The sequence below is a fragment of the Sciurus vulgaris genome (assembly GCF_902686455.1).
Source record: "Sciurus vulgaris genome assembly, chromosome: 1".
NCBI lineage: Eukaryota > Metazoa > Chordata > Mammalia > Rodentia > Sciuridae > Sciurus > Sciurus vulgaris.
The window spans coordinates 20,539,401-20,653,667 of record NC_136461.1 but is presented as its reverse complement, the minus strand read 5'-3'; the positions used below and the strand labels follow the sequence as shown (position 1 = coordinate 20,653,667).

The following is a 114,267-nucleotide window of genomic DNA, read 5'->3' as shown; positions in this document are numbered from 1 at the left end:
CCATTTCCACAGCTTTCCCTCCCAGTTGTGTCCCAGGCCTGATTTCTAGAGAAGGAAGTCCTCCTCTCTCTGCAGTCCCCAGCACCCTCCTGAAGTTCCCCAGCTTCGCTGCCTGTGGGCCCTGAGATCAGAGAGAACTGAAGGGCTCAGGAGAAAGCCCGGCCTCCCTCCTGGTACCCCAGCCTGCCCTTACCCAGGTTCCCTGAAGCTCCTCCTCTGGGTAAAATCTGGTTACAAAGGGCATTTCAAGAGGGTTCACAAGGGAAGGAAGGTAAGAAAAACCTGACAAGTTAACTGAAAGTCTACATCCCAAGTGACAGAAATGATTATCAAGAGGATAACAATTGATGATAACAACGTGAGTGTCTCCTGCTTTGTATTCTTTTTGGCTTCCCCTTCCCTTCAATATCTGAACCAAAGAGTTCAATCTCCCATCATTGGAGTGAATTCAATTCTATGTGACAGACACTATACACTAATACACTCATAATATCTCATTTAACACTCATAGCAGCATTATGAGATATTGTTAGGCTCATTTAATAGTGAATCAACACTAAGAAGTCCATTAACTTGCCCAATATCACACAGTTTCTAAGGGAGACCCAGGGATCAAAACAAAACTGTCTGAGCCAGGCCTGGTGGCACACGCCTGTAATCCCAGCCACTTGGGAAGCTGAGGCAGAGGAGGATCACAAGTTTAAGGCCAGCCTCAGCAACTTAGTGAGGCCCTAAAGACTTAGCAAGACCCTATCTCAAAATAAAACATAAAAACGAAGCTGGGGAGTGTCTAGGGATGTGGCTCCATGGTTAAGCACCCCTGGGTTAACCCCTCGGTACCAAAACAAAAACAAAATGTCTGACTCCAAAACTCACACGTCAGGGCCAGGGTGTAGCTCAGTGGTAGAGCACTTGCCCAGCATGTGCAAGGCCCTGGGTTCACTCCCCAGCATCAACAGAGAAAAGTAAGAAGAAAAACCTCACAGCTTAACCAATAAAGCACAGCCAAACATCTGGTCTCCCTGCACCCTGGACAGCTGCTCTGCTTTCTCCCCCACCATCCATTTTTCAGGGCACCATGAGGTTCCACATCACCTTTGTTTAGACACAGTCCCTCTGTTCTTCCCTTCACTCCCCAATTCGCGCTAACCATGGCCAGGTAGGCCAGCTAACCAGTCTTGCTGGGGTGATGGAGGAGTGCAGTAAGGGCCTCAGAGTCAAGACCCCAGACTCCGGGAGTTGGGTAGAAGCAGGCTTGTGGTGAGCAGCCTGCAAACTCATTTATTCCAGGGATAGCCATACATTTTATAGACCTTTTGCCCAATCACAATGTGCCACAGGAGATCAGACCACCAGGCCCCTATACAGGTTCCCTTGGTAACACTAGGTCAATTTGGGGGCAGTTGTTTACTTTCCTAGGGGGAAAGAGCCGAGTGCTCCTCTCCGCAGGTTTTCCTGACAGGTGTGAATGTGCGAAGGCTTGCCTTTATGCACTTGAGACTTCACTGCTGCTAGCCAAGACCTAGGATTTCTCCCAACAGGGTGAGTCACAAGGACACTGCCGCTCAGTAAAGGAAAGTGACATCCTACAGGAAAACTCAAATGTAGACATCCAGGACCCTCAACCTCCCACGCTGCTCAGACAACCTCTCCTGTCCCTGCCCACCTTTCCTGTGAACAAACTGCCCCACACCCATTTCCTGGGCCTTCCAGAGAAAGAAAACAAGAACAACATCTACAACCAAATGCCAACAAAAGCCATTAACCTCACAATTTCTTTACCCAGGAAGTCCCTAGTTGCCTCTGTGCCAAGTAGTTCAGTCTTTGACTCCCTCTCGCCCACCACATCCACTCTGGGCTTGCTTTGCATAAGCAGAAGGCCACACAGGTATGTGGTCCAAAAGAGATCATCTCCCCACCACGAGTCAGCTTAGCAAGGAAAATGCTGCTGATATTTAATATTTAAAATTAAATATACATAACATACAAGTTTACCATTTCAGAAGGAATATTTGTTGTTGTTTTGGTTTGGCTTTTGGTATTGGGGATTGAACCCAGGAGCACTTAACCACTGAGCCATATCCTCAGCCCTTTTTTATATTTTATTCTGAGACAGGGTCCCACTATGTTGCTGAGGCTGACCTCAAACTTGTGATCCTCCTTCCTCAGCCTCCTGAGTAAGTGGGATTAAAAGCATAGAGATTATAAGCATAGAGGGTTTGCCTAGCATGTGTGTGAAGCCCTAGATTTAATCCCCAGAACAGCAAAAATTAAGCAAATAAATAGAACCAGGCATTGAATATGCAATACAATTAATTATGTACACAACACAAGGCTGTGAAACAACCCCATGAAAGGGCTCAGTCAGGGACAGTTTTTCAGGAGAGATCTGTCTACCCCAGGATTGGACAGAAGAGCCCTGGACAGGACAGAGGAGATGGAGTTTTGTGATCAGTACTGTCTCCTCCTGACTGTGTGACCTTGGCAAGTCCCTTCCCTGCCCCAAGTCTCCCCTTTCACATCGAAGGTCTCTCTAGGTAAGGTTCTTTCTCAGGCTGGAGAAGTTTCCAGAGGCAAAGCTCAGTTGTGAGGAGGGGGCTGTGACTGGGACTGGGAAGCCCAGAAAGAGCTGAGGGCAGTACAGGCAGGAACTGTGACTGAGAGCTGGTTCTGGTCATCCCCATCTCCCCTGCCTGGTCCACTCCTCATTGCCCACTCAGTCCCTAGCACTTTGCAAACTGGCCTCAATCCCAGAGCACCCCAAAACTGCTCCCTCCCCGGCCTCCAAGGACCCAGGCACTAGAGCCCTTTCTTGGTTCTCCTCTTTCGGGAGCCGCTAACACTACTGCTCCCTTTGTCAGCTGACCCAGCTCCAAATTCCTGTTGCTTCACACACACCTCTCAGGGGTACCAGATTATTCTTCTAAAAGTGCAAAGAGAAAACCTCCTTCCCTTGCTCAGAAGCCTCCAGAGGGTCCTTGCTGCCCACAGGCTTGAAGGCAAAGCTGTCACAGAGGCAGAGAGAGCTGCACAATGGAGCCACCCCCCCACTCACGCTGTCCACTGCTCTCTTGCACAGTTGGCATATGCCCCACCGCCTCACCTCCCTTGCTACTCTCCTGCCTTTACTCATGCAGCAGTTGCCTCTTGAAACCTCTTTCCTCTGCTGGTCAATCTACTTCCCGTCACCCAGGTCCACGCTCACTCTCCCTTTAATAATTGGTCCTAAGATAGGCTCAGTGTCACACACCTACAATTCCAGTGGCTCAGGAGACTGAGGCAGGAGGATCTTGTATAGAATAAGCCCAGCCTCAGCAACTTAGCAAGGCCCTAAGCAACTCAGCAAGACCCTGTCTCAAAATAAAATATAGAAAGGGCTGGGGATATGACTCAGTGGTTAATTGCTCTTGGGTTCAATCCCTGGTAACAAAAACAAAAAGCAAACAAACAAACAAATAGGTCTTGATCATTCCAAAACTGTAAAATAGTTATGTTACAGAAACAAAGACCCAATTGGGCAGGGTGGTGCACACCTGTAATCTCAGTGGCCCAGGAGGCTGAGGCAGGAGGATCTTGAGTTCAAAACCAGCCTCAGCAACTTAGCAAGGCCCTAAGCAGCTCAATGAAACCCTGTCTCTAAATAAAATATAAAAAAGGGTTGGAGATGTGGCTCAGTGGTTAAGTACCCCAGGGTTCAAACCCTGGTACAAAAACAAAAAACAAAAACAAAAAAGAAACAAAAACCCTACAATTTAGGGCTTTAAATAAACCTTCCTTAATTCCTGCCCTTTTTCTGGACCTCCAGTTTTCCTTCTGATTCTTGGAGCTCTTTGACAACCTCTTGGCACATTTCTTCTCTGCTTAAGTTTCCGAGAATCGGTTTCTATTGCTTACAATCAACTCCATATCTCATACCCTGCCTCCCTCCCAGAGGTGCACAGACGTCTTGTGAACAGGAAAGACCAGCAGAAATGTGATTTATCATTCCCCACCACATCCCCCTCACCCATCGCCTCCCATCATCCAGATGCCTCCAACAGAAGAGAGCTAGCAAAACAACTCCCAATCACATTAGCCAAAGGGAATGAAGGGCCAGAAGAGCTAGCAATAAGGCCCAAAATAGAACACTCATGTTACACTTGATAATTACCTCCCTGACCATGACTTTTGCAATTATATAATCCCAAACATTTTTATCTTTTTTGCATTGTAAACAGCAAATAATCTCTAAAACCACTTACTAATGATTCCTGACTCCATTAAGGGAACTTTAAACGCTTTGTTGAGCTCCTCCATCACTAAGCCACCAAGTGAGAGACCATTTCCCCCCTGCAGTTCCTTCTCCCACCACGAGGCCTGCTCTGTTCTCTGAAGAGAGAAATGCTCCCTTCTGGAAACTTCTCTGACATTTGTTTTTTCCTGACACGATTTACACAGAGTAAAGTACATAAAGTTTAAGTATATTGTTAGATGAATATTTGAGTGGGGGGCATCTGGGAATTGAGCCCAAGGGTGCTGAGCCACATCCCCAGACCCCTTTTTTTAAAAGGACTTTTCTTTTCTAGAACTTTATTTTATTTATTTATTTATTATGTGGTGCTGAGGATCAGACCCAGGGCCTCACACATGCTAGGCTAGTCCCCTACAACTGAACCACAACCCCAGTCCCCCAGCCCTTTTTATTTGTTTATTTTGAAACATGATCTCATTAAGTGGCTTAGGGCCTTGCTATATTGCTGAGGTGGGCCTTGAACTTGTGATCCTCCTGCCTCAGCCTCCTGAATTGCTGGGATTGCACGTGTGCATCACCATGTACCACCAAGCCCAGTGAGTCGGATGAATTTTGAAATATTTTGCATGTACCCAGGTGTCCACTATCAGATCAAGACAGAGAAGGTTTCCAACAACCCAGAAAGGTCCCTCACTTCCTCCTACTCAATACCCCAGCAGGAAGCATTCTTCTGACCTCTATCACCATAGATTGTTTTACCAGTTCTAGAACTTGATAAAAAGAATCAAGCAGTCTTTACTCCTTTTTTTGCTTTGGGCTTCTTTAATTCAACAAGTTTTTGAGTCCCCTGACTTTTTTTTTTTTAAAGGAAATTTTTCTTAGGCCCTTTATCACTTTGCACATGAAATCTTCCTTACTTGTGTACAAGTCTTCTCTACTGGACTTGGCAACTGAGTCCATGTTGGACCCTCCACAAATTAGAAGCTCAATAAATAGTTCCATAAAAATGTACTCATCAATTAGGGTTCAAACTGCTGATTCAACTTTTCTATCTCCCTTGCCATCCCTGTCACATGCTGACCGCATCTATTGACCACTCACGAAAAATGTGCCAGGCTCAGGGATGGGCCTAAATTTCACATAGTACTTACAACAGTCCTGTGATGCCATCGTAGGACTTTTCCCCTACCCTTTCATCACCCATCAATTGCAGGATAATCCAGTCATCCTTGGCAATTCACTTTATTCCTCCAATTTCCCATGAGTCTGTTCTCTCTACCTTAAACCAAATAAATGCTCCTCACTTTTTAGGTTCAGTTCAAATGTCATCTCTTCTGTGAACCTTCCCTAAATGCCTCAAACTTAATCCTCCTTTCCCAGGTTCCTAAGGGAACAATTAAAACCTGTCTTCCTCTATAGCTTTTAATTCTGTGTGGGGATGTGGCCTTCCTGGCGCAGCTGTGTCTCTTCTGAAAATTCCTTAATACGTTTGTTTAAAATCACTTCAACTCTATCCTGTCTGTTCACCAGTCAAAATAGGGTTCTACACTTCAGACTCAAAGGATCAGGCTAAAATACTCTCAGAAATGCTCTAGTGCCACCTTCTGGCCAGATGGTGTATGACACCTCTTGGTTCTGGCGTTTTTCTAAAATGCGTTCATTCCTTCATTCATTCATCTCTCCATCCATTCTTTTGTTCATTCCATGCCATGCTCTGAATATACTAGTTCCTATACACAAACCCAGTTCCTGACCTCAGGGAGTTGAGACTCTGGCACAGTCTTGGAATCTCACTGTTGTGATCCTGAAAGTCTTGAAGCCACAGGAAAGAGGGCTTCTTTGCCTGTTTCTGAAGCCGTCTTACCCAAAAGCCCTAATAGGTATTGTGTGGTCTAAGCACACTACTGTCCTCTTTTGGCCACATATGCTCTCACTTGGTTTGCACATCTGTGATCAAGCCTGTCCTTTACAGCTACTCATCAGGATCTCACTGTTACCCTGGCTTGCCTTGAACTCCTGACTCAAGTGATAGTCCATCCTCAGCCTCCCAACTAGCTGGGATTACAGACATATGCCACCATGCCTAGCTTTCTTCCTTCCTTTTTTTCTTTTTCTTTTTGACACTGGGGATTGAACCCAGGGATGCTTTATAACTGAGCTACATCCCCAGTTCTTTTTATTTTTTGAGACAGAGTCTCACTAATTGCTGAGACTGGCCTCAAATTTGCAATCCTTCTGTCTCAGCCTCCCAAGTCCCTGGGATTACAGGCATGCTTCCACTGTGCCCAGCTCTTTCTTTCTTATATTCTGGAAACTCTGAAGTTGGAACCACAAGCTGGAAGAGACCTTCATTCATTCTTTAAATACTTATTGAACACTAGTTAGGTGCCAGGTATTGTGTTAAATGCTATGGAGCAATAGTGAGCCAGAAAGAACGAGGTGTGTGTTCTTATGAACTTATCATTGTCTTTAAGGAGATAGGAAACAAAGCAAGTATGCAACTTTTAAATATTTATTTTTAATAGGTGATACATTATGATTCAAAACGCAAAAGGATGTACATTGAAAAGCTTCTCACTCCTGCCCCTAGCCACCTACTCCCCCCTACAGAGGCAAACAATGTTACCAGTTTTCTCTGTACCCATCCAGAGATAACATTAATATACAAGCAAATATATCCCCCATTATACAAATGGTGGTGTTCTATACACTCTGTATTGTACCTTGGGTTTATTTCACAACATACTGTAGAAATTGTTCTTATCAGTACATAGATTCCTATCTTTTACAGATGTAGAGTATTCCATTACATGAGTATTGCACAGTATAAAATAATGTTACATTGCTGAGCAAGGTGGTGCATGCCTATAAACTTAGCAACTCAGGAAGCCGAAGAAAGAGGATCTCAAGTTTGAGGCTAGCCTTAGCAATTTGGTGAAACCCTATCTCAAAATTAATTTAAGAAAAAAAATGACTTGGAATGTAGCTCAGTGGTAGAGTGCTCCTGGGTTCAATCCCCAGTAACCATCCCCCCAAAAAAGTTACATTGTGACAAATGTTACAATGCAAACAGAAAATAAGAAGCTGATTTTTATTTATTAAAATGTATTATTTTTTGTGGTGCTAGGATCAAACCCAGGGCCCCACACATACTATGCAAGTGCTCTACAAATGAGCTACATTCCCAGAAGGGGAGCTGAATTTTAAAATAACAAGTGGACATTTTTTTTTTCTTTTAAGACTCAGTTTTAGGTAAGGTGGTCAGGAAAAGAGGTTCAATTAAGAAATAAAGATTGAAACTGAGTCCTAAGAGGAAACTGAGGATGGTCAAAGCAAGAATGAGCATCCTGGAGGGGCTGAGGAGCCCCAGAACCAGGTGGCAAGGGTTGTCCTGGATCAGGTTAAGCAACACAGCGGGTATTCTAAGGAAAATAGGAAACCCCCGAAGGATTTAAGAGGGAAAGGGATAGGCACTTTTTTATATTGTTAAAAAAAAAAAAAAAAAAAAAAAATTCAGGTGGTTATATGGAAGGTAGATGAAAGGAGAGAGATCAATAAAGAAGCTAATGCAGTCCCCTAGGCAGGAGATGACAACAGCATGGGGAGGGTGGTGGCCGAAGGGATGGAGAAATATTGAGTGTTGGGATTTATCCTGGAAGTGGAGCTGACAGGACATGCTGATGAACTGGAGGCAGGTTCAGCTGATTATTTTGTCCAGGCCTCTCACTTCCCAAGCAGACTAAACTCAGCGACTTGCTTGTCACGGGTCACAGAGCTCCACAGTGGTGGATCCAGGCCTAGAGGCCAAGGTTCCTGACTCCCACGTTAGTGTTCTTTCATCCTAGTAAAGTAGGAATTGAGATTTGAAAATAGAAACTATTTCTGAAATTCTGTGAACTAATAATTACTGATATATTCAATTTTTTAACAATTGACAGCTGTTGACTTTTTTGAAACCAGATCTCAGAGTAAGACACAGACCTGGCTGGAGTGAACAGATGAGCCCAAGTCCATCTCTACCTACTGTCAGACTGCAGCAAGGGGGACAGGCAGTGTGGGAGTTGGGGGTGGAGAATACAGATAGGCTAATAAGGGGAGACCTCCCTGACAAAGTGACAACCTCTGCTGAAAAACCTGAAGGAGGGGAAGGAATGAGTGGGCACTGCAGATCTATGAAAAGAGCATTCCAGGGAGAAGATACAGCTGGGGAGACAGATCCTCCAGGTGAGCCTGGTGTGTCTGAAGAGTAGCAGAGAGAACATGGTGAGCAGAGAAGGAACAGTGGGAATCGTGACAAGAGCAGGAATGGGGGCCAGATGGCTTATAGTCTGTGGCCATTAAAGGCTTTGGCCTCTGTTCTGAGTGAGATATGAGCCAGGAGGTGTGAGCAGAGAAGTGCATGATCTGACGTTCATCTGCACAGGTTCACTCTGCTGCCGTGTGGAGGAAAAAGACTTCAGGAGGCAAATGTGGAAGTAGAGACCAGCCAAGGGGCTACTGCAATCATCTAGGTGAGTGTGACTCGGCCAGAGTGGATATGGTGATACATGGCCAACCAAAAAGATGATCTTAGAAAATGGGCAAGCTTACTACTGATGAGAACACACAGGGAAGGGTTTTGAGTTTGGACGTTTTGGACTGGACGTCTTCGTGAGACATCCAGTGGAAGGCTGAGCTGACAGTCAAACACGTAAGTCCAGGAGCCAGCTCTGGCCTGTCTACAAGTGAACTGTTGGTACATGGATGGTGTTTATAAAGTCCCAGAACTGGATGAAATCTATGTAGATGGAGCATCAAGGACTGAACCCTGGGTCACTGATTCCAATAGGGCAAAGAGCAGAAGAACCACCAATCAAGGAGACTGAGTAGGAATGATCAGTGAAATAAGAAAATCAAAAGGTATGCAGTGCTAGACTCCAAGTGAAGGAGAGAAGTATCAACAATGTTATATGTTGTTTATAGGTCAAACAAGATTGAGGATCGAGAATTAGCAATGTGGAGTCACTAGAGACCTTGGCAAGTGACCCCACTGAAAGGAGAGAAATGGAATCAATGAATAACACCTTCTCTTTGGGATTTTGTTGCAAAGAGGAGGAGTAAAGCTATGGGTAAGCTGGGTATGTGGAATGGCATCAACTGAATGCAGGGATGGGAGGAGGTATTGGGAGATTTGAGGAAAGGGAGAGGGTATGAAAAGCTTTTCTTGACATTAGCAGATTGACAGGAGAAATGACTTTCCTCCTAAGGTTGAGTGAGTTTACAACGAGACACTGGAGGCTAAGTGTGTAGCTGAGTCTATGTTAAGCATGCTCAAGGCCCTGGATTCAATCCCTAGCACCACCCAAAAATAATTTAAGACACTGGTTAAATGGCTTTCTTGAGCCACTCTGAACTGCATATGTGCAGGTGGGTGGAGTTAAATGTAATTAGGATCATGGCTCAGTAGCAGAGTGCTTACCTAATATGTGCAAGGTCCTGGGTTCAATCTTCAGCAGTGGGGAGGGGGAAGCAAGATAAAAGGGTTGAGGAGTTGAGGGTAAAGTGGGATTATGATGGAACATGGAACTTCAGCTAGGTTAAGAATAGAGATACCAGGCATAGCGAGGGAAAATAAAAATATGCTTTTTCCAAAAATGGGTGATTTCTTCTCAAGACCTTACCCAACTTGTCTTCACCTCTCTGGGCTTCTGATAGCATGGCTTTCCCTTCCAGCCTCATACGTTGTGTTACTTTTCAATATAGTATTCATTGCCAACTAACAAACATTTTATCTATTCACCAAAATTGAAGTTCCACTGAAGGCAAGTCCTGTTGCCGTAGGCTGTGCCTAGAACTGGGCCTATCCAATCCTGGTCAGCTTATTCTTCAACCACACACCCCCAACATGTCCGATACTTCAGGATCAAAACGTCTCCATCTGAAATAACATTCCTCTAAAACCTAAGTGCCTAACTCTTTAGACTGAGAAGCTTCAGGGAAGCAAAAATCTTGAAGTTTGGCTTCCAATGCTCGAGAGCAAAGTTGGAAGGAATATTAAAAGGACATACTTCTGCCAAGTTGCTTCTGATGACTGAGGGAGCCCCAGGCTCTTGGGGCTCCATTTACCCCAGGCTCCCAAAAGACTATCTATATTATGTTGTCATGGAAGCTCTAGGTCTTTCTTTAGTGGGCCAGAATAGAAAACTCGGAATCATAACTGAAGAGGGTTGCAGGGAATGAGGGTTGTCCTGCAGACAATTTGGCATTATTCCATTTTTGTAAAATAAAATTGTGTATGTATAAATTACAAACACATACACATGCTACGCACACTGATCTTATGTGCCATAAAGCAGTTTTTTTAACATTTAAAAGGATAAGGAAACATAGCAAAGTATGTACTTTTTACAGTTGTCTGAATTTCGATTTAAAAGGCATTGCTAGTTAACTTAAATCGCTGTAAAAATCACACAATCAAGTGATTTCAGAGGTCATTTCCTTTTTCCAATGAGGATATGTATGCAGAGATTTGTACAGCACCATACACAGCTCCTTAAGGATGAAACAGAGTGCCTATGAGGAGAAACTGAACCTGGGAAGGAGGATGAAGAGGTTTAAAAAAAACATGCCACTAAGGACAATCTGGGTACCCCCCTCTTTTGTTCTTATAGTACTCCGCATAACTACCACAACTGTTAGTGTTCTTTAAACTGGACTCTGCAAAAATCAAGAATCTTTTTTTCTTTCCCCAATGCCCATCAACAGCACCCTACGGGGAGCTTACAAACTATAGACTGAATGACCAAACAATGGAAAGACACGCTAAACTGAACAATACGGTATTTTGCGAGCTTCCTCAGGGTGCTGCCCCTTAAAGAGCAACACAACTTTTTCTTTGTGACGTACATGAACAGCCTCTATGGCCAGCAGGTGGGGCTAACAGCTTTCCAACCTTTAGCCAGTCTTCGTGCGAGCATTATTGAAGGGGCTGAAGCAAGCAATAAGTGGTGCAAAATCCCAACACTCAGTTTCTTGCCCAACCCAGCTCTCCTGGGAAGGTGAGGGGTTTGGGTGGGGGAGGCTTTCGCGCAGGCGCAAAAGCAATGGCAGACACTATCTTGGGTCCAGCAGTGCCCACGGCAAAAGAGCCTGTCAGTCAGAGGGAAAGCAGACAAGAGCGAGGATATAGCGCGGTTGGGGATATAAGGAACGAACCAGGATAAAGTAGGCAGAGGTTTGTCCTCCTCCAGCAACTGGGCATCGCGCACACACGTTCCAGCCGCCTAGCCAGGTCACCGGTGGAGCTCCAGAGCGGATCCCCGACACCGGAAACCACTGACCTCAAGAGTGCATGGGACGTCTCCCAATTCCCTTAGCCTCTGAAGATGCTTCATCCTGCAGCCATAGGCTTCCCACTTGCAAACCCAGCAGTTGTAATGTAGATTAGTTTCAAATAAAGGGATAATTTCACCAGCTGCTCAGAAACCACTAGTGACAAGTGACAACGCAGAAAAAAAATTGAAAATGGGCAACTTTAATACATGAAAAAAACCCAGAACCCCTAAAATAGTTTGGGAGGACTTCCATCATTTGGAAGGAAAAGGTGGAAGTTAGAGCAGGATGCCAAACGAACCCATGCGCACTGAGCCCTGTTGTATTAGGGTAAGTAAAAGACCACTCTACAACTCCAGATCCACTCATATATAGTGCTATTTAAGAGAAGAAATGAAGTGGTCGAGTATTTTGATTAGGTTAATTTTCCATTTACACATTAAAAAAACTTGCAGGGCACAGTGGCACAAGCCTATAATCCCTCCTACTGGGGAAAATGAGGCAAAAGGATCACAAAATTTTAAGGCGGCCTGGGGGTACTTGGTCACAGGTTGTCTCAAAAGAAAACAGGGTTGAGGATGATATTCAGTTAAAGAGTAGTTGCCTAACGTGCATGGGGCCCCAGGTTCAGTTCCCAGCACTGCAAACAACCAAAAAAAAAAAAAAAAAAAAAAAAAAAGCCATCTTAACAGTACATTGCAATTTGAAGAATTACTACCAAAAAAAAAAAAAAAAAAAAAAAGGCAATGGGAGCAAGGGCCATGGGGCTCACCTATAATTCCAGTGGCTCAAGAGGCTGAGGCAGGAGAATTACAAGTTCAAAACTAGCCTCAGCAAAAGTAAGGCACTGAGCAACTCAGTTAGACCCTGTCTGTAAATTAATACAAAGTACAGCTGGGGATGTTGCTCAGTGGCCAAGTGCCCCTGAGTTCAAGACCAGTAATTGCTGCCCCCACTCCAAATGGATGGTTTTAAATTATTCCCCAATAAAAGGAACCAGAGTTGCTTGGGAAAATGGGGTTGGGGAAGATGCAAGACTAGCCTGAAACATCCTGAACTACAAAGAGTTCTAAAACTGTCATGCCCAAAGCCCTGGGTTTGGATCCCCAGCAAGGAAGAAAAGACGACATGAGTCAACTTGAAAATGCTCTGATGGTTAAAACTGGGATAATTTGAGCAACAAACGATAGCACTGACATAAATCCATACTGATATAATTGAAAAAATTGAGAAGTGACATCCTCCTTACAGAATTCTAATTGGTAAATGCAAAAGGAATAGAACTAGCGTATTAACATTTGGCAAACACTACAATATTTGTTGCAGGCAGTAGCAATCCATAGATGTTAAAATTAGTTGGTCAAAGAATCAAGAGTTTCAAAGTATATCCCAAGTTACTTATTAATTACAAAGGGAAAATTAATAACTTTACAGCAGAGAAATCTGGCAGGCATCACTTTAACCAAGTGATTGAAGTTATCAGTAATAGTTCACATCAACATGTAATCTGATATAATGCACTGAAAAGGGCACAGTACTTTCATAAAACAAATATCAACCTCAATCTAGTAACAAGAAATTATAAACACAGTTTGAAGGGCATTCTATAAGGTAACTAACTGGCTGGTATTCTCCAAGTATCTAGTCATGAAAGATGAAGACTGAGGAATTATCATAGGCTAGAGGAGACTGAAGACAACCAAATGCAATGTGGGATCCTGGACTGGACTGAATGCCAAACCAGGACCAGGGGTAAAATCATTAGTGTGACAACTGGAACAAATCAAGTAAGATCTGTAGATTACCTAGTAGTACTGGTTTTGATTTTACTATGGTTATAAAGATATTAACACTTGGCAGAGGCTGAGTGAAGAACTTCCCTTATTTTTCCCATATGAGAACTTCTTTTTTCCCCAAAATATCTAATTATTCCAAAGTGTTTTTTTTTTTTAAATGGAACATATTGGAAGACAGCCAAATACAGCTAAAATTCAGCGCCTTTAAGATTTACCTATTTTGTTCATATTACAAGTCTTAAAATCTTTGAATTTATGACACTGATGGTATGATTGTTTCCCCTCAACTTTAACAAAGGGGAAAAAGTAAACAGCTATCTTCAAAGTTATAAAATTCACCAACATTATATTCTGAATTAAGCCTTGAGAACAGTCAAAAGTTAAGCGCACACCTGTAATCCCACCAGCTCAGGAGGCTGAGGCAGGAGGATCTGGAGTTCAAAGCCAGCCTCAGCAAGTGAGGCGCTAAGCAACTCAGTGAGACCCTGTCTCTAAATAAACACAAAATAGGGCTGGAGACGTGGCTCAGTGGTTGAGTGCCCCTGAGTTCAATCCCCAGTACCTCGCCCAAAAAAAAAAAGAAAAAGAAAAAAAAGATTAAAAACTCCCAGTGGCAAGATTATCTTCAGTAAAGAAGAGAACTAGTTTAGCTGCATTTTGGAGCCTTCACTAAACCAACTTTGGTATCAACCTCTTAAGAGCCAACAGTCTAATCCTTCGGTTCATAAGTGTGATGATTGGGTGTTCACATTATTGTGTGAGATGTGCCTCCCTCTAAACCTTGTTAAGACTGTGGCACATTACCCGTCTGACATGAGGGGAAAAAGAAAAGAAAAAGAGTCAACAGTCTAATTTTATTCTACTACAAAAAAAAAGTCAATGTGCCTTTTGAGTATTCTTTTTAATACAGAAGTCCAAGATCCTGAAACCCTCAACACTCAGTAGGGTGAAATGAGTGATCTTATTAAAAGGTACAGTTTTAGTTTACTCCCAAAGTCTTAAGAGTATCTCCTATACATGATATGAAAAGAAAGACTGGGAAGCAACTACTGAGCTTTGAACCTTTCAAATTACAAAAAAAAAAAAAAAAAAAAAAAAAAACCATCTTGAATAATCATGTCCAACTTGAATTCAACACAAGAAAATCTAGGTAAAATAGCTTTTAAATTTGCTTTTCTCTCTCTTTTTTTTTTTTTTTTTTCTTCCTGTTTGAAAGCAAAATACTAAACAAGCTCAAGGGAACCCTGTACAATTTTCAGAAGTTAGGGATACAAGTGGAAACACTGAGTGCTGCTCCCCACCCCACCCCGGGGATCAAATGCAGCCAGAGGCACTTTGCGACTGAAACACCCCCCAAACCTTTATTTCAAACACAGTGCCTTGCCGAGTTGCTGAGGCTGACCTCAAACCTATGATCCTCCTGCCTCAGTCTCCCAAGTCACTGGGATTAAGAGGCATGCACTACCACACCCAGCTTCAGGGCTCCATTTCTTACTGGAAATCTGGCCAAATTCAAACTAGAGAAAAACACGAGCAATTTCCTAATTTTGGGGCGGAGGGGAATGTTATTTCAAAAAGCTTGACAGGAATATCCAGAATATTGTACTGTGCCCCTGATATAAAAACCTAAGTGTTAACTATAATGTTAAATAAATATCGGCACTGACTTATTTCATTGGCACCCTTGACTTACCAGTCTGGGCTATACAGAAAAGGATGAGTAAGTCACTTCAGGGCAAAAGTGTCCAACAGTATTAAAACCCATTTTCAGAATTCTCTTAGTATAGATATTTTTCAAACCTTAAACTAACTCTCCAAAATTGAAGCTTTTTTTTGTTTTTTGGTGTTGGGGACCAAACCCGGGGCTCTGGCATGCCAGGCAAGTGCTCTTCTACTGAGCCACATCCCCAGCCCCCAAATTGGGACATATTTAGAGCCAAAAAAAACTTTAAGGCACAGAAGCCCTTCAAATCTAGGCAAAAAAACAAGAATGAATTAAATGTCATGTGGTTATAAGGTACACCAAGACTCAGGTACACTCGAATTTCTTGTTTTTAGGACACGAATCCATGTGGAACACTTGTCTAAATAAACCATACTTTGGTTTTGTTTTGCCCCCATCTTTTTTTTTTTTTTTTTTTTTGGGGGGGGGGGGGTTAAAAGTCCTGGAGATAGAACCCATAGTTCTACCACTGAGTTATATCCCCAGTCCTATTTATTCATTTATTTAGGTACTGGGGATTGAACGGGGGGGGGGGGGGGGGGGTGTGCCACTTTACCACTAAGCTACATCCTTAAGCCCTTTTTTTTGAGAAAGTGTCTCCATAAGTCACCAAGACTGACTCAAACTTGAAGTTGTGACCCACCTGTCAGACTCCCAAGTCACTAGGATTATAGGCATGAACCACCATGCAATAAACCATATTTTAGATTATACACTTATATCCTTGGTGGTTGATACCACCTCCTCCAGCATCACTGGCCAGAGTTTTATGCAGTTAGTAGTGCCTGGCACCTAATAAACACAAGTTATCTGTTGAATGAATGATTTACCAGTGGCTCTATATTCTCTGGAAAGTATCCAGAAATGAAGTATTATGAATATTGACCCACCTTGCATTGCAGGGGTCATGGTTAATACAGCCCTAGGTACAAAGCAAATCTGAACTATTTCCTTTCAACACAAACTTTCTAAAATTAGTTTCTATACTGCCTCTCAGAAATCCTTATACTCTAAATCTTTCACAACATATAGCAGATTCAAATAATACTAAATGGTACTAAAAGTGATGCTCAACAGGATCTCACGTTTATTGAGAAGTGATTAATGGTAAAAAGAAAGGCAATGCCCTTTCCTCATTGGCTGAACAAGAAACTGAAGAAACATTCACTACACGTTTTACAATATTTTTCTCTTCCAAAATGCATTTCTGAAAACGAGTTTTTATCACTGTTCTTAGCTTTGAAATCAAATTAATCCTGACTTAATCAGTATAATGTACAAGAACAGAACATTTCTTAGGACTCCTAGTACTTTACTTTGAGTAACAAAGGGTCAGAGAAAATGAACCACCCTTAAAGACACAACCTTGGGTAACACTGTTAAATTCTCCTAGACAAAAATTCTTCATAAAAAATGTTCTTCCAGTTCGGAAGGGAAAAATCAAATTCCCACTTTCTGGGGTGGACACCCAACCTTTGCAACTCAAGTGTTCTCCAAGTGCAAATGTCAAAATGGGAGGAGGAAAGGGTTTAAAAATTAGAGAAAACTGTATGCACTTACGGACTTAAAAATCCGAAAAACATAGTAAAAGACAAAAAACCAAAGCATTATGCTCTGAAAATCACAACCGAAGCCAAAATAAAAGGGACATTTTTCACCTAAACTACCTAGAGGAATTTTTTGTTTACTTTTTTCTTTTTCCTATTTTTTCTTTTTTTTCTTTTTTTTTTTTTTTATTTTCCAGTTAAGTCCTATGTCTTTTGTGAAATTCCAATACTTAAACTGCAAGTCTGCAATCGTCTCTGTAAGTCAATGAAATTAAGAAAAAAGTCCTAATTCTCTTGAAGGTCAATTTTCCGCTTAGGATATGCAGATGCAACCGTTGCTGCAGTCTATGCAGAACTGCTTTTTATTTTCCACGACCTTGACGTTCCTATGAAGATAAGAAAAAAAAGAAATGATTAGTTAAAACTTATCTGAACATACCTAAAAATTTTAGTTATTTATGCTAAACAGAATTATTTCCACAAATAAACTGGCTTTTATTTCTTTGTTTTTTGTAGCAGGGATTGAACCCAGGGGCGGGCGCTTAAACCACTGAGACACATCCCCAGTCCTTTTGATTTTGAGACAGGGTCTCCCTAAATTGTGTAGGCTGTCCTTGAACTTGTAACCCTCCTGCCTCAGTCTCCTGAGATGCTGGGATTACAGGCATGCACCACCACATCCATAAAACTTTTATTACTTAGATTTTAAACCAGGGTAGCAACACTCAAGCATCCCAATTAATAAAAAATTAACTTCTCTTTGACTTTAAAATCCATTTTAGCCAGCAGAGGTTACACACGCCTATCATCCCAGCAGCTCTGGAGGCTGAGGCAGGAGAATCTCCAAGTTTAAAGCCAACCTCAGCAACAGCGAGGCGCAAACTCAGAGCCCCTGTCTCTAAGTAAAATACAAAACTAAGGCTGGAGATGTGGCTCAGTGGTTGAGTACCCTGAGTTCAATTCTTAGTTACCCCAACCCTTCCCCCAACTCCCCAAAAAAATCCTATGAGTACTAGAGTCAGATCACTGTACATTCAAATCCTATACTAATCCCAGGGCCCTAGACATATTCATGGACTACTAATTCCTTTTCTATAATGTAAAGGTAAATACCTCACAGGGTTGTGGAGCATTAAACTGACTACAGAAAGCTCTCACTGCACGGTAGGCCAAGAAAACCACCCTCATTCCCCAGGGAGAACTTAAGTTGACTTAGGGATGGATTTTTAAAAACTGACAATTATATTTGACTTTTCTCTAAAAAACAAAACAAAACAAACAAACAAAAAAACCTAAATACTTATTTTCTTAGTAAGAATCAGTCTTTGAGTCCTTCACAATTTTGATCTAAAAAGCCATCTATTTCACACATTACCTCACAATATACAACTTTTTAAAAAATTAATGGAAAAATAAGGCTCAATCCACAAGCAGGAGTTCAAAGGCCTAAATTTATATAGTTGTTCCCATTTACCCTTTGCTAACTATGGTTTGACTGAATGTTTTCTACCAAAAAGAACAGCATCTATTACAAGTTTCCAAGTTTCAAGCACTGTATATAACAATCTTCATATAATCACCCTATTTGAACTGTTATTTTCCCTAGTTTTTTTTTTTTTTTTTTTTTTTTTGTCTTTTTTGGGGAATAGGGGGGGCAATACTAGGGGTGGGAATAAACCCAGGAGTGCTGAGCTATATCCCTTCCCAGTCCTTTCCCTTTTCGTTGCTGCTGTTGTTGTGGTCGTTACAAGGGATTTTAACCCAGGGGTACTCAATCACTCAACCACACTCCAGCCATTTTTTATGTCTTATTCTGAGATAGGGTCTAAGTTGCTTAGGGCCTTGCTAAAATCGCTGGGCCTGGTCTTGAACTTGTGATCCTCCTGCCTCAGCCTCAAGTTGCTGGGTGCTGTGTATGCCACCACACCTAGCACTTTTTTCTTTTCAGTTACAGGTGAACACAATACCTTCATTTTATTTATTTATTTTTATGTGATGCTGAGGACTGAACCCAGTGCCTCACAAATGCTAGGCAAGTGCTCCACTGAGCCACATGTACAGCCCACTTTTCATTTTTTGAGACAGTCTTGCTAAATTTGCCCAGGCTGACTTAACTCTTGTGATCCTCCTGCCTCAGTCTTCCAAACATTGAGGATTATAGGCATTTGCCACCACACCCTGCTTATTTTTCTTATTTCAGAGATAAGAAAATCTAAAACTCAAAGAAATTACTTCCCAAGGACAAAAAGGAACCAAAATTCATACCTAGAACTAGTGGCTGCCAAATCCATGCCCTTTCTACATTGTTATCATAAATATTTACATAAAAGTCAATAAAAAAAGACTGTAAATGAACTGACTACACTACCACTCTTATTCTATGAATGTTAAAAAAAAAAAAAAAGTAAATTACTTTTTCAGAAAAAGAAGTTAAGGGGCTGGGGAGATAGCTCAGTCGGTAGAGTGCTTGCCTTGTAAGCACAAGGCCCTGGGTTCGATCCCCAGCACCCCCCCCCCAAAAAAAAAAAAAAAAAAATTTGTTTAATGTTTGTTTTTGTGATGTCCTACTTCATATATCCAGATTTCAGAGACACCCACCAACATACCAAAATCAGGGATTTATTTTTAATAAATTTTGAAATTTTTAATAATTCACTCACATACTCCAATCTCTGGGAATCAATTATTAGTCAAATAAGAAAATTAATTCAGTCCAACCTAAGAGGACTGTTCCTGGGCAGCAGTATTTTTCCCCCTCCTTTTCATAGAATCCTCCAAGTTTCAACAAAGGATGTATTATACAGGAAAATCAATTACAAAACAATCTTTGGAGCTGGTCAAACTTTCAACTCCTTACTTAAAACAATCTTAAATTCATCTACCTAGTTTTATCTTTCATAAACTACACAGATACCACTTATCTAGCCTCTTTTCTATTACTGTTAATATCTATCCACCTTAGGCTTCCAGGGGTTGGGGATATAGCTCAGTTGGTAGAGTGCTTGCCTCACAAGCACAAGGCCCTGGGTTCAAATCCCCAGCATGGCAAAAAAAAAAAAAAAAAAAAGGAAAAAAAAAATCTATCCACCTTAGGCTCCTGGAAATATGAACTCAGGTATGTTTCTTCATTAAGTCATATTCCTATTGTTGCTCCTGCTGATTACATTTTATTTTATTCTTGGTACCAGGAATTGAACCCAGGGCACTTAACCACTGAGCCACATCCCCAGTCCTTTTCTTTTTTGAGACAGGATCTCGCTAAGTTGCTTAGGGCCTTGCTAAATTGCCGAGGTTGATTCTGAACTTGTAATCCTCCTGCCTCAGTCTCCGGAGTCCCCTGGATTACTGGCATGCACTACCACACCCAGCTCATTCCTATTGCTTTTTAAAAATCTGGGGCTGGGGAGATAGCTCAGCTGGTAGAGTGCTTGCCTTGCAAGCACAAGGCCCTGAGTTTGATCCCCAGTACCGCAAAAAAAAAAAAAAAAAAAAAAAAAAAAAAAAAATCTGGTGATACTGGGGATTGAACCAAGGCCTTGAACATGTGCTCTAACCACTAAATAAGCTACATCCCTGGTCTTTATTTATTTTTTTTAAAGTTGAGATAGGATCTCCCTAAATTTCCCATATACCTTGAATTTGTGATTCTCCTGCCTTAGCCTCCAGAATAGCTTGGATTGCAGGTGTGGAACACCTATCTGACAGTTCCTCAATTCCTACCGCTTTTATCATTCTTTAATTGAGGACTGTCTGCCACCTCTCCTTATGTTCTTCAAGGTAAAGTTTCAATCTTTTTTTCCCATCATTGAGACTATTTTAATCATTTCTTTCAACATCCTTCTAAATCTGCACTCCCAACTGAAACTGAAATTACATTGCCACGTTTCATGGTAAGTAGCCACAACAACATCAAAAGCTCCCAGGAAGGGGCTGAGGGTTTATTTCAGTGGTACCATTTGCCTACCATGTACAAGTCATAAACTGAATCCCTGGCACCACAAAAACAAAACACCTCCTAGAAAGCAAAAAACTTGTCTACAGAAACCTCACGAACTACTTTTAGGTTTAGCAGAGGAAAACAGTTACTAAGATTTAACTTTTGGGCTGGGGATATAGCTCAGTTAGAGCACAAGGCCCTGGGTTCAATCCCCAGCACCTTGCAAACTAGATTTAACTTTTAAATTAAATTGTGCCTTGTACTGGGGTTGTGACTCAGTGGTAAAACATTTGCCTGGCATGCATAAGGCCCCGGGTTTGATTCCCCAGATAGCAATTAAAAACGAAACAAGGTGCTGGAGTTGTGGCTCAGTTGTAGAGGGCTTGCCCACCATGCATGAGGGCCTGGGTTCGAGCCTCAGCATCACATAAAAATAAAATTATTGTGTCCACCTTTAATTTAAAAAAAAAAAAAAAAAAAAAAAGCTGAGGATGTAACTCAGTGGCAGAGAGCTTGCCCAGCATGTGAGGCCCTGGGTTCAATTCCCAGTACTGACACACACACACACACACACACACACACACACACACACACACAAAATCACACCTGAAAACAGTGCCTTCCTAATGTAATTCAGCCCCAAATTTTAATGCTAAATTAGAAAACCTAAACTTTATATTACTGCCCTACCAAGTCCTAAGAAAATACATTAAGATCATCAGCATGCTTTTGATAACAGCATTTAAAATATTTAGTCAAGTCAGGCTTATTGGTAGAAGTCTATAATCCCAGCTACTCTGGAGGCTGAGGAAAGAGGACTGCAAATTTGAGATCAATCTAGGCAACTTAGCATTACCATCTTAAAATTTTTAAAAAAGGGGGTTGGGAATGTAGCTCAGTGACAGAGTCCCCTGGGTTCAAACCTCAGTACTGCAAATATATGAAAAGAAAAATAAACACATTTATAAGTAATAATGGTAACATTCATCTTCTTGAAGAGTATAAGGATACTTAAGTATTCAAATCAAATCTTGAAAAGTAAATGAATCTGGAATCAGTAAAATAATTAAACTTTTCACAAGATTTTACTTACAAAATCAAATTTTAAGTATTGTTTTTATTTTTTAAAAAGCAGGGCTGGTAATGTGGCTCAGTGGTAGAGCACTTGACTAGCATGTGTAAGGCATTGAATTCGATCCTTAGCACCACAGAAAAATAAGGTATTGTGCCATCTACATCTATAAAAAAAGCAAACTGAAAAGAGAATCAGTAAGATCCTGTTTGAATCTATAAGTAAACACCTATCACAGTACTATCTGAATTAGTCAAGAATTATCAATAAATGCTAAAACCTAAGGGTGAAACTTTGAGGAGAAACAAATATTTATATAGTCTTTTATTTTCCCCATCTATTAAAAGGAAAAATTAGTAATCTTTATTACAGTGGAGAGTCTTGTGGATGATACAAAAGTGATCAAAGTTAACATTACCAGTAAGGGCAAAACAGACATCTTGTAACTCTTAACTGATCTAATAAGCAGGACTGTGTGAATTGAAGTCATTGAAGAGTAAAAGACTTAAGAGGCATGAAATAAAATGATTCTAAACTAGAATGTGGATCACAAAAAGACTGCTTACCGAAGACTCTTAATAAACTGGAAGCTATATGTCATAGTGAGTGCCAGTAGTTCCAGTTACTCAGGAAGCAGAGGCAGGAGGATTGCTCCAGACCATGAGTTCCAAGCAAAACCAGTTCAAAAGAACAACACATGCACAAACAAAACACCACACTGGAAATATCTGAATAATATCTGTAGATTGGGTAACAATATTATGTTAAATTTCCAGACTTTGGTAATTGTAATATGGTTATGTAAGTGCATGATATCTGATCAGGACCTTAGCTCAAGTGGCTAAGAAGCTAGGCATGGGTGTGCACGCCTGTAATCCCAGCAACTAGGGAGGTTGAGAGGAGGATCACCAGTTCAAAGCCAGCCCCTGCAACTTCCAGAGGCCCTAAGCAATCTCATATGGTTGCCCTTTTTATGGTGAGAACATTCCTTACACAAAAGAAAAAAATACCATGTATCATCATTATACCCACCATGCAGTACAAGAACTCTCTTTAAACTTATTCCTCCTGTCTGTAATTATGTATCCTTCTAAAGATCTCTCCCCAATTTTCTAGGGGGTAACTGGGGATTGAATTCAGGGTGTTTTACCACTGAGCTACATCCCTATCCAGTTTTGTTTTTTGCTTTTTAATTTTTTTGGGGGGGAGGCGGGGGGAGACAGGGTCTCCCTAATTCTCAGAAGCTTCAAACTTGCAATTCTCCTGCCTCAGCTTCCTGAATTGCTAGGATTACAGGTATATGCCACCATGCCCAGCCCCAATCTTTAAATAAAAATAAATTTAAAGAAATTTTAATTTTTTTTTTTGTTGTTGTTAATAGGGGGACACAATACCTTTATTTTTATTTTTATGTGGTGCTGAGAATCGAACCCAGGGTCTCAACACTTGCTAGGCAAGTGCTCTACCACTAAACTATACCCTCAGCCTTCCTTCCACTTTTAAGTGGACCATAAAACAACTGAGGCATATTTATTTACTGCATTTTCTTTTTGGGAGTACTGGGGATTTAACCCAGGATTTCCCACATGTGAGGTAGGCAAGCACTCTACCAATGAACTACATCCCTAGCCCTATCTACCTATTTATCTACTGGCCCTGGAAATTGAACCCCGAGGCACTTAACCACTGAGGCACATCCCAATCCTTTTTATTTTGAGACAGTATCTAAGTTGTTTAGGCCTCACTACATTGCTGAGGCTGGCTTTGAACTTTCAATCCTTCTGCCTCAGCCTCCCAAGTCACTGGGATTATCGGTGTATGCCACTGCACCCAGCTCTTAGCCATTTTTAAAAATTATTTTTTAGTTTAAAAAATATGTATACATATATATGTATATATATAAGTTGTAGGTGGACACAATACCTTTATTTTATTTTTATATGGTGCTGAGGATTTAACCCAGGGCCTCACGAGTGCTAGGTAAGTGCTCTACCACTGAGCTACAACCCAGCCCCTTAAAAATTATTTTGGAGACAGGGTTTATCTTCCCATTCCCTCTCCAGTTTTTCAGGTGCAGAACAGACATTCAATGGGACACAAGTTCTTGAAACTGAAGCAGAAACACCAGGAGGAAGTGTAAGCATTAATTAATAATCTTCCACACCATCTAATCCTTTTCCAAGATTGTTCATTAGCAGTTTAACTCCAATATACATTTCACTGAAAGGGAAATAAAGCCTGAAAATATTCAGTGCCTGAATAAATCTGGCAAGTAATTTCTCAAATGAAAATAAAAGACAGATAAATTAGTATTGGTTTTTTGTTTTGGTATAACCAAAAAGTAAGATTTGAAAACACTTATTTCCAAACCAAATAAAACTATTTGCTAGGCTCTCCAGTAAGAGCTGCAGTCGAACTGAAACTAATTTCACAACAATTTATCAAAAAAGGTTGGAAATACAGACTTTGGCTTGTATTATAAATGTATTAGACAATTGTTTTTAATAGTGTGTCAAACCCCCAACCCACCACCAGCCCTAGAATACTCTATAGTTAACAGGTAAATTTAGAAAGAATGAAGCAATCATTAGAATACACTTTCCATATACCTGAAAAATGTTTTCTACTTCAACTCCACTTTTGAATTGTTTCAATCTAACCATCCGCAGTAATTTCATTAATTACTTCTCAGCTGGACCCCCTGAACTTTGCCACATACTTTCTCTCTGCACTCTTCAGTCCTAATATTCCCAGTAGCACTCTTAATATCAAGTAAAAGTTATTAAAGAAGCTGATGATTGATCCAAACAAAGGTGTAGAGGGGCATGTGTATGCCCAAATCATTCATAAAAAGATATGTGCAAATACATCTACATTTAACCCTCCTAACAATCCAATGAGGTATCCTCCCCACCCCCTTATTTTTTTAAAGTACTGGGGCACTTTATCACTGAGATACATTCCAAGTGCCCCTCCTGCTTTTGAGAGGGGGTTTAAGCTGCCAAGGCTGGCCTTGAACTTTGCAATCCTCCTGTCTCAATCCTCCAAATCACTGGTACTACATACATGTTACCACCACACCCAGTCTAAAATCTTCTTTTAAAGGACCCACACTCCAAAACTGACCACCTTTAACCCCCGCCCCTTTTTAAGTACTGGGGACTAAACCCAGAGGGCTTTACCACTGAGCTACATCCCCAGTCCCCCACCCACCCACCCGCATTTTTGACAGTCTCACTAAGTTGCTTCAGGTCTCACTAAATTGCTGAAGCTTGCCTTGAATTTGGGATTCTTCTTGCCTCAGCCTCCTGAGTTCCTGAGATTACAGAGTGCACCACCACGCCCAGTTTAAAAATCAGCTTTTAACATCACATTTTGAGCAATTTTAGAATGGTGAGTGACTGCTAAATCTTCTAGTTTAAAATTATGTGAAAACTCTAAAAAATTAACACATCTAGCACATACCTGTAATCCCAACTACTCAGGAGACTGGGGCAGGAAGACTGAAAGTTCTAAATCAGCCTGAGTAATATAGTGAGACACTGTCTCAAAATAATAAAAAGGGCCAGGGATATAACTCTGTGGTAGAGTACCACTGAATTCAATTCCCAATACTACAAAAATAAATAAATAGCCTCCTTCTGAGGAGCAGGGCTATAGGTGCAGCTTTAATAATAACTGCTAATCCTACAAGAAATATTTAAGATGCTTATTAGATAAAATACTTAATTTATTAACTCTGAAGGTTTCTTCCATGTCAGGAAAGGAATCAAGGCCTGGTATCAATATATTTCTTCAAACTTTCCAGATGGCTCAAAAGGTTGTCTTAAATCACTAATATTTTTTTAAATTAGTACTCCAAAGCTCTCCTCCAGGTCTACCCTGCTCCCTTCCTCAACCTTTTCTGGGGCCCACTGACCCCAAGTTAACTTTTTGCCATAAGTAACTTTGAATTACCCAAGAACTTGTCTGGGCTCTAATGCTAGCTGTCATTACAGGGAGATAACCCTGCAGTTTGTGTATAAAATTAGAGTAAACCTTGCCCATTTGATTTTATAGTCTCTCAAAGTAGATTATGCACAACCATTTGAATTCTTCTTTTCCTTATTCTTGCTGCCCGTAATTAACCACAACCATTACAACTTTCAGCAAATGGTCATGGAGATTATAAACAGTAGATTCAATGTGCTCCATTTTGATTATTGTGATGGGAGACTAAAGTGCTTAAATAAAGGTTCAAGTTTCAATTAATCATTTCTCATATGACCACAAATAGCAGACTGGCTTCAGGTACCAGCAGATAAAAATCATTGTTTTTTTCTTTTTTAACTTTTTTTTACCCTTTCCTTTGTGGTACTGGGGACTAAACCCAGAGATACTATCACCAATCTTTTATTATTTATTTAGAATTTTTTTTTTTTTTTTTTGGTGGTGCTGGGGATCGAACCCAGGGCCTTGTGGCGAGACAGAATCTTGCTGAATTGCCCAGGCGGGTCTTGAACTTTGCCATCCTCCAGCCTCAGCCTTCCAAGCAGCTGGGATTACAGGAGTATATGGTCACCATATTTTAAGTGATAAGTGTAAAGTAGCACGGCAAAAGAACAGAGCTTTAGAGCAAAAATTCCCAATCCTACTTAAGAATCATGAGAAAATTATTGAGAAAGTTATTATTTTTCTGAATCTGTTTCCTATGATATAGATCAATCTTTTTCTTCTTTTCTTTTTCTTTTTTTCTGGTGGTACCGGGATTGAACCCATACATAGCCCGTAGCCTACAGCATGATGTTAGGCAAACATTCTAATACTGAACTACAATTTGACCCATTTACAGGATCATTACAAGAAAATGAAGATAAATGAAAAGGGCCTTTACACTGATGTCCAACAAATATCTAAATACGGGCAAATAAGTATATAAAGGGGTAAAAGGCAAGACAAGTACTATATAAAAAACTATAGTAAATAACTAGGTAAAGATTAAAAATATCAAAAGAATGAGAGGTTTATCAGAAGGGTTGTGACTTTTCTTTTTTACTTTTAATAAAGTCATACTTTCCAATGACATGCAAAAAGTACAATTATAGAATCTTTACTTAATGAAAGTTCTAAGGGGCTGAATGCAGTGGTGTACATTTGTAATCTCAGCTACTCAGGAGGCTGACAGGATTACAAATTTGAGGTCTGCCTCAATAATTTAGTGAAAATCTATCTCAAAATTAAAAATAAAAAGGGGGGCTGGGTATATAGCTCAGTTGGTAGAGTGCGTGCCTCGCATGCACATGGCCCTGGGTTCAATCCCCAGCACCGCAAAAAAAAAAAAAAAGAATAAAAAGGGCATGGATGTAGCTCAGAGATAGGGCATCCCCAACACCCCAAAATAAATGTTCTATGTGCTATCCATATCTTCCCCAAAACAAAAATTCACATAAAAGGTCAAAAGGTTACTTTAGCATATTTTTCCTGAATGACAGGGTCAAAATTTGCATTTGCAGAAGGCCCTCTACTACCTCAAGAACCACCAGAAATTGTATCTGGCCCCTATTCAGTACAGAGATTTCCCTTACCCATCCCCAGTACTGTGGACTGAACATAGGGGTGCTTTACCATTGAACTCCATTCCTAGTTTTTTTGTTTGTTTGTTTAATATAGGGCCTTGCTAAGTTGCCAAAGCTATCCTCGAACTTGTGGTCCTCCTGCTTCAGCCGCCCAAGCAGCTGGAACTGCAGGTGTGCACTGGTGTGCCCAGTTCCCAACTCTCATATATTTCTGATCCACAGCTGGTTAAAACCACTGATGCAGAATCCTTGGATACAGCAGGCCTGTTAAATTGGAAAGAGCAACTGCCTGGTTTTTCCTTCATCTTTCCACTCTTTCCCTACCCATCCTTCCAGACCCAAATCAATTAAGGCTTCCACAAAAATTTCCGATGACTCTAGTCCTAACTGGTCTTGCTATTCTCTTCTGCACTTGGTCTCATACTGCAAAATTAGCACTTTAATACACACAGTCCTACACAGTTTCATCTGGTATGTCATAATTCCTTGCTATCTTCCCCATATGACTAAATGGAATTAAATCAGTTCAACTAGGAACTGTTTATTCAACAGGAATGAAAAACATTAGGGAGCTATTTTAGCTAGTTTTTTTAGCACTGGAATTTTGTCCAGAAGGTGGCAGCGGTATGCAAATTTAAACTACCTGCTTCAAAGAAAGTCAGAAGGGATTATCTGAGCTGACACACTCAGGCTTTCTCCCTGCTCATTTGCAGACTTACAGAGTTCAATGGCAAAATGTAGAAGAGCAGAAAAGAGATCACCTTTGTTTGCCCTAATACAGGAAAAGAACTTTTTCTTCTCTATATGAAATTCCTCAAGAGCTACAGGAAAGTAATTTATCACACTGTCCCTTAAACTAGAGCATTCAAAATGCTGCAATCTTTCCCATTTTCCCCTCTGGACAGTAAACCTTCATCCCTACACATCCCTGCCCCAACTAAACATCACAAGGCACCTAAGGGATGCTGAACCTACAGAATCCTCAACTTCAAAACAACCCCCCCACCACCTCAGATCCACTTTCAAGCACCATTCCTCCCACCACAACCTTCATGTCATCTGGAGTTTTATGAACTATGCTTCATGGAGGATATGCTTCAAGGATCAAGCCGTGCATGTAAAATTAGTCATAATAAGTTTGGTTGTAGTGGGGGAAATCCACTACTAATCCACTGTTAAAAAGTTTTAAAACTGTTACAGAAGTAGGCCAGGCATGGTGAACAACACTTGTAATACAGTGTAATACCAACCGGGGAGGATGAAGCAGAAGGATCAAGTTCCAGCAACTTAATGAGACCCTGACTCAAAATTTTAAAACTGGCTGGGATGTAGCTCGGTGATTTCAAAACCCAGTATAAAAAACAAAAACAAGCAAAACAAAAACTGTTATAGGAATAATGTTTACTTTTGACAAAAGCAGAATGTCTCATATCTAAGTGGTTCTCAGTTTAAATAAAGTATTCTGAGTACAGGTTAAATTATTCTAGCATTGCCAATTAGCCCTTGCCATACAAATGTTAAGTTTAGAAAAATGGCAGTCCTTTCTGGATCAATCATCAGCCTTTTCAAGGATATAGTTCAGTGGTAGAACACTTGCCTAGGATCCTAGAGGGCCTGGGTTTGATCCCCAGCATGAAAAACAAAACAAAGGAATACATGTCAGTTGTACTTGAGACATTCATTGTCATATAGACTAAATTACCCAAATGGTCCATAGGAGTGAAACAAAAGGTAGTCTTACTTCTCTATCTCTTTAAGGCTTAGAACAGATAGGTTGAAAGATTGTGAGACTCAGTTTGTAGGAGGAGTTAGATATACAAATAACAATCTTATCTTTGGTATCTGTTACCTCTGTGCAGTCTTTTGAAAAAGCTGACTATACCTCCATGTTCTTTCTGAAATTCAGACTACTCCCTCTCATTTCTTTCACTTATTTCCTTTTTGTTAATTTTTTTTTTTATTGTAAACAAATGGAATACATGTTGTTTACTTATTTCCTCCTTTAACCTATCCTTTGAACTTTATTTCTGGGGATTCTCTTTTCTCACTTCTCACTTCATGGTGACTCTGGAACCATTCTACAGATTTAAAATACCACCTCTGCTTTCTTTCTTCTTTTTACCGTTTTTTCCCTCTAGGCTCTGGAGTTCAAACCCAGAGCCTCCAAATTGCCAGGCAAGCATTCTACCACTGAGTCACATTCCAGCCCTAACAGCTCTACTTTCTGAACTCGTGTGATTTTATAAAATTATTCACTCTTTTTTGTGTTTTAGTGTCTTCATCTAAAAATTGAGAAAGTTATACCTATTTCACAATACAAGAATGAAAACTTACATAAAATATATAGTATTCCAGCTAGTATGATACATAAACCATTCAGTATTGTTATCCATGATTTTCATTATCAATATTCTTGGAATAATCATGAAATAAAATCTTCTGGGCTGGGGAGATAGCTCAGCTGGTAGAGTGCTTGCCTTGCAAGCACTAAGGCTCTGAGTTCTATCCCCAGTACCACAAAAAAAAAAAAAAAAATCTTCTATGTCTTTTCCTCTAAGATGACTGGAAATTCCCCCATTTCTACGAACAGATCTCTCTTCCAAGCTCCAGATCCCCATTCTTAATGTATCATTATTGTTCCTGTTCTACAGGCACCCAAATGCTTTTTCAAGAAGCCAATACAAAGGCTGGGCATGGTGGGACAGCTGTAATCCCAGCAACAGGTGGCTGAGAAAAGAATCCCTAAGTTTGAGGCCAGCCTCAGCAACTTACCAAAGCCCTAAGCAACTGAGTGAGACAGTCTAAAAAATAAAAAAGACTGGGGATGTTGGTCAGTGGTTCAATCTCAGGCACCAGAAATAAACAATAGGTAAATAAAAAACCAAACAAGGCTGAAATGTAGCTCAGTGGTAAAGTGCTTGCTTAGCATGTGCAAGGCCCTACTACTGGGGGGTGGGGGTGGGAGTCAATATCCTAACCCTGAACTGCTGCTCCTCTCCTCATATTCTCTTAAAAAAAAAAAAAAAAATTAGTTAGGAAATATATCTAATCACGTTCTTCAAATTTAATTTCTCATTCCCATCATCTTGGCTCAGGTCCTTGTCTTTTTTCTCCCAGAACATTATTAATGTGTCTTAGTTACTCTAAACCACCTATTTACCTTACCTCTCTTCATTTAATATATTTAATGTAAGTTTTGACAAGCTGCTAACTTGAATTTCCACTTTCTTAACTATAAATGATACTGCCTCCAAGAGGTGAAGGATTAAAGAAAGACTATGAAAATGCCTAGCACGACACCAAAGTCAGTGTTCAAGAAGTATTTTAATCTTCCCAGCCTCCAAACTGTCACTTCCTAATTAACTCCTTTACAATCCAATTAAAACAAAAGCGTATGATAAAAATCCAAACCCTTCATACACTGGGCCTAAGCAACCTCTCCTATTTTAACACTTACCATTCTATATATTAAACTTACCATTCCAAACATATCACAAGCATTTAAGACTATCTTGTATTATTTTTTTCTTTTTATGGGTACTGATGATTGAACCCTGGGGGCACTACCACTAAGCAACATTCCAAACCAATTTTCTTTTTTAATTTCAGTTGAAGTCTAAGTTGCTAAGGTTGGCCTCAAACTTGCCATCCCCCTACCTCAACCTCCTGAATTGCTGGGATTACAGATTTACATCACCGTGCCTGGCCTCATTTTTCTGAAAAAGTCTAACTATGTTTGTTGCTCAGGCTGGTCGAGAATTTGTGGGTTCAACTGAACTCCACAGTAGCTAGGAAAAAGTGTGCCCAGCTCAAATACCATTTTGAAACAGCTCAAATACCATTTTGAAACATGCTGTCTCCTTTCCAGAATGCCCTCTAGAGGGCTGGATTGTGGCTCAGTAGTAAAGCACTTGCCTAGCACACGTAAGGCACTAGGTTTGATCCCCAGCACGTTAAAAACAAAACAAAAGGAAGGACTGAGGATGAGGTTAAGTGGTTAAGTGCCCCTGGTTCAATCCCCAGTACCAAAAAAAAAAGCCCTCTTCTCCCTACTTTTCTATCTGGTGAACTCCTTATGTCACAGGGTGGCCCAGCCTGGGCTTTGGGGTTAGACTCGGAGGCTCTCAAGGTGTAGTTTCAACATGTTTTCATTAATCACTTATTAAGACAAAAGTGAAATGAGGACATGCCTGAACCTCTGTAGTTCATCAATCTTTTTTTTTTTTGGGGGGGGGGGGGGGGTGCTGGGGATTGAACCCAGGCCCTTGTGCATGAGGCAAGCACTCTACCAACTGAGCTATATCCCCAGCCCTAGTTCAAACTTTTCAGTAAATCCTATTAAAGTTGAAAATGATTTTCCCCAATATTGAAAAAATGGTTCCTAGAATTCTATTTTTTGGTTAACAGGGATGGAATCCAGGGGCACTTAACCAATGAGTCACATCCCCAGTCCCTTTTTATACATTATTTAAAGACAGGGTCTAAATTGCTTAGTGCCTTGATAATTTGCTAAAGCTGGCTTTGAACTCGAGATCCTCCTGCCTCAGTCTCCAAAGCCACTGCAATTACACCTGGCCAATTACTGCTTTTTTACAGAGATGGGGCCAAAAAAAAAAAAGGCCTTCTCAGATGTGGTGGCACACACCTACAATCCCAGTTACTCAGAAGACTGAAGCAGGAAGATCACAAATTCAAGGCCAGCCTCAGCCATTTAGCAAGATTTAGCAAGATTCTCAGAATTTAGCGGGTGGGGGGAAGACTGTGGATATAGCTCTAGCTCAGTGGTAAAGCACTTGCCTAGCAAATTTTTGTTCAGAAAAATGTAATAACTACAGACACTGCACACTTAAACAATCTGTATTAATAACTTCTCCATCCCTGACCCCAGTCTTTTTTTTTTTTTTTTTTTTTTTTGGGGGGGGGGGGACAGTACTGGGGGATTGAGCTCAGGGCCTCACACATGCTAGGTAAGTACTTTACAACTGAGCTACATCCCCAGATCCTTTAATTTTATCTGAGACTGGGTCTCACTAAGCCGCCCTAGCTGGTCTCCAACTTGCCATATCATTCTGTCTCAGCTTCCCAAACAGCTGGGATTACAGGTGCCCAACCATGCCCAGCTTCTCCATCACTTTAAGTCTATACAATCAACAAAAACTATGCTCTGGGTTGGGGTTGTAGCTCAGTGGTAGCTGGGTTGAATTCTAAGCACCATTTTTTTTTTTTTTTTTTCTTTTTAATTTAAAAAAGGATATTGTGTCCAGGGGCTGGGGTTGTGGTTCACTGGTAGAGCACTTGCCTAGCATGTGTGAGGCACTGGGATTGATTCTCAGTACCACATATAAATAAATGAATAAAGTAAACGTCCATTAACATCTAAAAAATTTTTTTAAATTTTTTAAATATTATGTGCCCAACTACAGCTAAAAATATTTGGAAAAAAAAAAAAGAAAAACTAAGCTCTGATTTATATACAGCATTTCCCAATTTCCATGGCATAAATAACTTGATTTCAAATTTCCAAAGTGATAATATTGAATGTCAGGCTGAGAAGTGCAGTAGCACAATATTCTCTGTGGATACACAGATGTAAATAACTTCAAAAGTAATAAATCTGAATATATCTTTTTTCTTTTTCTTTTACTAGGGACTGAAGCCAGGGGCACTCTACCACTGAGATATATTTCCAGTTCTTCATATATATATATATATATATATATATATATATATATATATATATTTTTTTTTTTTTTTTTTTTTTTTTTTTTTAATTTTGAGACAGAATCTGGCTAAGTTGCTGAAACTAGCCAGGATCTTGCAATCCTCCTGACTCAGCCTGCCCTTGCTGGGATTACAGGGCCCCCAGCTTGGTGAATATTTCTTCCTTTCTAATGCAATGATAAATATTTAAGTTATGTAATTTATCTGTAACTTGAATATTACCAACTAGTTTATAATGTAACATACACAGAAATGTATTTAAACTCCTTTCAATATAATGTATTTAATTATAAGTTTACTTATATTAATGAACCAGCTCCTAAGATTCTTGAAAACTAAACAGCTTGCAAAAATTCAGTTCTAGAACATCAATGAAGACTTATGTTGAAATATCAACTCCACCATCAATTAGCTATAAGACACTGAATAAATAATTTCTGCGTCTCCATCAGAAATCAGAGAATGATAGTATTAGATAAGTAACCTGAACTTTTGGATTTGGTTTATTTAGTGGCAGAAATTAAACCCAGGGCCTTGTGCCATGTACTCTACCAGAACTACACTCCTATCCCCAAGATAACTTTTTGTATGCACAATGTGCCCAGCACTGTGCTACCACCTGAGGGCTTATTACTATTATTACTTATTCTGCATGACCTCCTCCATAAAGTCCTTAATTTCCCAAATTTATCACTCTTCTCCACAAAGTCAAAAAATTTCTTCATTCCCCTTTTACAGCTCTTATGCCATTTTATCCATTTTTCTTTTTTTGTCTTATCATTTGTCTGCTCCTAAGAGAAAGATGACGACTTATCCCAGCAATTAACACAAACATTTATGGAAAGATGAATACAAAAGGCATGATTCTATGGGATTCAAATTCAATGTCATCTAATCTCTTCTACTCCTCCTTTAAGGAGGCTGCAGAAAAGACCATTTTATCCACAAAACAAGGAAGGTGATGAGTAATTCAAATAGAATTTCCTCAACCTTTTTGTCAGGGTGACAAATTTATCGGTAAACCAGCAGCAGTCTCGGAATTTTACAAAAAATGCTGTTTGCCATCCTGATTAAAACAGAAGCCCCCATAAATATACACAATTGCTACATGTCAATTAAAAACAAAAATACAGAGCTGAGATGTGGCTCAGCTGTAGGACTCATACTCATGAAATCCTGTGATCCCTAGAGGTGTAAAAAACAAAAACACCAAATGAACAAACTATATACAACATAAAAGAACAGGAAGCCTATTCACAAGTTCTGAAGAGGCAATTTAAGAGTGCTGGGACACAGCTCAGCAAGCATTCCTGGGTTCAATCCCCAAGTACAAAAATAATAAAACAGTGGCAGTGCCAGTAGTGGTGGCACACATCTGCAATCCCAGCATAGATGGGAGGCTGAGAAGTTCAAGGTCAATCTAACTAAGCAACTTAGGTCGTGCCTCAAAAAATAAATAAAAAAGGACTATCGTTGTAGCTTAGTGGAAAAGTGTTGCCACTGGGTTCATTCCCCAGTATTTGGAGAGAGAAAGAAAAAAGTTTCTAATGAAGACTAAAAAATGTTTTTAAGTAGTTACACTATAGAGAGGATTCACAAGAGGTAGTCCAGATCAGAAACCAAGAATAAGCAAGGCTTAGCTGACTCAAGATAACAGAAGATTCATGAAGAGGAACTGACAGTACTAAACAGGTCTTTTTATTTATTTTTTTGTTGTTGTTCCAGGGTCTGAAACCCGGGGATACTAATTCACTGAACCATGTCCCCAGGCCTTTTTGGGACAGTGTCTAAGTTCCTTATGACCTTGCTCATGGTGGCCTCGAACTTGCAATCCTCCTGCCTCAGACTCCCAGGTCTCTGGGATTACAGGCATGCACCACAACGCCAAGCTAAACAGGTCTTTCAAAAAGTTATTGCTTCCTTTCTATAATTTCTGACCTAAGTATATATTAGATGTATTAAAGAAATAAGGGCCTGGAGGTTTAGTTCAGAGGTAGAGATGTGAGGCCCAGGGTTCAATCTCTAGCAGGACATGACAGAAAAGACTGATTCCCAGTGAATTGAGATACAGATCTGGCATGTGGGTTTTTTTAATGTACTTACTAAATAATTACTAATGAAAAAAATTGTTACATAAATTGCACTAAAGACTTGCTTATTAGACAAATTTAAAAAGTAGAGTGCAGTGGCCCACACCTGGGGAGTTTGAGGTCCATATCCAGTGCTAGGGTGTAGCTCAGCGGTAAAAGAGTACATGCCTAGTATACAGAAGGCTCTGGGTTCAATCCCCAGTACTGCAAATAAAAATAGCTATCATATTCCCATCCTAAGTCATCTTTTCTAACCAAAAACCTTGCACTTCTTAAGGCATATTATATTTGTAAGTGTGCTGTGTATTCACAAAAGTTTGGTTTTTTTTAAGTATTTTTAGTCATACATGCACGATATCTATTTTTTTATGTGGTACTGAGAACTGAACCCAGTGCCTCACACGAGCTAAGCAAGTACTCTACCACTAAGCCACAATCCTAGCCCAGAAGTTATTATTATATATTTGTATACTCATATGTTGGTTCACCTCTACTTTGACAAGCTTTCCTTGCCTTCCTGTAAAGGTTACATCTAGCAGCCCCTCCATCCTGACTCAAATTATACTTTACTCTTGTCCTTTCACGCTCTAGTTTTTTCATTTTTTAAAAGCAATTTTGTACCTATCAACAGATTTCTGTATCAAACTACCTGCATGACTATTTCATTCGCCATCTCCTTTTCCTAATCTGACCTCCAAACTTTCCTTTGGTATACCAATTCCACAAACACAGTTAAAGTTGTTCTTGAATAAGCTATTTCTGTTCCAAGTATTACACTGTTCAGATTTGGGTTGTTCTGCACCCATGTTCACTCTACAAAACACCTCTAGCTATGGATAGTCTGCACATTCTGAGACCAGTTCTAAGATTGTTCTATGACTAATCCACTTATACCCCCATTCTGGGTTAGGCAACCTCCTTCAAGCTTCCACACTGGCACTCCAAACAGAACATTAAAAGATCAACTTTCTATTTTGTAGTGTTATCCACCACTAATAACATACTATAAGGTTCCCTGACAAAACACTGTTCCTTTCTCTGCAGTGTCTAGGACCCAGCAAAGATGTTCAAAGAGAAGCTTCATCTTAAATTTTATTGAACTGTTTAAGAATTAAATATATTCAAAATCACTCCCAAATCACCATTTTTAGGTCGTGAAAATACAAGTATTTCCAGGTCTTTAGGAAATTCTGCTTTTCCACTTAACAAAACATGACATTTTAAATACTATAAACCTCAAGCTGTTGCTGTCATAACCACATTTTTTTCTCTCCATTTGTTTTTCAGTCATTCAGAAAATAATTTACTTACATGCCTGAGTCTAACATTATGCTAGGAGGTTTTAATAGAATTACAGTCCCTACTTCCCTCTACTAGAAGAGTACTTCCCTTATTCTTACCTGTAGAGGGCTAGAAATACAAAACATAAATTAAATCAACTATCTTATGATGTTTCTAAAAAGCCATCTAATGGATGGAACAACTCTCTCTTGGTGGCAGACTATTCCAAAGTCAGTCAAAAGAAAAAGGTTTGTTTGTTTCTGTACCAGGGATTTAAGCCAGGGGTGCCTAACCACTAGCGACATCATCAGTCCTTTTGATTTTTTTTTTTTTAACTTTACAGTTTTGATTCATTGTACCCAAATGGGGTACAACTTTTAATTTCTCTGGTTGTACAGGAAATAGAACCACCCTGTTGTGTAATCATACATGTACACAGGGTAATGATGTTTGTTTCATTCCATTATTTTTCCTCCCCCACCCCACCCCTTCCCCAAGAAGGCCTTCTTATTTTGAAACGGTATTGCTAAGTTGCTTAGGGGCTCTTTAAATTGCCGAGGCTGGTCTGGAAACTGCAATCCTGTCTCAAGCCTCCCGAATCACTGGGATTACAGGTCAGCTAACAGAAACATTCTTAACTTACTGTTGTCTTCTGGACAACAGCTTCCCACCAATTCCCACAACCACAACAACAACAACAAAAATTTTCTTAGGAAGAACAAAAAGGCCCACATATCAATAAATACACAGCCAAGACCTCCAAAGAGCATATATACCCTTGGACCCAGCTAAATATTTACATGGAAATATTTACATGGAAAGATATTCACTGTATTATTTTAATCGGAAAAGGTTATTCAAAAAAAGCTGGGCACAGTGTATGCCTGTAATCCCAGCAATTTGGGAGATTGAGGCTGGAGGATCTCAAGTTGAAAGCCAGCCTCAGCAATTCAGTCAGGCTCTGAGCAACTTAGCAAGACCATGTATCAAAACAAAAAATAAAGAGCTGGTAATGTGGCTAAGTGTGCCAAGGTCAACCCGTGGTACCCTCCCCAAAAAAAAAGTTTATAAAAAGTATAAAATATGAATTACTGACATTCAACTATAGGAACTGGTAAATTATAGCAAATCTATGAGAGAACACTATGAAGTATCAAAGTGATATCACAAAATTATATTCAACAATTAGGAAAATGTTCTAAAGAAACGCAGACAGGGGCTGGGGAGATAGCTCAGTTGGTAAAGTGCTTGCCTTACAAGCACAGGGCCCTGGGTTCGATCCCCAGCACTGCCAAAAAAAAAAAAAAAAATGCAGACAGCAGGTTACAAAACAGTTTCTATAGTATGCAATACTAAATAACTATCAAAGATGTCACTAAAAATCTCTGGAAATACAAAGCCAGTTAGATTCAATGCTCAAAGATTCTATAACACTGAATTAGGTCCTGTAACAAAATAAGTCAGTAATAATAATAGATTAAAATGGCTGTGGTTTTCACTGCTTCAGTGCGTTCTGGCAAAACACACTGGCTGGGGTTGTGGCTCAGTGGTAGAGCACTTGCCTAGCATGTGTGAGGCACTGGGTTCAATTCTCAGCACCGCATATGAATAAAGGAATAAAGGACACGGACACACACACACACACACACACACACACACGTCCAATCATGGAATTTTAGAACAGCTGTGACATCATCAGGATCAAGTTCAAGTTCTTCTCTATGGTTGAGCCACCACTCCTATTTGCCATGAAGTTTTTTTTTTGCATACTTGTAAATAATACAGAGGCACACAAACACTCCACCTAAGAATCTAATGCCTCAATGAGCTAAGTTCAAGTCTCATGAAAGTTGTTCTTAGAAGCCTAATAAAGAATCTAAGAACAGTTTACAGTCAGTTATGTAATGTTAAGGATAATAGTAACCAATAAGAGGAGAAAGGCAGTAACCAATAAGAGCAGTAAGGTAATACTGACTGAAATAGTAACTGGGGTTAGAAGTAATCATAGGGACCTTCCTGAAAACCCAGCAGCTCTTCTTACAGAAAGTAAACTAAAAAATAATCTGAGAGGAGTATAAAAGCTTTTATCTTTTAATTTTTATTTGGTGTCTTGTTTATCAGTCTAAGAGCAATTGAGATACTCATTTATCAATAGTCTTATGAAATGTTTCTGAAAAAGAACTATCAATAACAGACCAATGAAAGAACCCCCCTGCAACCCTAAAAAAAAGTTATTTCCACCCACACCCCCAACCCAGGCAGGGCACATGCTAGGCAAACACTACCACTGAACTGCATTCCCAGATCTAACCATTAGTTATCTTAATAATAAAGATCTTAAACTTTTATTATTACGCTCCTAGGAAAACACAAAAGGGTTGGTCAATTCCAAAATATATATCTTACACCTACTTTTTAGGGGTAGTGGGGAGATAAATGGAGACTGAACCCAGGGGCACTCTACTACTAAGCTACATTCCTAGCACTTATTTTTCTAGACAGGGTCTCACTAAGTTGCCTAGGCTGGCTTCAAACAGGATCTTCCTGCTTCGGCCTCCCAAATAGCTGGGATAAAGGCATGTGCCACTGGCACTTGGCCTTATGTCTATTTACAATGTTCAATTTTCATTCACTGAACCACTCCTAGTGAATTTAATCCAAATGCATCCTTAAATCAACTAAGTAGCAGGATCCAGCTACTCAGAAGGTGGAGGCAGGATAACAACAAGATTGAGGCCAGCCTGGACAACACTGACCAATTCAAAATAAAAAAAGGGCTGGGGATGCAACTCAGTGTAAAGTACCCCTGAGTTCAATCTCCAGTATCACAAAAAAATAAAAAAAATAAAAAGCCAATATATGGGTTGGGGTTATAGTTCAGTGGTAGAGTACTTGCAGTCCTTAAATTCAATTCCTAGCACTGCAAAATTCTTAAAATAAATAAAAAAGTCAACATTAATCAACAGTACCCAAGTTTGCTTTTGGTTCCTTCCCCCCCCCCTTACTTCATTTTTAAACCCAGGTTTCCCCTTTGGGTCTTAACACACAGAAGTCATCTTTAACATCTGTACCATGCACTCCATAAAAAAAACAAAAACAAAATAAAACACACTTTCCTCTTTGCCTTTCTGCTTTTAATAAGAGGTACGACAAGTCAAGCACAGTGGCATACTCCTGTAATCATAATGACCTGGGAGTTTGAGGCCAGCCTTAGCGACTCAGGGAGACCCTGTCTCAAAATAGAAAATAAAGAGAGCTGGGGATGTAGTTCAGTGGTAAAGTACCCCTGGGTTCAATCCCAAGAAGAAAAAAAAAAAAGTAAGACAAAACTCTGCCAACAAGAAGGAAAGATTCATAATATAAAACAGTTCCGCACATGTTCATAATCTGCTATGCCACCACATACCTAAAAAATTCATGATACCCTTAAAAAAATCTTGTAGAAACAGGAGCCTGAAAAGATATCTTTAAAACCCTTCAGATATCTACAAAAAGAATCAGTAAACTATCATTTTCTACAAGACTAACATTTTTTATGAACTTTATAGTTATACACAGTAGTTGGGTTCATTCCAACAAACTCATACATGCATAGAATTTATTTTCAGTTCATGATTCCCACCCTAACATTGACTTCTAAACTCTTAAAACTTTGGGGTAAGTAAAAGGCACAACACTGCACACCTGTGATGCCAGCAATTTAGGAGGCTAAGGCAGGATCTCCAAGTTCAAGGGCAGCCTCAGCAAGACCCTGTCTCAAAAAACTATTTTGGGGTAATAGGGGACTTTAAAGGAATATCACACAATGCTTTTTCCTGTCAGTCAACTTGGCACTCTATTCCCAATCCTTTTAGAGTCAGTGACAAGTTTATCTCCATTTCTTACTCATCTATTTACACTAGAATGCAGGATGGTGAACTATCCTTTAGTTGAAAATTGTGCACCTCCAAATAAGATCTACCAAAGAGCCCTTCACTCACTGCTCAAGGGAATTATTAATAATCATCTGAGGTCTCAGATCACAGACCTTATATAAGATCCCTATGAATTCATGACAAATTTAAGGAAACTACTTTTACATGAGCTTAGATTTTTCATATTTGAAGTTAACCAACTCAGGACTCTCTATCAATATATAGATCTTCAAAGAAACTGTTCTCTTTTGTTCATAATCTTTTCATCTATTTTCTTCCTACATTTAAGAAATCTTATTTAAGACATCTATGTCTGGCATGGTGGCACACACTTGTAATCCCAGGGACTAGGGAGGCTGAGGCAGGAGGATCACAAGTTTAAGGATAGCCTCAGCAACTTAGGGATACCCTGTCTCAAAATAAAAAAAAAAGAAGAAACGGTGGGGATATGGCTCAGTGGTTAAGTGTCCCTGGGTTCATTCCCTGATTACCCCTCGGACCCCCGAAAAAGGTTAAGCAATAAATAATCTGATCTGCCCAATCAGTATTTTTTTTTTTTTTTAAAGCATGGTCCCAAAAGTTTACATTCACTCAGTAATACCCATAAAACAAGCATTACCAACTCTTTCAAATAAACTCTTCAGTTTGGATTCATTCTCTGTTACTCTGCCCAAGATTCCCACTTATTACAGAGGAATTAGGAAAAAGTGACTCTCTTAGAATACAACAAAACATCAGAACCAGAAGATGAGCTTTTTCTGAATATCTTTTTTCCAAGTTTTATATAACAAAAAGTAACTTCTATGCCTAGAAATGTAGCTCAGTAGTAGGGGACTTGCCTCTGCACACAAGGCCCTGGGTTTGATGCACAGAACCTTGGGGAGCAGGGAGATTACACTGACCACAACAAAAAACCAAACAAGAAAGTTCTTTAAAAAAAAAAAAAAAACACTGCCAACTGTCACAGGAAAGACAGAAGATTTCAGGGGTTGGTAATACACCAACTCTTAAAAATAACCACAAAAATTAATTCCAATGGAGAACTTTCACATTATTCTCTCCCATATTACAGCCTCAATGTTTTTCTACTTTAATTTCCATCATTCTATCACATCAATTATTCCCTTTGCATTTCACTTTTCTGCATCAGATAACAATTTCTCTGCAGAGTAAGCTCATATTTGGCCTCCATGAATGTTCTCACATTCCTCCACACTATTCAAATATTAAGATCAATTATACTTCCATAAAGCCTTGAACTGTTAAGTGATATGTTATTTATAGAGCTTTTATTAGTCATTCACTATACTACCTCTCTGTTCTCTCTAATCCCTCCTTCCTTAAAAGTCTTAAGAATGGTAAGCTGGTTACCTTTTTAACACTTTCCTCTTCCTCTTGGCGTTTCTCATAGTGTGAGAAGTCATCAAAAATGGAAGTGGTGTGCTTGTAGCTGGCTATGATTTTCAACACCTGCTTAGCCTTTTCCAGAGGCACTTCCTGAGTGTCCCTAGAGTTGGTCACTGGTTTATTCTCGTTGTTCTCTAGACGAATGTGTCGCAGTTGACTATTGGGAACGTCCTTCACAAAAATCCATCTGACATCAAAACGACCCTTCCATTTGTCCTGGGACCACACGCCTGCACATGTGTTGTAGTCCACAGCAGATTTCATTTCTGCAACGCCACAGAAGTGTCCACTGCCGTTGACACTGAAAAGTAAGTAAACGGGGCCTTTCCCGTTCATGGAACGATAAGCAGCATCCAGTCTCTTGTTACCATGCTCTGTGCTGCACCAGATATTATACTTAATGGAACGGTGGATATCGTCCTCAGAGTAGCTCTTAATGATGAAAACCCGGCCATGTTTCAGATTCCAGTCAAAATCCTTAGGGTTATAATTATTAATGGACCGCAGCTTCTCCAACACTGGGTGAGGTTCTGATGGAGTAGATCCTGAGCCAGCCTGAGACTGTCCTACTCCATTACCATCCACCCCGTTATGACCAAACCCTGTGCCACGGTTCCGAGGTGCTACCCAGCGGGTTGGCTGAGCTGCCTGTTGCTGGACTGAGATTTGGGCAGGCTGTGGTGGAGGTGGAGGCAATGGTTGTGTCTGTTGCCCTACTGATGCCTGCGCCACTGGTGGGCTATTGTTAGCCTGTTGACCTACAGGTTGGGGAGACCCCTGGGTTGGCTGACCTATATTCTGAACCAAAGCCTGTGAGGGGGCTTTTGCCACAGGACCCTTGTTATCCCAAGTTCCAATATCCATGTTATGCTTTATTGGGGGTGGTGGAAGACTTGACCCTGCAATGCCATTCTTGGTCTTCAGCTTGGGTTGTTGTTTTGCAGGCTTGCTAGCAATATCAGCCCAAGATGCTGGTTTTGGAGGAGCAATGGTAGCTGGAGGCAAACTATTGGAAGCCACGATGTTACTAGTAATGGACCCACTACCAACAGCAGAACCTACAACTTTTGGAACACTGCTTGCAACTTCTGTACTACCCAGCTTCAGAGCTGCCATCCCTTGGTCTATAGTATTCATGCCAGGAGCCTTATTGAGGGTCTCATTGGCAAAAGCTGACTGTCCATCAATCATGGCTCCACCTAAGGAGCTAGGTGCATAAGCATAATTGCTACTATATCCAGAGCTCTGAGTGGACTGTCCCTGAGAACTGTTATTTCCCCATGCTGAGAAGTCGATCCCACTAGGAAAGAAATTAAAACCATGCTGACCAAGAAATGGAGTGCTACCTAGGGCTCCTGGCTGCCCAAACATTGCATCTGGTAGGAAGTGGGGCTCTCCGTTGCTCAGCTGTCCATAAGAAGTTAGATAGGGCATGGCTGTGTCACCCCCAGTAGACCAAGCAGCTTCACCCAAAGAATAGGAGAAGCCAATGGAGGGGCTGTAGTAACTGGGTAAGTAGGAGTCTGACATAGCAGTATATGCATTATTCTGTGGAAGAAAGAAAGAGGCAAATCAATCAAAAACAACACAAAAATAACAGCATTTTCCTCCCCATCAATCAAGTATTTCAGCCATTATTACCATTAAAAAAAGAACACATTTAATCTCTTTCTATAAATTCACTGGTGTGCGTATATTCTAAGAAATTCTGATAAGTGAAATGTTTAAGCATTACAATTAAACTGATATAATAAATATGAACCTTAACTTTAGTATTACGATTCAGAAAAAAAAAAAAATGCACCATCTCATCAAGTGTGTCTTGCTCTATATAAGTGTTGGGTTGATACTTTTACTAAAATCAATTACTGATTTAGAAAGAAAAAAAACTATCAGAAGGGGAGAAGAGGAACTACTGGGGAATAAAATGGAACAATTTATATTCCATGCATATGATTATGTCAAAATGAACCGCACTAGTATGTATAACTATAACGTATTAATAAAACATTTTTAAAAATAATTATTACTTTGGATTTAAGGAGTGGGACTTTTGAAAGAGAAGGAGTATTTAAGAGTTCACTACCAAAACCAGATGATTATAGGTCCAATTGGGAAAAAAACAAAAAGAACTGGGAATTTTAAGATCTAGCCCAAGCATCAATCATAAACAACAACAAAAAAAACTTAGTGTTTTCCTCTTCGCAAACCATTAAGGAATGTCAATAGATGCCACTATTTAACTATAACCTGGAAAGGAAATGTTCAGGGGCTTCTGGAGACTTAAAATGAGGGGGAAAAAATTGCTTTACTTCACCTATAAAATTAAAGGTAAGTTGAAATGCACACAGTTTTCCATTAGAAACAGGAAAAGTATAACGACAATGTACATTCCATACCCCTTAAAGAAAATCCTAAGAAATCAAAAATATGAATTTAAGTACAACTATTCTCTTCATATTAGGATATAGATTTTTATTAAGAAAACCTGAATCACTCTTGATCTTACTTTAGTTAGTGCCTAATTTTTTAATAAATCTTAGCGCTTACAGAATAACTCCTTAAGTGAAAAGTCAGAGGTGTATAACTATATTCCTCTGGACACAGATACAGATCAACTCAATATTATTATTATTTTTTTCAATATTATCAGTTTAGGGGCTGGGATTGTGGCTCCGTGGTAGAATGCTTGCCTAGCACGTGTGAGGCACTGGGTTCAATCCTCAGCATCACATAAAATGAATAAAATAAAGGTATCGTGTCCACTACAACTAAAAAAAAAAATTTTTTTTTAAATATTAGTTTACCCTAACTCCAATAATTCTGATAATGCAAGGATTCATTAACTTGTCAATGAAATCTGAAAGAGTCTAAGATAAATGTTACTACCTAAGCTTATATTACCAAGGTCAATAATACTCTTTAGCCATAAAAAACACTTCTCTTCTATATTAAAAATTTTCAAATAGGATATGATAAAATGGCTATGCTTTCCTTTGCCAATTCAAATTTGTCTTTAAAGACAAAGATAAAACTTTCCATACATATCCTCTCAAATTTAAAAGTTCTCAAAGATAGTGTTAAAATTTTAACACAGACCCAAATCCATTATGTATAAGAAACTCGGCTACTCAGGAGGCTGAGGCAAGAGGATTCCAAGTTCGAGGCCCACCTGGGCAATTTAGCAAGACCCTGTCTCAAAATAAAAAATAAAAGGAGTGGGATGTAGCTCAGTGGTACAGCACTCCTGGGTTCAATCCCCAGTACTACCAAAATAAAAAGAGAAACTCAGTCTATAATCAACAGATTTAAGTTTCAAGTATTATTTCAACATAGGGCAATAAAAAGTTGTTTTAAGGACTGGTAGGGATATAGCTCAGTGGCAGAGCACATGACTAGGAGATGCCTAACCTTGGGTTCAATCCTCAGTACTGCAAAAACAAAATGAAGTTGTACATGAATTAGTATGTGGGAAGCCCTCATTTTCAGCCCCATGCCAAAAAAAGTACATGAATTACTCTTGATAAACTGCAAAAAAAAAAAAAAAAAAAAAAAAAACTTCTTCATCTACTCCTCCAATATTTCTATTTCTTTCCCATTTTTTTTAAGCAGAATTTTAAGCTCTGACTTAAGAAAATTCAAACGCACTTAATATCACAGATTATGCCAAACTATAACTGAATGCCTACACCTGAACTGGCAAGTTCCCACATGCTCCTGAGCTCAAAAAATCTGAATTACACAATGTTTTACAAGAATTACCTCAAATTATGTTTCTAAACGCTCCCACTTTCCCTGTTACAATGATTACATAAGTAAACTACTTCAATAACAGGAACCTATTAATAGTTCATTCCTCTACTTCCTTCCCTTTTTTCCTGATTAACTGGATGCCTTTTCTGAAAACTTTTCCAATCACTTAGGTGGTATTTTTTTTGTTTTTTGTTTTTACAATACTAGGGATTGAACCCAAGGTCTCATGCATGCCAGCCACTGAACCAGATCCCTAGTCCTATTTAGATGGTTTTTATACTTTCAATACAGAAAATCTTACATAGGAAATTTAAAAGCTTTATGTAAGTATCAGATCCAAATATGACTATACACCAACATGTCAAATCATTCAACACTACCAAATGTATTTCATATAGCATATGTTCACAATTTATACAAATGATCCAGGAACTTCTTGATTTTTTGCAATATCTTAGAAGAGATCTTGACTTTTCTCCTTTTCATCTATTAATGTGAAGTTGTATTAGCTAAATTTTTGTTGAGTCCCTTTGGGACCTGAGATAGTAATATAAAAGTACTGAATCAAACAAGTTCCTACACGCAGAGGTCATATTTAACAGTATTTGAATCAACATGTAACTAACCTTCACATTATAAGACATCATATTGTAAATTTTTTTTTTTTTTTTTTGGTGGTGCTGGGGATTATACAGGCAGAACTCTTACACAAGTCCTCTAAAACTGAGCTACACCCCTAAGCCCTTAACTCAATCATTCTTCGTCTGATTTTAGCTTATGCTAAACAGCATTTTAACTCTATTTTATAAATCCTACAGCTCCCTTCAGTGAAAAATGAAAAGTACACAAAGTTAATCTCTACAGATGTTACGTACATTTCAAAATATTAAGTACCTGTGGATGCAGCTCAGTGGTAGAACACTTGCCTAGCATGTGCAAGGCTGAGTTCCCCAAGATCCCCCACTCCCCCAAAATAAGTATTCAAATCCGAAATAGTTCTGATAAACTAAGCCCATTAACAGGTGACCAGAGGGAAGGAAAGTAGCCAGCTCTGAATGAAGTTGAGGTGATTTTTGTTACAATTTTTCCCATGAGTAGGGGAAGCAAGATCCCAAGTCCAATGCCAGCCTCAGCAGTGGTGAGACTGTCTCAAAATTTAAAAGGCCAGCGAGTGTACCTCAGTAGGAAAGTGCCCGTGGGTTCAATTCCCAGTATTTAAAAAAAAAAAGTATTTTTCCAACATCATTAATCTAATTTTAAATTTTCCCAAAAAAGAGCTTTCTGGAATTTTTTCAGAATATTTAACACTGACAAGTAGTCTCAAGCTTTCCTCTGGAAGAACAACTACTCTAACAGGTATTACAGTTAGTACACAGTAAAATGTTATCAAAATACTGCAGTCTCGGTACACTGCTGACAATACACAGCTAGGAATCTTAACAGACTATAACATTTGTAACAACTGTTTCATAGCACACTAATAAGTATTAAGAAAGTGACTCTCCCCTCAAAATGATTGATAGGACAGAGAAATACCAACATTATACTACACCCTTTGATCAAACATGGAAATGGTCAACTACTCACGGGCCTTGCCTGTGGACTCAAGTAAGGTTCAAAATCATCATCATTTAATCCATCCTTTTGATGTACAGATCCATTTTGTACTAAAGGAAAAAAAAAAAAAAACTGCAAATTAAAAAGTGTACCAATTCTACAATCTCCCTCCCAAGTCCGTCAAATATATCCCCAGCCAGAGAAAAACAGGACTAGGTCAGACAGCAAGTAAGTTCGAACTTCTAAAGGATAAAGATGAGAGGGCCGAAGCAAGCTTGATTCCCGAGTGAAAACGCCTCCCTCCACCCGGCCCAAGTTGGTCTTAAAAGGTCATTTTATTGGCGCTTCTAGATTACAATTCCTTCCCGCTTCCCCTCCCCCATCACGTGTGAGTTACTTCCAGAAAGTGATCCACGAGGATGAAAAACAAAGGCCTCCTAAGACCTACAGGAAACTAAGGACCTGGGGCGTTTCAAAACCAAATCCACCCCCACCCTGAATGAATTACTCCTTGTTAGCGAAAAAGCTGTCCGCCAGCTGCAGGAGCCCTCGGAAGGGGTCAAGCGCTTCGGCGGGAGGCACCTGTGAACTCCGCGGCTTCCGAGAGGCCCCCTCCCCGGGCGCTGCCCAGACCCCGCCCCCGCCGCGGCGCTCCGCTCCCGGCCCGGGCCACCGGCCGAGCCCGGCTTACCTTTGTTTCCTTGACCTTTGGGTCTCTGCGGACGAAGGGGACGTCGCCGAGCAGCAAGTCGTCCGGGAAGAGAACGGAAAGGGAAAGACAAATGAAAGCAGGCCCGAGAAGGGAATAAAGAAGCAGGCCTGAGGGGAGGCGTCAGGAATGGTGGTGAGGGGGAGGCTGGAAGCGGGAGGCGGGGAAAAGCGCTAGGCCGGCGCGGCCGCGGGAGAAAACGCGGGGGACGCGCCAGCTGCGACGCGAGGGAGCCAGGGCGTCAAGGAAGGGGAAGGAAACGAGGAAGGAAAACCAGGCCCGCTGAGAGGAGGGAGCGCGGCGCGGCCGGTGGGCTCCGAGGCCCGGGGAGAAGCGGGAAGAGCGGGCCGGGCGCGAGGCGCTGGGCGCGGCCGGCCTGAGAGGCCCGAAACCCGGCCCGCGAGAGGCGCCGGCGCGGCTCGGCCAGACCGGGGGCGGCGGGCCCGGGCCTAGTCGGGCTCCGTCTCGCCTCACACAATGGCCGAGGCATGCGGGCTGGGCCTGTACCTGCTCCAAGAGGCTGCTGGCCGACATGGCTCTCGGATCCTCACGGGTGGCGACGGCAGCGGACTCTCCTCAGGGCGGCGGCAGCGGATGAGCCCCGGCGGCGGGAGCAGGCGGCGCGGCGGCGGCTTTTGTCCCTGACACTCGGGAGCCTCGGCGGACGCAGCGGAGACACAGCGCGCGGCTCGGGCTCCGGCTCCGACTTGGCGACGCTCTAGCCCGAGAACTCAACGCCCGTCTCTATGCTTTTACGCGCGCGCCCGCCCCTCACAGCCGGAATAAGGGCGCCGAGCGGAGGAGGCGGGCGGCGCGCGCGGCGCGAGCGCTGACTCTCACATTCACTCACCCACGCGGAAGGGCCCGGCGCGAAGCACCCCGGGAAGGAAGAGGCGGGGCCGCGGCGCCCTCTGGTGGACTGGAGGAGCGGAAGCGGTGTGCGCGGCCTCCCCGCCCCCACCGCCTGGAGACTGGGCCTTGGAGGATGCGGGCGGCCTGGGTCGGGCCACGAGGTTTTGACTTAACACCTGAAGAGAGGACCTTTGACTGGAGGAAACCCACAATCGCCGGTTTCTCAGTAAAGGAGCGGCCTTTGCAGCCCGCCAGACCTTAAATAAACCCGATTCCCAGCTACAAGTGAAACCCCACCCCCATTTTGGAGGGAACCCCGAGAGGGATCACAGGGCCGGCCGTCCAGGGAAACTTCCTGGAGCCGGGCTCGGAGAGCATGGAGAGACCGCGCACAGCTCCCCCGGGAGTGTGTCATCCGGTAGACTGCAAAAAGTACCAAGAGGCAAATCAGCCACACACACACAAAACCTTGCTCCCTCCCTCCCGCCTTGACATTGGGGAAGAGAGAGATCTACCGCCCCTGCCCCCCAAGTCTGTTAAACTGTAGGCTTTATTTCCAGGAAAAACACACCTCACACATCACATTTTACAAGTACTTCGAAGAAGTCCAGAGAACCTATAAATGTTCGGACCTTGAGAGGGAACATTCAAAGCGGGGCGTGGTGGCGCACGCCCGTAATCCCAACCGCTCAGCCGCTCGGGAGGCTGAGGCAGGAGGATTGCGAGTTCAAAGCCAGCCAGCCTCAGCAATTTAGCGAGGCCCTGAGCAACTCAGCGAAACCTTGCCTCTAAATGAAATATTAAAACGGGTTGGGGATGTGGCTCAGTGGTTAAGCACCCCTGGGTTCAATTCGCAGTTTCCCAGTACAAAAAAGGAACCTTTGACCGGCGCGGTAGCACACAGCCTGTGGATCCAGCGACTAAATTGGCTGAATCAGGAGGATCCCAAGTTCGAGGTCAATTTCAGCACTTCAGCAAGCCCCTGCCTCAAGAAAATGTATTGAAGGGCTGGGAGTGTAGCTCGGTGGTAGAGCGCCCCTGGGTTCAATCCTCAGCAAACCTACCCCGCCCCCCAAAAAAGAACGTCCTTGACCCGGGGAAGGAAGAAAATTAACACCATTCGAACCCTGCTGTGGACCAGACTTTGTCACTAAGGCTCTCAAACACATTAAAGGCTTTCTCGACAACTTGAAAATAGCTCTCAGTCTCTCCATTTATAACTGGGAAAAGAGTAATCTGCCCAAGGTTACAAAGCTATTAAATAGTGCATTTGATACTAAGAGGGACATAATGCTATACGTTCACCCCCAGCAGAGAAATCGTGTATTCAAGACTCAAAATCCAGAGGAGATGCGTAGAGTGGGCAGAAGCATTTTTAGTCAGAGGAAACCCCACCTCATGCAGAGATAGTTGATACTAGGAAGGCCCATCTCCTGCTTTTGTTACTGCACATAGTAGTAAACATGTTAAGTAATGCACTATTGTCAACCTAACATAATTCACTCACTGAATACAAGAGACTCTGGTGGACTAAGGAGTAAAATAAATGACATCTTGGATTTTACATCATTATTTTGCTCTAAGTACTCAAAGCATTTTTTTTTTTCCTTCCCATAATCACATTTATGGTTGGAATGAATAAGGTCAAGCACCAAAGGTGGAAGACTTAGTGGAGATGGTAAAATGTCAAGTCTGAGTCGAGATCCCACCAAGGGAATAAAATGAACCTACTAATACTTTTTATTAAAGATAATCAGCCAGTTAACCCCATAGCCCAGATTTATATGTGAACTGTGTGAGCAGTTGCCGACCCTTACCCTTGGAAGCAGCATGATGTTGTAAAAAGAGGATTAGACTGGAGTCATATCCTGAGCCTAAACACTGACTTCCCCACCAGATGTTCAACATTAAGAAAATTACTAAACCTTTCTCAGACTCCCACAATTTAAAAAAGGAGTTAATAATACTTAACAGGTCTGTTGCAAAGATACAGTTAAAAAAAAAAAAAAAGACAACCATTCCTATCTTTCCTATGATCTCATTAAAAGATAGAAGTAAAAACTCCTTACTTCCAATAATATCTTCATGATACAAGAAACTTTGATTAGTTCCTTAGGGATTACCGTCTTTTCTCCAGGAGGCCTCAGTTAAAATGTAAATATCCTTGGGGGAAAAGCAATCTCTAAACCTGAATTAGTTTACCAGATTGGCTTTAACAGGCTGCAGTAGAAACAGAACACACAAGACTGATATATTTAATGACTGGGAAGAAGGAAGGGAAGTCTGGAATGTGTGATATCATCTTATGGCTAGGAAATATAATACTGTGTACTGGAAATGGGTTGGGTTTATGTTCTAGTTTTGGCTCTGCTAGCGGGTGGATGAAGCACTCCATACCCCACCCACCTTGGTACTGGGGATTAAACCAGTATGCAAACACAGAGCATACTGCAAACATTGCTAGGCAAGCACTGAGCCCCAGTGACTCTGGAGGCTGAGGCAGGATGGTCAGAAGTTCAAAACCAGCCTCGGCAATTTAACGAGGCCCTAAGCAACTTAGTAAGACCTTGTCTCAAAATAAAAAATAAAAAGAACTGGGGGGCGTGAGGTGGTAGCTCAGTGGGATAGTGCTTGCCTAACGTGTGAGGCACTGGGTTGGATTCTCAGCACTGAATATCAATAAATAAAATAGAGGTCCATTGACAACTAAAAAAATAAATATAAATAAATAAAAGGGGTTGGGGATGTGGCTCAGTGGTTAAGTGCCCCTGGGTTCAATCCCTGGAACCAAAAATAGAAAAAGAAAAAAATGTTCTGTAGATTGTTATAGGGTTTAGAATTTAGAGAGAAAAGCAGCTGTAATCATCGAGTTAAATCTTGGAGTCTTAAGCATTAGATGTTTGTGAAAAGCAAACGAGTCCATAAAATTTGCTCAGAAGAGAGGGACAGCACAAAAAGCCCAACCTCAAACCAGAGAGAGATGAGGGAAAGGAAGAGAGTTAATCATTTCCTCATTCTATTTCCCCAAACTGTAAAATAACATTACCCTCTGAGGTCCCTTCTAGTTAGAGCATTTCAGACCCTCGTGGAAACCAGAGGTCCTTCTAGATATAAAGAGCAGGGATGGGGGAAGAGCTTAAGAGAGAAAAGAAATAGGAAGGGGGAAGGGCAAATTTCAAATATTTTTCAGGATTTTGTCATGGGCTGGAATCTGTCCTAGAGCTCACATTTTCAAAACTTTTCATACTTTCAAGGACTTTATCAAGAATAATAGATCTTATTTCCCAAGCAACTTAGTGACACCCTGTCTCAAAATAAAAAGTAAAAAGGACTGGGGGTATAGCTCAGAGGTTAAGCACCCATGGGTTCAACCCTGGTACCAAAAATACATATAAATAAAATAATAAATAAAGATTTCTGCTGGTTCTCTGTATTCCACATGGTGTACAAACCAAGCTACCCTCCAGCCTTGTGTATTTCTCAATTTCAACTGCCACATCTCCCCGGACACTCCATGTCCCACTGAAGTTGTTGCCAAATATGGTTTTTTTCCAGAGCCCATGAGTTTGCACATGCAGTTCTCTTTTTTATTTATGCATTAATTTACTTATTTTAGTGCTAGAGATGTAGCCCAGAGTCCCACATGTAGTAGGCCAGGCTCTACCACTGAGACACACCCCTGTATGCCCTCAGTCCCTTCATATGCAGTTCTTTCTGCCTGGAGTGACCTTGCCATCTTCCTTACCCAAGTGCTACCTGTCCTTCAATATCCTGATGGGTGAAGCCCATTTCTTCCCCCAGGCAGAAAAAGGTGTTCTATTCTGTGTATGTGGTACTAGGGACTGAACCCGAGAGTGCTCTACCACTGAGCTACATCCCCAGACCTTTTTGTTTTGAGAAAGGGTCTCCCTAAGTTGCCCAGGCTAACCTCAAACTTGTGATCTTCCTACCTTTGCCTCCCAAGTTGCTGGAATTACAGGTGTGCCTCATCACACCCAGCAGAATCTGCTTAATTCTTTGTTCACCCTTAATATTGGTCGTATTTCCTAATAGGAACTTATTTTAGTATATTTGAACTGTTCTTATCAACATTTCTTTTTTGATTGAAAGACTTTTGGGTGATAGCTACAGAAAGCTTAAACTTGAACAAGGTGAGAATAGAGGGGCAGTGTCCAGTTTACTCAGGAAGGCTAACCAGAATGTGTCAGTCAATAGAAGCGTTAGTTTAGCATCTCTGAAGCATACTAGTTAGATTAGATTCCTGGAGCAGGATAATATTTGCTTTTTGCTCAGTTGAAAAAAGCTTTATTATACTATCAATGTTCCAGGGAGTAGGTTCTATGTGTAACAACTGGCACATCAGGTTAGACTCTGTGCATGGTAGGAGGTTGGCAAAGAAATGAAGACATTCTAACCAGGACACTGGCATCACTATCATCTCAGAGGGCCATTGGGAAGTAATAAATCAGTATTTTCTGGGTTCTAAAATCCTTCATCAGATATGTGAACTTTCCTTCTCTCCAGAATTCCCTCTCTAGTTCTTGAGAAAGGGTAGGTGGGACTTACTGCTTATTATATATGACAAAATATGATTAGTGGGCTGGAGATGTAAATCAGTTAGCTCAGTTGGTAGAGTGCTTGCCTTGCATGCACAAAGCCTTGGGTTCAATCCCCAGTACCACACTCACACACACAACACACACACAAATATAAATAAATAAATAAATATATTTATTTATTTATAGCTACCTCTGCCCTAAATCCCTAAATCTCTGGAATCTCAACTAAATTGAGTCCTAATCCAGATACATCCCCACAACTGAAAATTATGACTATGCAGGTAGACTCTATCTTAATATACAGAAAATGCAAATGTAAATAAAACAGCTTAAGGAGTGACTAAATTCATTCTCAAATAAAATACCATTATTAGAAAATGATCATGGAGCTGGAGGTGTAGATTGGCATATGCAAGGAGGCCCTGGGTTCAATCTTCAGCATCATCAAGAGGTGAAAACAAAGCATCTATTGTTCAGAGTGAATATGTTAGTTTCTTCATTATAACATGGAGTCAATAATACTATCTACCACATAATATTGCTGTGAGGATCAAACAAATGTTAAGATAAAAAATTTGAAAAACAATAGCAAACGAATGTTGGAGCTGGGCGTGTAGACCAGGGGCAGAACATTTATTTGCCTAGCATGTGTGAAGTACTGGGTTCCATCCCTAGCAGAGCAGACACATACAAAAAAGGAATGTTATAGTTTAAATATGAGGTGTCCCCCAAAAACTCAAGTGTAAGACAATGCAAAAAACGTTTAGAGGTGAAATGATTGGGTTATGAGAGCCTTAACATAACCAGTGCGTTAATCCACTTGAATGAATTAACAGGTGGTAACTGTAGGAGGTAGGGCATGGCTGGAAAAGGTAGGTCACTGGGGGCATGACTTGGGATTTATATTTTGTCCCTGGTAAGGAAGAATTGTTTCTCTGCTTCCTGATTGTCATGTTCTGAGCTGCTTTCCACAGTGTTCTACCTTGCTCAGAGCCAGGGCAATGGCATTGGACATCTATGGTCTGGTACCTCTGAAAACATGAACCCCAAATAAACTTTTCTCCTCTACATTGTTCTTATCAGGTCTTTTGGTCACAGCGGAGAAAAACCTAAAACGACGTGTGTAAAGTGCTTAAAACAATTCTTAGTACATAGTTACCTTTAATGAATATTGGCTATAATTATTATTTACTTTTGGCAGTGCTGGGGATCAAAACCCAGGCCTCATGTATCCCAGATAATCATTCTACCACTGAAACCCATCTCTAGCCTTTAATATAATTATTCGTGCATCAAATATTTATCAGGCTTCTACTACATGTCTGGCACTGTTCCAATTGTAGAAACTACATAATTAGACAAGAAAGGTTCTTGCTCCTGGAACTTCTGTTCTAGAGGGGAGAAAACAAATGTGTCAGGTAAGTAAAACAAAGAAAAAGAAAGGAGAGTAGAAGAAAATAGGAAGCAGGCTGGGGATATAGCTCAGTTGGTAGAGTGCTTGCCTCGCAAACACAAGACCCTGAGTTCACATCCCCAGCACCACAAAAAAAAAAAAAAAAAAAAAAAAAAATAGGAAGCATAGTGCAGGGAGAAGATGTCATTTTTTATAGGGTGGGTAGTTAGGAAAGTACTCCCTGATAAGGTAGCCTGTGAACAAAGGCTTGAAGGAAGGGAGGAAATAAGTTGTGTAGTTATCTAGGGGAAGAATATCCTAAGCCACCGGGCATAGTGGCACATGCCAATAATTCCAGCACCTCAGGAGGCTGAGGCAGAAGGATTGCAAGTTCAAAGCCAGCTTTAGCAATTTAGGGCCTCAGCAACTTAGTGAGACCCTGTCTCAAAATAAAATCACAAAAAGGCTGGGTACAGTGGCACATACCTGTAATCCAAGAGGCTTGGGAGGCTGAGGCAGGAGGATCTCAAGTTCAAAGCCAGCCTCACCAATTTAGGGAGGCCCTAAGCAATTCAGTGAGACTCTGTCTCTAGTTGAAATACAAAAGAGGGCTGGGGTGTGGTTCACTGGGTAAGTGTCCCTGGGTTAAATCTCTGGTATGAAGAAAAAAAAAAAAGAAAGAAAGAAAGAAACATTAAAGTCAGTCAGTCTGGGCTTCTCATAGGAGTTTGTGGGGTCAATGAAGCCATATCCCATCTAAGACATGCCTCAGTTCCAGTCAGGAGTTGCTATAAGGAAATGTGAATGGTTGTAAGAAAACAACTGTTGTTGGGTTTGGTTTGGTTTAAGAAAAACTATCTTGGGGCTGCAGTTATAGCTCAGTGGTAGAGCACTTGCCTAGCATGTGTGAGGCACTGGGTTTGATCCTCAGCACCACATAAAAATAAATAAATATAAAGGTATAAAAATAACATTTAAAAAAAACTGTATCTTGAGGTTTTCATGTATGTGAAGTACTAGGGAATGAACCCAGGGGTATTCTACCACCACTGAGCTATATTCCCAAACCTTTTTATTTTTATTAAGACAGAGTCTCCCTAAATTGACCAGGATGGTCTTGAACTTGCAATTCTCCTGCTTCAACCTGCTAAGTTTGCTGGGATCATAGGCATATGCCACCATGACCTACTGCCTATTTATGTTTTTCAAAAGACATGTATAAAAATGTTAGGTTTGGGGGTATTGTCAGTAGTAGTGCATTTGCCCAGCATGCAGGAGGCTTGGGTTCCATTCCCAGCACTGAAAAAAGTTCAGAGGCGTGATTTGTAATCACTCCAAGCTGGAAGCTACCCAAATGCCCATTATTGGTAGAATGCTTCGGTTCCAGCATAGCTTAGTTTCTACAGAGCAATGAGAAGAAACCAATAACTTCACATAATATTATGGATGAATGTCATAAACATAATGTTGGGTGAAAAATCCACTCAAAAGAGTTCAAAAGGAGGCAAAAGTTAACTGTGTTAGAGAGCTAGAGCATGATTACCCTTGCACTGTGAGGTGTTGGTAGTGTTTGTTTTCTTCGATCTGCATGCTGGTTTCATGGGCATGTTCAGCTTGTCAAATTTATCAAGTTATACATCGATAGTTTGTGGATATTACCATATACAAATTCAACAAAAATAAAATAAGACAAAAATGTTAATTGAAATAAGTCTGCAGGCTGAAACGTTGCTGTGGGCCTCCAGTTTGTTCTACAGTTTATAGACTTGGTTAGAGAAAACAGGAAAGTTACAGGAAAAAAAAAAAGTAAAAATATCTACATTTTGAAATGCAAGTAACCCTTCTAGAGAGCCCCCTGGGGAGCTTGTCTTTCTCTGTGAGTCCTCACCAAGTCTCATGTTTTCTTTTTTTCTCTTCTTTCTTCTTTCCTGTGGTGCTGGGGATGGAACCCAGGGCTTAAGGTATAGTAGGCAATCATCTCTACCATGGGGCTATATCCCCACTCCCCACACATTTTATTTATTTATTTATTTATTTATTTATTTATTTATTTTTAGTTCTGAGGATTGAAGCTTTACCACTGAGCTACATCTCCAGCCCTTTTTATTTTGAGACAGAATCTCACTAAGTTGCTCAGGCTGGCCTTGAACTTGCAATCCTCTTGCCTCATCCTCAGGAGTGGCTGGGATTACAGGCATGTGCCAACATGACCAGTCCCACATTTACTCTATTGTAATCCAAACCTACTTTTTAAAAAAATATTTTTAGTTGTAAATAAACAGAGTACCTTTATTTTCTTGCCTTTTTTTTTTTTTTTTTTTTGGTGCTGGGGATTAGAACCCAGGGCCTGTGCATGCAAGGCAAGCACTTTATCAACTGAGTTATATCTCCAGCCCCCTTTATTTTCTTTTTAAATTACTTTTATGAAGTGCTAAGGATCAAACCCAGTGCCACACACATGCTAGGCAAGCGCTTTACCAGAGCCACAACTCCAGCCCCAAACCTACTTTTATTCCTGTTCTCAAAACTACAAAGATAGATCCACATAGACCATATTCCAAGGCATGACTCTCAGTAGTGGTACAGAACTGGAAACCAGAGATAACAAGAGGAGAGCCCAGAGGCAATTTCACAATGCAGAATGCAGGGTGTGGGCTGTTATGTTGAAAGGCTCAGAAGACATAATACAAATTTCAGATAGTAGCCAGGCAGGGTGGTGCGGGCCTGTAATCCCACCAACCGGGGAGCCTGATGCAGAAGGATAAGTTAGAGGGCAGCCTCAGCAACTTAATGAAACCCTGTCTCAAAGTAAAAAATAAAAGGATTGGTAATTTGGCTCAGTGAAGAGTGCCCCTGGATTCAATTCCTAATACCCTACCCCTGACACCCCCAAAAAAGTTGAAAATTGCAGGGTGAAGTGGTGCACACCTGTAATCTCAGCAACAACTCAGGAGGCTGAGGCAGGATTGCAATTTCAAGCAACTTAAGGAGATCCTGTCAAAAATAAAAGTGGCTGAGTATGTCACTCAGTAATAAAGCACCCCTGGTTCAATACCCAGTATTGGGAGAAAAAAAAAAAAAAAAAAAGTAACTGTACTGACCTGGCAGAAAGGTGGAATTACTAATGAAACAGAACAAGAGAAGGATGAAAGAGTGTGTGTAGGGGGGGGTTAAAAGTAGAGTAAGTCAAATTGCATAACTAAGGGCAAAAAAGGTGTTCCAGTCTTGGGAAGGAAACCTGGAAAGGACTCAAATGGAACTAATACAATTCAAGGGAAGAGTCTAAGTCTGACAGAACTGATTCCTTGTGGTCCCTGACAACCATGGATCGAATGAAAGCACATTACAGACTACTCTAGAATTTCCCAGGGATTGGGGATGTAGCTCAAAGTTGGAGGACTTGCCTAGCATGTGCAAATCCTTGGGTTTAATCCCCAGCACTACAAAATAATAATAATAATAATAATAATTGTTATCATTATTTCCCAGGGAGGGATCATCCTAGGTGAAAGGGATCTGCCCTATCCCCAGGGAAGTGATCAACTGTATTAGGAAAGTTGTCTGAAATGCAGGAGCTAGGCTGGTGTCCCTTTCTTGTCTGAGAGAACTATTTCCTCAGTAGTATTGTCCAAGGTGAATCATAACCTCAAGCTTATTTTCAATATTCAACCTTTTTTTGTCCTTCCTAACTGTAAAGAGTTTTAAGACCTAGATCATTTATAACTCAGTGGACTAGTAATTCCATATTTCATGCTTGAATCTTGCTATGGTTATAACTCTGTACTCCCCACCATATACTCACCTCCAGTGCCTTTTGTGACATAGGGTAAATGGCTACCACTAAAGGATATCAGAGCCACCTTAATTATTAATTTGCAACACAGCTGGATTTATACTGACCCTCCTTTCCTAATGTGAACATAGTATGGAAAACATGCACTCTGAAATGGCTTTGAATCTTGGATATTCATGTCTAAGGTTCATTTTGTACTTCAGAATCAGTGCTTGGGATGTGGGGGTGTGGAAATTGACAAGGGGAAGGGAATAAGGCAGGGACCAAACAGGGACATAGCCAAGACAAGACAGCTGTACAGTTAACTCAGGCCTTTGGGGAAACCACATGGCAGGGTTTGGGGCATTTCCCCTTTACCAGCTAGACTCCAGTGCTGCACTGGATTCAGCCCTGGGTCCCCTTTGATGGAAACATGGAGAAGCCCATGTACCAATGTTTTCTCCAGCGGGGCACTCTCAGGAGACTACCTGTACACTGACTCTGCCTGCCTGTAGGCAGAAGCAGGAAAAGATCAAAGATTTTTTTCTCTTGTATGAAGCCTGCCCTGAGTTAGGTGTTTGACCCTTTGCTCTCCTATCTCCAGGCCAATAGCCCTGTAGCTGCACTCACCCCCATGTTTCAGTATCTCACAAGAGATGGCTTCTCACCTTTTTGTGTCATTGGCAGAATCCTGAAATCTATGGACCAATTCTCAGAATAATGCTTTTCAATGCATAAAATAAGATACATAGTATTACAAAAGAAACCAAATATATTGGAAGATTATTCTTAAGCCCAGAGAAGGTCTGGAGCAGGAATTCCTTGAGTGTAGGCACTGTTTTCATCTCTGCACTTCTGGTGCCTAGCACAAACCCTGGCACATAAGTGGTACTTATAAATGTTTATTTAATGAATGAATAGAAAGATAGATGCTCCTGTCAAGTCAGCCTGAGGAGAGAGTCATTGCAACTGCTTATGCACGTAACAGTGGCTTGCTGATGTCTCACCCCAGCTGAAATCACCGAGACCAGGGCATGAAGGAACTCACACACAGCAATGGCTACCATAGCAGCTAGTAACTACAGGCCACTGGAAGACCAGGAAAACAGTAAAGCTCATGTATTTCATCAGCTGGAATATTCAAAGTGAAAGTCAACAGGCTGTGTCTTCAGGAGATCTCTTGACTTTGAAAGCATGACGTCATGCTACCTTATACACTACCAACAACTCTGATGGGGGAAAGAAAGGAACCTGAGTGAGCTCACCAGAATTCTTTAGGGTTCCTTTGCTATTCTGAATTGGTCCTTTCATCTCTGGGAAAGAGAAAAGTGTCCCTAAAGACCACAATAGGGATGAGATATGCCCTTCTAGATTCAAGTAGTAGTTTCAGTCTTCAGACAGAATTTTTTTGTTTATGTACCAGGAGAAAAACTAAAGAAGCAGGAAACAGAAGCCACTTCCCTCACTAAGGATATATAAAGGGTCAAAGGTTTTTTTCTAAACTGACCTAAGTCTATTAAATATTTTGAAAAGAAAAATAAAACCCCAATTTTAAAGCTGAAACCCACTACTTGCACTCTTAAGTTTTTAAAATTGACCCTCCCCAATTACAGGGCTTCTCTGGCTACATACAGCCATCTGAGGGATGGCAGAACACAATTTTCATTTGCTTGATACAGTTTCCAACATCTGTTGGGAAAAACACAGCTTCAGAGAGGAGCCTTCTTAAAAAAAAAAAAAAAAAAAAAAAAAAGAAAAGAAAGAACGAAAGAAACTACAGGTCAAAGATTTGCTTTTAATTAAAAAAAAAAAAATCCTCCCACTCCTAAGGTGTGTGCTTTCTTTTTTGACCTATTTTTTCCTTTAAGTTGCCTGCTATTTCCCTATATTTTCCTGGTGCAGTAAACAATGCAATCAAAGAAAAAAAAAAAAAAAAAAAAAAAAACCAGGTCCTCTCTTGTCCCAATCACTGAAGAGGGTCAAAGAGAAGGAATCACAGCACAAAAAATGGCCCAGCTCTAAATATACAAACAACATTTAGGAAAAAAAAATAACCCCCCAAGACATTATTATTGACATTCCTGGTACATTTCCTATAATATAATGTAACAAACAATGTATCTTTCCCAGGGAGTCCAGCTCACTCAAAAGGAGACATCTAGTTGGTACCTCAGGAAAGGCTGGGGGTGTTACCAGTTTTCCCTGCCAAGCCTAAGGCTTTTTTATGAGCTCAATATCTCACAGAAACATCTGTGGTACAAATGAATCTAAAAGGAGATGAACGCAGGCAGGCACCTGTCACTGTTCTCCAAATCAGCCAAAGAGCTGAAGAGCGTGGGATCCAGGAGACAGATGCCATTAAGAATTGAGGGGTAAAAGGGAGAACAAGAGGAAGCACCAAATGAGTGGCTGCTTTTGGTTCCAAAGCCAAGATGTGGGGGGAAGGCCCCACCCAAAATGGCAGCTGGTATGAATGAGGAACTCCCCCTGTTCCTGGAGTCATGCAATAAAAATGATGACCTTGGAGCCCCACCCACAGACTGCCACAGTCTAAGGACCAGAGCAATTGACACCACATCACACATTTTGCAAAAGAAAGAATTGATCCTAAGTTAGAAGGGTAAGTGCTTCTACAAAGTTGGGAGCAAGGAAGCTATCACCTTGAACCTTAAAGCACAGCTGATGCAGCATCCCTTGATTTTCTATTTCTGCAAAGCCACAGGCCACTGTTAGCATTTACTCTGTAGAGATGTATGTTTCCACTTATTGCTGGCCTCTTCTCAAAGTGGCACCCCTAGTCCCAACTCTTAGAGATCTCAAAGGACATCAGTTGTAGGTCAAATAATTCCCTTGCCCCATCCTTGTCAAAGCATTTCCCTTTTTAAGCTGTGGCTGGCATGCTACCTTCCCCTCCAAGCAGAGTTCAACTTCTTTTTGTTTCAGAGTGTTGCACTGCCCTCTGAAAATCCTTTCCAGGATACAAAACAAAGTATACTTCTGCATCCACATGTGAATGGGTTGCCTTCCCGTGTCAGATCTGTGTTCCAGAGTTTGTTCAAACATCTTTACAAGAATAAAACAACATGCGTACACAGAAAGACTAGTCTGGAAAGGGTTTCTGGTTATTTTGATGCCTCCCCTAAAAAAATAACTTTCACGGGGTAAGATGATTAAGACATTGAATGACCTACTCTCAACTTGTGGAAGGGCAGTTTGTTTTGTCCATTTTTCAATGAGGGAGTGGGAGGAACCCAACATTTTCAGTTACAACAATGAAATTTTGTTCTTTAAAAAAAAAAAAAAAAAGGATCCTATGTGGAAATGAGTGGGACAATGATAAAAATAAACAAATAATTAAAATTCCAAACCAAAACATATCTCCTGGCCCCAAGATCCCCAGTCAATCCTCTAAAACCACAATCTCCACATTGTGGACTTGGTGCTGGTGTTCTTCCATCTCAGCCACCACTTTCTCCTCAGTCCTCAACTCTGTCTCCAAGATGACTGCTTTGCCCTCAGTGTCTTCAGCCTCAGGGTCTGGGGCTGGGTCAATTTCAATGATGGTCTGCCCATCCTCTGCGGTGCTTTCAACAGCCTGGAGTGCCGAGGTCAGGCCAGACTCCATGGCCACCAGCTCCACAGGGCTCACCATGGTGGTCATGTTGCCCAGGGTACTCCCATCCTGCATGGTGGTAGAGCTTAGCAGCGCCAAGCTAGATGAAGGGTGGATGGTCACTGTTTCTGGTGAGCTGCTCTTCGCAGAGGAGACCACTGTGGCATATCGGAAGAGTTGAGGGCCAGAAGGCAGTGTGTGGACAGTCACAGGACTAGAGCCCTGGCTGAGAGTGGCCACTGGAATATTACCCATGGAAAAGGACTGACCCACTGGGGTGATGGTGATGGGTGAGATGACTGTGAATTGAGGCTGCTGGACAGGAGGAGAAGGGCTCAGGACGGTGGTGGAGGCTGGCCGCTGGAGCCGGGGCCTTTTTGGAGGCTTTGGAGTGCTCACAGGCATCAGTACCACATTTTGAACGGTCTGGGATTTCAGCCTATGATCCTGGGCTTGCTTCTTTTGCTCTTCCAACTGGCGTTCCAAGTCTATGGGGTTAAAGCAAACAAACAAACAAAACTGTGCGGTGGGAAGTATAATCTTGGGAATATTAAACTGAGAATCAGGAGACAGGATCCTGTCCTGGTTTATCCACGGTGTAGCCTCAGACAAGTGACTCCACTGTTTTCAAAATGACTAGACTGGATGATTTTTAAAATCCCTCCAGTAATTACATTTCATTGTGTAATTATAGACAAGGTAACAGTTCAGAATCTTTTCAAGCTGTGATCCTACTTGCAATTCTAAAAGCTCCTCTAGCATTTTGTCACCTATCACCAAAATGCAAACCAAAGAAGCCTCCAGCTAGTCTTTTTTTTCTCTTCTTTGCAGAAGAATAAGTTTTAAACCCAAGGCTTCAGCTGAGCATGGTGATACATACCTGTGATTCCAGCAACTTGGAAGGCTAAGACAGGAAGATTGCAAGTTTGAGGCCAGCCTGGGCAATTTAGTAAGACCCTATCTCAAAAGTAAAAAATAAAAAGGACTGGGCCGAGCTCAAGGGTAAAGCACCCCTGGGTTCAATGCCCAGTGCCTATAATGTAAACCCAAGGCCTCAAGCATGCTAAGCACATGCTTTAACACTGACCTCTATCTCTAGTCTCTATCTATATTTTTGATATATAGTAACTGTACATATTTATGGGGTCCTGTTGGTATTTCAGTACATGTATACAATGTGAAATGATCAGATTCATAACTACCACCTTAGAGAGATATCATTTCTTTATGTTGGAAATATTCAAAATCCTTTCTTCAGTTGGGCATGGTGGTACATGCCTATAATCCCAGCAGCTCAGAAGGCTGAGGCAGGAGGATTATAAGTTCAAAGCCAGTCTCAGCAACTTAGTGAGGTCCTAAGCAACTTAGTGAGGTCCTAAGCATCTTAGTGAGACCCTGTCTCTAAATAAAAATTAAAAAGGCTGGGAATATATAGCTCAGTGGTTTCCCCTGTATTCAATTTCCAGTACCAAAAAACAAAAAAACAAAAAAAAAAAAGAAAAGAAAAATCCTCTCTTCACTATTTTGAAATTTCAATTAATGAATTTCAACCATAGTATCCTACCATGCCACAGAACATTGTAAGTTATTTTTCCTATCCTAGTGCACTCCAGCACCCACTAACCATCCCTTCTCCTTCCCTCATGCCCTTCCCAGACTCTGGCAACCACTATTTTAATTCTCTACTTCTCTGAGATCATCCAGTTGGTCTTCTGGTTTAAATGTTCCTGCCTGGGTCTATAGAAGAAATAAGGAGTATCTGTACAGTACCTTTGGAATTGCCATGCATCTATAAAGGAGCTACAATGGCTATTCTGAAAACACAATGGTTCTCAAACTGTCCTTCAAGTCAAAATTACCTTGATGGAAAACTTCTTTGATTAGAAAACTCCTTTGCTGGTGACCCAAACTGACAGTCTACTATGAACCCAGAGACATCTCAAGTGAGTTACAAGGAACTCCCTAATTACAGAACTGAAAGAAATCTTAACAGTTTTATCATTCTGCCTCAGCATCCCAAGTTGCTGGGATTACAGGTGTGCACTACCATGTCCAGCAAAAGCTCACATTTCTAACAAAAACCATTCTGCTGATAGTTTAAACTAACAAGGTGAGAGGAAGTACCAGGCTAAATCCCAAAGAACCAAAGGCCAAATGTTTTCTCTGATATGGGGATGCTAATTCATAATGGGGGAGCGGAATGGAGGTATTCTGGACTAGACAGAGGGGAGTGAATGGAGGGGAGAGGGCATAGGGGTAGAAGGAATTGGACATGATTACCCTATGTGCAGATATGATTACATGACCTGTGTAACTCTACATCATGTACAACCAGACAAATGAGAAAGCATACTCCATTTATGTATGATGTGTCAAAATGCATCCTACTGTCATGTATAACTAATTAGGACAAATAAAAAAAATAAAAAAATAAAGTACCAGGCTAGTAGTAAAATGACAGAGTTCTACTCCAGGCTTTTCTGTCAGATCATTTATCCTCTCAATTATCTATCCAGAGTCAAGAGGGAGAATGATCATCCTAGCATCCTCAGGCGACCAAAACCCAGTGAACTGAGGTTAAAGTAAAAACTAGATCTGGGTTTGGTGGCACACACTTGTAATCCCAGCAACTCTGGAGGCTGAGGCAGGAAAACTACAAGTTCAAGAATAGCCTGGGCCACTTAGTGAGGCCTAAGCAACTTAGTGAGACCTTGTCTCAAAATAAAAAACAGAAAAGACTATTAAAATATTTTGAGCCCCAGTACCACAAAAGAAAAAAAAAAAAAAATCTAATTTAGAGATGGTCACAAAGTACTTGATTGTAAAAAGAGTTAAATTATTTAGGTGTTTATAATTTTTGACTATCATAAATAATGGAGATGGTGCAAAATTTATATCTACCAAAAGAAGCAGTATCAATAATGTCACGTCAGCAGCACATATACTAAAACTGGACTGATTCAAAGATTAGCATGGCCCCTGTACAAGGATCACATGTAACTTTGTGAGGCATCCCATATTTTACATGGAATTTTATTTTTATAAATACAGTTTGTTTAAAAAAAATAATAATGTAAAAATGACAAAGATTCATTTGTGTCTTCTGTCATCAACATTATTTGATTAATGAAGCGATCTAGCAGACATCTTACTCCTCCAAAAAATAAAAAGGGATCATGATGTTGGCTTCTTTCGTTTTTCCTGCGAGCTTTTTTTGTTTCCCACCAATCCACCTTACCTGAGGCAGATATTTTTGGTTTATTTTTCTTTTTTTTTTTTTTTTTTTTTTTTTTGCGGTGCTGGGGATTGAACTCGGGGCCTTGTGCTTGCGAGGCAAGCACTCTACCGACTGAGCTATCTCCCCAGCCCTATTTTTCAAAAAGCAAAATCTGATACTATATAAACATTTTTTTTCTTAAAAAGTCAGTCTCAACAAACATTAACAAGGAAATAGCAAGACTCAAGGACATTAGTATATGTCCTAAGGAGAGAAATAAGTTATACACACCTGTCAGAGTATAGAGAAACTGCTCTTCCCCTTGCTCTACTTGGTTCCTTCTGTTGTCCAAAACCTTCTTGACTGTGTCCATTAGGCCAAAGGTATGTGCCACATTATTGAGAACAGCAGCATCTATTCAAAACAAAATACATGCCTGTAGAGTAAAAAATAAATGTTCTGCCAGCTACCTGTTGTGCTATTTATAAATATGAAACAATTCAGAAATTATGGAATTTTCCTCACTGCATTTTAATCATTTTTAATACAAAGATTTATCATGTGTATAGCCATGTTTTACTTAATTGTTACAATTATGTCTTTCCATATAAATAAATAAATAAATAAATTGGAAAAAAATATCCTCCTTCTGGTTATACGTTTTGACCTTCGGTATAGAAAACATGGTGGCTTGCTGGGCATGGTGGCGCATGCCCGTAATTCCAGCGGCGTGTGGGGCTGAGGCAGGAGAACTGCAAATTCAAACTCAGCCACAGCAACTTAGAGAGTCCTGTTTCAAAATAAAATATAAGAGCTGGGGAGATAGCTCAATCGATAGAGTGCTTGCCTTGCAAGCACAAGGCCCTGGGTTCGATCCCCAGCACCACAAAAAAAAAAAAAAAAAAAAAAAAAAATATATATATATATATATATATATATATATATATATGGAGTCACATCCCCAGACCTTTTATCCTTTTATATATATATCCTTTTATATATATATCCTTTTATATATATAAAAGGATAAAAGGTCTGGTTAAGTGCCCCTGGATTCAATCCCTGGTACCAAAAAAAAAGAAAGAAAGAAAACATTGTGACTGGACTAGATAAGACCTCAGTTTAAAAACTAGTTTTGCTAGTTTTATGGTTGCTCTTTTGGTACTGGGACTTCACCCATGCTGAACACCGGTTCTGGTTTTGCTATTATTGGTGTGACCTAACGTACGCCATTTCACCCTCTCAGATTTCCCATTTGAAACAAATAGAACTGATAATACTTATTCTGTAAAATAGATATGAGAATTAGAAATATATTTTAAGTGTCACATATGAGGCTGGTATGCCTGGGATTAGTTATGTACCACTGTACCTGGCAGGTATGCAATGTTATTAATAGTATTACCTCTGGGGCTAGGGATATGGTTCTGTGATGGAGTGCTTGCTTGGAATGCTTTGGCATGCTTGAGGCCTTGGGTTCATTCCCCAGCACCACACACACACACACACACACACACACACACACACACACACACACACACAAAGTATTATCTCTGTTCCCCTTAACAAAACTTTTTTTTAGAACTGGGAATTGAACCCACAGATATTTTACCACTGAGATACATCCCCAGTCCTTTTTATTTTGAGATAGGATCTCCCTAAGATGCTGAGGCTGGCATCAAACTTGCAATCCCCCTGCCTCAACCTTCTGAGTCACTGCGCCCACGTGGTTTACCAAAGTTCTTCAAAATTTTGTCAGTAGCTGGGTGTCGTAATATATGCCTGCAATCCCAGCTAGGAGGGATTGAAGGAGGTTGAGGTAGGAGTATCACAAGTCCAAGGCCAGCCCAGGCAACTTAGTGAGACTCTGACTCAAAACAAAAAAATAAAATGGGCTGGAAACAGCTCATATGTGTGGCCCTGTGTTAAAAAGTTGATAGGTTGGGCATGCTGGTGCATACCTGTAATCCCAGTGGCTCAGAAAGCTAAGGCAGAAAGATCACAAGTTCAAAGTCAGCCTCAGCAATTTAGCAAGGTACTTAAGCAACTCAGCAAGACCCTGTCTCTAAATAAAATATAAAAAAGGTCTGGGATTATGGCTCAGTGATTAAGCACCACTGGGTTCAATCCCTGGTACCAAAATTGCCGGGGTCCAGCCCTAGCAGGGGTTGGAGATCCTCAGTGGAAAGAGATGGAGGAAAATACTTTTAATTCACGTGATTTAAAAAGGTTCAATTTAAATTAAGTAAACTAATAAAAGTAAAATGTTTTTAAAAATAACTCAAATCTCTAGGTGGTCAACATAAAAAAATGTTGATGTTTATAAATGTCTAATATCAATTGTTTATAAGACTTTTCTTCAACAAGAAAGAGACGGCAAATACTGTTAGTGCACTTGTCTGATATCTTTTTTTTTTTTTACAATAAGATGAGTGAATTAGATTTTACATGTGTGGGATTACTCAAATGTGGTTGTTAGAGACATCTGATTAATTTACAAAGTTAAAATGCTAACTCCTTAAAAAATTGCTTTGTGTCATCACTAATAACAAGGTAACTAAGAAGTAAGGTCCAGCAGGTACAATTCTATACAATGTGATCATTACATATTAACTAATTGTATTAATTCCTCATTTCCAAAAAACTATACTGTTCTTTTGATAGTACATCAGCCATCATTTGTAATGTTACCTGTGGTGTTAAAAAAAGATTAACTTTAGCAATTTAGGAAAAGATAGACAAAAAATTAGAAACACACATCAATGCCTTAGAGGAAGCTATTCTTTATAATGGCAATCAAGTTCAAAATATAAAAACTCAAATGACTACTAGATGTCATGCTAATTATAAGTGGATATGTCTTACTCCTTTAAAACATGATGAGAAAGAAACCTCATGGCAGCAAATAAAAACGCATTTAAAGGGAGTTTGGAATAATTCCAATATAGCCCCACATTGGGCGCCAATCTGCCGACTCCTACTAGGGCTGGACCCCGGCACAAAATTAAAAAATTAATGAATTAATTAAAATAAATAAATGTTTGTTTGCAGAGTTGGGGATGAACCTTGGGCCTTGCACATGCCAGCCAAGTGCTCTACTACTGAGCCATAGCCCCAGCCCCAAAATTTTAAAATTTTGAGGGTGTCTCCCTAAATTGCCAAGGCTGGCCTAGAACTTGGGATCCTCCTGCCTCAGCCTCCTGAGTAGCCAGGATTACAGATGTGTGCCACCATGCCTGGTTTTATTTATTTTTTTTAATTCCACTGGAATTTTATTGAGATTGCATTGAATCCACAGAATTACTTTAGTCATCTTTCTTTTCTTTTTATTTTCTGGTGCTGGGGATTGAACCCAGGGCCTTGTGCATGCTAGGCAAACACTCTACCACTGAGGTATAGCCCCAGTCCTCAGCTTTGTTTTTCGCTTGGACTAATCTTTTGAAATCTCCCAATTCATCTTCTTATTTCTATTTACGACCCATAAGTTCTCCACAGAGCAAGCAGACTGATCTTTTAAAAATATAAATCTGGGGCTAGGGAGATAGCTCAGCTGGTAGAATGCTTGCCTCGCAAGCACAAGGCCCTGAGTTCAATGCCCGGTACCACAAAAAAAAAAAAAAAAAATATATATATATATACACACACACACACACACACACACACACACATATATATACATATATACACACATATATATAAATCTGACGATTTGTACTGACTACTTCTAAGGCTAAAGGATCACAACTTCCAGGGCAAACAGGAACTTAGTGAGACCTAATCTCAAAATAAAAAAATAGTGGGGCGTGGTGGCACGTGGCTATAATGCCAGCTGCTCCAGAGACTGAGGCAGGAAGATCACAGGTTCAAAGCCAGCCTGCACGACTAAGTGAGGCCCTAAGCAACTTTGTGAGATCCTGTCTCAAAATAAAAAATAAAAAGGATTGGGGATGTAGCTCAGTGGTAAAGCGCCTCTTGTTCAATACCGAGCACCAACAGTAATATAATACTAATAATTAATAATAATCTAAAACCATATGAATTTCTCTAATTTTCACACACACACACACACATTCATATATATATGTGTTTATGTATATTATAATTTTAATTTTTTGTCCTTTTTTTAAAAATATTTTTTAGTTGTCAATGAACTTTATCTTATTTATTTATATGCGGTGCTGAGAATCAAACCCAGTGCCTCACACATGCTAGGCAAATGCTCTACCACTGAGCCACGACTCCAGACCCCACACAATCATATATACTAGAGAAAGAGTGAACATGGGGTAGGGGGAGGGATAAAGTACTTCTTTTTAGCACTATTTATAGAGGAAAAACTACATGTGGAAAAAACATAGCCAGACCTGAGTTTAACACCCAATTATGAAGTTTAAACAAGTGACTTAACTTTTATGAGCGTTAGTGTCCTTATCTATAAAGTAGAGATAGATAATGATATTTGTACCTCAGAGTTGCTGTGAAGCTAACAGGATCTGCCTCCAGTTGTGAGTATTTGATAAATGACCACTGTTGTTAGGATCAGTGCACTTACCTGTGACCTGGAAGGGAGCCTGGATGAGCCGCTGCTGAACTCCCCTGAGTAGCTCCTCTATTTCCTTCTGTATGTTGCAGACCACCTCTTCCATCAGGCCCACATCAGCTATTCCTTTCCAGAACATCAATGTGTCCTCTGGCATAAGAGGATAAGATAGAGGGTAAACAAAGAATGCCACCTAGGCATGCAGGCACATCTCCACAATGTTTAATTCAAAATTATTTCAATTCAAAAGGATTTCTTATTGGGCCATTACTAGAAAAAGGGAAAGAACTTTGGGAACACTAGCTGCCTTCTTGAGTTGTTACTTAATTATTTGGCACTTAATTATTTGGCCCCTTCAGTCACTTAGGAGTTTGCCTCAATTTGTCATATCCTCGTTTTGCTTTGGCTATCTATAAAAACAGATATTTAGGGGCTGGGGAGATAGCTCAGTTGGTAGAGTGCCTGCCTCATAAGCACAAGGCCCTGGGTTCAATATCCCCAGCACCGCAAAAAAAAAAAAAAAAAAAAAAGATATTTAAATAAATTAATTAAAAAATTAAAAACAAGAGGTTAGGGATACAGCTCAGTTGGTACAGTGCTTGCCTCCCATGTACAAGGCCCTGGGTTGGATTCCCAGCACCACCAAAAATAAATAAATAAATAAATAAATAAATAAATAAATAAATAAATAAAAAGAAAAAATTAATAAATATTTTCTTCAATAAAGGTATTAAGCTAAATATTAAACATTAAATAGTTAATATTAGATATTATGTTACATTTGAATGTAATTTTGTTAGGTAATATTTAATATTATAAAAGTTAAGATAATAAAGATATTAAACTAAATATTAATTAAAAGATACACTCTCCCTAATCTTTAATACTTAAGAAAACAAAACAGTTGGATAGGTAGCACGATAAGCTCCCTGAGGGAGGTTGCTATGTCTTTTTATTTCTGCACCTAGCATGTTGCAACAGTACCAACTAAAAATAGGCAATAATAAATATTTATTAGATGAATTAATAAATGAAGAATGATATTAAGCCTTTCTGATCCCCTCTAAGTAAATCATTAATCCCCATCCTCTGTACCACCTGCTACCTATATTATCCTTTGGACATTTTTTTTTTTTTTGATACTGAGGCTTGAACCCAGGGGTGCTTAACCATTGAGCAACATCCCTAGCCCACGGCCTTTTTTTTTTTTTTTTTTTTGGAGAGAGCTTCTCATTGAGTTTCTTAGGGCCTCACTAAGTTGTTAAGGCTGGCTTTGAACTCTCGATCCTCCTGCCTCAGTCTCCCGAGCTGCTGGGATTACAGGCATGTACCACCACACCCAGCTTCCTTTGGACATCTTGAAGCTTGGTTTATCTAAAAACTGTGCCAAAGTTTCGGCAATCTGATAGGAGGGAAAGCATAGACTATAGATTCAAACCTCTGAATTCAGCTTTGACACCTATTGGTTTTGTGGGTGGTCTTAGGCAAGCTGCTGAACCTTTTCAAATCTTCATGTGTGCAGGGCAACTGCATGGATTAAAATACGATGTTTCACTATGGTTAGCAGTCATATTAAGAAGCCTTCTTTGTCCTAATCATAGTGATGGTAAGGGTCATAAAAACCTATAGGATGCAAGGCGCAATTTGGCACACGCCTCTGATCCCAGCAACTTGGGAGGCTGAGGTAGGAGGATCGCAAGTTCAAAGCCAATCTCAGTAACTTAGTGAAGCCCTAAGCAACTGAGCGACCCAGTCTCAAAATAAAAAATAAAAGGGGCTGGAGTGTAGCTCAGTGGTTAAGTTCCCCTGGGTTCAATTCCCAGTAGCAAACAAACAAACAAACAAACAAACAAAAACCCCTACAAAAACCCCTACAAGATCATTTAGTTGCACAGAAAAGTACCTGAAATTTCCTCAGAGTCTTTTTTCACACCCTCCTCTGTGGCCATGGTGACAGCAGCAGTGAGAGCCGAGTTCCATTCCAGTCCTGCCTCTTCCATGCTCTCTTCAGAGATGGCAATCTGTGTGATGCTACCTAAAAGGAGTCCATTAGATGTGAGGCCAGTCAATTTTATGCAAAAGTTATAGCTACCTTCTATCTTACACAGACTCACAGCCCTTGTTATTTTAATATGCTTGCCTTGCCAGGTGCATACACCTATAATAGCAAGTTCAAAGCCAGCCTCAGCAACTTAGCAAGGCCCTCAGTGACTAAGTGAGACCCTGTCTCAAAATAAATAAAAAGGGCTGGGGAGGTGGGTTAGTGGTTAAACGCCCCAGGGTTCAATGCCTGGTACCAAAAAATAAAAAAATAACATGCTCACTTCCTGCCTGTAGGTCCATGCTTTAAGAACCAGACTCCTAGGCAAGCTAGGATGAGTACTGGCTTTTCTAAAGAAAACCTGCCTTGCAAAAGAAATGCTTTCTTACTCTGAAACAAAGGGAAAGATTGCTAGGAATGTAGCTCAATGGCACAGTGCTTGCCTAGCTTGTGTGAAGCTCTAGATCTACTCCCCAGCACAGAAAAAAGATAAAACAAAGATCGGAGGTGGGGGGGGGGGGGGGAGAAACAGATAACTTATAAAATCACAAAAGGAAAAACCAGGTACAGTTGTGTACACCTCCCAGTGGCTGAGGAGGCTGAGGTAGGAGGACCAAAAGTTCAAAGCCAGCCTCACCAACTTAGCAAGATTCTAAGTCACTTAATGAGACTTTGTCTTTAAATAAAATATAAAAAAGGGCTGGGGATGTGACTCAGTACTTAAGCGCTCCTGAGTTCAATCCTTGGTATAATAATAATAATAATAATAATAATAAATAAAATAAAAAATCATAAAAAGGCAATCTGCTTTTTAAAGAGAATGAATGTAAGCATGATTGCCAGGCTGCCTACTTGAGACTTACTTGGGTGAGAAGAACTTTAAATTATGTAAAAGTAAGGAGCTTTGCCTACAAAGACATTGGATACTAAGCATCTAGAATATCTGAAGTTATTATTGCTTATCTATCAGTCCATGAAAGGCAAGAGAAATGGAGACCCAAGAAATCAGATAAGAGACCAATTGGGTGTAGTGGTGCATGCCTGTACTCCCAGTGATTTGAAAAGTTGAGGCAAGACTGCCAAATCTGAGGCCAGCCTTAGCAATTAAGTGAGGCCCTAAGCAACTTAAGGGAGACGCTGTCTCAAAAAATAGAAAGGACTGGGGATGTAGCTCAGTGGTAAAGCACCCTGGGTTCAATCTCCAGTACCAAAAAAAAAAAAAAAGAGAGAGAGAGAGAGAGAGAGAGAGAGAGAGAGAGAGAGAGAGAGAGAGAGAGAGAGAGAGAGAAAGATCCATAAACATTCACAGGAAAAAAAAAAAAAACAAAAAAAAAACCTTGCTATAAATTGTGTGTGAATCTTTAAAACAAAGAGAATGGAGAAAAACCAAACTGATCTAGCCAGCAATATAGCCAAATGTGGACTATATACATTGAAGGATATCAATAATTAAACAAAAGAATAATGTTAATATGGATAAAGAAGTGAAGGAGTTTGACCAAATAAAAAAGTAATCATTTCAAAGCATTTTTTACTTTTCAAGCAAAAGAGATGTGTGCAAAAATTCAAACTGCTAGGTATTTTATATTTTTCTGAAGGGGATTTAGGTTCCAAGAGATTTGGCTTCTACTTTCCCAGTAGTTACTCATAGAATATTAGGGCTGGCCAAAAATAAAAGTTAAAGGTCATTTTTCAAAAACAGTACTTCTATAACCTTTTATATCCTTGAGCATTCTTATGGTTATTGTCAGGCATATTTATAAGTTTATGACAGTAGTTGAGACAGATTTTATTCATCTGTGGTTAAGTCTCCAGTTGGGCTGATTGAATCCTTTTGAATAATCTTTCTCACATAGTTATATCTTTCCTGGATAGTAAGGAGGAGCCCAAGACCCAAGTTCAAAAAGTGCCCATCCTGTTCATCTGTGAGGAAGCCTCCATTGGGTAATCTGGAGCCCACCCAGGCAGAGCTTTCTGAGACTTATGGCAGGCTCTTCACAGTCCAGCCCAGGCAATGACACACTCATATATCTCAGTTCAACAGCTGAAAACTAATCATCATGCTAATCTACCCTGCTGTCTTGCAGAGAATTTTCAGAACAGTCTAATTTCAACATTGATATGCCAAGCAGCACCAACATGAGACCACTGGAAAGTTTTATAACTACTGAACCATCTTTCTAATGCTTACCATGCATTCTAAGAAGAAACAAGGAAGAAGATCTGGCCAATAAGAATTATTTAGAGGAAAAAAAGAGATCTGTTTCCAAGGCATAGAATCCCACCCAAGATTACCATACCTTACCACAAAGCACATCAATGATCTCAAGAACTGAAATTAAGAAACACAAAGGAGAAATGGGGGGAAAAGTGCTGCTGAAAAATACAGCGGGTTTTCAGGTGGTTTCCTACCCCCTACCATCGGCCGAAGTGGGTGTCTGCACCACACTTGTCTGCTGTCCTGGCACTGGGGCTCTTGCACTGCTGATCAGAAGATCAAATTTGGTGCTTCTGCAGGTATTGGAGCAAACTTTATCATGCTGGTAAAAATCAATCTGTCCGGAGTCCATCATTTTCCTGTGGAAAGAGATATAAGTACCAGTTCAGCCTGAACTTCATTAAAAAACAACTGGGCCTCAGGGACAAACAGGGACACACTGCTGAGTCTACTATATAATTAATGAAACCTAATAGTATTAGAAATCATTAAGTCACAAAAATTCTAATTGGGACTACAAATTTTTCACTGCTCCAGCACATATTTGCAGGTACTTTTCTTCTTAGTTTATTCATTTTGAATACTCTCTTCTACTTGTTATCACTAAGCTCAGGTATATACTAAGAATGTCACAGAATGTCATTGAAACCAAACCTGAAAAGGGAAAATACTAGTTCATATCCCAGCGCAACTGAGAAATGCCTCAGGGATATCAGAATTTTGTGATAAGATTCTGATGTATTAGTATTCCTAGATCAGAAAGATCTGTTACTACTTTTAGAGACATAAAAAATTTCAGTAGTGTTCGTTCATTTAAAAAAGGAAAAGGGTAAAACAGAATGGGTATGCAGCTCAGTGGTAGAATGTGTGAAGCCCTGGGTTTGATCCCCAGCACCATGAAAAGAAAAAAAAAAAAAAAAAAATCAAATAAAAAAATATTATAACAATTCTCCTAGAAATACAGAGCAAAGTTGATTATACTAAACACCCTCTGGAAAATGTCCTTACAATTGGATCCACAGACATTGTTATTATAGTCCATGAGCAAAACCACAAGGTATTTTAATTGTAGTAAATTCTATGGTATAATGTCACTTGGCTTTCTCTTCTTTTTTTTTTTTTTTTTTGGTGGAGGGTTTGGTGGGAGGTAATGGGGATTGAACCTAGGGGGCATTTACCACTGAGCTACATCCCCAGACCTTTTTAAAAAAAAAACTTAAATTCTTCTTTTTCTTTTTTTTTTTTTTTTTTTTTACCAGGATTGAACTCAGGGACACTTAACCACTGATCCACATCGCCAGCCTTTTTTTTTTTTAAATATTTTTAGTTATAGATGGACACAATACCTTTGTTTTATTATTTATTTTTAGGTGGTGCTGAGAATTGAACCCAGTGCCTCACACATGCTAGGCAAGTGCCCTACCACTGAGCCACAACCCCAGGTCCCTACCGCCATTTTTATTTATTTTTTTATTTTTGAGACAGGGTCTCACTAAGTTGCTTAGGGCCTCACTAAGCTGCTGAGGCTGGCTTTGAACTTGCTATCTTCTTGTCTCCGCTTCCTTAGCTGCTAGGATCACAGGCATGTGCCACCATGCCTGGCACTTTTTTTTTTTTTTTCTTTTTTTTTTTTTTTTGAGACAGGGTCTTTGGAAGTTGCTTAGGGGCTCACTAAATTGCTAAGGCTGGCCTTGAACTTGCAATCCTCTTGCCTCAGCCTTCTGAGTCACTAGGGCTATAGGCATAAACACACACCTGGCCTCACTTGGCTTTCACTAATGATTTTTTTTCCCTTTTGTGGTGCTGGCGACCACCACAAAAAAACTAAAAAAAAAAAAAAAAAAAATCATTTTGTCCAGAGTCCATCATCTTTCTGTACAAACAGAGACAAGTACAAGTTCAGTCTGCACTTCATCTAAAGAGAGTTAGGCCTCAGAGACATATCAATAAACAGTGTTTAAACATCTGATTCCCTTTTAGATTTGGGGAAGTTTGGCAGATGCTATCTTTATAGGCAGACAAAACAGGCTAAGAACAACAAAAATGAAAGGTAAAGAGATTCCTCCCTAAATCACTCAACTATGATTACATACAGGGCCTTGCACATGATAAGCATGTGCTCTACTGGTGAGCTACATCCCCAGCCCCTGGAATGAGTATTTTTTTTCTTTCCATATATTTTTTATTAGTGCATTACAGTTTTACATAATGGTGGGATTTATTGTTACATATATGTAACAATACACACAATACATACATACACACAATATAACATTTTGGCCAATATTACTTCTCAGTATTTCATCCCTTCCTTTCCTTCTTCCATTCCCTGAATCCTTTCCTCTACTGATCTCTCTTTGATTTTTATGAGATCCCTGCCCAGCACCTTTCTTCTCCTTTTTCCTCTTTAGCCTCCACATATGAAAGAAAACTTATGACCCTTGATCTTCTGAGTTTGGCTTATCCCTGGAATGATTTTTTTTTAAATGATTATGTATTTCTGAATATAAAAATAACATATGAAGGGCTGGGGTTGTGGTTCAATGGCAGAGCGCTTGCCTAGCATGTGTAAGGCCCTGGGTTCGATCCTCAGCATCACATAAAAATAAATAAATAAAATAAAGGTATCATGTCCATCTACAAAAAAAATAATAAAAAAAAAAAACATGAAGAAAATATTTGGGCTGGGGTTGTAGCTCTGTGGTAGAGCAGTTGCCTAGCACACACAAAACCCTAGGTTCAATCCCCAGCAATACAAAGGAAAAAAAAATTAATATTTCCCTTGGGCTATATAGAAAACTGCAAAGACAACAACTGCCTTAAAAAAAAAAAAAAAAAAAAAAAAAGCCACACAGGAAGATTGCAAGTTCAAAGCCAGTTTCAGTAACTTAGCAAGGCCCTTAGTAATACCCAGTCTCAAAAAATTAAAAAGTGGGGGTGGCTGGGGATGTGGCTCAGTGGTAAAGTAGCCCTGGGTTAAATCCACAAACAATATCATCATTTTTAGCATATTTTCTTTTTCTCTTTTCATACTGCAGATTGATGTTATAACTGAGCAACATCATCAGTCCTTTTTATTTCTGTGGAGACAGGGACTTGCTAAGTTGCTGAAGCTGACCTTGAGCTTGTGATTCTCCTGCCTCAGCCTCCTGAGTTGGTGGGACAACAGGCATATGCCACTGTGCCTGGCCAATACCACTCCCCAGTACTTCCACATATTTTCTGCCACTAAATTTTACTTACATGTATGTATGTGGTTGTTTTTTTGTTTGTTTTGCTTTTGTTTTTGTTCTTTTGCAGGGCTAGGGACTGAATCCAGGCCCTTATGCATGCCAGGCTAGCACTCTACCACTTAGCTCCATAGCTTTCTGTATGTGTTTTAACACAGCTGAAGTCACACTGTTTAATTTATTTTTATTAAAAAAAAAATGTTTGCAGTGCTGGACATAGAACCCAGGACCTCATGCATGCTAGGCAAGCACTCCACCACTGGGCTATACCCCAGTCCCATTTAGTCAGTTTTATATTTGTCTTTTTCACATTACTTCATAAGCATTTTTCCATGCAAAATCCTTAAGAAATATTTTAATGACTGCAAAATAACCCATAATATATACTCATACACATTTCTGAAAAGTCATAATTTACTTTAGAAGTCCCTTGACTATACATTAAAGTAGACTATAATTTTCACCATAATAAATATTGTTACAATAAAACCTTTTTATGCTTGACTCTCTACAAAGATTATAGATTTTTCTTAGGAAGGATTTCTTTTAAAATAATTAAAAAGATAAAGGGTAAGATCTTTTCCAGGCTCATAGATACATGTTACATGGGCAACTTATAATTCTTGACCATTTAAAAATTTTCTATTGGCAGGTTAATATTCCAGGAATACCAACTAATGTTAATATTCAAGCAGGAAAAACTACAAGGGTAAACTTGTTACAAAAAAAAAGGGGTGAGAGTGGGGGATATTACACATTCCGATGTTTATTTCCAGGGTACAATGATAGTAGGATTGCATTTGTTGTGCACAACTGTTAATTCTCGAGCACCCTTCTGCTTCACCAGATTATCCCAGGATTTGTCAGTCAGCCTGCACTGCTCCAGGGCTGTTTGACTTCCTCTTTGTCTTCTCTGTTTGGTGGTCTCAAACAGGACTTTCATCTACTCAGAGTTTGTCTGCCAAGAGAGGATTCAACCTATCCACACAATTTTTTTTTTTTTTTTTTTTTTTTTTTTTTTAGGTAATACCGAGGATTGAACCCAGGGCCCAGGGACACTCTACTACTAAAGTATATCCCCAGTCCTTTTTATTTTATTTTATTTTGAGATAGGGTCTCACTAAGTTGCCCAGGTTGGCCTCAAACTTGTGATCCTCTGGGTTGGGGGTATAGCTCAATGGTAGAGCCCTTGCCTAGCATATGTGAGGCTGGTCTAGCACTGGGTTGGATCCTCAGCACCACATAAAAATAAATAAATAAAATAAAGATATTGTGTCTGTCTACAACTAAACAAACAAACAAACAAACCTGTGATCCTCCTGCCTCAGTCTCCTAAAATGCTAGGATTACAGATGTTTGCTGCTGTACCTGGATCTCCCAGAGATTTTAAGAACAAATTGGGGGCTGGGGTTGTGGCTCAGTGGTAGTATGCTCACCCAGTATGCATGAGGCCCTGGGTTCGATCCTCAGCACCACATAAATATAAAGGTATTGTGTCCACCGAAAACTAAAAAATTGAAAGGAAAAAAGGAAAAAAAAAAAAGAACAAGTTGGGGACTGAGAGCATAGCTCAGTGCTAGAGGGCTTGCCAGGCAAGTATAGGATCTGGGATCAAGCCTCAGCACTGCAAAAATAAATAAATAAATAAATAAATAATAAAGGATTAAGAACAACTTGAGGGGCTGGGGTTGTGGCTCAGTGGTAGAGCACTTGCCTAGCATGTGTGAGGCACTGGGTTTGATCCTCAACACCACATAAAAATAAGTAAATAAAATAAAGGTATTGTGTCTATCTACGACTAAAAAAATACTAAAAAAAAAAAGAGAGAGAGAGAGAGAGAGAGAGAGAGAGAGAGAAAGAGAACAACTTGATAGTCGGACACGGTGGTGTATGCCTGTAATCCCAGCAGCTTGGGGACATGGCTCAGTGGTTAAGTGCGCCTGGGTTTAATCACTGGTATGAAAAACAACAAAAAAGAACAACTTGATGAGCTGGACATGGTTTCTAATGCCTGTAATCCCAGCAACTCAGGAAGCTGAGACAGGAGGATCACAATTTAAAGGCCAGTCTTAGCAATTTAGTGAGGTCCTAAGCAACTGAGCAAGACCCTGTCTCAAAATAAAAAATAAGAAGAGCTGAGGATATAGCTCAGTAGTAAAGTGACCCTGAGTTCAATCCCCAGAACCCCAAAAAAGCAGAACAAACTGACAAAGAGTATATAATGCATGGATTCCTCAAGCCAATCCTTCAGACAGAAGACAAACCTCAAGGTAAAGAGGAAAAGACTGGACTCTACCATAATTAAGTGCCCCAAAGTTTGTTGAGTGGTGTGTGCTAGACCTTACCTAAGCATGATTCCACCCAGACGAATGGCTCTCTTCCAGTCCTTCAGAGTGGACTTGCCAGCCAGATGAACAAAATGCTTGGGGCTGATCAACTGATCATTGAACTAAAGTAAAAAAAAAAAAGTCCAAAGCAGTTCAATGTCAACTTAGGCAAGTCAAGAGGGAAAAGAATGGAATGACAACTACTGGTTATGTACAAAAAAATGCCCAGAGAGAAAATTAATTGATTAGTATCTACCATCCACTTATACCTTGACTCCCATGGTTTGGTCTAGTGCTGCAAAAGCTGACCAAATAAACTAAAATAATCTATCCAGTCTCAAGGACAAGATTCAGGACAGTGGAAAGAACAAGCGTGGAAGAAGCCAATAGCACTGCAGACCCTTAAAATTCCGTAACCCTAATTAATCTAGGATGATGCCACTATGATAATTAATATCTATGGGTACTGTTGTAGTCACCAATAAAGATAGAATGAACAATTCTTTTCACATTATGCTCTTGTAAAGATTATTTTTATCAATGATTTTTTCTTTTTTATTTGTTCCAATAGTTATATATCAATAATAATTTTGAATAAACTCTTCTATAATGCATACTAGTACAAAGCATTTTACAACTATTATCTCATATAAACTAGCAGTCTTGCATTATAGGTATTGATATGTATATAAATAAAAAAAAATATATATATATATATAAAATTTCACTTTTAGAATGAGGCTCTGAAATATTAAAAAACTTGGTCAAGGTCACCCAGTTAGTCAGTGATAGAAAGGGACTCTATTCATTGAACAAATATTTATTGATTATGTTTATTGATTATCTATTACACACCAGGGACCATTCAGACTAGGGATGAGCTTAGTGGAACAGTGCATGCTTAGTGTGTACAAGGCCCTAAATTTGATCCCCAGATCCCAAAAGGAAAGAACAACAATAAAAAAAAAAAAAAAAAAAAACTAACGATTTTAAAGGTTGGGTTTATAGTAGTGAAAACACAAGTTTTCTACATTCTAAGAGAACTTAAATCCAGGTCAATCCTTAATTTTTCTACTGTGAAATGATAGGACAATAGCTGTAAAATCAAAAACATTGATTTGGCTGGGACTGGGAGTGTAGCTCAGTGGTAGAGCTTGCCTAGCATGTGCAAGGTCATGGGTTCCATCCTCAACAATGCAGAAAAAGGAAAAAAAAAAAAAAAAAAAACAAAGATTTTGGTGGAAGAGAAAGAGGAGGCACTAAAACAGCACCCTTTGAAAAGGAGTCCTGAAACAGGACAATTACCTTGACACACTTCACATTTATTCCTGGACATACAAACTTCTTCCAGAGGAGGATGGCTTTGCTCTCTCCACAAGTTATGGGGTAAGCAATTTCCATATCCTCATTTGCTTCTATAGTGCTTGCATCTGAAAATGGAAGAAAAAAATCAGTTATTTAATGAACAAGTCTTCACCAAATTCTAAATTCCAAATTACCAGTCTGCTGGTTTATCAGAGGGACTACTAGTTCATTCTTGCTAGTATTGTTTAGGAATCCTTTGGAAAAAGTTTGGAATAACAGTTATCTCCTACTATGTGCTAGACACTCTAATATATATACATATTGTTTGTTTTGTTTTGTTTTGTGGCAATAGGTATTTCACAGTGGCAATCTATCACTGAGATTCATCCTCAATCTTTTTTTTTTTAAATTTTGAAATAGGGTCTCATTAAGTTGCTTAGAGCCTTGCTAAGTTGCTGAGGTTGGCCTCTAACTTGTGATCCTCCTGCCTCAACCTCCCAAATTGCTGGGATTACAAGCATGACCACAGCACCCAGCTACAGTTACTGTTTTACATGCTTAATATTATTTCATTCTTATAAAAACCCTGTGAAGCAGTAATTGTTTCCCAAGTTTTTACATATAAGTTTATGAACCTCAGAAAAATAAGTGACTATCCCAAGGACACACAGCTAAAAAGTGGGAAAGTATGAACAGTGGTGACCTATAATCCTAGTTACTCAAGAAACTGAGACAGAAGGATCACAAATTCAAGATCAGCCTGGCCAACTTAGTGAGACTCTATCTCAAAATAAAATTAAAAAGGCTAGCGGTATAGATCAGTGGTAGAGGTAGAATACTTGTCTGACATGTGCAAGGCCCTGGGTTCAAATCCCTAATACCACCAAAAAAAAAAAAAAAAAAAGAGAGAGAAAAAGGGATTCAAACTTAGGTTTGCTTAATTTCAGGTTCTTTCCCCTAACAGCCTTTGAGTCAGTGCCTTGTCAATCCTCATCAGCAATTTCTCTAATGATAGGTATCAACCTGAGACTCTAATTTCTTTGTGGAATATTTTTTTGGCAGTAGTGGGGACTGAACCCAGGGCCTGAGTATGCTAGTCAAGCTTCTATCTTTGTGGAATTTTTATAAATGACTTATCTTTCACTCACACTAGCACACTGATATTAAACAATCAACTACCAGTCCTGGCTTCTTAATTAGTAAGTCTTAGTCTCTAAATATGCTTCTATTAAATTGATGGCTACAATATTGGTAAGCACACTAGATGTTTCCCCAAAACATAAGGCATGGTAAGCAAGGCACCTCAGGCTGGCGATGTAGCTAAATGAGCATCTACCTAGGATGTGTGTGGCCCTCTCTGGGTTTGACTGTCCAGCGTGCGCCACACACACACACACACACACACACACACACACACACACACACAGGCTATAAGATAACCAAGGAAACTAAGGACAAAAGTATTAGAAAAATGAAGACTTACCAATTCCTTCTTCAATTTTGTGTATTGTGTGAGTTTCTACCGCTACAACTGCCGTGTTGTTCTCCGACCCAGCTTCATAAATCCTGTTGTAAAAGTGTCCATCGATAAACAAACTACATAAATCATGAAAAGATTAATATTCACAGCATGGGGTTAAGAAATTTGTTTTTACTCTATCTCAAAAGGAATAAAATAAATACACTTAACGATTCTATGTTAGTACTTTGACAAGTTTCCCATTGTATTTAAACTTCAAGCTGCCCAGGACTGCTTAGCAGCTACTACCATGGAAATGAATCGACAACAACTTTCCTCACCTCAAAGGAAAGTAATTCTTGCTACTATACTCCACTTGCTATTGTATTACAGACTTTCTCCTTTATCACATCACTTTAAATGTTCATCACATAGTTTTGCTTTAAGTACAAGATGAAATCATATAGAATTAACCTGACAAGAATACAAAGTAGTTCAAGACAGGAAGAATTATGTTGACAAAAATTTATATATTTTGTTAAATATCTAGAAATTTTAGCACTGTTTTTTAGTACTTTAGCATTGTGTGTGTGTTGGGGGTGCTAGGAATTAAACCCAGGGCCTCACACAATAGGCAACTGTTCTACCAATGAGCTACATTCCCAGTCCTGCAGTTTAGCATCTTTTAAGGTATTATAACCAAATTATTGACATGAACAAAGCCAACTGAAAAAAAGCAGGAGAAAAGCTATGCTCAAATTAACGACCAGTAACTAGAAGCACCACTTAATGGAAGGTGACATAACACAGGCCAACCTAAAATGCCTCTACATTTGTGGGCTCAGATAATCTAATGTGATACACTGGTGTCATTTGTTTGCTTAATTTCTATAATAAACCTGATGTATTAATTCTTACACCTTGTTATTTGAAAGCACTGCCTGAGTAATCTTTACATAAATGACTATCCATCTCCATGGTGCCACCTATAGTGCAGACTTCCTTCTGAATTTCACAACAGGAAACAGCAAACTGCTAAGTAAATACATACATTTGGATGTCCCACAGGATTTTGTTGAATTCATTATGTCTAAAATAACTTCCAGGATAGGCATGGTGGCATATGCCTGTAATCCCAGCAACTCAGGAGGCTGAAGCAGGAGGATCACAAGTTCAAGATAAATCTCAGCAATTTAGTGAGGCCATAAGCAACTTAGTGAGACACTCTCTCAAAATAAACAATAAAAAGGATAGGGGTAGTGAGGCACGGTGGTGCACGCCTGTAATCCCATTGGTTCCAGAGGCTGAGGCAGGAGGATCGTGAGTTCAAAGCCAGCCTCGGCAAAAGCGAGATGCTAAGCAACTCAGTGACACCCTGTCTCTAAATAATATACAAAATAGGGCTGGGGAAGTGGCTCAGTGGTCTAGTGCCTCTGACTTCAATTCCCAGTACCAAAAAAAAAAAAAAAAAAAGGCTGGAGATGTGCCAGGCTCAGGGAGGTATGCCTGTAATCCCAATAATCTGGGAGGCTGAGGGAGGAGGATCAGCCCCAGCAATTTACTGAGATCATAAGCAATTTAGAGAGACCCTGTCTCAAAACAAAAAATTAAAAGGGCTAGGGATGTAGCTCAATGGTAGAGTGCTCCTAGGTTAAATCCCCAGTACCAAAAAACAAAACAAAACAAACAAACCAAAACACCTCTCCACACTATTAAAATAAAGCTTTGGGCTGGGGTTGCAGATCAGTGGTAGAGCACTTGCCTAGCATGTATGAGTCACTGTGGCTCCAGCACCACTTGTAAATAAATAAAATAAAATAAAGGTATTGTGTCCATCTACAATAAATAAAGCCTCAAATCCTTAGTATGATTTTTAAGCCCCTTTAAGCCTTCTAGTTTCAACTTTCTCTAAACTCTACAATCCAAGTGCCAGTCCTACCAAACTATTTGTGGTTCCAAAAATTACCACCTTTCATATCTTTTATCTTTGCTCTTACTTTTCTCTATTCCCAGAACATTCTTCCCCACTTATCTTTCAATAAGTATCTTTTGGATGCTTTTCTTACCATCCCTATTCCACCAGTAAAACCATATCCTCCTTTGTGATCCATCTACCTTCACCTTTTGTTACAAGATCTATAACATTTAATAATATATACCTGTTTATTTATCTCCCACAGGGTATAATCTAACAGGTCCCTGAGAGAAAAATCCATGTCTTTCTTATTTATTCAATTTTGTATGTCTGGCACATGATGTACTAACTGAAACATGTCGAAGACCTAATAAATGGTTTTCAATGAATAAGGATTAAGATAAAAATGAGAAACCAGCTAGACATGGTGGTGCAAATCTGTCATCCCAGTGACTTGAGGCTGAATCAGGAAGATTACAAATTCAAGGTCAACCTTAGCACCTTAGTGAGACCCTGTCTTTAAATAAAAAAAAATAAAAAGAACTGAGTGAGGGAAGGAAGGAAGAAGGAAGGAAGGAAGGAAGGAAGGAAGGAAGGAAGGAAGGAAGGAAGGAAGGAAGGAAGGAAGGAAGGAAGGAAGGAAGGAAGGAAGGAAGGAAGGAAGGAAGGAAGGAAGGAAGGAAGGAAGGAAGGAAGGAAGGAAGGAAGGAAGGAAGGAAGGAAGGAAGGAAGGAAGGAAGGAAGGAAGGAAGGAAGGAAGGAAGGAAGGAAGGAAGGAAGGAAGGAAGGAAGGAAGGAAGGAAGGAAGGAAGGAAGGAAGGAAGGAAGGAAGGAAGGAAGGAAGGAAGGAAGGAAGGAAGGAAGGAAGGAAGGAAAAGAGAGAAAAAAACTTTAAGCTAGAAAACTCCTAATCTATCTCAACATGGGATGGGTGTGCAGATCAGAGATAGACCATTTGCCTATGTTTGAGGTCCTAGGATTGATCCCTAACACTGCAAAAACAAATGAACAAACAAACAAAAATGAATAAAAAAGGGCTGGAGTTGTGGCTCAGTGGTATAGCACTTGCCTAGCAAGTGTGAGGCACTGGGTTCAGTTCTCAGCACCACATATAAGTAAATGAATAAAATAAAGGTCTATCAACATCTAAAAAAATAAAAAATAAATTAAAAAAAAGAATAAAAAGGCCAGGTGCACTGGCCCATGCCTGTAATCCAGCAATTCGGAAGGCTGAGACAGGAGGATCACAAGACAAAGGCCAGCCTCAGCAACTTATGAGACCCTCAGCAACTCAGCGAGGCCCTATCTCAAAAATTAAGGGGTCAGGCTGGTGTTGTGGCTCAGTGATAGAGTGCTTACCTAGCATGTGTGAGGCACTGGGTTCGATTCTCAGCACCACATAAAAATAAATGAATAAAAAAAAGGTCTATCAACATCTAAAAAATATATTTAAAAAGAAAAAAACTAAGGGGTATACCCTCTTGATCTGAAAGAATTAATATATTTTCTTTGACCTTAAACTTTTTAAAAATTTACTTATTTACTTATGGTGCTAGGGTTAAACCCAGGGTCTTGCACATCCTAGGCAAGTGTTCTACCACTGAGTTACACACCCAATCCATGACCCTAATCTTTCTACTAGATTGAAGTACAGCATGAAAAGAAAAGCAGGGCTGCTCCTCCTCAAACTGAACTGTCCTTCCACATGTAGACTGAATTTTTTTCTACAGAAAAAAATAAAGTCAGTCAGTACACTGAGTAAGTTTATGAAATATTAAAACCTTGATCACCTTGGCATGGTAGCTCATGCCTATAATCCCAGGGACTCAGGAGGCTGAGGCAGGAGAATTAAAAATTCAAAGTCATTCACGGACAACCAGATGTATGATGTGTCAAAAAGGATTCTACTGTCATATATAACTAATTAGGAAAAAAAAAGTTCAAGGTTAGCCTGGGCAACTTAATGAGATCCTTAGTGAGATCCTGTCTCAAACAAAACAAAAAGAGCTGGGGATGTAGCTCAGTGGTAAAGCACTTGTGGATTTAATCCACAGTTCCACAAAATAAAACTTTGATCACATTATGTTTAAAACTCCATTATCAATCCACAGTGAACTGGAAATTCAAGAATGGTGATGAAATCCTGGTACCTTCACTTCCTCTGAAACATTTTCAGAATGTTATAAAAGAGATTTTATTTGAAAATGTTAATCCCATTATTTTTTTTTTTAAAGAAAGTATGTGCTGAATATGGTTTCTATGTTGAAATAATTCTATGCCCAGAATTATTATTATTATTTTTGCAGTGCTGGGGGTTTGCACAAGCTTGTTAAGTGATCTACCACTGAGCTATATCCCAGGACTTCCCAGAATTATCAAAAGCCAATTAGATACAGTATTCCTGGGAGAAAAAAAAAGAGAAAGAAAAGGAGAAAGAAGAGAAAAAGAAAATTAAATTCTGCATATACTTTAAAGCCAATCTATTGTTAGTATGAAAGTATAATCTTATACAATATCAGGTTCTATTTATATGTAGAGACTGTTACCAGATAGTCTACTTTTGCTAATTAACACATTTCTGCAAACATGTACACAATGAATACCTGAAAAAATATGAAATGTCATAGATTTAAAAGCTAAAAAGACATATAAGGGGAGTTCTATATACTGAAATCTAAAAATATTTATATAAAATCTGTTATTATTTTGCTTTTTAATATAATCTTCACCAATATATTCCCAGAGTTTTATGCACATTCTTGAGTATTTCTTTTCTTCCTACTTAAATCCATGGCCAATCAGGTTAAGTGTGATTGTGGCTTAACATCAGCACCTGATGCTATCCATCTTTGTCTCATGTTATATGAGTTCTTTCTATTTTTTACTGGTATCTATATTTTTATCACCCTCTTTTTTTTTTGCAGTACTGGGAATTGAACCTAGAGGTGCTCTTCAACTAAACCATACCCCTAATCCTTTTTATTTTTTTTTATCTTGAGACAGGGTCTCACTAAGTTGCTGAGGTCAGTCTTGATTGTATGATCCTCCTGCCTCAGCCTCCTGAGTTGCTGGGATTACAGGCATGTTCCACTGTACCCAGCTCTCCTTTCAGTTTTTAAAAATAAGACTAAGGGGTGGGTTGAAGCTCAGTGATAGAGCACTTGCCTAGCACATGTGAGGCACTGGATCGATCCTCAGCACCTCATAAAAATAAAATAAAGGTATTAAAATGTTTAAAAAAAAATAAGACTAAGATACAATAAAATATTCAAATAATTAGAAAATACAAGTAGAGAAATCAACTGAACATCATCGATTGTTAGTATCTCAAAATGTTTACTCACTACTCCATATACTAAACTCAATGTAAATAGTGGCTTGAGAGGTAAATATACATTGTACGAAGATGACTATATCTAAAACTAACAAGGTAAAAAAAAGAAATAAAATAAACAAAATAATGAGAAAAAGAAACAACAAAAAAATGCCAAGAGCTGGGTACAGTGGCGCACACTTGTAATCCCAGCAGCTCAGGAAGCTGAGGCAGGAGGATCACGAGTTCAAAGCCAGCCTCAGCAACTTAGCAAGGCCCTAAGCAACTCAGTGAGATTCTGTCTCTAAATACAACTAAAAAAAAAAAAAGTGCTGGGGATGTGGCTCAGTGGTTGAGTGCCCCTGAGTTCAATTCCCAGTACCACTCTGCCAAAAAAAAAATAGTAAAAATGTTTGGGGATGCAGGTCAGAGGTAGAGTGCTTGCCCAGCATAAGCAAGGCCCTATGTTTAATCCCCAGCACCACCCACAAAATAAATAAATAAATAAATAAAAAGAAAGAAAAAAGAAGAAAAATTTTTTAAAAACTAAGACTAATAGCACAGAATTTTTTCTCTGTCTCTAATAAGGATAGGACAAGTGACAACTGGAGTACTTTAAGAAAGATAGAAGATGGGGCTGGGGATATAGCTCAGTTGGCAGGGTGCTTGCCTTGCAAGCACGAGGCCCTGGGTTCAATCCTTAGCACTGCAAAAAAAAAAAAGAAAGAGAAGAAATGAGGACTGCATGAGAAAACAAAGCTGCAAAGCAGATATAGTGGTACAATTCTGTAACTGAGACAGGAGGATCACAAGTTCAAGGCTAGCCTGGGTAATTTAGCAAGACCCTCTCTCAAAATAAAAAATAAAAGAACTGGGAGTGTAGTTCATGAATAAAGCATCCTGGGTTCAACTGCCAGTACTGCCATTTAAAAAAAAAAAAAAAGAATCCTTCTTTTTTTAAGATACAGACAAATATCTAGGATTTGCTTCAATAAATAAATAAATGAATGAATGGCTAAATAGCTGGGCATAGTGGTACATGTCTATAATCCCAGTATCTCAGGAGGCTGAGGCAGGAGGATTGTGAGTTCAAAGTCAGCCTCAGCAACTTAGCAAGGCCCTAAGCAACTCAGCAAGACCCTCAGCAAGACCCTGTCTCTAAGTAAAATATAAAAAGGGCTGGGGATGTGGCTCACTGGTTAAAGCACCACTGGGTTCAGTCCCGACCAGAAAAAAAAAAAAAAAGAAAGAAAGAAAGAATGATAAAGAGATGAAAAAGTCAACCAGGAATTGTTGAAGCTGGGAGTTTATTATGTTTTCTTTATTTGTTTATACATTTGAATTTTTGTTTTCTTTTTCTATTTTGCAATACTGGGGATTAAACCCAGGAGTGCTCTACCACTGAGTTATATCCCTATCCCTTTTTATCTTCTTTATTTTGAGATAGGGTCTTGCTAAGTTGCCCAGGCTGGCCTTGAACTTGACCTCTTCCTACCTCAGCCTCCTGTGTCACTGGGATTACACAGGTAGGTATATCAATGAAATCTATACATTTGAAATTTTCTACACTAAAAAGTTTTTGGCATTTTTGTTTTGTTTTGCAGTGCTGAGGATTAAACCTAGGGCCTTACATCCGCTAGGCAAGAACTCTATCACTAAGCTGTATCCCCTGTACTAGAACCTTTTTTTATTATTATAATATTATTACATATTATAATATATAATAATAATATTATAATAATATAATAATATCATATATTATATAAAATTCATATATCTAATTATATTATAATAATATATATATTATATATTATTATTATTATTATTTTGGTAGCTGGGATTGAACCCAGGGGGCACTTAACCACTGAGCTGCATCCCCAGCCCGTTTTTATTTTTTTATTTTGAGACAGCATCTCACTCAACTGCTTGGGGCCTCACTAAGTGGTTGAGGTTGGCTTTGAACTTATGATCTTCCTGCCTCAGCCACCTAAGCTGCTGGGATTACAGGCATTCACCATGGCACCCAGTCCTACAGGAATGTTTTTAAAATTACCAAGAGAAAGGGATGTGGGTATAGATCAGTGGTAAATGTGTATTTAGCATGCACAAGGTCCTGTTTTCAAACAACAACAATAAAAACCAACAAAAAAATGTTACCAAGACAGTTCGACTCTTTCTCCAAAAAATGTTTGGACAAGGTACATTACTGAGATAAATACTGGATTGGTGGAAACGTGTGATGGGGGAGAGGCAATTTAAAAAAAAATTAGGACTGGATTATTGTGTTTGCCCAGAAACATTGCTAATCCTATGAATGATCTTCTATACATTCTCTAACACAGAAGAACTACCCCTCCTTCTCTGTGCAGATCTAATTCTTATTTATCCTTTAAGATCCCCTTTTAAAATTTCTCTCTTAGAGCTGGGGATTTAGCTTAGCAATAGAGTGCTTGCCTGAGGTCCCAGGTTTGATCCCCAAGCACTGGAAAAACAAATGAACAAAAAAAATTTTTATCTTCTTTTAAATTCATAGTGATCCACTGAACTACCAAGCACTTCCTAACCACATCATTCAGCATTTCTTAGATTTTTCCATATAAGCAATCTCTTTATTTACACACACACACATTTTTCTGGTACCAGGATTAAACCCAGAGGTGCTTTACCACTGAGCTACAACTTCAGCCCCAGTTCTTTTTATTTTGAGATAGGATTTGGCAAAGTTGCTGAGGTTAGCCTTGAATTTTAGATCCTCCTACCTGAGCCTACCAGCCGCTGGGATCATAAGCATGTGCCACCACACCTGGCACATACAAGTATTTTTTACAACTATACTGCACACCTCATGATAGGGAGAAATTTGCATTATATTTCTTCCAACACCTTCATAATATATTGTATTACAGAAATACTTTTGTAGTTGCATTACCTAATCTATTCTAACCACACTGCCCTTGGGAAATAATGTACTGAAAACCTGTGTTAAATCGTGTGAATATAGCTGGGTACAGGGCACACGCCTATAATCCCAGCAGCTCTGGAGGCTGAGGCAGGAGGATCAGAAGTTCAAAGCCAACCTCAGCAACTTGGTGAAGGCTGAGCAACTTAGCTAGACCTTGTTTCAAAATAAAATATTACAATAGGGCTGGGGAGCCAGGCAAAAGTGGTGCACATCTGTACTCCTAGTGTTTCAGGAGGCTATGGTAGGAAGATCAAGAGTTCAAAGCCAGCCTCTGCATGGCAAGGTGCTAAGCAATTCAGTGAGAACTGTCTATTAAAAAAAAAAAAAAAAAAAAAAAAAGATGGGGGTGCTGTGGCTGTAGCTCAGTGGTAGAGCACTTACCTAGCCTATATGAAGCCTTAGATTCAATCCCTACTACCACACACACACACAAAGAGGGGTCAATATATAAGATGAGGGAGCCCTGTAACTTATCCTCAGTGGAGAGGGATATGAGGAAATAGATAACTGTTACAATAATATTATTAAAATGACAAATACAGGGACTGGGGATATAGCTCAGTCACGTGCAAGGTGCTGGGTTCAATCCCCAGCAAGAACAATAACAAAAGACAAATATAACACACACTACATATCAATATGAAAACTCAGCCAGCTCTGATGGATTTTGAATGTTCCATTGTGCTAAACAACCATAAAGTTACAATCCTCCCACCCTTTAAAGCTCCACAAAATTTTCAGAATACCAAATCTCTAGCCACTTACCCTTGTTGCACAGGTTGTAACTGCAAGATCACTTGGGTTTTCGTGTCTTCAGGGTTCTCGCCTTCATTTCCTTCAGTGGGTACCACAACCACATCTCCCACTGGGACACTCACTTCTGCATTAGCCATCTTTCACATGAAGTCTGATAGCTGGGGTTTCTATGAGGAAACAAGAAGCACAAATTACTTCAGCTGGTTTGAAAGATGGCCACCATAGGAAAGAAATGCCAAGATAATGACTACCAATTCCAAGAGCAACCTGGAATCAGGGTACTCTGAAAAGGATGGGAGCTATGGGAGGAAGCTGAGAGACTCTTTCCAGAAATGCTCAGCACTGGCTATTGTAGATTTCCTTCCTTCCCTCTTCCTTTCGTCCCTCCCTCCCTTGCTCTCTCACACCCTTCCTTTCTTCCTTTACCGTCCTCCCTTCCTTTTGGGGCTGGGGATCAACCAGGACCTTATGCCTACTAGGCCAAGTACTCTACCACTGAGTTACATTACCAGCCCTGTAGGTTTTTCTTTCTTTCTTTTGCTCTCTCTTTCTTTCTTTCTTTCTTTCAAACTGGTGATTTAACCCAAGGGTTCTGACCTACAGTCCCAGTCCTTTTTTTATTTTGCAGCAGAGTCTTGCTAAGTTGCTGAGGTTCTCACTCAGTTGTTAAACTTGTTATTCTCCTGCCTCAGTCTACCAAATCAATGGGATTATAGATATGTTGCACCATACCCAGCTTGTAGGTTTTCTTTTTTCTTTTTTTTTTTTTTTTATGTAGGTTTTCTTAATATGTGTGATTCACCCATTGGTGTGCTACAATCCGCTCTATCAGCTCCTGAGAACCGTTTTTTTCTCTTCTCAGCTCTGAATAGTGACACCTCAAATTGGTAGTTTGAGATCAGCAATGTTGGGAATGCAAACACCATAGAAGCTGACAAGCACTTCAAATCAAGGTTTTTGGTTTTTGGTTTATTGCACACCACTAGTTCTATTTCAAACAGTAACCTCCTGGAAAGTAGGTGTCCTATCTATTTTCTGTGGGACTAGCCATTACACCTCATCAAGTGCTCCACCCTTTGTAAATACTTGGTACTCGCTGACTGACTGAACTAAGTTGTGTGTGAAGGGGAAGGTAAATTGCATTGAGTAGTTGTTTAATAAATGTTGAATTCAAATATATGATCTCTAGAAACCTAAACATTTTTTTGTTTTACTTCTCTAGGACCTCTTGCCACAGAAAGAATGGAGCTGATCTCAGCTGACATCTCCCTTACAGAGCTACTAAGGAAACCAACATCCAGCACCATGTGCTCCTTGATTCTAAAATAACTCCAAGTACTGTCCCAATCTTAACAAAAACACAGAGGGCCCCTGCAGCTGTTAGTCTTCACAGTTGAAAAGAGAGATTCACTTACGAGAACATAGGTAAAAGCTGTGTTTACTTAAACATATGGGTATGTGAAAATGACCAGGATGACAGAGTGAAACTGACAATAGATGCGATCTGGATTTAGCTCTGCCAGAGCACTTGTTTGCCTATAACACACAAGAAAAGGTTACCTCATTGACCTCAAAATACTCCTCCAGTTTTATCTGTGACTATCACACCCCCAGAATTACAGCTTCAGCCACACCAACCACCTACTATACTCTGAACATATATTAATAAATTTTCACATTTCTGTGCCTTTGTTATCCTTTAAGCCCTAAATGCTTTGTCCTTCATTTCCTTCTCCCTTCAAGGCCCAAATCAAAGCCCATTTCTCCATGAAGATAACTGTCAAGTCATTTTTCTTTTCTGTATTCCCCCAACATCTGGTTTGTAGCTCCCTTCCACTATTTACACTGCCTTGTATTGCAGTTAACTGAGCAGACATTTATCTCCCTAACTGCACTGTACCTTTGTGAAGACAGATGCTGTCTTATCACCCCCACCTTTTTTCTTTCTTTTCTTTCTTTTTTCTTTTTTTTTTTTGGCAGTACTGGAGATTGAACCCAGGGGCTCATGCATGCTAGTTAGATAAGTGTTCTACCACTGAAGTATGTGCCCAATCCTTTCTTCTTAATTTTGAGATAGAGTCTTGCTAAATTGCCCTGCTCATTTAGGCAATGATATATAATGGATCAATCAATTTCGCTTGTATATGATCTAGTTAAAATTCCTCATATTGGGGGCTTTTTTCACAAATTCCATACCCCTATATATTCAACAGCCTCTACAATATTTTATAGGCACATTAAACTGAACTGATATTTTTTCTCAAACCTGCTTTTGTATTTCTTGCCTCCATAAGTGGTGCTACCCTTCACCCATTTTCACAAGCCAGAACCAAGGAGTTATTTTTGACTCCTCTCTTTCTTCTCTAAATCCAATCAACCACCAAATCCTATCCATTCTACCTCCCTCTTTTAATCATCCTCCCATTCTCCATCTGTGCTTCCACCACCATATCTGGGGCACCACACTCTGTTACCTGGGTTTTTCCAGCTGCTTCTTCTCACTATGCTAATCTCTGTCTTGCTCTCCTCCAATTCATTCTCCACAAAGTAGTTAGTCAAAGTAATCCTACTAAAGGCCAGAGGCAGTTTTCTCACTTAAAAATCCTTCAGTGTATTCATGTTGCTATTAGAATAAAGTGCAAACAGCTTAGTTTGGCTTACAAAATCCTCTAAATGTGTCCTCTACCCACCTTGCTAACAATATTTCTCATGGTTCTTTTCACAGGGGGCTCCTATGATCAAATTTTTCCAATTTCTCAAATATGCCTTATTTCTTCACCTGAGCCTTCCCGCTTATTTCCTCTACTTAGAATTCCCTTTTTCTTCCTTTTGGCTAGTTCCTGCTAACATTTTTGTGAAGAATTTAAAACATCGCTACTTTGGGGAGGTCTTCTGTGACCTTGTCTAGGTTTAAACTTGTGTTCCTGCCAGGTGTGGCAGCACATGCTTATAATTGCAGCAGCCTGGGAGGCTGACACAGGAGGATCACAGGTTAAAAGCCAGCCTCAGCAACTTAGTGAGACCATGTCTCAAAATAAAAAATAAAAGGCTGGGACGCGGCTCAGTGGTTTAAGTAATCTTGGGTTCAATCCCTGATACCAAAACAAAACAAAAAACAACTTGTTCTTGCTCCCTCAGCACCTGCAGTACCCCTGTCACAACCATTACCTCACTTTGTCAGTTTCTCCCCATCAAGTTTTACATCAATTATAAAAAATTGCTTTTCTTTGCTTCTCTTTTAGTCTCTCTTTCCTTTCCTTTTCTTTTTTTTTGAGGGGGCTGGGATATAGCTTAGTGGTAGAGCACTTGCCTTGCATGTGCAAGGCCCTGTGTCAAATCCCCAGTAACCCTCCCACACCAAAAAAAAGAGCTGTTTGTTTCTTCTGTGTGTGTGTGCGCGTGCACGCATTGGGTATTGAGCATTGAACCCTGGGGCAATCTACTACTGGACTACATCCCCCAGCTCTGTATTTTTCATTTTGAGACAGGGTCTAGCTAAGTTGCTGAGGCTAGCCTCAAATTTGCGACCCTCCTGTCCGAGTCCCTCAAATTGCTGGGATTAGAGGCATGCGCCACCTCACCAGCTGTTTGTTCCTTCCTTTCCTTTTTCTTCTCTGGAGACAGGGCCTCACGTTCTCATTATGTCACTCAGGCTGGTCTCAAATTCCTCCTGAGTAGCTGGGATTACCGGTGTGCACTGCTATACCCAGCTAAATATTCCTTTTACTTTTCAATAGTTCCCCTGTGCCTATCACAGTACCCAAGACACAGAAGGGTAATAAACGTTTTCAAATATTAGACTTACATCTACTGAAGTCAGACTGGGGCCTTTCTGAAGAAGCCTGGCACATAGAAAGTAGACATTTTTGTTCAATGAATGATACCTTACCCTAAAGATTTCTAGAATTTTCTATTTCTCTAAGGGGATATAAATTTGCTTAGGCAGCTAGGCTAAGTTGAATAGCTATGGCCCATCATTACAACCAGTTCAACAAATATTTACTGAGTTTATTCCACATTAGGCACAGGTTTTGGTTTCTTGATATAAAAGGAGCAATACTTGCTCACAAGGGACAAGAGAAGGGAAAGAGGTGTATAACACTGTTATATCCTAGAGGAAGAAAGGAATTTATGTGATATTATAGCACACAATCTGAACTTCTGAAAATTTAAGATTCAAAACTAGGAAGAAAAAAGCAGGAATCAAAACCTATTTTAGGGGCTGGGGTTGTAGCTCAGTGGAAGAGTGCCTGTCTAGTATGTGTGAGGCACTGGGTTCGATTCTCAGTACCACATATAAATAAATAAAATAAAAGTTAATCAACGACTAAAAAATATTGAGGGAAAAAAAACCAAAAACTAGTGTGAGGCACTGAGTCAAATCCTTACCACCACACAAAAATAAAACAAAATAAAGGTATTCTATCCATACACAAGTATAAACAAAATTTTTTAAACTAGTTTAGCTGGATGTCTGCAATAGAACTAAAACAATTAGGACTCCTAAGTCTAGAAAAAGCTAAAAAAGGGACATGATGAAGCATACAAATGCCATCTGATTCTAGAATAACTGAAACAATAGATATTCTCAAAGCCTGAGTCACAAAAATGGAGAATAAATTAACATCAGGTAACATTTACAGGTCATTCATTAACTGTCAAACACTATCATGTTATTATTATATATTTAATTTAAATTATCTTCTCTTGATAAATTCTCAGGCTACAGAAGCAGCCACATTCTTCTTGTATTCTAAGGTGTAGGAGGAATCTGGGGTAAAATATGTGTTCTCAATTGAGGAAAGTTTATCAAATCAAGAACTTAAGCTAGACCCAGTGGCACAGGAACTCAGAAGGCTGAGAAGAGGATCCCAAGTTTGAGGCCAGACTTGGCAATTTAGCAAGACCCTGTCTTAAGGATAAGAGAATTCTGTAGAGGGGATTCAATCGTAGGGTAGAAGGTTGAAATTAGAAGCATCCATCAATTTACCTAAGCTATTATTTATTTTAAAGGTAAAGTATATTTTTGGAGAAATAATTCCCATAAGCTTGCTATATGCCAAATAATAGTGTTTTAAAAAATTAAAATATATTTGAGGGCTGAAGTTGTGGCTCAGCAGTAGAGCACTTGCCTAGCATGTGTGAGGCACTGGGTTCAGCACCACATATAAATAAATAAAATAAAGGTTCACTGACAAATAAAAATTGAAATTTAAATCCTGGGGATGGGTTTACAACACAGTGAGTGCTCACCTAATCTGTGCCAGGTCTTGGGTTTGATCCCCAACACCAAACACACAAAATAAATAAAAAATAAATTCCAGGTGAAATTTATCACTAAAAAAAGGTGTTTAAAATTTAAAAAAATAATAATTTGCTGGGCATGGTGGCACACACCTGTAATTCCAGTGGCTTGGGGGACTGAGGCAGGAGGATCAGAGTTCAAAGCCAGCCTCAGCAAAAGCGAGGCACAAAGCAACTCAGTGAGACACTGTTTCTAAATAAAATACAAAATAGGGCTGGGGATGTGGCTCAGAGGTCGAGTGTCCCTGAGTTCAATCCCTGGTACCCACCCCCAAAACAATAAAAATTCTTTTAAAAAAATTATTTAGGGAAATTGATGGGTTACAGAAGATTTAGAAAGTAGCATCTAATTTCAACCTTCTACCTGAAGGTTGAGTCCCCTTACAACATTCTGATTAAGTGGTCGACTAAGTTCTTGATTAATACCTTCCTCAATAGGAACTCACATTTCACTCTACTCTTGACCCCTCCCACATCCTAGAACCCAAAAGAGAAATGTTCTGGTTGCTTCTCTAACTTTCTGAAACTTCATCCAGATAATTATAATCATCCATGTATTCAGTGTCAGTCAGACATGGGTATGAGTCAACGTGCAATTCATACATTCCATTTCTTTTTTTTTTGCAGTTCTAGGGATTGGACCCAGGGGCACGGTACCACCAAGCTACAATCTCAGCCCTTTTTTATTTTTGAGACAGAGTCTCACTAAATTGCTGAGGCTGGCCTTGAACTTGCATTCCTCCTGCCTCAGCCTCCTGAGTTGCTGGGATGACAGGCATGAGCCACCATCCGAGGTCATACATTCTTTTTTTTTTTTTTTTTTTGGTACAAGGGACTGAACTCAGGGGCACTCAACCACTGAGCCACATCCCCAGCCCTTTTTTGTATTTTATTAGAGACAAGGTCCCACTGAGTTGCTCAGTGCCTCAATTTTGTTGAGGCTGATTTTGAACTCTCGATAGTCCTGCCTCAGCCTCCTGAGCCTCTGGGATTACAGGCATGCACTCTTGCCTGACAGTAGGTCATACATTCTTTAGAGAAGCAAGTTTGGGTTGAGTATCTCTCATCACTCTAAATACCGTATTTCTAGTAAGTAAACTAAAACCCCCTATATACTACACTGGTAATGCAAGGTCTTCTCTTTGAGATGAATGTAAATAGAAAAGTATCTCTTGTTTACAGCAACAAAAATTCTCACAGCATGATGAGTGAGTTGATACTTTGGGTATTTCATGGAAAGGGGCTTAGAGTATTCCTTGTAAAAACACACATTAATTCTATAGAAATGTACAGAAAACAAACACGAAATTTTCAGATTTCAGGGGCTGGAGGTAACTCAGGGGCAGAGTGCAGGCCTGGCATATGTGAGGCTCTGAGTTCCATTCCCAGTACAAAAAAAATATGTACTTCTTGGGGCGCCAGGTGGGGGGGTAGTTATTTTCAAAAACAAAAAAGACACATTCAAAGTAAGCACATGACTGCATAAACTGTCAGAAAATTTACTCTGGATTAAATTTGTTACTGGGGGTTGAACCTGGGGTGTTCTATCACTGAACTAGACCCCCAGCCTTTCTTACTTTTTCATACAGGGTCTTGCTAAGTTGCTGAGAGGCCTCAAACTTGCAGTCCTCCTGCCTCAGCCTCCTGAGTAGCTAGGAGTATATGCAGGTGGCACCACACCGGGCTCTTGAATTAAATTCATCTTTGTGTGTCCTGAAAAATCACTAAAATACGGCATGAGGGCTGGGGTTGTGGCTCAGTGGTACAGTGCTGCCTCACATGTGTGAGGCACTGGGTTTGATTCTCAGCATCCCATATAAATAAGTAAATAAAGGTTCATCAACTAAAAAAAATTTTTTTAAATCTTTTAAAAAATAAAATATGGCATGATGTAATGGTTAAAGTAAGCACAAGTGTTGCATGATTTTAAGAATATTGGAATTGGTAGTTGAAAAGGAATATTCTGAAAATTTCTAACCCCAGAATATAATTTATTCAACACTCTATTGTAACTTTTAGACCACACAGTCTATTCTAAATAAATTTCCAAGTTGAGCCAGGCCTAATGGCATACATCTGTAATCCCACTGACTCAGGAGGCTAAGGCAGGAGGCTCATACATTTAAGGCTAGCCTAGGTAACTTAGGAGACCTTGTATCAAAAAATAAAAGTGCTGGGGACATAGCTCAGTGGTAAAACACTTCCAGGTTCAATTCTCATTACCACACATCAAAAATAAACAAAATAAATAAGAAAGTAAAAAAAGAGAGATTGCTAAATCCAAACTTTATTATTACTTAAGGCCAAAGTCCTTTAATCCACTCCCCCCGCCCTGCATTCTTCACTCCTTTTCATGCATTTAGTAGATGATTTAGAGTGCAGAGTGCTACCTATGTAATGAAGCCAATAGGCAGATCACACCGAACTGCTATGAGGGAAATATCCAGAGCAAATGAAGTTCTTGATAAGTTATAAATTGGAGACTATGTAGGTATTTGGGGAAGCAAAGGGATAAGAGTTCTTTGGCAAGTCATCCCACTAGAGTCCAGGGGATAGGGCTCAAACGAAACCAGTGAAGCTCAGAAGTTCGCCATTCAATGTGTTTGCTGAAGTAAATATGTCATCATTTAGACCAGTAAACAATAAATATACATAATTGAAATAAAGCTAACCGATTAAGAGATAGAGTCCAACCGTTTAATTAAAACATCCCATAGCCTGGCATGGTAGCACATGCCTGTAATCACTGCAACATCAGAAGGCAGAGGCAGAAAGATCCCAAGTTGGAGGCCAGCCTCAGCAATTAGCAAACCCCTGTCTCAAAATAAAAAGTAAAAACAAAAGGCTGAGGAGGTAGCTCAGTAGTAAAGCGTCCCTAGATTCAATTCCCGGTACCTACAGAAAGAAACATTCCAGAATTGCACTTTGGTAACCACTAGCAGAGGCAAGGACAGGAAGAAAACCCATTTTCTTGGTTTTTCTCCAGACACCACTTTTTATTTGCTATTTCTCTCGTTTTTGAGAGAAGTCAGGGTTCCTCCGGCTCCCTGGACAGCCAAGCCCCCCTCTGATCCCTAGGTCAAGTCTGGTGGATCCCTCTCCAAGACCCTCACATAGCCTCATCTCTCTGGCGCCTCAAGTAGATGACACTGAGCCAAGTCCCCAGTCATTTCAGAAGCAGGGGTACCCTCATCTTTCCCTCAATTGTCTTCTCCCCCACTCTCAAGCGGGAGGACCTGAAGAGGACCACCCTGTTCTCTGCCTCTGCAGCGGAGACGCTCGCCTTCGTCCCTCAGAGGTGGACCCCTCTCGTCCCCACTTCAGCAGGCTCCAGGTGTCTTCCACCGACCCTCATCTGCGGGCCTGCTCGCTCCCCCTTGGAGCTCCTTCCTTGTCCCTTGCCCTTGGAAAAGGACCTGCCTCCTGTCCCTTTGGCTGCATGGCCGAGGGCTCTAACCGCCCCTCGGATGCAGGCCGGACCCTCCTTCCCTCAGCAGGACCCCCTCTCAGCTCTCGCTGCCCGCCGACGCTCCGAGGGTCTCCCGCGGGCGGCATCGGGGCTTCCCTCCCCTCTGCTTCCTCCCGGGCGGGCGCCAGGCCCCTCCCAGCTACTCATCGAAGGGCCGGAGCTCACGGACCCCGCCCGTGGGGGTACCCCGGGCGCCCCCGACCCCTCGCCCGGGTCCTGGGCGCCCGGACGTCTCGGTCCGGAGTCGCTCCGGGCCTCCAGGCCCCTCGGCCCAGGACTTCCGGGCCCCTGGGTCCGGGGGCGCGGGACCCCCCACCCCGAGCCGGGCTCGCCGGCCCCGCCGGCCTGGTCCCCGGGACCCGAGCACAGGCGGCGCGGCCGGCCGCGCTGGGGGCGGCCCGGCTGCTCGGGCGGACCCAGCGGCAGCGTCCCCCCACCCCCCCGCGGCGCCGCGACGTCCGCTCGCTCCCCGGCGGCGGCGGCGGCACGCACAGGGCGTGGGGAGGCGCCCGCGGAGGCAGCAGCCCCCCGCCCCCTGCGCGCCCGCCCGCCCTCGCCGGCCGCCGCGCGGCCCCCGCGCCCGCCCCCCCGCCCCCACCCCACCCCGCGCCCGCGCCCGCGCGCCCACCCCTCCCCCTCCTCACCGTCTCCGTCGGGCGGGCGGGCGGCGAGCGGCCAGGGCGGGCGGGCGACGGAGCATGCGCAGAGGCCGCCACGGCTGCTACCGCCACCGCCGCCGCCAGGCCGGGCTTCAACACTTCCGGCCGCCGCCGCCGGCGAGCTGGCGCCTTAAAGGGGACGCGTTCCTATTTGCCAGCCCCGCCGAGGATAAACCTCAGCCGTGGGGTTTGGGCTTTTCTTGAGCATGGGGTCTTGAGACCTTGAAAGGCAGTGTTGGGAGGGTCGCTAGTGACTCCAGGAACTCTTTTCCCCACCCCACTTTGCGAGGCCTAAATTAAAGAATCACCTCATCCACATCGGGGACCAGCCAGGTTTCTCTACTCCTCTGGAGGACTCTATCCCGTTTACCTCCCCAAATCCTATTTGATGCAGTTTAGAGCTTATGGGACCTTCAAGTTACCATCCAATTATCAATTTGAAATCAAAAGATCTGTCTGGGGCGGGGGTGGCACGCCTGTAATCCCCGTGACTGGGGAGGCCGAGGCAGGAGGATTGCAAGTTCCAGGTCAGCCTGGGCAACTTAAGACCCAAGATGAAGAGGGCTGGGATGTACCTCAGTGGTAGAGCCCTTGTTTAGTATGCTGGAGGGCCTGGGTTCAGTCCCCAGCCAGGCACCGGGCAGGAATCTGGCCGAGCAAGCCCCTTACGCCTGATTCATGACCGTTTGCTGGGGCTCTCCTATTTGTGAGGTTCTGGTTTCAAGTCCTGACTTCGCTATTGGAACTTCAACGACTCTGGAAGAGTGACGTGGCAGTTCTAAACCTCTGTTTTCCAAAAGCCATAATGTGTATGTATCAAATAGATGATACATCAGAAGTGCTTGGGAAAGTTCCTGGGATCAGTAATAGTAACTAACAAGTATTAAAACTTTCCGTGACCAGGCTTTGGGGAAGATGCTTTTGTTTAGTATAAGCCTCACAGCAACCGTGTTAAATAGATGAGATTCTTTTCACTACCATTTGACAGATTAAAAAAAAAAGAAAACAGGAGAAGCTAAATGGGATAGCCAGGATGTAAGCTCGGGCACTTCTTTCATTAGAGTATATGGTTACTAGTGCAAAGGTGGTTGCTATCGTTATTAAGAGCAAATGAGTGGGTAGTGGTGGCTCTCTCCTATAATCCCAGCAGTTTGGGAGGTTGAGGCAGGATGATCACAAGTTCCAGGCCAGTCTCAGGGATTAAGCAAGACCCTGCTCAGAAGACAAAAAGGGCCAGGAATGTGGCTCAGTGGTAAAGTGCCCCTGGGTTCAATCCTTGGTACTAAAATAATAATAATATGTTCAAAGACAAAGTAAGTGGGAAATGAGACTGAAGAGGGAAACTGGTACCAGATAGTCAACTTAAGGAACTATATCTTGCTTTGGTAGGGACCCAGGTCTGTTTGTTTGCTTTCCTGTTTGGTGCTAGCGATTGAACCCAGGGTTTCCAGCATAGTAAATACAAGCACTGCCACCGAGCTACATCCCCAGCCCCTCCAGAGGTTTTGGTTATTTATTTATTTTTATTGTTGAGACAGGATCTCATTATGTTGCCTCTGCTATCCAGGCTGGCCTCAAACTTGCCATCCTCCTGCCTCAGCCTCCCAAGCAGCTGGGATTACAGGTGTCTGCCACCACACCTGGCTCATGGGAGTTTTGAAGTCCTTTCCACCTGCACTGCCAACACCCAGCTCCAGCCCACAGGATTAGTCTATACCACTGCAGAAATTTTCTAGTGGTCAGCACCCTATCCACCCCACCCTCAAATGTTATCTGCCCTATGTATGGCAAGTAATCTCTGAAGGAGATAAAAAGTCAAATTATGTTTCCTCCCTGTTGAAAATCCTTTAATAGCCTCCCATTGCACTTAGACTTCCACCCAGATCCCTCACCAGGGCATCCACACATGACCTCCTTCCTGGCCTCTCCTCTGCCTCGCCTTCTCCCCAACTGTGCTCCGAGTACCTTGAGCTCCTGTGTGTGCCTGGAACCCCTCAGGACCTTATCACTTGCTGTTCCCTCTTCCTAGAGAGCTCCTCCTTCTGTCTTCAGAGCTGATTCTCATCTTTCATTCTTCTGCCTTCCTTCATTCCCAGCTCAGGTCAGGTCCCAGCCACGTTGTTCTCTGTCTTTTCCATCTCTGGTTCCATCAGGGCAAAGACAGCATGTGAGAGCTCCTACCCCTTATATGCCCCTGCTTACCTGCATAACAACCTTCACAATTTGTTTCCTCTGTTTTTTTTGTTTGTGGTGCTAAGGATCGAACCCAGGACTTTGAATATGCTAGGCAAGGGCTCTACCACCGAGCCACATCCCCAGGCCTCTCAGTGTTTTACTTTGTTCAGATGGGAGCTTGCTGTATTGCCCAGGATAGTCTCCAACTCCTGGGCTCAAGCTCTCTTCCCAGAACCTCCCGAATAGCTTGGATTATAGGCTGTGTTGCTGCATGTAATCCTCACAATTTCAAATTCCCTAGATTATGTATTTGTCTATTGTACATTAATCGTTATCACCTACCTTACACAATATTTGAAGTAGTTCATTGCATGGCAAATGTTTGTTGTTGGGATGAATGAATGATCAGAAAAATTTTTAAAAAATGAAACCTCAGGTGTGGTGGTGCAGGCCTGTAATTCCAGTTATGTGGGAAGCTGAGGCAGGAGGATCACAAGTTCTAGGCCAACCTAGGCAATTTAGCAAGACCCTGTCTCAAAACTAAATATACGCTGGGCACACCTATAATTCCAATGGCTCAGGAGGTGGAGGCAGGAGGATCACAATTTCGAAGCCAGCCTCAGCAACTTAGCAAGGCTCTAAACAACTCGATGAGACCCTGTCTCTAAGTAAAATATGAAAAAGGGCTGGGGATGTAGCTCAGTATTTAAGTGCCCTGGGTTCAGTCCCTGGTAACAATCAATCAATCAATCAATAAAGGGGGGGGATGTAATTCAGTGGTACAGTATCCCTGATTCAATCCCCAGTACTGAAAAAAAAAAAAAAAAAAAAAAGGGGGAGGGGAATATATTGTCTTGATGGGGTGCTGGAGGTACAGAGTTCATGCTTAGCATGTATGAGGCCCTGAGTTCAATCCCCAGCAACAAAATAAACAAAACAAACTGCAGAGGGGAAAGACCAGGAAAAGGAATCTGTGGGGAGAGTGCTGTGATGATCCAGGCAGGATAGCACATCAGCAGTCTTAAGCTAGAATGACAATGAATGACAGAGGATCCTTCGTATTTGGTGCAGAAGTGTTTGCAAAATTTCTCCACAAGCATGATTTGGAGCTCATGTTACAAGTTCCAACTTGGCAGTGTCAAAATGATGCTGATGTCTTTGCTGGCTTTGCAATCATACCCCTTGGAGATGTTATGGGTCTCATGGCATTCAGCTTTTATTTCCCTCTGCAGGCTTTAAAACCTGAGAAGAGCCTGGTGCAGTGGGGCACACCTATAATCCCACAGACTCAGGAGGCTGAGGCAGGAGGATCTCAAATTCAAAGATAGCTTCAGCAACTTAGCAGAACCCTAAGCAATTTAGCAAGACGCTGTCTCAAAAGAAAAAGAAAAAAAGCCGGGGTGGCTGGGGATGTGGCTCAGTGTTTCAGTGTTCAGCACCCCTGTGTTCAAACCCTGGGGGAAAAAAAGAAAGGAGAGACAGACAGTCAGAGGGACAGAGAGCGAGAGAAAGAAAGAGAAAGAAAACCTGAAAACACATCAGCAAAGAGCCCACGTGCTCCAGACTTTATTCCAAATTGGAATCAAAGACATTAGTAACAGACCCGTTTGGGGGGCCAGAGGTGAGAAAGGGTCACCCCAACTGAAGGAACAAAGCCTAAAGAGTTGGTTTGGCAATTTGGGGATTGAGGAAAAGTAAAGTGAGGAGTCAGTTTGGACTGTGGAGCCTGAGGTGCTGTCGGGACCTCCAGATGAAGGTGTCCAGAGGAAGCTGGATTGACTGGTCTCAGGCAAGAGGCCAAGACTGGAATTTGGGACCTATTGTGTAGATGGGACCACCAAAGCCAAGAGTGGATGGGATCGCCCAGGAGAGAGTGCAGGGAACCTGAGGACCAGAGGCTTAAACCTAGGCAGCACCGTGACTTGAGGCACCTGCAGACACCAACCAGAAGTGGTGGGAAAAGTTGTGACCCTGGACGGAAAGGAGATGGACCCACTGAGCAGCCAGGGAGTTTCCAGAAGGAGGGAATAACACCAATATTAGAAATGCAGAGAATCCTGGCAAGGAAAAGGAGTAGTAGCCTTGGATTGGCAAATGAGAGGTCACTGCTGATCCTTCAGGGGTGGGGTACCCTTTGAGGTTTCTAGAGGAGGCCAGAGTATAGAGGATCAGGTTGGAATAGAACAAGTGCAGAGAGAGTGAGTGGATACAACTCTTTTAACTTTTTTCTTTTTTAGCTAGTCTGGGGTGGTGGCGCAGGCCTGTAATCTCAGCGATTCAAGAGGTTGAGGCAGGAGGATCACAAGTTCCTTAACAACTTAGCGAGTATCTCAGAAACTTAGGGAGACCCTGTCTCAAAATAAAAAAGGACTGGGGATGTGGCGCAGTGGTAAATTGCCCCTATGTTAAATTCCCAGCAGCAAGAAAATTACAAAGTACGTGAAAGGATGGAGAGGTGATGTTCTGTGTTTCCCCCTGGCTATTTCCTTTCAGTCTTTTTTCTATACAATTTTCCCCTTTACCTTGGTGAATTATCATAAATACACAATTTCACATTGTACTTTTTTCCTTCACTAAATACTGTTTTCTAAACATTGAACTTTCTTCTCTTTTTTTCTTTCTTCCTTTTGCTTTGCTTTCCTTCCCCCCCCCCCTCTCTCTTTTCTCTTTTTTCCAGAGGTGGGAATCAAACCCAGAAGTTCAAAACCCAGAGAGCATCACACATGGTTGGCAAGTGCTTTACCACTGAGATACCCCAGCCCTCTTCTTTGCTCAGTATGAAGGATATTTGGATACTTGGGCCACCAGCCTGGTTCCTGTCTTCCAGCATTCTAGGAGTAGATCTGATTGAAGAGCAATTTTGTTGAGGAGATGATTCTGTTCACTTGGGTGAACATAAAAACCAAACAGTGGAAATACCTTTGGAAGCCGTCAGCAGGGTTAGAAAAGGTCTGTGAGGGATGTCAAGACACCCAGATTCCCTTAGAGAGACTGTGGGTGTAAGCTAGACATGGGCCCCCTGTGGCTACAAGCCAGCGTGTTAACAGCAATGAGACTGAAGGGGTGATGCCCAGGCTTGCTGAGAGCTTGCCAGCCTCCACACACTGCCCTAAACACTTAGATCGCCAACCTCACAGGTCCTCTTATTAATCCCTCTTAGGGGGAGAAGTTGAGCAACTTTCCCAAGTTCATATATCTAGGTAGTGGCTGGGTGGGAGCTGAGGATAGACAGTTCCCTCCAGAGCCCATGCTCCTGATTACCCCTCTACTGGAAGTGTCTGTACCTAAGTGTACATAGAATCATTTGGGGAGATTGTATAAAATACTACTATCGGGACTGCCCTAGATGAACTCAGGCAAGATGTCTGTGGATGGGATGGGATACAGTCATTAGTTTTTTTTCCTTTTTTTGAGACAGGTCTCACTGTTGTCCAGGCTAGCCTTGGACTTTTCGACCCAAGCAATCTTCCTGCCTTAGCCTCCCAGGTAGTTGAAACTACAGGTATGTACTACCATGCCTAGATTTTTTTTTTTTTTTTTTGTATCAGGATAGAACCCAGGAGCATTTAACCACTGAGTTACATCCCAGCCCTTTTTTCTCTTTTCTTTTGAGATAGCGTCTCACTAAGTTGCTTAGGACCTCATTAAGTTGCTAAGTGTGGCCTGGAACTTGCGATCTTCCTACCTCATCCCCCCAAGTCGCTGGGGTTACAAGCAAGCGCCACCGCATTTTTTTTTTTTTTTTTGGTGGTGGTACCGGGGATGGAATCCAGGTTCTTGCATATGCTAGTAGGCAGATGCTCTACTACTGAGCTACATTCCTATCCCCCCATTTTGTAAAAAATTTTTTAATATATATTTTTGAGTTGTAGATGGGCACCATACCTTTATTTTATTTATTTTTATGTGGTGCTGAGGATCGAACCCAGCACTAGACAAGCGCTCTACCTCTGAGCTACAGCTCTAGCCTCCCAGCCCCCTTTTAGGACAGGGTCTTGCTAAGTTGCCCAAGTGATCCTCCTGCCCCAGGTCCTATACTCCTGAGCTGGGAGTATACGTTTGTGCTGCCACACCTGGTACAGCTGATAAATATGTTTTAAATGCCCCTAGATGACTGCCATGGCCAGCTAAATTGAGAACCAGGGCTCTTAAGTTTGTTAACTATATGCCGAGTACCAACAAGAGCAGCGGTGATAGTAATAGCCAGTCTTGAGTACCAGGCCCTCTTTTAAATTTTTGTTTTTAAACAGATAAAGTTTGTTTTTATTTCAAGGACTGAGACCACTATGTACAGACACAAGAGGGGAGCTTTTTTTCTTGGTCTCTTCCTCCTTGGACAGAGTCTTGATGACCTCTTCCTTCTTGGCCTGCAGGCGCTCATCACGGCGCTTGCATGCCTCCTTGGTCTTAGACTGGCCAGTCTCAGCCTGGTCAGTCAGAAGCTTCCTGTGGGCCTTATCCGCCCTCAACTTGTGGATGTGTTCCATGAGAATCCACTTGCTTTTGTCCGTCAATCTTCTTAGATTCAAGGTACCTCCTGAGCAGCCTACGCAGAATCCGCATCCTCCTCATCCAGGTTACCTTCTCCAGCACTGGAGCATTAGCTGTGCCCTTTCGCTTACCTGTGCCCATATGCCTGCCCTTCCAGCAAGCCAATGTATTTTTCCGGCATCCAGCCCAGGAATGGACAGTCACTGGTTTGCGGATGATCAGCCCATCTTTGATCAGCTTCCGAATCTGCTGATGAAGGCTGGCACTGGCAATTTCATTGGTCTCATTGGGGTCCAACCAGACTTTCTTTTTCCCACAGCGGAGGGAAGCCTCTTCTGAAGCCTGAGCATACTCATGGCTGCGGCTGCGGCAGCGAAAGGCCAAAGTTTTTATATATATTAAATTATCTAATCTTTAGAAGGTAGGTACTAGTAGCTCCCCATTTCACAGATAGAAAAACTGAAGTTGCATAGTTGATAAGTGGTAGCAAAGCCAAATCTGGGCTGCTTGCTGTAGTCCATACTATGGCCTGACCATTTCAATTTCCTGAGACCAGCTGCTCAGAGGGTTAAGAGTCAAATAAGCCAACATCACTTGAATCCTCAATGGTGGCACAATGCTAGGAAATTTCCCAGAGGTGGGCTTTCAAGTAGGGAATATCCCTTCCAGGTGGTTTCAAGACTGGGCAGCAACAGAGCTGCCACTCTCACTGGGTCTGTCTGGTGTCCAGTCTCTGTTCCAGGTCGTCTTTTCCTCTTTTGTAGCATTAATTCCTTTCTGCCTAGGCCAGAGGTTACACCTCCAGCGTGTCCGGGATGGAGGCTTGACTGGAATCCATAGCAGGCCTGTGGGGGCTGGACCAGCAAGAGTCTGAGTCATCTGGAGGGGTACAGCTCCTCTGCTGGCTTGTTGTGTCTTCCCAGTTCCGTGCCCAGTGTGGCCAGAGCATCCAATTTGGAAGAGGAGGTGGAAATCGTGGATGTTACTTGGTATCTCTGAATTTGTAAATGTTGATGCCCAATTAAAACAAACAGAACAAACTTCAAGAGTCATCTGGGTGCAGCGGCGCCTCCCTGTAATCTCAGAGACCCTGTGGACTGCGGCAGGAGGGTCATAAATTCAAAGCCAGCCTCAGCAATTTTGCAAGGCTCTAAACTTCGCAAGACCCTGTCTCAAAATAAAAAATTTAAAAAGATCTGGTATATAGATCCATGAGAGCACTCCTGGGTTCAATCCTCAGTACCACACACAAAAAAAGTCGTCTGGGTTCTCCATTACTGGTCTATGAAGAGAAGTGACCTAGGGTCCCCAGGTGGCAGCTTCTCTTCCCAGGTGTCCATGTCCAGCCTGGAACAGTCTCCGGCTGCCTCACCAGCCACTGACTCTCCAAACTCAACATGCCCACAGCGTAATTCATCCTTCCTTTTTTCCTTTTCCTTGGATGGCCCCAACAAACCTGCTTCTCCTCCCATGTCCCGACATCAGGGAATAGTGCTTCCATCTCTCAGTTACTTCTCAGAGACCCCTATAATACCTCTTCTCTGAACTCCACTTAGTCTGGGTCTTTCTTATCTGCCTTGGTTCCAGCCAGAGCCTCCGAATTTGTCTCCTCACTTCCTGTTCTGCTGCCCTGAATCTTCGGTCTTCAACCTTCCACTGGCCTTCTGTCTCCTTAGAATAAAACCTGAGCTCCTTACCAGTCTGTGTGACCCTACGTGACCTGGTATTGGGATCTTCTCTTGACTGTGTCCCTCTGCTGTGTCCCATCGGCCTCTTCAATGTTCCTCCAACACACGGTCCTTCCCAGGGCTGTTTCCCCAGGCCTGGCACACTCTTCCTCCAGCCTCCAGCTGCCTCCTCCCTGTCCCCCAGGGCTTCCCTGTTCTCACAGTCTCAAGTTTCCCCCGGTTTCTCTCCCTCTCTTTGGTAATGCCCTCCCACACCGTAGGTAGTTCATTCCTGTCTGAACCCGTTCCCCTCCACAATATGTGCTCTACAGTGGAATTTCCATTAGAGCAAGGACAAAGTCATATTAGTCCAGGATGACACCCAGACCCTAGAATGTTGCCTGGTACACAGAAATCACTTGGAAAGTGTTTATTTAGGACTTCTTGCACTTTTGTGTCTATCTCCCTACCCTGCACAGCTTACCCTTCCCTCCTGCATCATCCACATTCCCAGAAGCCAGAAACCACTAACAGATGGGGAGTGAATCAGAAAAGGAGGCAGAGGGAGAAAGGGAGGAAGTTCTGTCAGTTGGTACAAAAAAACAAAACAAAAAAACCCAAAAAAACTCCTGATGAATCTAGATGGAGTCAGGTGAATCACCTCCTCCCCCATCCCAGCCTCTGTTCTACCCTCACCCCCAGTCCACTACCAGAGCCAAAACCAAAAGGCCAATTTCTGGTTTAGGAGTCCTAGAGTACAAGACTCAAGTCCTGCTGGACCTGTGACCTTGAACTAGTTTCTGCTTCAGCCTGTTTTCTTTCTTTCTTTCTTTCTTTCTTTCTTTCTTTCTTTCTTTCTTTCTTTCTTTCTTTCTTTCTTTCTTTCTTTCTTTTTTTTTTTTTTTTTTTTTTTTTTTTTTTTTCTTTCTTTCTTTTTTTTTTTCTTTCTTTCTTTCTTTCTTTCTTTCTTTCTCTCTCTTTCTCTCTCTCTTTCTCTCTCTCTTTCTCTCTCTCTCTCCCCTTTCTCTCTCTCCCCTTTCTCTCTCTCTCTCCCCTTTCTCTCTCTCCCCTTTCTCTCTCTCTCTCCCCTTTCTCTCTCTCTCTCTCTCTCTCTCTTTCTTTCTTTCCCTTTTTTGTACTGGGGATTGAACCTGGAGTGTTTTATCTTTTGAGACAGGGTTTTGTTATGTTACATAAGGCCTTGCTAAGTTGCCAAAGCTGGCCTCAAACTTGTGATCCTCCTGTCTCAGCCTCCCAAATTGCTGTGATTTCAGACAGGCACCACCACACCTGGCTTTCGGCCTGCTTTCTTTCTCTCTTTTTTCATTTTCTCCCCCACCCCCGCCCCGCCCAGTTCCAGGGACTGAACCCAGGGGCACTTAATCACTGAGTCACATCCCCAGCCTTATTTTTTTTTTTTTTTTTTTTTTTTTTTAGACAGGGTCTTTGGAAGTTGCTTAGGGCATCACTAAATTGCTGAGGCTGGCTTTGCACTTGTGATTTTCCTGCCTCAGCCTCCTGAAGCTTTGGGATTACAGGCATGCACCACCATACTCAGCTTTCAGCCTGTTTTATTATCTGAAACTGGGAGAAGGTAGTGGTACCTCACTGGTAGAGGGCTGTGAAGAGATAATGAGGTAATCAACATACATAAAATAACTTAGAACATTGTTCTGAATGTAATAAGCACTCAAGAAATGCTAGCTCAAGCTGGGTGTGGTGGCGCACGCCTGTAATCCCAGTGGCTCAGGAGGCTGAGGCAGGAGGATCACATTCAAAGCCAGCTTCAGCAACTCAGTGAGGCGCTAAGCAACTCAGTGAGACCTTGTCTCTAAACAAAATACAAAATAGGGCTGGTGATGTGGCTCGGTGGTTGAGTGCCCTGAATTCAATTCCCAGTACCCCACCCCTCAAAAAAAAAAAAAAAGAAAAGAAAAGCTAACTGAGCAGGACATGATGGCACTTGCCCGTAATTCCAGCTACTCCCAAGGCTGAGGCAGGAAGATCACAAGCTCAAGGCTAGCCTGGGCAGTTTCATGAGACTGTGTCTCAAAATAAAAAATGAAAAGGGCTGGGGATGTAGCTCAGTGGTGGGGCACCTCTCTAGGTTCAATACCTGGTACTACAAAAAGGAAGGAAAAGGAAAAAGGAAGTGCTGGCTGGTCTTACTGTTAATACCCTTCCTACCCGTACCCGCGCACCCCGGCAGTACTGCCTTCACCGTCCCCTGGCCTTAGTGAAGGCCTATCTGGGCCTCAGTGTCCTTTGTCTGTGAAGGGTGCCATTGTGAGCCCTTGTTCTATACCAGGTGCTGCGTGAGCCCCTGCTGTACACACTGTTTAACCCATGATAATAAACTTTCCAAGCCAGTGACCACCTCTCAGTCCAGTGCCAGGGACACACCCAAAATCTTTCTTCTTCACTATCTTATTTTGCCTTTTTAAATTTTTACTTTTGTACAGGGGATTGAACCCAGGGGTGCTCTACCACTGAGCTATGTTCTCATGACTTTTTATTTTTTATATTTATTTTTAGATAGTGATAGACCTTTATTTTATTCATTTATTTATATGTGGTGCTGAGACTCGAACCCAGTGCCTCACACAAGCGAGGCAAGTGCTCTGCCACTGAGTCACAACTCCAGCCCTTATTATGATTTTTTAATTTTGAAACAGTCTTGCTAAGTTGCTTAGAGTCTCACTAAGTTGCTGAGGCTGGCCTGGAACTCTGACCCTTTTGCCTTAGGCTTCCAAGTCACTAGGATTACAAGTATGTGCCACTGTGCACAGAACCATCTTTTCTTTTTTTTCTTTTCTTTTGGCAGTACTGGGGATTAAACCCGGAGGTACTAAAGCACTGAACTAAGTTCCCAGTCCTTTTTGATTTTTTTGAGACAGGGTCTCAATAAATTGGGGATTGAACCCAGGGCCTTGTGCTTGCAAGGCAAGCACTCTACCAATTGAGCTACATACCCAGCCCCTTTGGAGGCTAACCTTGAACTTTCAATTCTCTTGCCTCAGCCTCCTATAATAGCTAGGATTGTAGGTGGGTGCTACCACGTACGGCTTCAGTTTTCTTTCTTTTCCTTTTTTAAATTGTTTGTTTGTTGCTGGAATTTGACCCAGGGTCTCTCCATGCTAAGTACAAGCTCCACCACTGGACTGAGTTTTTAGCTTTTTATTCAATATTTTACTTTATTTGATAAAATATGTATAACATAAAATTTGCCATTTTTATTTGTTTTTTTTGCAGTGCTCAGGATCTAATCTAGGGTCTTACATGTGTAAGGAAAACATCCTACTACTGAACTATATCCCCAGTCTCAAACTTTAAAAAAAAATACTTTGTTTTAGTTGTAGGTGGACACAATACCTTTATTTTATTTTTAGGTGGTGCTGAGGATGGAACCCAGGGCCTCAATGCACACTAGGCAAACGTTCCACCACTGAGCCACAACCCCAACCCCCCAGTCTCAAACTTTTTTCTTTTTCTTTTTTAGCTATGAGAATAAGGTTGTGATTTTAAATTTTATTTATTTGTTTATCTATTTTTTGTGATGCTGGCGATTGAACCCAGAGCCTGTGCATGCTAAGTAAGTACCCTACCAGTAAGCTACAACCTGGATGCAGCCTCCCTTCGCCTTTTTTTTTCCTTTTTTTAAATGTATGTATGTATGTATGTATGTATTGTGTGGCAGCACTGGAGCAAACTCCACCACAGCCCTTTTAATTTTTTTAGCCATTTGAAGACATAAAATTCAAATAAAATAAAAACAAAAAAATATAGTTCAGTGGCATTAGGGACATTCAAATTGTGCAAAAATCACCACCATTGGGCTGGGGATATAGCTCAGTTGGTAGAATGCTTGCCTTGCAAGCCCAAGGCCCTGGGTTCAATCCCCAGCACCTAAATAAATAAATCACCACCATCCATCTCCAGAACTTTTGCATCATCCCAAACAGAAATTCTGTGTATCCACTAAACGTAACTTCCACCCCACCTCCCCTCTCCTTTCTCCTAGAAACAACTATTAATTCTCTGAATTCGACTTTTCTAGTTACCTCATGTACGTGGTATTATATACTTGCCCTTCTGCGTCTGACTTGTCTCATTAAACATGAGGCATGGTTCATCCAAGTTGTAGGAAGTTATAAGGTGTCAGTACTCATTGTTTTTGGTTTTTTTTTTTTTTTTTTTTTTTTAAGACAGGGTCTCGCTAAATTGCTGAAGCTATTTTTGAATTTAAGATACTCCTGCCTCAACCTCCGTGCGCCACCTCGCCCCCCAACCCCTCTTGTTTTCTTTTTTTTTTTTCCACTTGAAATGGCTTGAATCCTCCCCACCAGACTCATATACTCACCACGACATCCGACCCGACTACTCCTTAATCTTGACCTTACAATTGTGCCCGAGCTTCTAGAAAAATACAGAAACAAGAAATAGAACTCCGCACAACCTACCAAAGTTGTACTCTCCTTGAAAGTCGTAAGAGCCCTACTACCCCGTTGCTTCTTACGGCACAAAGAGTCAGAGCCAACACTCAAAAACTCGCAATGCTTGCCATCTCCTACTTTTCACACAGCTAAACTTAAGGGCGCCGGGACCAACGATCACCAGCTGCCCAAGTACCAAAAAATTATGCTTCCGAAATCTCTTGATGTCGATTCCGCACGAAGAGCAATCGAGTTGCCCTACGTGTGCCACTCACGACAGAAGCCCTTTTTGCCTTAGCGATACGGAACCAGAGAGGCGGTGGTGTTTGGTTCATCTTTTGGTAAAGGTGAAAAAAATGCTCAAAGAACTTCTGATTCCACGTTCCTGAAGCAAAGAAGGGAGTTCCAAAACCTTCTGGGCCGGAGGGAAAGGTTCGCATAGACAATCGATACTGCCTTTTCGATTTTTATTTAGAATGCAGGCAAAAACTTGAGTTAATATGCAAATATGAGCAGTGCTTGCTGGGAAGGTGCTGGCAAACGCCCAGAGAGGGGCGAGCAAGAGCCGCTGCGGGAGCTAGCGGGTTAGCGCTGCCAGCTGCAGTGCGCAGTGGGGTCCCTCCCTGTAGTTGGTTGCTCCTCACTAGAGGGGCCCTTACGAGGAGACATGTCGGTGGCTGTGGGTACCTAACTGGGGAAGACATGAATCCCGACCTATCAAAATAGCAAATACGCAAACTTGGGCCACTTGTAGCCATTTACCCTAGATCGGTCTCTGCCCGGGTGCATAGGAGGTATCAGACCATTTAAGAGGGAAAACTGGAAGCACCCTAAACTCCTAGGTGACATCAAGTAACAAGCATGTCACAGTGTGTTCATATGATGGAATGCTATATGCAGTACTTTGATGGAGTGAATTAGCCATCAAAATAAGTTGAGTCATAAGTTTTAAGAATAAGGTACATGATACCATTAATACGAAAAATGAAGCAA

General features: G+C 41.0%; 2 protein-coding genes, 1 long non-coding RNA gene and 1 pseudogene across 7 annotated transcripts; 1 reads left to right on the top strand and 3 right to left on the bottom strand.

Annotated features, from left to right (window-relative positions):
- Positions 1 to 16,125: 16,125 nt before the first annotated feature.
- YTHDF2 (YTH N6-methyladenosine RNA binding protein F2) lies at positions 16,126 to 49,639 on the bottom strand. Of its 2 annotated transcripts, XM_079103213.1 has the most exons (5): positions 48,112 to 49,639; positions 47,587 to 47,611; positions 46,926 to 47,005; positions 41,550 to 43,133; positions 16,126 to 16,994 (listed from the first exon to the last, which is right to left on the bottom strand). In XM_079103213.1, exons 1-5 carry the CDS (start codon positions 48,136 to 48,138, stop codon positions 16,971 to 16,973), a joined length of 1,740 nt encoding a protein of 579 aa, XP_078959339.1. In that variant the 5' UTR covers positions 48,139 to 49,639; the 3' UTR covers positions 16,126 to 16,970. The 2 variants fall into 2 exon arrangements, with proteins under 2 accessions (XP_078959339.1, XP_078959340.1); XM_079103214.1 differs by lacking the exons at positions 46,926 to 47,005; positions 47,587 to 47,611; positions 48,112 to 49,639 and adding an exon at positions 44,685 to 46,488.
- Positions 49,640 to 56,913: 7,274 nt separating this feature from the next.
- Positions 56,914 to 101,082, bottom strand: GMEB1 (glucocorticoid modulatory element binding protein 1). 3 transcript variants are annotated; one of them, XM_079114627.1, is made up of 10 exons: positions 100,494 to 101,082; positions 91,086 to 91,243; positions 82,155 to 82,267; positions 80,672 to 80,796; positions 79,385 to 79,488; positions 74,011 to 74,168; positions 71,454 to 71,585; positions 69,563 to 69,700; positions 65,302 to 65,424; positions 56,914 to 62,281 (listed from the first exon to the last, which is right to left on the bottom strand). In XM_079114627.1, the coding sequence occupies exons 2-10, from the start codon at positions 91,211 to 91,213 to the stop codon at positions 61,581 to 61,583; spliced, it is 1,722 nt and encodes a 573-aa protein (XP_078970753.1). In that variant the 5' UTR covers positions 91,214 to 91,243; positions 100,494 to 101,082; the 3' UTR covers positions 56,914 to 61,580. The 3 variants fall into 3 exon arrangements, with proteins under 3 accessions (XP_078970753.1, XP_078970754.1, XP_078970755.1); XM_079114628.1 differs by lacking the exon at positions 100,494 to 101,082 and adding an exon at positions 99,801 to 100,199; XM_079114629.1 differs by having other exon boundaries at positions 56,915 to 62,281; positions 82,155 to 82,237; positions 100,494 to 101,079.
- A 61-nt stretch (positions 101,083 to 101,143) lies between these two features.
- On the top strand, positions 101,144 to 108,368 carry LOC306646738. The gene is made up of 3 exons (XR_013759953.1): positions 101,144 to 101,317; positions 106,102 to 106,185; positions 107,960 to 108,368. It is a non-coding gene; the product is annotated as an uncharacterized lncRNA (long non-coding RNA).
- On the bottom strand, positions 106,738 to 107,530 carry LOC306653626 (large ribosomal subunit protein eL19-like; annotated as a pseudogene). The gene has a single exon. The product of its transcript is annotated as a large ribosomal subunit protein eL19-like (transcript).
- Positions 108,369 to 114,267: the final 5,899 nt, after the last annotated feature.

What these genes read in the sequence shown, in the direction of transcription:
- YTHDF2 (XM_079103213.1), bottom strand. Translation starts at nt 48,138, where the DNA reads ATGTCGGCCAGCAGCCTCTTGGAGCAG. An exon ending in TGAGTCCACAGGCAAGGCCC is followed by an intron (nt 43,134 to 46,925) that starts GTGAGTAGTTGA and finishes TTTCTTCCACAG; the next exon opens with AATAATGCATATACTGCTAT. An exon ending in AAGAGGAAAGTGTTAAAAAG is followed by an intron (nt 16,995 to 41,549) that starts GTAACCAGCTTA and finishes TTATCTTCATAG; the next exon opens with GAACGTCAAGGTCGTGGAAA.
- GMEB1 (XM_079114627.1), bottom strand. Translation starts at nt 91,213, where the DNA reads ATGGCTAATGCAGAAGTGAGTGTCCCAGTGGGAGATGTGGTTGTGGTA. An exon ending in TTACAACCTGTGCAACAAGG is followed by an intron (nt 82,268 to 91,085) that starts GTAAGTGGCTAG and finishes TGATTTATGTAG; the next exon opens with TTTGTTTATCGATGGACACT. An exon ending in GACACCCACTTCGGCCGATG is followed by an intron (nt 71,586 to 74,010) that starts GTAGGGGGTAGG and finishes GACTCCTTTTAG; the next exon opens with GTAGCATCACACAGATTGCC.